The 138308-nt window shown below is 38.0% G+C and overlaps 3 protein-coding genes across 13 annotated transcripts in view; all 3 read right to left on the bottom strand.

The window, feature by feature from the left end:
* Positions 1–11756, bottom strand: part of CLOCK (clock circadian regulator) — a 144313-nt gene extending 132557 nt beyond the window's left edge. For 3 of the 11 annotated variants that reach the window (XM_029235755.1, XM_029235756.1, XM_029235760.1), the window contains exon 1: positions 10275–10352. The gene's annotated coding sequence lies outside the window, so the exon portion shown is untranslated. Of the gene's footprint in view, positions 1–10274; positions 10946–11016; positions 11036–11310; positions 11431–11610 lie in introns of those variants that run through there. The other 8 variants (XM_029235758.1, XM_029235761.1, XM_029235753.1 and 5 more) reach the window with 6 other exon arrangements.
* A 7057-nt stretch (positions 11757–18813) lies between these two features.
* Positions 18814–66961, bottom strand: PDCL2 (phosducin like 2). The gene is made up of 6 exons (XM_029235822.1): positions 66814–66961; positions 51176–51296; positions 50498–50588; positions 31742–31885; positions 22715–22923; positions 18814–19287 (listed from the first exon to the last, which is right to left on the bottom strand). The coding sequence occupies exons 1-6, from the start codon at positions 66817–66819 to the stop codon at positions 19130–19132; spliced, it is 729 nt and encodes a 242-aa protein (XP_029091655.1). The 5' UTR covers positions 66820–66961; the 3' UTR covers positions 18814–19129.
* A 1601-nt stretch (positions 66962–68562) lies between these two features.
* On the bottom strand, positions 68563–106725 carry NMU (neuromedin U). The gene is made up of 11 exons (XM_029234706.1): positions 106462–106725; positions 105941–106085; positions 98119–98177; positions 88211–88258; positions 82603–82662; positions 81184–81207; positions 81045–81095; positions 79382–79456; positions 76385–76438; positions 75749–75788; positions 68563–68814 (listed from the first exon to the last, which is right to left on the bottom strand). Exons 1-10 carry the CDS (start codon positions 106723–106725, stop codon positions 75753–75755), a joined length of 816 nt encoding a protein of 271 aa, XP_029090539.1. The 3' UTR covers positions 68563–68814; positions 75749–75752.
* Between the last annotated feature and the right edge of the window lie 31583 nt (positions 106726–138308).

Here is a 138308-nt window from a genome sequence, read left to right as displayed (position 1 = left end):
AGCAGCGGATTAAAGCTCCACAATCAACTTGATATACCCTGCATCTGTGGAATACCTGAATAGACAAGGAATGATCCCAAATTGAAGAGGTGGAATTTAGGAGCGAGATCTATGATTCTTTTCCCTTTTCCTCTTTTTGTGAATGTGTACGTGTATGCTTCTGTGTGCGATCTTGTCTGTATACTCTTGCTCCCACCATTTGTCCTAGGGCTCTATCCATCCATGGTTTTTTAAAAAATTTTTTTTTTCTTCATTAATTTTAATAACTTTATTATACTTTACCTTCGTTCTTTCTTTCTTTCCTTCCTTCCTTCCCTCCTTTAGACAACAAATCACCCCAAATTGAGGAGGTGGTCTCTGAGAGCAAGATTTATGGTTTTTCCCCCTTTACCTCTTTTTGTGAAGGTGTATGTGTATGCTTCTGTGTAAGATTTTCTCTGTATAGCTTTGCTTCCAACATTTGTCCTAAGGTTCTATCCGTCCCTTTTTTTTTTCTAAATATTTCTTAATTTAATAACAATATTATACTTTATTTTATTTTTACTGTATCTTCTTTCTTTCTCTTTTTTCCTTCTTTCCCGCCTTCCTTCCTTCCTCCCTCCCTCCCTCCCTCCTTTCTTTCCTTCTTTGCTTCTTTCTTCCTTCCTTCCTTTCCTCCTTTCCTTCTTTCTTTCCTCATACTTCTACTAATTCTCTCTAATTTTTCTCCCTTTTATTCTGAGCCGTGTGGATGAAAGGCTCTTGGTGCTCCAGCCAGGAGTCAGGGCTCTGCCTCTGAGGTAGCAGAGCCAACTTCAGGACACTGGTCAACAAGAGACCTCCCAGCTCCACATAATATTAAGCGGCGGAAATCTCCCAGAGACCTCCATCTTAACACCAGCACCCAGCTTCATTCAACGACCAGCAAGCCACAGTGCTGGACAACTAGCAAAACAGGAACACAACCCCACCCATTAGCAGAGAGGCTGCCTAAAATCATAATAAGGCCACAGACACCCCAAAACACACCACCAGACGTGAACATGCCCACTAGAGAGACAAGATCCAGCCTCATCCACCACAACACAGGCACTAGTCCCCTCCACCAGGAAGCCTACACAACCCACTGAAACAACCTTAGCCACTGGAGACAGGCATCAAAAACAACGGGAACTACAAACGTGCAGCCTGCAAAAAGGAGACCCCAAACACACTAAGATAAGCAAAATGAGAAGACAGAAAAACACACAGCAGATGAAGGAGCAAGATAAAAATGCACCAGACCTAACAAATGAAGAGGAAATAGGCAGTCTACCTGAAAAAGAATTCAGAATAATGATAGTAAGGATGATCCGAAATCTTGGAAGTAGAATGGACAAAATGCAAGAAACAGTTAACAAGGACCTAGAAGAAATAAAGATGAAACAAGCAACGATGAACAACGCAATAAATGAAATTAAAAGTACTCTAGATGGGATCAATAGCAGAATAACTGAGGCAGAAGAACGGATAAGTGACCTGGAAGATAAAATAGTGGAAATAACTACTGCAGAGCAGAATAAAGAAAAAAGAATGACAAGAACTGAGGACAGTCTCAGAGACCTCTGGGACAACATTAAACGCACCAACATTCGAATTATAGGGGTTCCAGAAGAAGAAGAGAAAAAGAAAGGGACTGAGAAAATATTTGAAGAGATTATAGTTGAAAACTTCCCTAATATGGGAAAGGAAATAGTTAATCAAGTCCAGGAAGCACAGAGAGTCCCATACAGGATAAATACAAGGAGAAAAACACCAAGATACGTATTAATCAAACTGTCAAAAATTAAATACAAAGAAAGCATATTAAAAGCAGCAAGGGAAAAACAACAAATAACACACAAGGGAATCCCCATAAGGTTAACAGCTGATCTCTCAGCAGAAACCCTACAAGCCAAAAGGGTGGCAGGACATACTGAAAGTGATGAAGGAGAAAAACCTGCAACCAAGACTACTCTACCCAGCAAGGATCTCATTCAGATTTGATGGAGAAATTAAAACCTTTACAGACAAGCAAAAGCTGAGAGAGTTCAGCACCACCAAACCAGCTTTACAACAACTGCTAAAGGAACTTCTCTAGGCAAGAAACACAAGAGAAGGAAAAGACCTATAATAATGAACCCAAAACAATTTAGAAAATGGGAAAAGGAACATACATATCGATAATTACCTTAAATGTAAATGGACTAAATGCTCCCACCAAAAGACACAGACTGGCTGAATGGATACAAAAACAAGACCCTTATATATGCTGTCTACAAGAGACCCACTTCAGACCTAGAGACACATACAGACTGAAAGTAAGGGGATGGAAAAAGATATTCCATGCAAATGGATACCAAAAGAAAGCTAGAGTAGCAATTCTCATATCAGACAAAACAGACTTTAAAATAAGGACTATTAAAAGAGACAAAGAAGGACACTACATAATGATCAAGGGACTGATCCAAGAAGAAGATATAACAATTGTAAATATTTATGCACCCAACACAGGAGCACCTCAATACATAAGGCAAATACTAACAGCCATAAAAGGGGAGATCGAAAGTAACACATTCATAGTAGGGGACTTTAACACCCCACTTTCACCCATGGACAGATCATCCAAAATGAAAATAAATAAGGAAACACAAGCTTTAAATGATACATTAAACAAGATGGACTTAATTGATATTTATAGGACACTCCATCCAAAAACAACAGAATACACATTTTTCTCAAGTGCTCATGGAACATTCTCCAGGATAGATCATATCCTGGGTTACAAATCAAGCCTTGGTAAATTTAAGAAAATTGAAATTGTATCAAGTATCTTTTCTGACCACAACGCCATGAGACTAGATATCAATTACAGGAAAAGATCTGTAAAAAATACAAACACATGGAGGCTAAACAATACACTACTTAATAACGAAGTGATCACTGAAGAAATCAAAGAGGAAATCAAAAAATACCTAGAAACAAATGACAATGGAGACACAACGACCCAAAACCTATGGGATGCAGCAAAAGCAGTTCTAAGGGGGAAGTTTATAGCAATACAAGCCCACCTTAGGAATCAGGAAACATCTCGGATAAACAACCTAACCTTGCACCTCAAGCAATTAGAGAAAGAAGAACAAAAAGACCCCAAAGCTAGCAGAAGGAAAGAAATCATAAAAATCAGATCAGAAATAAATGAAAAAGAAATGAAGGAAACAATAGCAAAGATCAATAAAACTAAAAGCTGGTTCTCTGAGAAGATAAACAAAATAGATAAACCACTAGCCAGACTCATCAAGAAAAAAAGGGAGAAGACTCAAATCAATAGAATTAGAAATGAAAAAGGAGAAGTAACAACTGACACTGCAGAAATAAAAAAAATCATGAGAGATTACTACAAGCAACTCTATGCCAATAAAATGGACAACCTGGAAGAAATGGACAAATTCTTAGAAATGCACAACCTGCCAAGACTGAATCAGGAAGAAATAGAAAATATGAGCAGACCAATCAAAAGCACTGAAATTGAAACTGTGATTAAAAATCTTCCAACAAACAAAAGCCCAGGACCAGATGGCTTCACAGGTGAATTCTATCAAACGTTTAGAGAAGAGCTAACACCTGTCCTTCCCAAATTCTTCCAAAATATAGCAGAGGGAGGAACACTCCCAAAGTCCTTCTACGAGGCCACCATCACCTTGATACCAAAACCAGACAAGGATGTCACAAAGAAAGAAAACTACAGGCCAATATCACTGATGAACATAGATGCAAAAATCCTCAACAAAATACTAGCAAACAGAATCCAACAGCACATTAAAAGGATCATACACCATGATCAAGTGGGGTTTATTCCAGGAATACAAGGATTCTTCAATATACACAAATCTATCAATGTGATAAACCATATTAACAAATTGAAGGAGAAAAATCATATGATCATCTCAATAGATGCAGAGAAAGCTTTCGACAAAATTCAACACCCATTTATGATAAAAACCCTCCAGAAAGTAGGCATAGAGGGAACTTTCCTCAACATAATAAAGGCCATATATGACAAGCCCACAGCAAACATCATCCTCAGTGGTGAAAAACTGAAAGCATTTCCACTAAGATCAGGAACAAGACAAGGTTGCCCACTCTCACCACTCTCACTCAACATAGTTTTGGAAGTTTTAGCCACAGCAATCAGAGAAGAAAAGGAATCCAAATCGGAAAAGAAGAAGTTAAGCTGTCACTGTTTGCAGATGACATGATACTATACATAGAGACTCCTAAAGATGCTACCAGAGAACTACTGGAGCTAATCAATGAATCTGGTAAAGTAGCAGGATACAAAATTAATGCACAGAAATCTCTGGCATTCCTATATACTAATGATGAAAAATCTCAAAGTGAAATCAAGAAAACACTCCCATTTACCATTGCAACAAAAAGAATAAAATATCTAGGAATAAACCTACCTAAGGAGACAAAAGACCTGTATGCAGAAAATTATAAGACACTGATGAAAGAAATTAAAGATGATACAAATAGATGGAGAGATATACCATGTTCTTGGATGGGAAGAATCAACATTGTGAAAATGACTCTACTACCCAAAGCAATCTACAGATTCAATGCAATCCCTATCAAACTACCACTGGCATTTTTCACAGAACTAGAACAAAAAATTTCGCAATTTGTATGGAAACACAAAAGACCCCGAATAGCCAAAGCAATCTTGAGAACAAGAAAAGGAGCTGGAGGAATCAGGCTCCCTGACTTCAGACTATACTACAAAGCTACAGTAATCAAGACAGTATGGTACTGGCACAAAAACAGAAAGATAGATCAATGGAACAGAAAGCCCAGAGATAAACCCACGCACATATGGACACCTTATCTTTGATAAAGGTGGCAGGAATGTACAGTGGAGAAAGGACAGCCTCTTCAATAAGTGGTGCTGGGAAAACTGGAGAGCTACATGTAAAAGAATGAAATTAGAACATTCCCTAACACCATACACAAAAATAAGCTCAAAATGGATTAAAGACCTAAATGTAAGGCCAGAAACTATCAAACTCTTAGAGAAAAACATAGGCAAGACACTCTATGACATAAATCACAGCAAGATCCTTTCTGACCCACCTCCTAGAGTAATGGAAATAAAAACAAAAATAAACAAATGGGACCTAATGAAACTTCAAAGCTTTTGCACAGCAAAGGAAACCATAAACAAGACCAAAAGACAACCCTCAGAATGGGAGAAAATATTTGCAAATGAAGCAACTGACAAAGGATTAATCTCCAAAATTTACAAGCAGCTCATGCAGCTCAATAAGAAAAAAACAAACAACCCAATCCAAAAAAGGGCAGAAGACCTAAATAGACATTTCTCCAAAGAAGATATACAGAATGCCAACAAACACATGAAAGAATGCTCAACATCATTAATCATTAGAGAAATGCAAATCAAAACTACAATGAGATATCATCTCACACCAGTCAGAATGGCCATCATCAAAAAATCTAGAAACAATAAATGCTGGAGAGGGTGTGGAGAAAAGGGAGCACTCTTGCACTGCTGGTGGGAATGTGAATTGGTTCAGCCACTATGGAGAACAGTATGGAGGTTCCTTAAAAAACTACAAATAGAATTACCATATGACCCAGCAATCCCACTACTGGGCATATACCCTGAGAAAACCAAAATTCAAAAAGAGTCATGTACCAAAATGTTCATTGCAGCTCTATTTACAATAGCCCGGAGATGGAAACAACCTAAGTGCCCATCATCGGATGAATGGATAAAGAAGATGTGGCACATATATACAATGGAATATTACTCAGCCTTAAAAAGAAACGAAATTGAGTTATTTGTAATGAGATGGATAGGCCTAGAGTCTGTCATACAGAGTGAAGTAAGTCAGAAAGAAAAAGACAAATACCGTATGCTAACACATATATATGGAATTTAAGAAAAAAAAGGATGTCATGAAGAACCTAGGGGTGGGACGGGAATAGAGACGCAGACCTACTGGAGAACGGACTTGAGGATATGGGGAGGGGGAAGGGTGAGCTTTGACAGGGCAAGAGAGAGTCATGGACATACACACACTAACAAACGTAGTAAGGTAGATAGCTAGTGGGAAGCAGCCGCATGGCACAGGAATATTAGCTCGGTGCTTTGTGACAGCCTGGAGGGGTGGGATAGGGAGAGTGGGAGGGAGGGAGACGCAAGAGGGAGGACATATGGGAACATATGTATATATATAACTGATTCACTTTGTTATAGAGCAGAAACTAACACACTATTGTAAAGCAACTGTACCCCAATAAAGATGTTAAAAAAAATTTTTTTTTTAAATGTACATATCTGATTAAATGTGCCCTCTTTGAAAAAGATGGGAAATTTTTGTCTTATTCTTGGATCTTATTAATATAAAAATGAGAAAATATTTCTGAAAAGTAAAAGGTAAATCACATTCTAAACAGTATCCTATGAAAGTCAAAATACATAAAAATTTATTTTTTACAAGTGATTTTTCTGTATACTTCTAAGACTTAAAATAATAAGTAGACTTATATCTTTATGAAATACACACCTAAAATAACTAATAACTCAAAGTTGACACTATACTTATGAGGAGTTTAGGTAATTTAACATTTGCATAATCAAATACATGGAGAAAAACAGCAATCTCTTACCCACCTAATTCACAGGAGTTATACCTAACAGAGATATAAAAATAAGTAACAAATGGTTGTAAAGCAACCTATAAATATAAATGCCATTATAAAAATCACAGTCAATTAGCAAGAATTAAATTGCTCTGACACTTAAAATGTATTCTATAATTCATACAATCCATCTAGAATTTCAGACTCAGAAAAGGAGAAAATACAATGTCCACTGGTACAGTGCTTACAAGAAACTACACTTTAAAATTATTTTTTTACTTTATGCATCTGAGAAGAACTGGAAAGAGACACAAACAATAAAAGGTAGTTTTGCTGTGGAACTCTTGAGTTTTCACCATATTGTTGTTTGCTTTCAGAGTTTAAAATACGTACAGCAAATAAATATTTTATTTGACATAGCACCAGAAGTAAAAATGTGGGGGAGGCGGGACATTAAATATGTGCTTTGAGGGAAAAAACAATTTACTTTTTTTTTTTTTTTTTTTTTGCGGTACGCGGGCCTCTCACTGTTGTGGCCTCTCCCGCTGCGGAGCACAGGCTCCGGACGCGCAGGCTCAGCGGCCATGGCTCACGGGCCCAGCCGCTCCACGGCATGTGGGATCTTCCCGGACCGGGGCACGAACCCGCGTCCCCTGCATCGGCAGGCGGACTCTCAACCACTGCGCCACCAGGGAAGCCCCAACAATCTACTTTTAATATTAATGCTGTCTGACATATTAGATGGTAGACAATAGTTAACTGGCAGAATTAAATCTCCTATTCTAAAATCCTGAAATCTAAGAGAGGCTGTATTATAATGATCAAATAAAACATCAAATGGTTCTTTCCAGTGGGAGAGAGTAAAACTCAAGCAAACAAAAATAAACTATCAATTAGTGTTCATAAGTGCCTGCTATGAGGATGCAATTTAACTCCTTACTTCCTTACCCCTTAAGAGCTAAGATTTGAGCTTTATAAGTTTGTTCTATCCTTTCTTAACTATTTAAAACGTTGAGATATCTACTCTCCCTCCAAACTCCATGCCCACAAAAGTAAAAAGCTAGAAATAGTCTTACCCTTACAAACCTCATGTATGTTTTTCTTCTGGAATCTATCATTTCCCATCTTGTGTTATAATCATTACATACATGCTCTTTTAACCATACTAGATTTCAAACCCTCTGAGGGCAGGGTCAATTATATTTTATCTTTCTATGTATGTCACATAGCTTAGTAAAGTTTCTTGACTAATACTCAACTTTCTATCACCTAAAAAGAATTAAGTCTTGGTAATTATTCGCAGCTTGGTTTAAAAAAAACAAAAACAATACAAAAAAAACCACCACCTCTGGAACTATTAGAAGGGCAATGTTCTCTCTGAGTGGAAGTATGCATGCAACTTGTCTGCTGTCAGTAAAGCACAAACTGGACCAAAATGCCTCTTCTCCCCTTTCCGCTTCAAAGGCTGGATTCCATCCAAGGCTGGATTCCATCCAAGTCAATCAATGTCTCTTAGTTAAGGACAAAGCCTGCCTAGGTTCACTTCAGAGGACCAGGAGAGGCTGATGTAATCTAAGGGGCTTTCTAGTGGTCTGCAAGTACAGGAGAATAAAATCAAAGTTTAACCTGTGAGCTACTGACCAGGTCAAAACCCAAAGAAAACGTTAGAATGTGGACCCTAAAGAGTCCTATAAAAGCCATGGAATCCATGTCTTACAGGTGAATTCAATCTACATCACATAAAGCTCACACCAGTTAAGACCTCACTACAAACTCTGTAAATGTACCCCAAACCAACCAGCCCCTCACAAGTGAAAAGATGAGAATGTCCTGAGGTGTATACTACACGTTAAACTTTCTCACATACTCCAGGTCATTTCCCTGTCCTGTGGGTTAGTAACAGCCCACAGTAGAGGCAAACTGGCAAAGTAGACGATCAATCAATATAATTCTATTTTCAAGACTGAAAAGTCTATGTTTGTAAATGCACAGAAAAAAAAACTGGGAAGTTATATAACAGTGTTAGCAGCAGTTATCTCTAGGGAGAGATGTGACAAAGTGGAAGTGTGCAAAGGGCGTTTTCTCTTATTATATATACATTGTATTGTTTTAATTCTTCATAAACATTGATTTACCTCTATAATGTTAAAAACAAAATTTTAAGTAAAATTTTGAAATGCGATTCTGTTTTTTCAAAAAGACTGAATAGACCCACATGGAATTCAAACGAAAAATAAATGCCATTTGCAGAAGTTTGGCTACTAGAGACCTACAGATCAAACAGAAATAACACAATTATCCTATCCTACAAAATAAAAAGCAATGCTGGTAACATAACAAAAATGCCCATAGCAACTGTCACTCAACATTCACTACTTTTGATTATACAACATTAGCCACCAGAGGAATTTTGAGTACCCACCCCCCAAAATTACGTACTGCGTATAACAATCCATAAGTTGTAAGAAGTTTTTAGTGTTTTGCACCAACAAATCATTGACTTATCGGTTTACTTTTCCATAAGTAGTACTATATACATGTATACAAATATAAATTTACATGTCACTGAGGTTCATGTCTGATTGCCTTGAGAAAACCATTTCCCAATCTGAAAAGCAAACTACCTGGACAATCAATTCTTTTATCATTTTAATGCAGTATTCACATTCTCCAACTATTTGTCATGACAACTTTGGAGTTAAAATAAGTAAAAGTAAAATTTTATACAACTACGATTCCTGGGGAAGAAAGGAAGGGAGGACAAACTATGCTCTGAAAACAGCATAATCCAGCCATAATGCCAAATGTAAATAACGTCATATATTTTAGCAAAGCAAAATAAGACTAAACATCCTTAAGAGTTAAACTGGTGACCCCAGACTCTTTCAATTTTAGTTCATTTTCCTAAAAAAAATTAAAAGAAATCATATTGAAAATAGCCAAAATTACCATAAATTAGGAAGGAAAGACAAGCAACAGAAAAAAAACACACAGCAAATTATTTTGGAGAGGAGAACTTTGTTTAACCTTAAACCCATAATATGGTCACAAATATTTTAAAATATAAGGACATACAGTGTGCATGTCACTTCCCACTATCCCCTCATCAGGCTACTTCTCCCTCTGCCCCATCACTGTTAGTTTTCCACTATCCCTCCAGATTTCTTTGTACGTAGAAAAACAAACACAAATCTGTATTCTTATTCCACGGGTGCCCCCTTAACACACAAAGTAGCACATTATTCACACTGTCCTACATCTTGCTTTTTTTCGCTTTATAACATATTTTGGAGATCTTTCCATGTCATTACACAGAAAGCTTCCTCATTCTTCACAGCTGAGCATGACTAGTTCTACCACAACTTCCATCTATCTTCTTCAGGCTAACCTTTAATGACATTCTGTTCAGTCAACTACTTAACACCTGAGTTAGTTTCTTCCCCCCCCCCCCACCAAAAATTATAAAACAGAGAAAGCACCTCATTACCTAAATTTTATCCTTTTTAGAAAGTTTATTTTTCAACCGGGTGGAGGGAAAACGCCGCACGATTTTCTCCTCTTATCACTTAAAATGAAGCTACAAATTAGAATGCAGACTTAAGTGAAATTACCTTTTTTTGATTCGGGGGATCAGCATAATAGCCACATCAACAATTACTGTAAAAGTTTCTTTACTTCTTGGGCTTTTCCTTCACTGTAAAAGAAGACATTGGTTTTTTTCTTTTTTCTTTTTTTTAAGGTTAGAAAGGCTTAAGGTCGTAGTGCGTGGCATTCTGATAGCAAAAAACTGCCACCTGATTCGATCTTTCATTTGCCAGGTCAGAGGACGAGGCTTTTACCTTTCAGGATTCTGCTATTACTAACAGGACGACTTCTACACCGGAGAAAACGCACTCAGGAACATAAGCTCTGCGGCGCTACGCGTTGGAAACTACACTCCTGGGGCCAGAGCTCCAGGACTAGCTATAAAGACTCCGGCTTCGCCGGCGGAAAGGCAGCTAGAAGAGCCAGCTGCCGCGGTGACACGGAACAGGCGGGAGCGGGTGGACGGAAGGAAGGAGAAGTGGCGCCGCGCGGGGCACCCTCGAACCCGCGCAGTCGCTCGAGTCGGACGCGCGGAGCCGCGCGCTCCCCGGGGACCGAGGCCCGGAACCGCGACCACTAACGGAACCAGCCCACGGGCGGCGGTAGCCGCCGCACGGACTGCGGACCGCGGCGCGAGGGCGGGGGTTCCCCGGAGGAGCTGGCCGTCCTGGCGCCCCATTGGGCTCCGCTCCAAACGTGCCCGAGTTGTGACAGGAATAAAGTGGGTCACAAGGCCTAACGGGTCCCCAGCGAAAGCCCTCTCCGCACCCGGTCTCCGGCTTTCCCGGCCGCTCTGCCGCTCGAATCGGCCCCAGCCCAAGAGCGCGCTCCAGCCACCCGGCCCCGCCGTGCACCCCAATCCCGCCCCTGCCCCGCAGGTAACCCCAGCTTTTCCGGAGGGCCCCTCAACCGGGGCGGGCCTCCGCCCCAACTCCCGAGAAAAGACACACTAGGGCGACGGGCAAAACTTGGGCTTCAGCACCCGCCCGCCCCTCCCCTGGCCGCCGCCCCCCGGCCCCGTACACACCGCCCCCCGCTCCCTCCCCTTCCCCGCGCCCTCACCTTGTGGCTTGCGGCGGCTCCGGCTTCTTCCCTCCCCCACCCTGGAGCCTAGCTGCGGTGACTCGGAACAGCTAACCCGGCTGCGCCCGGAAGACGCCGTGGCTCCCAGCTCAGGCAGTACCTGGAGCTGAGCGGCGCCCCCCACCCCCCCCCAAACAATTCCCCGCGACTGCCTCCCGCTCCTCCTCCCCCTCCCTTTCCTTCCCCTCCTCCACCAGCACCGGTAGCACGCATGCGCCGCCCAGGCAAGCCTACCGGCGGACGTCGCGCCCCAGACCCACCCGGTGGGGCGCCACTCACCGGGAGCGCGCACGCGTCGGCAACCAGATTTCCTTCGCCCTCTGGGTCTCGGGTGTTTCCTTTTTTAAGCCGGTCGCCGCAAGCTGAGGCTGTGATTGCACTCCTTCTCGGCGCATGCGTCATCAGTGACCCCCGCGGGCTCCGACGGCTGGTGCTCTGCGTTCGCCCCTCCCCTCACTCTCCCTTTCCCCGGCGCGTCTCGGTGCGCATGCGACTTGCCTCGTTAGTCAGCCCTGAGCTGCGGAGGGGTTCCCGGGCGCCGGAGGAGGCTCCCGCTCCCTTGGGCCGCGCGTTTGCGCGATCCGCGGCAGCCGCCGGCCGTGCAGGAAAACCGAGATCTGCCTGGCGCTCCTTCCCTGCACCGGTTACTGGAAAGCAGGGGAGGCGGGGCCTGGTCGGCTGAGGGTGCGGCCGAACCCGGGAGTGTTAACTTTGGGTCAGGGCGGCTTTGGTGTTCACCCTGGATTCGAGGAGCGAGGAGGAGAGAAAGGAGAGTTTCTTGTATGAGGGATCCAGAGGCTAAAAAGCAGACCCTCTCTCTCTTGAAAAGCAACTCATTTTGCGAATGCCAGGAAAAAATTTTCGGGTGTTGGCGGGCGAAAGACTTTTTTCCCCTTCCAATGGTATCACTTGCGTTTTGTCTCCTTAGACTGGAAGAGGGGATTTGTGAAGGTGACTGGATCTCCAGACTCTTCGCTTCCCCTCTCCTGCAGGTGCACTGCTTTAGTCGCTTCTTATTGGAGGGTGGGCCTGGGGAGACCGGACGGGAATCCTTGGCTGGAGGAGGGAAGGCAAAGAAGGTATGGATGTGCTCCTTTGGAGTTTTTTACCTGATCCTAAAGGCCAGGTGACAGTATAAAGGAAGATGGAAGATGAAGCAGTGGGGATAAACCAGGACCCTAATTTGCACTGCTTCCCTTGTTAGAAAAACGTGTGAATATCTCCCCCTTATCTTAGGGGGAAATTACTTCCCTCGATGGTTAAGACACACTTGGTCCACAAGGGAAAGCACATTTCAGTAGTTGAAAATTATTGGAAAAGAGATCTTTTACTTTCCTAATTCCTAATAGTTTTCATATTTTAATGAATGTCCTTGGGGTTTGAAATAGAAGCCATTTTCTTGTTTCAAAAAATAAACAACTGTTGTGACTATAAAATCCTCCCTTCAAAGTAACATTCATCTCAGTAAACATTTCAAATTCTTGCAGTGTACTCAAGAGAAAAGGAACATCAGAATCGAGGAACTTATTCAGATCCCTGATCATTCACCTGAGGATTTTTCTGTCAACAGTGGGAGAGCATGATGGAGTCATCATATGACAGGATTTTAGTAGACATTTTTTTTCCTGCTTAGCAGTCTTTCCCTATTCTGATCATTTCCTTTGGAGAACTATCCTTTCTTCACTCTCAGACCATATGGCTGGGGCAGGACTCCAGAGGAAAACATATTTGAGTTAATCTTCTGCTTTAGGTTAGACTTACTAAGAAGGGTGATCTCTCTTTTCCAATGGATTTAAGTCTGGAAAAATGGAAGCCTGAAGCCATCTTCCCACTCACAGATTCTGAGAAAAAAGGCAACATGGAAGAAAGCAGATTCAGAAATGGAGATTTGGGCTGGAGACATGTGTGATGCCCTGAATCCATTGTGGACTAGATAATTCTGGAAATTTCAGCTAAGTTACTCAATAAATTCTTTCACGTATCTATTGCTTAAACCAATGAGAAGTTTTCTGTCACTTGCGATCATGAGTCCTAACATACTGGTAGCAAGAGATGAGGCAAGATTAATAATACTGATAAGGAAGGTTTCAACTAGACAAGAGGGTTTGAATGCTTTCCCTAGGATGTGGATGTTTATTCTAGAGAAAGTGATATCATATTCTGCATCATCTAGAACCACATATCTTCAAAAATACCTTTGCGGGCTTCCCTGGTGGCGCAGTGGTTGAGAGTCTGCCTGCCGATGCAGGGGACACGGGTTCGTGCCCGGGTCCAGGAGGATCCCACATGCCGCAGAGTGGCTGGGCCCGTGAGCCATGGCCGCTGGGCCTGCACGTCCGGAGCCTGTGCTCCACAGTGGAAGAGGCCACAACAGTGAGAGGCCCATGTACCGCAAAAAAAAAAAAAAACAAAAAAAACCTTTGCCCTTTTTTAATGGTTCCATTGTCCTCTTATTCACTAGGAATGTATCATGTTCATCTTTGACTCCTTCCTCTCTTTCTGTATTTAATCATTTACCAAGAACTGTTGATAATCCCGTTTTTCTGCTCAGTCCTCTGCCACCACTCAGACATTTCCCGTGGCTCAGTTCACAACTTATCTTTCTGCCCATATTCTCTCCAAGATGAAAACTGTATCAGATATTTTTAATCACATTTCCAACTGCCAGACTCCACTTTTCCCTAAAAGAAAAATCCTGCCTCATAGTTTCGTAGACCCTAAATTGTCCCCCAGCCTAAATCCTCTCCTTAAACACAATTTATGTAATTCAAATATTGTTCATTTCTTCTTGTCCACCTTGCTATAATTTAAACTGAGCGTTTCCAACTCCCTTCCCAACTGATCTCCACAGTCGATGTCTTGATGGAGGCAATATAGCTTAGTGGCTAAGAGTACAAAATTGGGAATTAAAGGCCAGGATTTATTCCAGCCCCACTACTTAATATCTGCATGACTCTGAGGAAGTTATTTCTCTGTTCTTCACTTTCCTCATCTGTAAATAAAGGATAATAATCCTATCTCATAAGATAATTGAGAGAAGCTATAGAATATAGAGTGTGTGCGTGTGTGTTTGTGTGTGTGTGTGTATTGTACTACCTGGTACATAAGAAATCCCATAGTGGCTATTATTAATGATGCTCCTTTTTGTGTAGGTCTTACATCTCTTGCTCAATTTCTTCCCCTAGTTCCCTGTGTCCTTATGTCCTTTCTGTTCTTTCATAATACCTCTCTCATCCATCCTTTCCTTGACATTCCTAGTTTTGCCACTATAGTTTAAGGTGGATTGGAACATGGGAAGTTTGATATGCATAATAGGGAATATACTGTTAGGGTTTTTTTTTTGTTTTTTTTTAAGAATCCTTCATGGTTTAATCAATTACTCTTATTCTTTCTAGATCCTTTAAAATAGTGGGAAGTCAATAATATGAGGTGGTATTACAGACTGTAATCAAAAGTCTAGGCTTAAATCCTGACTAATACTTACTAAGAGACACTGAGCAAGTTAAGTAATTTCTCTGAGCATCAGGGTATTTATCTGTAAAGTGAGAAGAAAAGCATCTCAGAACTGTGATGATCAAGTGTAAATTACAAACTACTGCAGAAAGGTTAGGTGATAAGGATGGGTGGTTTTAGATTTTTATGATTTGTTGTTGAAACCCTAGGAATGATTGAAACAACTCATAGATTTGCAACTCCAGCCTACACCTCTCCTTTGGGTTCCAAACACATATCCAATTGTCTATCTGATGTCTCCTCTTGACTATCTCAGATATCTTAGATGCTCCCTTCAATCTGTTCTCCACAGAGCAGCAAGAATATTCTTTTAAAAATATAAATAAAATCACATGTTCCTACTTAAAACCTTTATTGTTTCCCATTATATCCAAATTCCTAATTGTGGCCATAATAACCTCTTTGATCTAGCCCCTGCTACCTCTCCAACCTCATGTCCTACCATTTTCTTCTTTTCCTGTAACACTTCCAGTTCCTTGCTAATCTCTCTGTATTCTCAGACTTTGGTACATGCTGTGCTCTTGCCTGGACCACCCTCCTACCTTTTCTCCTGGCTGGTTCCTCCTCAATCTTCATGTCTCAAAGATCTAACTACCCTATTTAAGAGGTCTCCCTCCTACCTCTCACCTGCCCCACACACACAGTACCCACAGTTATTCTCTATTACTGCGCTTTTTTTGATATTTGTTTTCTTATCTATTAACTAGCTTCCCCTTGTCACCACTACATGGTAAATTCCAGGAGGCAAGAACCATGTGTTTTTTTCACCACTGTACATGCAGCATCCATTTCAATGCTTGAGTTAAATGAATGATTGAATGAATGAATGAATGAATGAGATGAAAGTTAAAACATGCTAGAAGATTTTCAGGATCATTCTTATATTCCAAGTTATGATTGCAGGCAGATTATAATCTTGTCAGGAGGTAAACTTAGCCATGTGTATTAAAGTACAAAGGAGAGGTAAACTGAAAACGGTTAGTGAAACACTAGTACTGTGTTAGTAATTGAGTATTTGAAGACCCACAAGAATATATAACACTATAATAGACACAGCTAACACCTGGATGAGAGGCTGCTGAATAAGGTCCAAAATAGGCAGAAAAGAACATGAAGTACTCACCCTCTAAATAGCTGCTTACATTGGGACCCAGATACTTTCTCCTTCAGCCAAGACTACAAGCTGGACAAAACTGGACCTAACACTCCCACTTTCAGGCCTATAAGCAGAACACATGAGAAGAAGAGGATGAGAGAATCATTGGAGCCATGTCTTACGAGGTTCCTGGAGAGCACTGTGGCTTTTCATTTCTCGTTTATTCCCCACCCCACTCTACGTTACGTGAACGAGGCTCCAACAGAATCAGCTAGAGAAACTGCAGTGACTGTAAGAAGAGGCTGGAATCTCATCTCTTGCAGACTGTTGATAGGCTCTGCATCCAACTACATGAACAGGAGGATAGAGACTTGGAGAGAAACAGCTAGCCAGGAAATGGGCTTAAATAATGTAACTCCTACAATTTGGCATGGCAAGGATATGTAAATTTCTACAGGGTCCATCAATGCTGCTGAGAAAGTGCCCTCCGGGTTTGAAACACCTTGACACCTAAGGGGAAAAGAAATTCTAGCAGCAAGAGGCTGGTATACTTCTGGGAGTGGGAACTGAGAGAGATCAAAAGAGAAAGAGCTGCAGAAAGAACTGATCGCCCATATCAAGGAACCATGCAGTGGAGAGGCTGCCTCTGAGTTTCTAGAGCTCAATGTGCCCATTAAAGAGTGAACATTTTGATGCAATATGGATTGTATTTACCCAGTTAAGAGAGACTTATCCCTTTCTTCCTTAATCTCCCTCCCAGTCCCCAAACCACAGAGAATGGACCTTGAAAAGAGAGGGAAGTAATTGGCTAAAAACAAACTCCACCTTCCATCTTCAGAGTTCCTGAGTCACAAGTTCAGCCAGAGAACACTTGCCTGGGACCTGAGATTGGAGTTTTAAACCAGACAGACTTTTCATAACCAAAAGTGTGAGAGAAGAGTTAAAGAATATGTTCAAGATGTCTTTAGGGGACTTGCTAACTAGTGCAGCTTAATCAACTGAGGATCTCATTAACACAAAAATTCCAATTCAGCTAGCCTGGGATGGGGCGAGAGACTGCATTTCTAACAAGTTCCCTGGGGCCGCTGCTGATTCTAGGACCACACTTTGACCAATAAGAGACACTATAAAGTAGGGAAGGGAGTTTCAGTAGAGCATGGTTGGCAGCAAGGAATAGAGAAAAATATTAGGTTGGCTATATGAAATATCCATTTTTGTAGGTCAAAATGTTTGAATATTGGCAATTTCAAAAAACCTTTTAAGTTTGTATCCAAGCAAATAAAAATTCATTCAATAAAATGGGAAACACAATATTAAATATTAAATAATTCCCCCACATTCTAACAATTATTTATACCCTACTTAAGTGAGAATGTATAAATGAAGTAGGGTATGAAATAGTACTGACCTGTATTGGTAAGCACGAGTACTTGCTAGAAGAATGTATTTGTGTGTGTGTGTGTGTGCGTTACTTGAAAAAGGCTGAGGCTGGAATCAAAACCAGCCACCTCTAACATGCTATAATTTTATGAATTTTACAAATGTTAAAGTTTTCATGAACTATGCTTGTATGTAAAAACTACTGCCACCTGGTGGATTTAAGAGTTAAAAGAAATATGGATCTTTTTATTCAGACATCTTAAATACTTTTAGTACTTCCTCTGTTAATTTTTACTTAAAAAAGGAAATAGGCAAATATGGATTTACTAAAACAAGATTACATTTAGGGGAACCTTTTGCATTTAGTTTCAACTGGAAGGGAAATAATGTTTATACTTATATATATTAGATGGCACTAAAGTTACATTTTAACTTTATGATAATATGGCTTTTCCCTTAATTTCCACAACTGTTTTATCCTCAATAGGAATTTTTCCATCCATTTGTTAGAGAATTTCAGGAGTTGGATCTTATAGGTAATTATGTCTCTGATATGTGTGCATAAAACTGTAATAAAGACCACTGTGTGCAACTCCCAACTTTCCTTCCCTTCATCCCAATATGTATATTTTCAAAACCTTTCTCTGCTATCTCAGAAGGGGTCTTCCTGATTCTTTCCAAAGTTAGATCATTTGATTTTACCTTATCTGGTGAAATAAATTATCATTACCTTACTCAGTCTGTATTTAACTTTCCTTCTACTTCATCATTCTCTGCAGCCTCTGTGATCCCAACTCACCCCCAAGAAGAGCAAAGAGCCTTTTCTGATTCCGTGTTAAACTGCCTCAATTCTCACCAATTTATTTTTGTAATCTAATCATTTAAAGTCTAGATTCTCTCACAGACATCGGTGAATATCCAAAATCAGAATGATGGGTCATCAATACAAAAATAGTAGAAGAATAAAATCTGTTATTGAACTATTATTACATGCTGGATTTAACACCATTGTCTCTAAAAGTGGTGTTAATTATTAAGCCAAGATAAAACATCCTGCAGGTCTTCTTCAGTGTCCTCATATTACATATTTTCTCATGATGAATTCTTCTGTGATTACTATTAAAACATACATAAGCCTCATAATATATTTTTCTCACTTCTCTTCATGATTTAGAAACTTACATTGTATGACTTACAATGTCATACAGTTCTAATGATTCTGTTGCCTAACTGTGAGTATACTTAGTAAATCAATATTTTCTAACTTAATAATAGAACTATTAAAAACTACAATAATGAGTGGAGAAGTTTCTTGTGTACTTTTCAGAATCTTTAAATTGCATTTTTTCTATTGATTGGTTAATTTTTTTTAATAGGTAAGAGATTTCGAACAAAAGTCATATGGTCATAAATTTAAGTATTTTCATTCAAAGCCCCTAAATAATAGACTTTAATATTGATTGAAGTAAATTAAATGAAATTTCATGGTTCTCTTTCATCATTTTTATCCACAGGCCTCTTTGGAAGTGAGCAGGCAACACAGAGGACTTGTAATATTTTTGTTTTTGTCCAATAAGGATCCGAAAAAAGATAAATCACAAACAAATATTAAGGGTTCAGTACAAATTCTAGATTTGTTGGAGGCAATGAATATTCTAAAATACCTGAAAGTTTTTATAATGACATATAAGCTATAATTCTAATATAAAAAAGAAATTGATTTATGAATTTTCTGATCTTTGATTATAAAGGCAGTGGCAAATAAAATATTCCATATATAAACACTTTAAAGCTATTTATTAAATATTTCTATTTGGTATCATCATTATCACTGTTTGAGCTATTAGTGTCATCATAAATACAAGTGTTTCTAATTGAAGATACCATCACATCTACAATGACTCTTTTGGGGTTTTCTTCCAAATCAGTCTGTATTGCTCCAACTTCTGCTAGCTTCCATTCAAGTTCTGCAATAAATAATCCATCAATAAATCAGATAAAAATCTTGGAACATCTATATGAAACAGAAGTTGACTCTAATAAAATTAATGTGGAAATGATGATATATTTAGAACTAGATTACAATGAAAGTACTACAATATCAAGATACACATTGGATACAGCAAAGTTATACTTAAAGGGAGAAATTATGGTTAAAGTGTTTATTTTAAAATGACTGAAAATAGTGCTTTGAAAGTACAAATCAAGAAGTTAGGAAAAAAATAAAGTAAACCCAAAGAAAGCAGAATGAGGCATATAATGAAGAAAAGACTTTAGCAAAAGTAGAAAAACAAAATCAGTAGAGGTGACCAACAAAATCAAAAGTTGATTCTTTGAAGAGACTAACAGACACAATTTGGGCAAAAATGATCACAAGTAAAGGAAAGAAACCAAATAATATTAAGATTTTACATGGGGAATAACCAAGATAAAGACTTTAAAGCCATGAGACTACTATGAGAAAAAAAGTATGCCAATACATTTGAAAATTTTAGTGGGAAAATTTCAACAAAAATGTGAATTACGAAAACATATTCAACAGGGAAACTGAAAAGAATTGAACTGATAACCAAAATCCCCCAACCCTGCAAATTCCTTATTTGTTAAATTTATTCCTAAGCACTGTATAAATGAACAGACCATTTGTGAGGAAAATTACAAAATACACTTATGAGGAAAATTACAAAATATATTACATTATGAAAAGTAATACAATTGACGCTTGAACAACACAGGTTTGAACTGCAGGGGTTCACTTATTCGTGGATTTTTTTCAGTAAATGTATATTATAGTACTACATGATCCATGGTTGGTTGAATCCACAGATGCAGAACCGCAAATATGGAGGGCCAACTGTAAAGTTATGTGTGGATTTTCGACTGCATGGGGTCAGTGCTCCTAACCCCTGTGTTGTTCAAGGCCAACTGTAAATATATTATATTTATGAGGAAAACTACCAAAAAATGAAAGAAGACCAAAATAAGTGACATGCTATATCTTATTCATGGATAGGAACATTCACTATTATTAGGATATCAAGTCTCCAACAATTAATCTATAAATATAATTCTAATAACTAACCAACAGTATTTCTCACAGAACTTGACTAATTCCAACATTTATATAAAATTTTGAAAAAGACTTGCCCTACTAGAGACAACTAGATTGTTACAAAGGTACAGTAATTAACACAGTGCTATATTGATTTAGGGATAGACAAACAGACCAGTGGAACATAGTAGAAATTTCAGAAACAGATTGAAGCATTTTTTTTAATCCTGAAAAATGACACTGGAAATATTAAAAGCCAGTGGGGGAAAAACACATCACATACATTAGGATGGTTACTATTTTAAAAAACAAAACAGAACATAACAGGTGTTGGTGTGGATGCAGAGAAATTAGAACTCCTGTGTACTGTTGGTGGGAGTGCAATATGGTGAAGCCCCTATGGAAAACAGTATGCTGTCGCTCAGAAAATTAAAGTAGAATTATCACACGATCTAGCATCTCTACTTCTGAGTATACATTCAAAAGAACTGAAAACAGGGACTAGAACAGGTTATTTGCACGTCCATGTTCATAGCAGCATTATTCACAACAGCCAAAGACAGAAGCAACAAATCTTTCCATCAACACATTAGTGGGTAAACAAAATGTGCTATAAAAACATACAATGGAATATTATTCAGCCTTAAAGCCTTAAAAAGGAAGGAAATCCTGACCCATGCTACAACATGGATTAACCTTGAGGACATTATGCCAAGTGAAACAAGCCAGTCACAAAAGGACAAACACTGTATGATTCACTGAGAGGAGTCAAATTCAGAGGTAGAAAGCAGAATGGTGGTTGCCAGGGGCTGGAGGGAAGAGAGAATAGGGAGTTATTGTTTAAGGATATAGAGTTGCAGTTATGCAAGATGCAAAGAGTTCTAGAGATGGATAATGATGACGATAGCAGCACAACAGTGAAAATATATCAATACTTAATGTCACTTAAAGATATACCTAAAAATGATTAAATAAAATAACATTATTTATAAATTAAGTCCCAGGTATGTAATGTATACCACAATAACTACAGTTAATAATACTGTATTGTATATTTTTAAATGGTTAAAATGGTAAATTTCATGTTATGTGTATTTTACAATTAAAAAATTTTTTTCAAATGTAACAATTTTAAAAAGCATGGACCAGATAACACACTATTCATGATAGTGATTGCTTAGTGAGGCAGGGAGGGGAACAGGATTAGGAATGGAAATACAGGCAACCTCAACAATATCTGTACTGTTTTTTTCAATAATAAACAAATAGCTGAAGCAAACATGAACAAATGTTCACATTTGTTATTTTTGGTAATGATTACATGAATATTTACTATATTATTGTCTGTATTTCTATGCAGTTTTTAAATTTAGAGGATAAGGTACAAGCTGAAAAAACAAGGTAGTAAAACAAAGAGGGGCCTTAGAGACTGGGAGAAGGAAAATTCTGGAACAATCAAAACACTGGAGGCCTTAGTAAGGCCAAAAGCAGTTTTAGGGGAATGAGAGAGTGAAAGGAAAGCTGTTAAAAATAGCTATTCACAATGGCTTTAATATGATTGTCTGAGAGAAAGATTTTAATAATACAGGATTAAAGCAGTTCCAAGAAATAACTGAAGAATATGGTCTTAGAACTAGGTTAGAAAGTAAACATTATTAAAAAAGGTAAAAATATAAAGTCCTGTGCTGTAAACTGTCAAAAAGAAAATAGTAGTAGGCATAGTCCTTGTACCTGTTAGGGAGACAAAACTCAAAGGGAATTGGTTAACCAACAAAATCTGACAGTATGTAGGTAAGTGGAAAATAAGTTGTATAGAGAATATATGCTATAGAAATTCAGTAGAGAAGATGAGAACAGATTATAAATTGGTCCAGAATCACATAATGGAATAAATGGTAACCTAGGAGACCCATGAAGGAATATGGTTTGGATGGAAGAAAAAAGTAGGGTAAGGTATTTGGGGTATAGGAAAAGATTATGAAACAAAGTATAAAGCCATAAATGAGTTAAGTGCATCTGGGGTAGTGGTTGAAGACCAGCCTGGCTGGAGCAGCAACTAGGAAGCACTGAGAAGTATAATTGTATAGATGGGCTGAAAGTTTCAAGCATATGATTCTGAATTTTTAACTTATTTGAAACAAGGAACCATTAAGGATTTAAGCAAATGCGTGTTATGACAGTATTACTGTAGGAAAATTAATCTGGAGGCATCTAAGAAGAAAAAGAAGTAAGAGAAAATAAGAAATAAGAGGAAAAACCTTATGTTTTATGAAAATAAACTTTCATGATATGTTAATTTATAGAAGTTTTTTTACAAATGAATTTAAAAGTAACATCATTACCTTCTAGCTTGAGATTTATCCCTCCACATTCTATAATTCCAATGAATTTGCCTGCTATCTGACCATTTTTATAAACAAAAATTGTTGGTAAACAATTGTCATGGTAGTGTTGAATACAGCTATTCACAATGGCTTTAACAAATTTAGTTTCAGGAAACTTTCTTGCTAGGAGACTAAGATGCTGGTTAACCAACGAACACATTGGGATGCTAAAAAGAGAAACAGTACACACAACGTTGTTAAAAAACAAGACTACTTATCTCAATCTAATAAAATAAGTGAAACATCTCCATGACAAAAATACATCTTTAGATATTCTTTTAATATAAGAGCATATCAATTGCTATCCTCTATTTTTACCTTTAGTAAGGATGAACTATAGAGTTCTCTGATTTTTAAAAAAATATATTTATTTATTTATTTGCCTGCACTGGGTCTTAGTTGTGGCACGCAGGATCTTCGTTGCAGCATGAGGGATCTTTTAGTTGCGGCATGCAGTTTCTTTAGTTGCGTCTTGTGGGATATTTAGTTGCATCCTGTGGACTCCTTAGTTGCATCTTGTGGGATCTAGTTCCCTGACCAGGGATTGAACCCGGGCCCCCTGCATTGGGAGCACGGAGCCTTAGCTACTGGACCACCAGGGAAGTCACAAGTTCTCTCATTTTTATTACAAACACCGTTATAGCCTAGGAATGAAGCTTGCTACCACGGGAATTTGCTGCCTAACTGAAGCTAACCACATCTGACCTAGCATCAATTTAATCGAGCCAGTTCCTAGTTTATAGCACATGGAGGGGGTTGGGGGGCAGTGGGGCGGGGGGAGGAGAAAGAAAGAAAAAAGAAAAGAAAAAAACAGGACATATCTAGGGACTCCTTAGCAGCTCTGAATTGAAACAAGGGGATCCCAACTCTTCATCAAGGGTTTATTTCCACATGAGATCATCACATCTGAAGTTATTTCAAGCTTCCTTGAATTCCTTTACTCTAACAAACTTCATCCATCCTTCTCTTTGACATGTCACATCCTGTTCCCCATCATCCAGAACTATTCTTCATCAGAAATTTAAAATTGATTGGAAATGTAACCAAAACCTACAATTCTTCCTGCTCTATCACTTAACTCTCATTACACTCACACGTTAATTAGTCCCTTTTCTCTCAGTCTATCACTCACTCATAGATTTATCAAATACTTTCAAAGCTAATCCTCTGCTTTATCCCACACTCTTTCCATGTCCTATGGGGCCTTTATTTGTTATTCTGCTTCCCTCTCTTCCTGTTTTCTTAACCTTTCCTTCTCCACTTTACATAAAATTACTAAATTTTTAAAAAAGTCCCTTTTAACTCTCCCTCTAATAAACTACTCTCTCTCCTTCTGGTCACAGCCTAGATGAAAAAGGTAAAAAAAAATCTCTATGTTCTGTTCACTTCCCTTGTTAAAGAGTTCTCCTTTTTTGACTTCTGTGATAACACTTTCTATTAATTTCCTTTTTACTCCTTTGACTTCCTTCTTCTGTCTATACCTCAAATGTAGATATTCCTTGTAATTATGTCCTAGACCCTTTTCTAATTCTAGACACATTCACTGGGCAGTCTCACCCATTCTGATATCAACAGCTGATGAACTTCATCTCCCCTCCTCCCTCAAACAAACAAACAAAAAAATCTGATCTTTATCAGTATTTTCTTTAAAAAAAATAAAACACTGAATTTGATACATGTATTTCTCCTTTGTATGCATTTTCTCATCATTCATATAGAGCATATTTGAAACAACAGTGTAAAGAAATATTTGTGTGAACTGATGTTAATTAGGGAAAAGTTCTTTAAACAGACAAAATTAGTACTTTTTTCTCTTGTACTACACTTTATATGTCCTTTCAAAATATATATATAATGTTTAACTGGCCTCTTGTACTATACCATAAAAGCATCTTATTCCCCTTTGTATTCTCAACTCCTAAAACCTGTCACACCTATAGTTGAAGTCGAAGCTCTCTTAACTGAGTGGCTCATGCCAGGGCATACTGCATGCCCCAGGCAGGTGGTAACCCTTCTGGACTTTTGTCTGTTTTTGCCCTCTACACCTATTTATGCCCACTGCATATTTTATTATAATTAACAAATAAATAAAAATGGGACAACAAAAATCATTGTAGTTCTTTTTTTTTTTTTTTCTTTTTTTTTTTTTTTTTTTTTTTTGCAGTACGTGGGCCTCTCACTGTTGTGGCCTCTCCCGTTGCGGAGCACAGGCTCCGGACGCGCAGGCTCAGTGGCCATGGCTCACGGGCCCAGCCGCTCCGCGGCATGTGGGATCTTCCTGGACTGAGGCACGAACCCGTGTCCCCTGCATTGGCAGGCGGACGCTCAACCACTGCGCCACCAGGGAAGCCCTCATTGTAGTTCTTAAGAAAATCAAATGCATGCTTTGGAAAAACTTAATAAAGCTGAACCATTAAGAAAAAAATTGCAGTTTAGTTCATTGTAGGCTAGACAAACATAAATGATAGAGGAAGAATAAGGATTTCTGCACTCAAATTGCTTCGCATGTACTTTTGAGTTCTTGCTCCATTTTTAAACAAACCCTGAAAACTGAAATCAATGGTAATGCGCTAGGTCTTATCAATATTTGGGGGAAGACTTGTATATTTTTTAATTTGGCTTTTCTTTATCAGTTTCTGACTTTTATCCTCAATATATTTTGCTAAACTTGTTTCACAAATTAAAAAAAAAAAAAAAATCTCAACAAAGTGGGTATAGAGGGAACGTATCTCAACATAATAAAGGCCATATATGACCAGCCCACAGCTTATGTCATACTCAACAGTGAAAAGCTGAAAGCCTTTCCTCAAGATGAGGAACAAGACAAGATTGCCCACTCTTACCGCTTTTATTCAACGTAATATTGTAAGTCCTAGCCAGAGCAATTAGGCAAGATACATAAATAAAGAAATAAATGGCATCCAAATAGGAAAGGAAGAAGTAAAAATGTCACTATTTGCAGATGACATGATATTATATGTAGAAAACCCTAAAGACTCCATCAAAAAAAAATACTGAATAAAGAATTCAGTAAAGTTGCAAGATAAAAAAAAATCAATCCACAAAAACCAGCTGTGTTTCTATACACTAATCATGAACTATCAGAAGGAGAAATCAAGAAAACAATACAATTTATAATTGCATCAGAAAGAATAAAATACCCAGGAATAAACTTACCCAAGGATGTGAAAGACCTGCATATTGAAAATTACAAGACATTAATGAAAGAAATTGAAAAAGAAACAAACATGAAAGATACTTTGTGCTCATGGATTGGAAATTATTTTTGTTAAAATGTTCATAGCACCCAAAGCAATCTACAGATTCGATGCAATCCTTATCAAAATGCCAATGGAATTTTTCACAGAAAGAGAACAAATAATCCTAAAATTTGAATAGAATCACAAAAAATCCAAATAGCCAAAGCAATCTTGAGAAAGAACAAAGCTGGAGGCATCTTGCTTCCTGATTTCAAACTGTATTATAAAGGTATAGTAATTAAAATATTATGGCATTTGCATAAAAATAGACACAAAGATCAATGGAACGGCATAGGGAGCCCAGAAATAAACCCACACCTTATATGGTTAATTTATGACAAAGAAGGCAAGAATATACAATGGGGAAAGGACAGTCTCTTTAATAAATGGTGCTGGGAAAACTGGACAGTCACATGCAGAAAAATGAAACTTGATCCCTATCTTACACCATACACAAAAATTAACTCAAATTGGATTAAAGACTTGAATGTAAGACCTGAAACCACAGAACTCCTAGAAGAGAACGTAAGTAATGACGTAGGTCTTGGTAATGATTTTTTGAATCTGACACCAAAAGCAAAAGCAATGAAAGCAAAAGTAAATGAGACTACATTATACTAAAAAGCTTCTGCACACCAAAAGAAACTATCAATAAAATGAAAGGCAACCTACTGAATGGGAGAAAATATTTGCAAATCATACGTCTGATAAGGAGCTAATATCAAAATATATAAAGAACTCATATAACTCAATATCAAAAAAACAATCTGATTTAAAAATGGGCAGAAGATCTGAATACACATTTTTCCAAAGAAGACATACAGACGGCCAACAGGTACATGAAAATATACTCAACATTATTAATCATCAGGGAAATGCAAGTCAAAACCACAGTGAGATATCACCTCACACCTATTAAAATGGCTTTTATCAGAAAGACAGGAAATAACATGTTGGCAAGGACATGGAGAAAAGAGAATTCCTGTGCACTGTTGGTGGGAATGTAAATTGGTACAGCCACTATGGAAAACAGTATAGAGGTTCCTCAAAAAATTAAAAATAGAACTACCATATGATCTAGCAATTCTACCTTTGGTTATTTATCTGGAGAAAAAAACCACTAACTCGAGAAGATACATGCACCCCCATATTCATTGCAGCATTATTTACAATAGCCAAGATATGGAAACAACCTAAATGTCCATCAATGGATGAATGGACAAAGAAATTGTGGTATATATACAATGGAATATTATTCAGCCATAAAAAAGAACAAAAATTTGCCTTTTGGGACAACACGAATGTACCTAAAGGGTATTATGACAAGTGAAATGAGTTAGACAGAGAAAAGCAAATGCCATATGATATCTCTTATATGTGGAATCTAGAAAGAAAGAAAAAAAAAGCTCATAGATACAGAGCACAGACTGGTGGCTGCCAGAGGTGGGGGAAATGGATAAAGCGGGACCGAAGGTAAAAAAGTCAAAGCAGGGAATCACACAAAAATAATTTTAACTTAAATATTTTATTTTCATCTGACATATATATACATTAATTTAGTAATCTTTGATATTGGCTCATGAGCTGCTCATCTATAGCTTTTCTCATCTAAACTATACCATAATGCATTGTACCATAATACATCTGTATTTTCTCAGTGCACTCAGGCCAAAAAATCTCCCTTTCCTCTACAATATCTAATAAGTAATCAAGTTATATTGATTCTACCTCCTTATCTTATACCTATCCTCTCCTCTCTTTCTCTACTGCTTTCCTCCTTTCCTGTCTCATCTGAGCAACTTCAGATTGTCCTAAGTGGTCTCTGTGTCTCCAGTCATGGTTCCCCAAACCCATCCTAGACCCTACTGAAAAAGTTGGCTCAGCAGGAAAATCTCATCATGCAACAAATGCCCTTCCCTCGATTGTAAAATCCTCCAATGGCTCCTCACTGCCTTCAGGATAAAGTCTGGGCTCCTCAGGGTAGCTTTCAAGATTCTCTGTGGTCTGGCTCCTGCCTATCTCTCCCGCATTATTGTCTGCCTGCCACCATATTACTCAAGGTCCTCTAAAGCAAGATGATCCCTCTTATTTCTGTACCTTTGTTCAAGCTGCATACCCCATCAGAAATACCCCATTCAGTCTGTCTACTTCCTCCAACTCTGTAAACTCGGGGAATCTTTTCTTAATTTTTGAGGCCAAGACCAAGAATTATTTCACAGAAAGTTCTGTACTTCCACCCTCCAAGAGTTGAACTTACTACTCCCTCTTCAGTGCCTTTACTCTACTCTGTATAGAATTCAATCATATCACCTAAAAGACATAATTATTACATCTAATTGTCTCCCTCTACTGAAATTTCTTTAATGGGAGAGATAGATGCCTTATATGCCTTTGCACCTCCCGCATCTACAAAATCCTCAGAAATCAGCTTAACACTAAGAGATGTTATATATCAATTTATGTAACAAAAAGCTAAGAGAAAAACAAATTAAATGCATTATATGTTTAATTTACATTTCAGAATATATGTATACATATATATCCTGATAAGTATAACCTGTTACAAATCTAGATACTGCTTTATTTTAGTGGATAGCATACTAAAGGTAATATTAGAAAAACATGTACTGCCTAACTTAAATCAGTTTTCCACACAAAGCAATGACATAAATACTTTATAAGCTTCAGTTTCCCTCAAATAGGTGAAATGCACCCACAAATATCTAATTTAGAAGAATTTTATGATTACTATCACAATGAGAGCTGAGTCGGTGGTATGACCCACTTATGGGGTGGGTGGTGTTAATGGCAGAAGGCAGGTGGGCATGGGTGGTAGCAGTGAAAAGTACAGAATTAGGAGAGTATGGCACAATAGACTGCAGTGCAGGGACAAAGTGGCTACCTGAAGGCAGTTCTGACAGCAAGCGGCAGGGAAAAGACTTGGTGTTGGGGTTCAAGGGCCAAAATTGAACCTCAGAAGATCTGTAAAAACTAAGGGAGACCTCTGACATCCGAAAACAAGTTAAAGGCCTAGTTATGATATTTGAGGTTCAAAATATACAGTTGGGTACAGGAATAATGTAGAAGCCCCAAATTAGAACTTGGACACAGGCGTAAGATTGAATAAAATCGAAAACAAGGCTGACTTGAAGTTAAGCCACTAGGTTCACTGGCCCAGAGTGAACTAGATCCCTTTAAGGTAACCTAAGCAGGCTGAGCCTATAAACTTAATGGCAAAGAGACATTAAAATTACAGAACTTAGGAATCTAGTTAAAAAACAAACTCTTACCCTCCTGTAAAATTTTTAGAAGGCAGCTAGAAACACAAATTTATCATACTTTACATTATTAAAGTTATTAAAAACTAGACTTTTCTAAAGAACATGTGTAACACAAATAATTGTTTTCTGTTTTATAACTTTGATTATAGATTAGTTTTCTTAATTTTGTACCAACACATTAATACATTTTCTTAATGTCAAGAAAACTAATTTTATTTTTTCTTGGCTGCGCTGGGTCTTAGTTGTGGCACGCGGGATCTTCGTGGTGGCATGTAGAATCTTTTAGTTGCAGCATGACAACTTTTAGTTGCAGCATGTGGGATCTAGTTCCCTGACCAGGGATCGAACCCGGGCCCACTGCATTGGGAGTGTGTGGTCTTAGCCACTGGACCACCAGGGAAGTCCCAAAACACGTATTTTATGTAACTATCTTAGATTGCCCCCCCAGGAACTTTCTGAGAAGGTCATAAATACTTAAACTATTATGAAAACAGATTCTTACTCTTTGAGTCCATCAAAGCATAACAGTTTGAAACAGCCTAGATGAGACTAAAACACATTCAACCTCTTTTATGAATTTTTGAAAATTATTGGTCAAAACTAGTTATTTATCTAGATATAACCATTAAAGTAAATTTTATACTATAGTATGAGCATTCAAAACTAACATCTATTCTGCTAATCAGAATGGGTCTCAGAAAAGACATTCAGTGAATCCCTTCAGTATATAACATTTATCACACACAGATCCCAGTATTATAAATGTCAGTGTTCCTCATACCTATTTGTGAAGAATGAAAATCAGCAGCATTTACACACTTGATTTTACCATATAAGTGGTATAGGTAAAATGGGAATTGATTCTTTTTAAGGCTTTAAACTACTCAAAAATTAATTATCAATCTTTTTAGTTACAATAAAAGTAATGTCTTCTTTTATGGGGCACGGTGTCCTATTAAAATTTGTCTGAGAAGCTGGTGAGTTGGTAAACAGCAGGGTTCTAATTTGCCTAAGTTGCTCTGTTCAGAATTTCTCTGAGGATCTGAAGAGAGAAGAACTTTTTATACAGAGAATGAGATGAGGACATGAGGGCTACTGTCATGACCTCTGTTCTTATTTGGCTTGGAGCCCAGGCAGAGGGGCTGGGATCAAAAGCTAGAGGGGCTGTTTCCATGAGAGATGTGTGAAACTATGGGAGCTAGCAGCTCCTCTGGCCGGGAGCTAGGGAAAAGTCCACTCTTCCTGGTAACTGTTACAGCAGGCTGGTGAGGCCTGGGGACATATGGGTTATACTTAATACAACTAGGCACTCTAAAATTATCTGTTTTGGGGGAATAAGGGAATGCAAGGGAATTATTCAGTTAAAGGAGACTTAAGAGCTGAATTCCCTAGCAGTCCAGGGGTTAGGACTCAGTGCTTTCTCTGCCGTGGCCCCAATATCTGGTCATGGAGCTAAGATCCTGCAAGCCATGTGGCTCGGCCAAAAAAAAATAGAGAGACTTAAGAGACTTGATATATCCAAATGCACTGCATGATCCTTATTGGACCCTTGTTCAAAATATATGTATTTATGAAAGAGATTTTGAAGTCAGTTGGAGAAATTTGAGTAAGGACTGCCTGGGTATTAGGTGAGAAAATGGTTATATAGAAAAATGCCCTTATATTTTGAAGATGCATGCTGAGGTACTTCAGAGTAAAGCATCGCGTAATTTATTTTGAAATGGTTCTACAAATACACACACATACACATATAAACAAAATGATACAAATATGGCAAAATGTTCATTGTTGAATCTACCTGGCTGGTATTTAGGGTGCTCATTTTATCATTCTTTTTACTTTTCTGTATGTTTGAAATTTTCTATAAGTTTTTTTAATTAACTGTCAAAGAGTACTTATTTTTCTAAGAAGTATAACAAGTTCTTTAAATTAGACATGAAATATATTAAAATACCTAATTTAATCCCTGAAGCCAATGACTCTACACATATATTTTTCTTTATTTATTTTTGGCTGTGTTGGGTCCTTGTTGCTGCGTGCGGGCTTTCTCTAGTTGTGGCGAGCGGGGGCTACTCTTTGTTGTGGTGCCTGGGCTTCTCATTGCGGTGGCTTCTCTTGTTGCAGAGCATGGGCTCTAGGCACGCGGGCTTCAGTAGTTGTGGCATGCAGGCTCAGTAGTTGTGGTGCACGGGCTTAGTTGCTTCACGGCATGTGGGATATTCCCGGACCAGGGCTCGAACCCATGTCCCCCGCACTGGCAGGCAGATTCTTAACCACTGTGCCACCAGGGAAGCCCATATTTTTCTTTTTTTAATTGAAGTATGGTTGATTTACTTTATTTTCCTTGATTAATCTTTGTTATATGCTTTATACAACATTAAAACCAGAAATATGTATATTAAAAATTAGTATATTAGCCTTTTGCAAAAAGCTATGGTAATTACCTTGATCTGTATAGGTGAATTATAACCCACACATCCTTTTCTGCATTTGTGACTTCATTCACATACTGATTTCCAGAAATTTCTCTTAATTCCCCAAATTTTTGTTTTTTCTTAAGAGCTTTCCATTCCTGTAACCGCTTTTCTCTAGTTAAGAAAAAGAAATTAAATTACATAAGAATATTGTTATATTCTTAAGGCCATCCCCATATACAGTAATAATTTAGAGCAATGAATGTAATGCTAGTACATATCAAACACTTTAAAGAGTAACTATTAACGGCTTTACAATGCCAGTTTCTCTTTTTATACGGGTATTTGCTTTATCATGGGTATTGTAAAGTATAAGAAATTAGCTACTGACTTAATTTTTGTTTAAGGCTAAGTCAATCATAGCTATAGAGAGTTTATTTAGACACTGGGTCAACAAATTCTCATATACGGCTTAAATAAATAAAGGGAGAGTGTACATAATAACTAACATTTATTGAGGGCTTACTATGTTGCTAGGTGCTGTTTTAAGTGCGTTAACTAATTTAATCCTTGCAAAAACTTTATGAAGTTAGTACTATTACTATCCCCATTGACATGCTCTTACCTATCATGCTAAGCTGACTTACAGTTCAAAGCCTTTGTGAATATATGCAATTAATTGTTATAAATGTATTGCAGGTAGAGAGGTGGTAGAGAAAGAGTGATTATGAGTATGGACTCTAAGGTCAGACTGAACTGGCTTTAAGTGCCAGCTCCCACTTACTAGTGGCGTGGACTTGGGCAAGTTATTTAATCTTTCCAAGCTGCAGTTTCCCCCAATGTGAATAAAACTAAAATCTGCTTGCATGGGATTGTTCGGGATTAAGTGTAAACATGTAAATTTCTTAGGGCAGTGTCTAGCGCACCATGAGCCTTTCATAAATGTTACCTAGTTATTCATCTATAGAGAACCTTAAAACTTTGTTAAACAAATCTCAAAATTTACATACTTTGATTTAGCTGTTGAATACTTGAGTTTATAAAGCAAATCCAAATGGTTCTGACATATCTGCAAGTATGTTAAAAGTTACTAACTGTGTATCTCTAAGTACCTGGAAGTACTTACTCCCCTTCTTTCTCTGTGTATTAACTATATTTTCTTGTTTTCTGTACAGTAAGTCCTCTACATACAAACAAGTTCCATTCTGAGAGCACATTCATTAAATCCAATTTGTTTGTAAGTCCAACAAAGTTAGCCTAGGTATCCAACTAACACAATCGGTTATATAGTACTGTACAGTAATAAGTTTATAATACTTTTCACACAAATAATACATAAAAAACAAACACAAAAAAAAAACATTTTTGATCTTACAGTACAGTACCTTGAAAAGTACAGTAGTGCAGTACAACAGCTGGCATACAGGGGCACTTTGGCATCTTTGAAAGTTCTCAACTTGAAGGTTTGTATGTAGGGGACTTGCTATATTCAGCTCTGGCATCTGGGGTCTTTCTGATCCTAGAGAGACTGCCCCTCTCTGAGCTAGCTAGTTCCCAAAGATAGCAAACACTCACCAGAAAGCACAGTCCTGAAATGCAAACCAACCAATCCAGAGCCCAGTCCCTCAACTACCTCCTTTACTGGGCTGAGCCACTATCCCCCTGCCCAAATCATCCCCTGGGCTTGGTACCAGACAATTAGAGATAGACACTACAGTCCAGAGCCTGCCAAATTTTTTCCAACTAGCCAATCCTAAGTCTCCTTACCCTGCCTAGCTCGTCTTTCCCACAGAAACTACATAAAGGCTCATATCCATCTTAGCCTCTCCCTCCTCCTGCCTCTTGACCAACTGGTGCTTCCCTGTGTGGCCCTGCATTGTGGGGCATGCCCCCTACTCTTGAGACCTGTGAATAATAATGGCAATTATCTCCTGATCTGTTGGCTTCACCATACCTGAATATACACAAAATCCTGGGTCTATTTTAAAACACTGTGTCCTTATTTCACATATTAGAAACATGTCCAGTAAGACCACTCACTTTATATAACAAGTAATCCAAGCAAAATTAAGCCTAGAGGAGAATGTCAGGAACAGTAATCCAAGTCTAGGGCCCTCTCAGTTTTCAAACTGAAGGTCTTCAATTTTCCTTCTACTGGCCCAGATATTCAGAACTTACAGTCACTCCAGAGAGCTTTTGGGAGCCCTATTTTGTTTGCATTGAGTATTTGGCATCACTATCATTAATGTCCCTCAATTTGATCTCATTGGCTTAATATGTTTCAGAATTTTCAAAAAGTTTTTGTTCCGATGATGGCACTATGCCCTACTTAATGGTGCAGCTATCAACTACTTTTCTTCTTCCTCCACTCTTCCACCTTCTCCTCCTCATTTTTCTTTACTTTCAACAGAATTGGGCAGGGAAAGACATAAAAACCTGGGTTAGCTTTGCCATCAGGAAGTGACAGAGTGTTCAATGGCCTGCATTTTTCACCTAACAGTCATACCAGCTGTGATTCAGTCTCATAAACAGAAAGCCCTCTAGCTATTTTAAGCAGCAAGAAGCTTAATCTGAGGAATTAAGCGCTTTACAAACTTAATGGAAAGATGAAGGAGGAGGCTCCAGACTGGGCTACCAGGAAGACTCCCCGAACAACTTTGCAAAACTGGTCTGCCAAGGGAACAGCTTTCTCCGCTGCAATCCAGAAACTGGGGAATCTGGAACTAATGTTCCAATTGTGCCCTAGTATCCCCTACTCTGGTGATCAGAAAACCCCTGTAACAGTTGTCTCTAGGAACCTATCTCCTTAGCAGAGACTGGGAGAAAATATTTGCAAAAGTCGTATCTGAACTGGACTGTTATTTGAAATATACAAAACTCTAAAAACTCCACAATAAGATAACAACCTGATTTAAAAAATGGACGAAAGGTCTTAACAGACACCTCACCAAAGAAGATATACAGATGATAAATAAGCATATGAAAGGATGCTCCACATCTATGTCAACAGGAAAACAAAATTAAAACAATGAGAGGCCACTACACACTTATTAGAATGGCCAATATCTGGAACACTGATAACACCAAATGCTGGAGAGGACTGGAGAAACAGGAACTCTCGTTCGTTGCTGATGGGAATGCAAAATGGTACAGGCACTTTGGAAGACAGTTTGGCCGTTTGTTTTTTTTCCTTTACAAAACTAAACATACTCTTATCATTTGATCCAGCTATCAAGCTCCTTGATATTTACCCAGAGGTGTTGAAAACATGTCCACACAAAAACCTGCACACAGATGTTTACGGCAACTTTACTCATAATTGCCAAAAGTTGGGGACTTCACTGGTGGCGCAGTGGTTAAGAATCCACCTGCCAATGCAGGGGGAACACGGGTTTGATCCCTGTTCTGGGAAGATCCCACATGCCACGGAGCAACTAAGCCCGTGTGCCACAGCTGCTGAGCCTGCGCTCTAGAGCCCGCAGGCCACAACTACTGAGCCCGCAAGCCACAACTACTGAGCCTGCGTGCCATGACTACTGAAGCCCACGTGCCTAGAGCCCGTGCTCCACAACAAGAGAATGAGAAGCCTGCACACCACAACGAAGAGTAGCCCCCACTCACCGCAACTAGAGATAGCCCGTGCACAGCAACGAAGACCCAATGCAGCCAAAAATAAACAAATAAATAAATAATTGCCAAAAGTTGAAAGCAACTAAGATGTCCTGCAGTAGATGAATAGATAAATAAACTGTGGTACATCCAGATAATGAAATATTATTCAGCGCTAAAAAGAAATGAGCTATCAAGCCATGGAAAGACATGGAGAAACCTTAAATGCATATTACTAAGTGAAAGAAGCCAATCTAAGAAGGCTACATACTATATGATCCCAACTATATGACAGACTGGAAAAGGCAGAACAGTGGAGACAGTACAAAGATCAGGGGTTGGCAGGGGAGAGGAATGAATAGGCAGACCACAGAGGATTTTTAGGGCAGTGAAAATACTGTGAATGGTACCATAATGATGGATATATGTCATACATTTGTCCAAACCCAAGAATGAACTGTAATGTACATTATGGACTTCGGGTGATTCTGATGTATCAATGCAGGTTCATCAATTATAACAAATATATCACTCTGGTGGGGAATATTGACAATGGGGGACGTTATGTTATGTGTGGGGCAGGAGGTATATTAGAAATCTATACCTTCCATCAATTTTGCTGTGAACCTAAAACTGCTTTATAAAAGTCTTAAAGGTTTTCTTTTGTCATTGCTCTTTTGTTTTGGCTTTAAATGAGGGATTTGCTTTAAATCAGCACTATCAAGACTACTACAGAATTTTCTCTTCTTAACAATAAGTAAAATTTTAAAAGGCTACAGGTTCCTTTTTCCTTAGATCCAAAGGGAGAGCAGAGATACAGAAATAATACTAGAATTTGGTGACCAGAATTAGAGTTGTACTTTTGATGTGGAATATGCAAGGGAAAGAAATTCTGTGCGTAATATCTCTTTAATCTCTGTGGCAGAGACTGTTTGGGTGTTCATCAGTATAGCTTCCTCTTCCAGGACTCACAGGAAGACTATATTTGCCCACATCCTTGGCAGTTAGATTAGGGCCATGAGACTGGATTACATCCAGTGGAACATGTGTGAAAATGATATGTACATTTCTAGGACTTATCTCTGAAATGTCCCATCCCATCTTTCATACTGTCTTCCTGGTCCACAAGCCTGGATGTTAAGGATTCTGAGATGATGAAGCCCCTAATGAAATGTTCATTGCAGCACTACTTACATTAGCCAGGACATGGAAACAATCTAAATGTCCATCGACAGATGAATGGATAAGGAAGATGTGGTACATATATACAATGGAATATTACTCAGCCATAAAAAGGAACGAAATTGGGTCACTTGTAGAGATGTGGATGGGCCTAGAGTCTGTCATACAGAGTGAAGTCAGAAAGAGAAAAGCAAATATCGTATATTAACACATATATGTGGAATCTAGAAAAATGGTACAGATGAACTTATTGGCAGAGCAGGAATAGAGACGCAGACGTAGAGAATGGACTTGTGGACACAGTGGGGGAAGGGGATGGTGGGATGAATTGGGAGACTAGGTTTGACATAAAACACTACCACGTGTAAAACAGATAGCTAGTGGGAACCTGCGGTAGAGCCCAGAGAGCTCAGCTCTGTGCTCTGTGATGACCTAGATGGGTGGGATGGGGTGGGGGGTGGGAGGGAGGTCCAAGAGGGAGGGGATATATGTATACATATAGCTGATTCTTTTCATTGTACAGCAGAAAGTAACACAACATTGTACAGCAATTATACTCCAATTAAAAAAAAAAAAAAAGAGCCCAGGTCCCTAGTCATCACCTGGAGAAGAGCTGCTCAGAAGAAGCTTGTAAAACATGCATCATCTGTGAGTGAGGAACTTTCTTGTGTGAAACCACTAAGATTTTGCACTTGTTTGTTACAGCAGCTGGCATTATCTTAATAAATTCTGCTGACGTGACTGTATCAATAGATTTGTAATTGTTGAACGATCCTTGCATTCCTTGAATAAACCCTAATTATTCACTATATATGATTATTTTAATACACTGTTTTATTTGCTAATATTTCATTTAAGATTTTTGCATCTATGTTTCAAAAGTGAGATTATCTAAAGCAGTATTTATCAAGTTGAGGCATGTGGACGTCCCACATGAGAATTACTTGGGAATGGCAGGTTCCACAGATGGGCATATTCCTGAGACTCAACCCCAAGCTACTGAATATTACCTCTTGGTACTGGTCTCAGGAATGTGTATTTTTAACTTCATATTATGGATGGTTATTAACACTTACAGTAGTAAAGCGACCCCAGATGTGTGCATCTTCCATCAATAATTTCTATGGCCAATTCTCTTTCATCTCAACCCCCACTAACTCCCCATTTCAAGGGCTATTTTGAAGCAAATATAAGACCATGTCATTTCATCTGTAAATATTTCATTATATATCTCTAAAAGATGAGGATACTTTAAAATTTTTAATTCACATGGCATAATTATATCTAAAACAATGGTAATTCCTTAATATATTCAGATATTGTTCAAATAATCCTATTTTCTCCACTTAAAATTTTTATTTAATTGTTATAAAATATCCATAACATAAAATTTACCATGTTAACCATTTTTAAGTGTACAGTTCAGTAGCATTAAGTTCTGGCCCCATTTTTAAAGTTTGTTTATTCAAATGGGAATCCAAATTAGATTTATAGAGTGGTTATTATATCTCTTAAATCTCATTTAATACATAGATTCTTTTCCATCTATTTTTCCCCTAGAAATTTCTTTGTTGACGGAAACTAGATTGCTTGTCCAAACTTTCCCATGGTCTGAATTTAGCTTATTATATTATCATGAAATCAATTCACACAAGAAATCAAAATTTTTAGTAGTAAAGCTAGGTGATTATTTTGACTAACCAACTTAAGATCCATGAGTCTATTATTTCCCGTCTGTACTAGCCTTGTCTGATTGTGACAGTAAGATTATATTATCAATAAATGTAACAATGTCATATGCAATTTATTAGTAAGCTTGTCATCTTAATAAAAACATAGGAATTATCTGTGCCTTGAAAAGTAGAGAAAAATCAGCTATACAATAAATTTTAGGAAGCAGGCTATCTTCTTAATTATGCTTTTCTCTCTCTTATTGCATCAATTTTGGAAACTATTTTTTCATTTTAAAAATGATGTATATGATCATGTATCAGATACTCTCCTGTGTCTGGCTTCTTTAATTCCATATAATGTTTTCAAATTTCACCAAAGTTTGTGTGTATCAGTAGTTTGCTTACTTTCTTACAGAGTAGTATTGCCTTTCATGAACACACTACAGTTTGTTTATTCATTCACCTTGCATTCATTTATCATGCTGGTGGACTTTTGGGTTGTTTCCAGTTTCTGGCTATTATGAATATGCATGTACAAGTCTTTGTATTGACATATACCTTCAATTCTCTCAAGTAAATATCCAGGAATTTAATTGATAGGTTATATGTTAAATGCATATATAACTTTAGAAGAAATTGCCAAACTATTTCCCAAAGTTATCATATTATGAGAATTCCAGTTCCTCCAAAATCTTTAGTTTTAAATTGTAACATAATTCATATACAATAAAATTCAACGATTTATAGTGTATAACTCAGTGATTTTTAAAGTATTCACAAAGCTGTGCATCCATTACCACTATCTAGTTCCAGAATAGTTTTACTGTACTAAAAGAAACCCCATATCCATTTGTAGTTATTCCCTATCCCCCCATCCCAGGCCCTGGAAATTAATAATCTGCTTTCTGTCTCTATAAATTTTCCTATTCTGAATATTTCATATAAGTAGAATCATGTAAAATGTGACCTTTTGTCACTGGCTTCTTTCCTTAGCATAACATTTACAAGGTTCAGTCCTGTTGTAGCATGTACCAGTTCATCATTTCTTTACATGGCTGAATAATTTTCCATTGTATGAATACGCCATATTTTGTTTATCCACTCACCAGTTGATGGACAGTAAGTTTCTTTGTACTTTTTGGCTATTGTGAATGCTGCTGCTATGAACATTCATGTACACGTTTTGTGTTTTCGATTCTCTTGGGTGTACATATCTAGGAGTGGAATTGCTGGATCATGGTAATTCTATGTTTAATATTTGAAGAAATTCCAGACTGCACCATTTTACATTCCCGCCAGCAATGTATGGTGGTTCAAAATTCTCCACCTGTTCACCAACACTTTTGTTATTTTTCTGTCTTCTTTATTATAACCACCCTGGTGGGAGTGAAATGGAAATTCACTGTGGTTTTGATCTGCATTTGCTTAATAACTAATGATATTAAGCATCTTTTCATGTGCTTATTTTCCATTTGTATACCTTCTTTGGAGAAATGTCTATTCAAGTCCTTTGCACGTTTTTTAATTATTTGTTTTTTTGTTGTTGAGTTTTATGAGTTCTTTATATATTCTTGTTAGTAATTCCTTATCATATATCTAATTTGCAAATATTTTCTCCCATTCTGTGGGTTGTCTTTTCACTTTCTTGATAGTGTCCTTTGATGCACAAATATTTAAAATTTTGATGAAGTCAAATTTATCTGTTTTTTCCTTTTTGTTGCCTTTTGTTATTTTTGGTGTCATCTGAGAAATCATTTCCAAATCCAATGTCATGGACATTTTCCCGTGTTTTGTTTGAACAGTTTTATAGTTTTAGTTCTTACATTTGGGTCTTTGATCCATTTTGAGTTAATCTTTATATATGATATGAGGTAGGAGTCCAACTTTATTCTTCTGCATGTGGATATCCAGTTTTCCTAGCACCATTGGTTGAAAAGATTGTCCTTTCCCCATTGAATGTTCTTGACACCGTGTTGAAAAATCATTTGACTATTTATGAGAGAGTTTCCTTCTGGTCTCTCTATTCTATTCCTCTGGTCTGTATGTCTATCCTTATGTCACTATAACACTGTTTTGATTACTGTTGCTTTGTAGTAAGTTTTGAAATCAGGAAGTATTGGTCTTCCAACATTGTTCTTTCTCAAGATTGCTTAGTTTCCAGGATCTGGATGTGTTTCTTTTTATTCATTATGCCTTTAATTTTAGACTACTTGGATTAATTTAAAATCCATATACATTTAAAGTATGTAATGTAAGTGCCTGACATTAAGCTTTTGATTACTGAGGCACCTATTTCAAAAGACATCCATCTTGAAAACCATACTGCCAACTGTATGACACAGCTACTAGCAAATCCACCAGATAAGGAATTAGGCTGCTCCCACCCATGAAAGTCTTTCTTTCAGAGAGCCCTGGGTAACCTAGATAACTGACCACTTGAGTGACCCCTCTTCTCCCTTCCTGTGCTCTAATTCCAGCTATTATGCTCTACATTAGCCAATAAAGAGTCAACCAGTGAAACCTAGATACCCCATCAATGGACTCTAATAAAGGCACAGACCCAGGTCCCACTCCCACCCCTCCACCAGACCTGGGTGAGTGGCCCTCAGGCATGCTGTGTGTTCTTCAGGATTTCTGAGGAATAAATCTTGTTCCTCGAAGTTCTCTCAAAGTTTCTTGCTGAAGTGCATCCTACAGTCATAATACAAACCACAGGAACTGGTCCAATCACAGCTATGAGTAATACAGGAGGTGAGTGCCTCAGGCATTCCTAGCCAATAGCATCACTATTGATAGGCTGGGACTGACACAACAAAGTAATTACTGAAAAGGAAGGACTTACTTCTGCCATTTAGCTATTTTCTGTATTTCTATATCTTACATGCTTTTTGTTCCTCAATTCTTCCATCATTGCTTCTTTTTGTATTCTTGCATTGTGGTATACCATTTTGATTTCCTTTCTCTTTCCTTTTCTGTATGCTTTTAGTTATTGCTTAGTGATTACCTTAAGGATTAAAATTAATATCTTACAATAACCTACTGTGAAAAATGCCAACTTAGCTTCAATAGCATACAAACACTCTGCTCTTATACATCTTCATCCCTCCCTCTTTATCTCATTATTGCTACAGACTACATTGTTATATACTGTGTCCATTAACATCGATTTATAATTATTATTTTATAAACTTGCCTTTTAAATCATATAGAAAAAAGGGAGTTAAAAACCAAAAATACAGTAATATTGGCTTTTATATTTACCTATACAGTTACCTTTACCTATGATATTTATTCTTCGTATGGTTTTGAGTTACTGTCTAGTGCCCTTTAATTTCAGGCTGACAGACTCCTTTAGCTAATTTTTAGGGGAATTCTAGTACAGTAAGTCCCCGACATACGAACCTTCAAGTTGCAAACTTTAAAAGATGCAAACGTGCATTAGCATGTCCAATCACGTAAGCTAGTTCATGTGTCTGGTTGTACACTGTCACATGCGTGCATCCTCTACAAGTGGTTGTACTTTTGGTACTTTACTGTACAGTACTGTATACAGTACAGTAGTACAGTGGTACAGTATCTTTATTTCAAGCCCAGGATGTTCAGAAACAAGCGTAAAAGCAGCAGTGATGTAGCTGGTACTGCTAAGAAGTGCCAGCTGCTGTACTATACTACTGTACTTTCCAAGGTTAAGATTAAAATTGTTTTCTTTATTTTTTGTGTTTGTTTTTTATGTTTTGTGTGAAAGGTTTATAAACCTATTACAGTGCAGTACTATATAGCCAATTGTATTATTTGGGTACCTAGGCTACCTTTGTTGGACTTATGAACAAATTAGACTTATGAATGTGCTCTCAGAATGGAACTCGTTCATAAGTAGGGGACTTGCTGTAGTAACAAACTCACTTAGATTTTATCTAGGAATGTCTCAATTTCACCTTCATCCTTGTAGCATAGTTTTGCCAAATATGGAATTCTTGACTGACAGGTGTTTTTTATTCCTCTTGCAGCCTCTAAGATTTCTGAGGAGAAATTGGCTGATAGTCTTTTTAAGGGATGTGTCTTTGTGTGGGTCTCTGAGTTTATCCTACTTGGAGTCCATTGAGCACCTTGGATTTGTAGATTTATGCCTTTTGTCAAATTTGGGGAGTTTTCAGCCATTATTTCTACAAATATGATTTGTGCCCCTTTCTTTCTCTTTTCCTCTGCTGGGACTCCCATACCATATATTCTAGTTCACCTAGTAGTGCACCACAAGGCCAGTTAGGCTCTGTTCTCTCTTCTTTATTCTCAGACTCAATACTTTCAATCGTCCTATCTTCAAATTTTCTCTATTTTCTGCTGGTTCATATCTGCTTTTGAAGCCCTTTAGTGTATATTTCAATTCAATTATTGTACTTTTTAGTTTCAGAATGTCTTTTTAGTTCCTTTTTATAATTCCAATCTCTTTATTGTTATTCTCATTTTGTTCATATTATGTTCTCCTGTCTTTGTCCATGTCTTCCTTTAGCTCTCTGAGCACCTTTAACTAAGTTGTCTTAAAGTCTTTGTCTAGTAAGTCTGACACTTTGGCTACCTCAGTTGTATTTTGTATTGATTTATTTTGTTCCTTTGTCTGGGCCATACTTTCCTGTTTCTTTTTACACCTGATTTTTTTGTTGTTATTGAAAACTGAATATTTCATTCAATTGGTAACTCTAGAAATCAGATTCTTCTTACAACCCATGTTTTTGTATTTGTGTTTTTACATTGGGTGTGTCTGTGCCAGGATCAGCCTCAGGTGAAAGCATAAGGTCTTCTCAGGTCTTTTCTGAGCCTTCAACTTTCCCAAGGCTTTCTAAATTCCCCCATATATATGGTTGTTTTTGAATGTTAAAAAAAAAGAAACCAGAAGTGGCTCCTTAAAATCTCCTGGAAGCCACTTGAGCCAGTGAGGGTTAACACAATGAATGCCAGTCTCTGGGTCTGTACCTCTGCATTCAGAGCAGCAATCTGCAATCAGATCACAGAATCCTGATATTTGAGGACAAAGTCCTTATTGCCTACCCTGGCTCCAGCAAGAAACACAGGATGCTGTTGAAACAGCTGCCTGCCTTGGGGCTGGGGGGTGAGGGATGGATAGCTGTTACTACACCGAGGACTGAAATCAACCAATACTAACTGAAATTTACCAGCCAAGCTTTATGCTGTAAGCTACAAGTGTTCAAATAGACTCCAGAGTTCCAAAGCCATAATTTCAGACGTTTCTGCCAGGACAATTGCTACCTAGGTGGACAGATGGATTCTTGGAGCTTTCTACTTCGCCTTTCCTGCTGTCCACTTGGCCAGTCATTTTTGGAAAATCCCTCAAATTTGGGTTTCTATTTAAACATTCACCCACTCATTTTAGCATCTATCAGCAGATCTTGCCCATGGAGGATTATTACTGTGGTGTTTTAATGATGATCTTTCTATTTTCCTCATTCTGTCTACACTTATTAATTGGAATTCTTCAGTGAGGAAGAACTGTTACTTCCTCTGAATTTGTTCATGTATTCATTTACTTATCTATGTCACTGTAGGATAAGGACTCAAGGATAATTATTTTATTACTTATTTTATAATTCAATATTATAGTAATTAATTTTGCTGTTCAAGTTGTTCCAACTCTGGCCAATCTGAAATCTTTTAGTGTGGCTACTGTGCCTTGAAAAAAGTTTTAAGCACTGCCTTAACTTTCTGATACTACAAAATGCCCCAGACTCATGCTGTTCTTTCTCAACTCACACTGTTGAATAAAGCAATACTTTAAGAATCACTGGTTCCGGACGAGACCTTAAAGATGGCGGAGAAGTAAGACGTGGAGATCACCCTCCTCCTCAAAAATACATCAGAAATACATCTACATGTGGAACAACTTCTACAGAACACCTACTGAAAGCTGGAAGAAGATCTCAGACTTCCCAAAAGGCAAGAAACTCCCCACATACCTGGCCACATGGCTGACAGGGTCTTGGTGTTCTGGCAGAGTGTCAGGCCTATGCCTCTGAGGTGAGACAGCCAAGTTCAGGACATTGGTCCACCAGAGACCTCCTGCCTCCACATAATATCAAATGGCAAAAGCTCTCCCAGAGATCTCCATCTCAACGTTAAGACCCAGCTTCACTCAACGACCAGCAAGCTACAGTGCTGGACATGTTATGCCAAACAACTAGCAAGACAGGAAGACAACCCCATCCATTAGCAGAGAGGCTGCCTAAAATCATGATAAGGTCACAGACACCCCAAACACTACACCGGACATGGTCCTGCCCACCAGAAACACAAGATCCAGCCTCATCCACCAGAACAGAGGCACCAGTCCCCTCCACCAGGAAGCCGACAACCCACTGAACAAACCTTAGCCACTGGGGGCAGACACCAAAAACAATAGGAACTATGAACCTGCAGCCTGCGAAAAGGAGACCCCAAACACAGTAAGTTAAGCAAAATGAGAAGACAGAGAAACACATAGCAGATGAAGGAGCAAGGTTAAAAACCCACCAGACCAAACAAATGAAAAGGAAATAGGAAGTCTACCTGAAAAAGAATTCAGAGTAATGACAGTAAAGATGATCCAAAATCTTGGAAACAGAATGGAGAAATTACATGAAATGTTTAACAAGGATGTAGAAGAACTAAAAAGCAAACAAACAATGATGAATAACACAATAAATGAAATTAAAAATTCTCTAGAAGGAATCAATAGCAGAATAAGTGAGGCAGAAGAATGGATAAGTAACCTGGAAGATAAAATAGTGGAAAAAACTACCACAGAGCATAATAAAGAAAAAAGAATGAAAAGAATTGAGGACAGTCTCAGAGACCTCTGGGACAACATTAAATGCACCAACATTCGAATTATAGGGGTTCCAGAAGAAGAAGAGAAAAAGAAAGGGACTGAGAAAATATTTGAAGAGATTATAGTTGAAAACTTCCCTAATATGGGAAAGGAAATAATCAAGTCCAGGAAGCACAGAGAGTCCCATACAGGATAAATCCAAGGAGAAACACGCCAAGACACATATAAATCAAGCTATCAAAAATTAAATACAAAGAAAAATATTAAAAGCAGCAAGGGAAAAACAACAAATAACATACAAGGGAATCCCCATAAGGTTAACAGCTGATCTTTCAGCAGAAACTCTGCAAGCCAGAAGGGAGTCGCAGGACATATTTAAAGTGATGAAAGGGAAAAACCTACAACCAAGATTACGCTACCCAGAAAGGTTCTCATTCAGATTTGATGGAGAAATTAAAACCTTTACAGATAAGCAAAAGCTAAGAGAATTCAGCATCACCAAACCAGCTTTACAACAAATTCTAAAGGAACTTCTATAGGCATGAAACACAAGAGAAGGAAAAGACCTACAATAACAAACACAAAAAAATTAAGAAAATGGGAATAGGAACATACATATCGATAATTACCTAAAACGTGAATGGATTAAATGCTCCAACCAAAAGACACAGGCTCACTGAGTGGAAACAAAAATAAGACCTGTATATATGCTGTCTACAACAGACCCACTTCAGGCCTAGGGACACATACAGACTGAAAGTAAGGGGATGGAAAAAGATATTCCACACAAATGGAAATCAAAAGAAAGCTGGAGTAGCAATTCTTGTATCAGACAAAATAGACTTTAACATAAAGACTATTACAAGAGACAAAGAAGGACACTACATGATGGATCAAGGGATCAATCCAAGAAGAAGATATAACAATTGTAAATGTTTATGCACCCAACATAGGAGCACCTCAACACATAAGGCAAATGCTAACAGACATAAAAAGGGGAAATCAACAGTAACTCAATCATAGTAGGGGACTTTAGCACCCCATTTTCACCAGTGGACAGATCACCCAAAATGAAAATAAATAAGGAAACACAAGCTTTAAATGATACCTTAAACAAGATGGACTTAATTGATATTTATAGGACATTCCATCCAAAAAAACAGAACACACATTCTTCTCAAGTACTCGTGGAACATTCTCCAGGACAGATCGTATCTTGGGTCACAAATCAAGCCTTGGTAAATTTAAGAAAATTGAAATCATATCAAGTATCTTTTCCGACCACAACTCTATGAGACTAGATATCAATTACAGGAAAAAATCTGTAAAAAATACAAACACATGGAAGCTAAACAACACACTACTTAATAACCAAGAGATCACTGAAGAAATCAAAAAATACCTACAAACAAATGACAATGAAAACATGATGAACCAAAACCTATGGGATGCTGCAAAAGCAGTTCTAAGAGGAAAGTTTATAGCAATACAATCCTACCTCAAGAAACAAGAAACATCTCAAATAAACAACTTAACTTTACACCTAGAACAATTAGAGAAAGAAAAACAAAAAAACCCCAAAGTTAGCAGAAGGAAAGAAATCATAAATATCAGATCAGAAATAAATGAAAAAGAAATGAAGGAAACAATAGCAAAGATCAATAAAACTAAAAGCTGGTTCTTTGAGAAGATAAACAAAATTGATAAACCATTAGCCAGACTCATCAAGAAAAAAACGGAGAAGACTCAAATCAATACAATCAGAAATGAAAAAGAAGTAAAAACTGACACTGCAGAAATACAAAGGACCATGAGAGATTACTACAAGCAACAATATGCAAATAAAATGGAAACCTGGAAGAAATGCACAAATACTTAGAAAAGCACAACCTTCCAAGACTGAACCAGGAAGAAATAGAAAATATAAACAGACCAATCACAAGAACTGAAATTGAGACTATGATTAAAAATCTTCCAACAAACAAAAGCCCAGGACCAGATGGCTTCACAGGTGAATTCTATCAAACATTTAGAGACGAGCTAACACCAAACCTTCTCAAACTCTTCCAAAATACAGCAGGGGGAGGAACACTCCCAAACTCATTCTACGAGGCCACCATCGCCCTGATACCAAAATCAGACAAAGATGTCACAAAGAAAGAAAACTACAGACCAATATCACTGATGAACATAGATGCAAAAATCTTCAACAAAATACTAGCAAACAGAATCCAACAGCACATTAAAAGGATCATACACCATGATAAAGTGGGGTTTACCCAGGAATGCAAGGATTTTTGAATATATGCAAATCAATCAATGTGACAAACCATAATAACAAACTGAAGGAGAAAAACCATATGATCATCTCAAGACATGCAGAAAAAGCTTTTGACAAAATTCAATACCCATTTATGATAAAAACCCTCCAGAAAGTAGGCATAGAGGAAAAACTTACCTCAACATAATAAAGGCCATATATGACAAACCCACAGCCAACATCGTTCTCAATGGTGTAAACTGAAACCTTTTCCACTAAGATCAGGAACAGGATACGGTTGTCCACTCTCACCACTATTATTCAACATAGTTTTGGAAGTTTTAGCCACAGCAATCAGAGAAGAAAAAGAAATAAAAGGAATCCATATCAGAGAAGAAGTAAAGCTGTCACTATTTGCAGATGACATGATACTATACATAGAGAATCCTAAAGATGCTACCAGAAAATTACTACAGCTAATCAATGAATTTGGTAAAGTAGTAGCATACAAAATGATTGCACAGAAATCTCTTGTATTCCTCTATACTAATGATGAAAAATCTGAAAGAGAAGTTAAGGAAACACTCCCATTTACCATTGCAACAAAAAGAATAAAATAGCTAGGCTAAGGAGACAAAAGGCCTGTATGCAGAAAACTATAAGACACTGATGAAAGAAATTAAAGATGATACAAACAGATGGAGAGATATACCATGTTCTTGGATTGGAAGAATCAACATTGTGAAAATGACTCTACTACCCAAAGCAATCTACAGATTCAATGCAATCCCTATCAAACTACCAATGGCAGTTTTCATAGAACTAGAACAAAAAATTTTACAGTTTGTATGGAAACACAAAAGACCCCGAATAGCCAAGCAATCTTGAGAAAGAAAGACAGAGCTGGAGGAATCAGGCTCCCAGACTTCAGACTATACTACAAAGCTACAGTAATCGAGACAGTATGGTACTGGCACAAAAACAAATATAGATCAATGGTACAGGATAGAAAGCCCAGAAATAAACGCACGTACATATGGTCACCTTATCTGTGATAAAGGAGGCAAGAATATACAATGGAGAAAAGACAGTCTCTTCAATAAGTGGTGCAGGGAAAGCTGGAGAGCTACATGTAAAAGAATGAAATTAGAACATTCCCTAACACCATACACAAAAATAAACTCAAAATGGATTAAAGACCTAAATGTAAGGCCAGACACTATCAAACTCTTAAAGGAAAACATAGGCAGAACATTCTATGACATAAATCACAGCAAGATCCTTTTTGACCCACCTCCTAGAGAAATGAAAATAAAAACAAAACTAAACAAATGGGACCTAATGAAACTTCAAAGCTTTTGCACAGCAAAGGAAACCATAAACAAGATAAAAAGACAACCCTCAGAATGGGAGAAAATATTTGCAAATGAAGCAACTGTCAAAGGATTAATCTCCAAAATTTACAAGCAGCTCATGCAGCTGAATATCAAAAAAACAAACAATCTAATCCAAAAATGGCAGAAGACCTATACAGACATTTCTCCAAAGAAGATATACAGATTGCCAGCAAACACATGAAAGGATACTTAACATCACTAATCATTAGAGAAATGCAAATAAAAACTACAATGAGGTATCACCTCACACCAGTCAGAATGGCCATCATCAGAAAATCTACAAACAATAAATGCTGGAGAGGGTGTGGAGAAAAGGGAACCCTCTTGCACTGCTGGTGGGAATGTAAATTGATACAGCCACTATGGAGAACAGTATGGAGGTTCCTTAGAAAACTAAAAACAGAACTAAAGGAACGAAGGTTCCTTTTCTAAGAAATTAAGGTTCCTTAGAAAACTAAAAACTACCATACGACCCAGCAATCCCACTATTGGGCATATACCCTGGGAAAACCATAATTCAAAAAGAGTCATGCATCACAATGTTCATTGCAGCACTATTTACAATAGCCAGGATATGGAAGCAACCTAAGTGTCCACTGACAGATGAATGGATAAAGAAGATATGGCACATATATACAATGGAATATTACTCGGCCATAAAAAGAAATGAAATTGAGTTATTTGTAGTTAAGGTGGATGGACCTAGAGTCTGTTATACAAAGTGAAGTAAGTCATAAAGAGAAAAACAAATACCATATGCTAACACGTATATATGAAATCTAAAAAATAATAATGGTTCTGAAGAACCTAGGAGCAGGACAGGAATAAAGACACAGACATAGAGAATGAACTTGAGGACACAGGGAGGGGGAAGGGTAAGCTGGGACAAAGTGCGAGAGTGGCATGGACTTATATATACTACCAAATGTAAAATAGATAGCTAGTGAGAAGCAGCTGCATAGCACAGGGAGATCAGCTCGGTGCTTTGTGACCACCTAGAGGGGTGGGATAGGGAGGGTGGGAGGGAGATGCAAGAGGGAGGGGATATGGGGATATATGTATATGTATAGCTGATTCACTTTGTTATAAAGCAGAAAGGAACACACCATTGTAAAGCAATTATACTGCAATAAAGATCTTAAAAAAAAAAAGAATCGCTCGTTCCTTTTATTGGAGAATAGTATTGTGAATCAAGAGCTGAATTCTAGGTGTGTTCATTGCTACCAGAGTATTGCTGCTTCTAACACAATTCACTGATTTTTTTTCGTGTGAAAACAACCTTGTATTCCTGGGACCAATCCCACTTGATTGGAATGTATTCTTCTTCTTTTAAATTGTTGGACTTAATTTGCTAATATTTTGTCAAAATTTTTCATACCTATATTTATAGGAGATATTTTTCTGTAGCATTCTGTTTTTGCAATTTGTCAAGTTTTTGTATCAGGATAAGTTGGGAAACTTATGCACCTGTTCTAATTTCTGAAAGAATTTGTTTATGACTGGTAATTAATTATTCATTAAATGACAGAAACCCTTGACAAACATCAGGCTAGAAGGAAAACCACGGCCCTCTTTTTATTGGCCTTCTACTGATATTTTCCACTTTATTCACATGTAACTTGATGAAGTTCTACTGTATATTACTGAATAGTTTTTTATTTAAGCAAAGTCAAAAAAGGTCAAGAAAAAAAATCCATCTTATATAAGGTGAGTTAATTTTCAAATATTAAAAGTTAGTTTTGTTCTTTGTAAAGTATAGTCTGTAGACAAAAAAGGACTTTTTCCTTAGTTTCATTCTTACAATACTTCATTCAAAAACTCATAAATTATCCAAATGAACCACTGTACCTATATATTTCAATAGCTCTCATATCTTCATCATCAAATTCATCTTCAGCTTCCTTCAACTGTGCAAGAGTCATCTTTTCGTATGGTTTAACTAAAACAAAATAAGTTGTAGATAACTGAGTTATTTAAAAGCCAATTTTACTTTAGAGTCACATGTCTAGAAAAAACAATATATTAGACAAATGGAGATCAAGAATATCTTTAATGTTGCAGTTTCTCCAGCATATAAACTATATTGTGGCTGACTGCTTCAGGTTTGTTTAAGGTGCTAATACTCTCTCAGAGTTCACAGAACTACCAGGCTGCATTTAAAAGCAGATGTGAAAATCAATTAGACCTCATAAATTTAGACTTCCTCAAGTACCTGGAAATTTTAACAAATAATACATTTTATATAGAATGATCAAAACAGAAAGTAATCACAAGGTAGAGAAATATGAGAGAGGAAAAAAAAGCTCACTAGATTAGATACCAGGGCATTTCAGCTCTGATATTAACTAGCATGTAACTTTCAACACATGAATTAGAAACTTTAGGTGTCAGCATCCTAATTTCAAAAGTATGGGTGGGATTTAAATTATTTCTAATGTCCTCTCTCCCTCTAAATTCATGAAATACATGATCACTGTCATAACTGTATTATTCCCTTCACCCAGCCCACCAAATGCACAACTATACCCATTGCTTCTTTCTGTAAACGTAAAACCGTTTCTTCAATTTCATCTTTTGGCTCTTCTTTTGGAGGAAGAATGCCAAAATCTCTTAAAATTTCATTCCATTCTGTATCTTCATTTGGATCCTATATAAAAAAAATAAAAAATCTATTAGCACAGTTGTGCATTTTAATATTTGTAAAATCGATTTCCAACCATGTAATTGTTCATGAACTCTACAGGTAAACTAGAAAATTAGTTTCAAAGAATAGAACAAAATGGCCTACTTTTTTCCCTTTTCCCATTTCCGTAATGCAACTACATACTTTGATAAAAAGAATACATCCTCTACCCTCAAAGTTACACTGAGATGTTTAATAAAAAACAAATCTGAAAAACATATATCAAATGCTAATGAAGAAACTTGTAAGTCAAGGAAAATTCTCTGAAGACTATAATAGGCAAAACCAATTCACATCATGCAAAATACTGTTTTCTTTTTCTACATAAGCATTGAAGACCTCAAGGTGGACTTGCTTCTCTTCAGCTATATAGCTTCATGAAATTCTTACTCCCAAGTTAAATCTTAGAAGAGGTTAGGAATCGTTTCATAGTTCAATTTTTGTCTAACCATAATTTCTTTCTTTGAAACTTAATCTTGTTTTCCATGTTACTTAGGCTTTGATGTTTTATTTGCTGCTCTTCCTGAAATTGTCTGTCATATATCAACTATATTGTCTTTCTAGTCTGCTGTCCCTTTTCTCTGAGGTTTTCAGAGAAAAGGAGAACTTAATTATATACATGAGTAAATACTGCTGCAAACAAAGTAAAGGATAGCCTTGAATGAGCTCCACCTCTGGGTATTCACATCCTGCATAATCCCCTCTCCTTGATTATGGGTGGGAATCATGGTATGCTTCTAATCAGTAGAATATGGCAAAGGTAAAGGAATATAATTTCTTTGATTTCATTCCATAAGATCGTAATTTCCATCTTGCCAGCATCCTCTCACACTTGCTGGCTTTGATAAAGCAAGCTGCCATACTGTGAGGTCCCCCATGGAGAGAACTATGTGACAAGGAATATGTAGTCAACAATCAGCTAGACACTGAGATCCTCAGTCAAATAGCTCCAAAAGAACTGAATTCTGCCAACTACCATGTAAATAAACTTAGAAGGGGATCCTTCAGATGTACTCTGTTGTACCTTCAGATTCAACCCCAGCTCTAGCTGACACTTTAATTGCAACCTTGTTGGAGACTCAGATGGCCCAGCTAAGCAATGCCTGGATCCTTGACCCATAAAAACTCTGAGATAATAAATGTGTTATTTTAAGTCACCAAGTTTGTGGTGATTTGTTATGCAACAATGGATAACTAATACAAGTATCATCTTATTTCTCCTCTTCATCCTATTCTTTGGGCAAAGTTTTGGTTTTTTATTCACACTGGTCTCTCTATCCACAAAATCTTCTGATCTCCATTCTTTCTATATGTCTTAAAACAATTAAGTCACCATCAGCAGGAGTTCTGCACTTGGTAATGGCAGACTAGGTAATTTGGATCAAGCCTCTTACTGAGAACAGCTAGTAAAACTGGACAAAATAGATGAGAATTAATTTGAAGGCACTGAAGAATCAACAAAGCAGTGAAGAGAATTATGGTAAGAAAATCCTAGATGAGAAGTAGACCCAGAGAAAGAAGCTCTATGTTTGGGTCCATTCCCCTTCAATCAACTACCAATTCTGAAAGAGGCCAAGAGGCTGAGAAATTGAATAAAGGTGCACAGATTCGAGCATAGTGACCAAAGACAGAAATCAGTAAGAAAATGATAACTAGGAGATCATCATATATTTGGAATTTTAAAAAAATTCTAAATGACCAAAGGGTCAAAGAAGAAATCACAATGGAAATTTAAAAGCATTAGGAATTGAATGATCATAAAGCCACGTATCAAAAATATGTGGGTTGCAACGAGAGCAGTTCATGAAAGGAATTTTACACCCTGAATTTAACATATTAGAAAATGGAAAAGGCTTACAAATTAATATATAAGCATCCAACCTAAAAAGCTTGGAAAGAACATCAAAATAAACCAAAGGTAGAAGGAAGGAAATAATAAAGATGAAAACAGAAATTAATGAAATAAGAATTGAATATATAATAGACTGGCTTAACAAGACCAAAAATTGGGTCTTAGAAGAAGACTAATAAAATAAACACTTGCCAAGACTGATAAAGAAAAAAAGTGAGAAGACATCACCAGTATTAAAAATGAAAAAGGGGAACTCCTGACAGATAATACAAATATTTAAAAAGAGAAGCCTCTCTATTGTGTTTTGCTCATATTTTTTTCTACTTTAAGGTGAAAGCTTAGATCAAACTATAAACCTTTTTTTTTCTTTTCAAGCACACACAGAATTTTATTTTTAGAGTCTTTTTTTTAATTAAAAATTTTTTTAACATCTTTATTGGAGTTCTTTTCTAATTATAACCACTTAAAGCTACAAATATTCCTTTAACAAATTATTTAGCTGCATCCTACAAGTTTTGGTATGCTGTATTTTTATTAGTATTCAGTTAAAAATATTTCTAATCTTATGATTTTTTGCTGACATTTTTATTTGGAAGGATACTGCTTAATTTTCAAATATTTTGGACTTTTCTAGGTATCTTATTAATAATTTCTAAGTTACTTCTACATGGTCGGAAAACATACTTTAAGGTTTTGATTTTTTGAAATGCATGTACTTGTTTTATGACCCAGCATATGGCATATCTTAGTGAATGTTCTACATAGTGTGAAAAGAATGTGTATTTTGCCACTGATGGGCTTTTTTCTCCACAAATCAATAGATTTTTGACAGATTTGTTCAGATCTTCTACTCTGCGATTTCTGTATCTAGTTGTTCTATCAATTACTAGGAGGAGGGGTGTTAAAATCTCTAGTTATGATTGTGGATTTGTCTACTTCTCCATCAGTTTTTGCTTTATGTGTTTGAAGCTTGATTATGCAAATCCTCAGCTATATTTATGATATTTTCCTGATGAATTTCTCCTATCATTATAAAATGTTCCTTTTTATTTCTAGTAGTAATCCTCATCTTGATGTCTATTTTGTTTGTTACTAATATAGTTTATACCCCTTATTCCTAAGTACTGTTTAAATAACATGTCTTTTTCAATCCTTTTACTTTAACCCATCTGTTTCTTTGTATTTAAAGTGTGTCTCTTTTAGCAATATGTAGCTATGTATTGCTTTTTAAACTATTCTGATAATCTCTACTTTTTAATTTAAGTGTTTACTCCATTTACACTTACTATAATTGTCTTTTTAATTTTAATTGGAGTATAGTTGCTTTACAGTTTTGTGTTAGTTTCTGCTGTGCAGCAAATTAATATAATTGTTAATATTAGATGTAGAGCTACTATTTTCCTGTTTTTAATTAGTATTGTTTGCTTTATTGTTCCTCTGTTCCTTTTTTGCCTTCTTTCGGTTAATTAAATATTTTCTAGAATTATGTTCTTTGCAACTGGCCTTTTAGGTATACATCTTTGCATTATTGCTTTAATAATTGTTCTAGAAATTATAATGGTATCTTTAACATATTACAGTTAGTACTGTAGTATTTTACATAAAATATGGGAACCTCACTTAGTTCCATTTACCACTATCCCATCCTTTGCCTTACTGCTGTTATATATATTAACATTTACAATATATTTGAAACCCTATAATACAATGTTACAATTTCTACCCTAAACAATTATAATGTCTTTTAAGAAAATTGAGAATAAATATATTTAGTTTTTAGAATTTACCCACATATTTATCATTTAAGGTGCTCTTCACACTTACTTTTAGATCAAGTTTTCCACCTGATGTAATTTCCTTTCAGTCTGAAGAAACTTCTTTGCATTTCTTACCCTTCAGGTCTGTGGAACCTAATTCTCTCAGTTTTCATATTTCTGAAAATGTCTATTTTTCCCAGTTTTTTTGATGGATAGTTTAGCTGGATATAGAATTTTGGTTTGAAAGTTTTCCCTCCAGGATTTAAAGCATTTTAAAAAGTCTTCTGGCCTCCAATGTTTCTGATGAGAAGTCAGCTGTCAATCATATTGCTGTTCTCCTGTATATACAAAACATACACACCTTTACATTATGTCTTTTCTCTGGATGTTTTCAAGATTTTATCTTTTGATTTCAGAAGTGTGTCTATGTGCTTGGTGTGGTTTTATTTGTATTTACCCTCTTTGGAGTTCCCAGAACTTCTTAGATTGTTAAGTTTATGTCTTCCCTCAAACTCTGGACAATTTTATCCATCATCTCTTTAATTTTTTCCTGCCCCCCCACCCCATCCTTCCTCTCATTCTAGGATTTCTTTTTTTTTTCTGGTATGCAGGCCTCTCACTGTTGTGGCCTCTCCCGTTGTGGAGCACAGGCTCCGGATGCGCAGGCTCAGCAGCCATGGCTGACAGGCCTAGCTGCTCCGCGGCATGTGGGATCTTCCCAGACCAGGGCATGAACCCGTGTCCCCTGCATCGGCTGGCAGACTCTCAACCATTGCGCCACCAGGGGAGCCCCCCTTCTAGGATTTTTGACAGGATGTTACATGTATGTTAACCATGTATTACAGTTAGATGTATGTTAACCAATTTAACAATGTCCCTTCAGTTCACTGAATCTCTATTCACTTTTAATATTTTTCTCTCTGTTCTTAAAGTTGGACACTTTCTATTGATGAATCCAAGTTCCCTGACTCTTCTGCCATCAGCAATCTGCTGTAAAGCCCATTCAGTGAATTTTTTATTTCAGTTGTTGATCTTTTCAGTTCAAGAATTTCCATTTGGAGAGACGAGGGAAAGATGGCGGAAGAGTAAGACATGGAGATCACCTTCCTCCCCACAGATACACCAGAAATACATCTACACGTGGAACAACTCCTACAGAACACCCACTGAACGCTGGCAGAAGATCTCAGACCTCCCAAAAGGCAAGAAAGTCCCCACGTACCTGTAGGGGAAAAGAAAAAAGAATAAACAGAGACAAAAGGATAGGGACGGGACCTGCACCAGTGGGAGGGAGCTGTGAAGGAGGAAAGGTTTCCACACACTAGGAAGCCCTTTCACGGTTGGAGACTGCGGGTGGCAGAGCAGGAAAGCTTCAGCGCCGCGGAGGAGAGCACAGCAACAGGGGTGCAGAGGGAAAAGCGGAGAGATTCCCGCACAGAGGGTCAGGGCCGACAGGCACTCACCAGCCCGAGAGGCTTGTCTGCTCACCCACCGGGGCGGGCGGGTCTGGGAGCTGAGGCTCGGGCTTTGGTCAGAGCACAGGGAGAGGACTGGGGTTGAACACAGCCTGCAGGGGGTTAGTGCACCACAGCTAGCCGGGAGGGAGTCCGGGAAAAAGTCTGGACCTGCTGAAAAGGCAAGAGACTTTTTCTTCCCTCTTTGTTTCCTGGTGCGCGAGGAGAGGGGATTAAGAGCACTGCTTAAAGGAGCTCCAGAGACGGGTGCGAGCCGTGGCTAAAAGTGCGGACCCCAGAGACGGGCATGAGACGCTAAGGCTGCTGCTGCTGCCGCCACCAAGAAGCCTGTGTGCGAGCACAGGTCACTATCCACACCCCCTTCCAGGGAACCTGTGCACCCGGCCACTGCCAGGGTCCCGGGATCCAGAGACAAGTTCCCCAGGAAAACGCACGGCGCACCGCAGGCTGGTGCAATGTCATGCTGGCCTCTGCCGCCGCAGGCCCGCCCAGCACTCCGTGCCCCTCCCTCCCCCTGGCCTGAGTGAGCCAGAGCCCCCGAATCAACGGCTCCTTTAACCCCGTCCTGTCTGAGCGAAGAACAGACGCCCTCCGGCGACCTACACACAGAGGCGGGGCCAAATCCATAGCTGAGCCCCTGGTAGCTGTGAGAACAAAGAAGAGAAAGGGAAATCTCTCCCAGCAGCCTCAGAAGCAGCGGATTAAAGCTCCACAATCAACTTGATGTGCCCTGCATCTGTGGAATACCTGAATAGACAACGAATCATCCCAAATTGCGGAGGTGGAGTTTGAGAGCAAGATTTATTATTTTTTCCCTTTTTCCTCTTTTTGTGAGAGATTTTGTCTGTATAGCTTTGCTTCCACCATTTGTCCAAGGGTTCTATCCGTCCTTTTTTTTTTCTTCTTTTAAAAAAAAATTTTTTTTTCTTAATAATTACATTTTATTTTAATGACTTTATTTTATCTTTTCTTTCTTTCTTTCTTTCTTTCTTTCTTTCTTTCTTTCTTTCTTTCTTTCTTTCTTTCCTTCCTTCCCCCCTCCCTCCCTTCTTCCTTCCTTCCTTCCTTTCTTTCTACTTTTTCTCCCTTTTATTCTGAGCCGTGTGGATGAAAGGCTCTTGGTGCTGCAGCCAGGAGTCAGTGCTGTGCCTCTGATGTGGAAGAGACAACTTCAGGACACTGGCCACAAGAGACCTCCCAGCTCCACGTAATATCAAACAGCGAAAATCTCCCAGAGATCTCCATCTCAACACCAGCACCCAGCTTCACTCAACGACCAGCAAGCTACAGTGCTGGACACCCTACGCCAAACAACTAGCAAGACAGGAACACAACCCCACCCATTAGCAGAGAGGCTGCCTAAAATCATAATAAGTCCACAAACACCCCAAAACACACCACCAGACGTGGACCTTCCCACCAGAAAGACAAGATCCAGCCTCATCCACCAGAACACAGGCACCAGTCCCCTCCACCAGGAAGCCTACACAACCCACTGAACCAACTTTAGCCACTGGGGACAGACACCAAAATCAACGGGAACTATGAACCTGCAGCCTTCAAAAAGGAGACTCCAAACACAGTAAGATAAGCAAAATGAGAAGACAGAAAAACACACAGCATATGAAGGAGCAAGATAAAAACCCACCAGACCTAACAAATGAAGAGGAAATAGGCAGTCTACCTGAAAAAGAATTCAGAGTAATGATAGTAAAGATGATCCAAAATCTTGGAAATAGAATAGATAAAATGCAAGAAACATTTAACAAGGACTTAGAAGAACTAAAGAAGAAACAAGCAATGATGAACAACAAAATAAATGAAATTAAAAATACTCTAGAAGGAATCAATAGCAGAATAAGTGAGGAGGAAGAACGGATAAGTGACCTGGAAGATAAAATAGTGGAAATAACTACTGCAGAGCAGAATAAAGAAAAAAGAATGAAAGGAACTGAGGACAGTCTCAGAGACCTCTGGGACAACATTAATTGCACCAACATTCGAATTATAGGGGTTCCAGAAGAAGAAGAGCAAAAGAAAGGGACTGAGAAAATATTTGAAGGGATTATAGTTCAAAACTTCCCTAATATGGGAACGGAAATAGTTAATCAAGTCCAGGAAGCACAGAGAGTCCCATACAGGATAAATCCAAGGAGAAACATGCCAAGACACATATTAATCAAACTGTCAAAAATTAAATACAAAGAAAACATATTAAAAGCAGCAAGAGAAAAACAAAAAATAACACACAAGGGAATCCCCATAAGGTTAACAGCTGATCTTTCAGCAGAAACTCTGCAAGCCAGAAGGGACTGGCAGGACATATTTAAAGTGATGAAGGAGAAAAACCTGCAACCAAGATTACTCTACCCAGCAAGGATCTCATTCAGATTTGATGGAGAAATTAAAACCTTTACAGACAAGCAAAAGCTGAGAGAGTTCAGCACCACCAAACCAGCTTTACAACAAATGCTAAAGGAACTTCCCTAGGCAAGAAACACAAGAGAAGGGAAAGACCTACAATGACGAACCCAAAACAATTAAGAAAATGGGAATAGGAACATACATATCGATAATTACCTTAAATGTAAATGGACTAAAAGCTCCCATCAAAAGACACAGATTGGCTGAATGGATACAAAAACAAGACCCATATATATGCTGTCTACAAGAGACCCACTTCAGACCTAGGGACACATACAGACTGAAAGTAAGGGGATGGAAAAAGATATTCCATGCAAATGGAAACCAAAAGAAAGCTGGAGTAGCAATTCTCATATCAGACAAAATAGACTTTAAAATAGAGACTATTACAAGAGACAAAGAAGGACACTACATAATGATCAAGGGATCGATCCAAGAAGAAGATATAACAATTGTAATTATTTATGCACCCAACATAGGAGCACCTTAATACATAAGGCAAATACTAACACCCATAAAAGGGGAAATGGACAGTAACACATTCATAGTAGGGGACTTTAACACCCCACTTTCACCCATGGACAGATCATCCAAAATGAAAATAAATAAGGAAACACAAGCTTTAAATGATACATTAAACAAGATGGACTTAATTGATATTTATAGGACACTCCATCCAAAAACAACAGAGTACACATTTTTCTCAAGTGCTCATGGAACATTCTCCAGGATAGATCATATCTTGGGTTACAAATCAATCCTTGGTAAATTTAAGAAAATTGAAATTGTATCGAGTATCTTTTCTGACCACAACGCTATGAGACTAGATGTCAATTACAGGAAAAGATCTGTAAAATATACAAACACATGGAAGCTAAACAATACACTACTTAATAATGAAGTGATCACTGAAGAAATCAAAGAGCAAATCAAAAAATACCTACAAACAAATAATAATGGAGACATGATGACCCAAAACCTATGGGATGCAGCAAAAGCAGTTCTAAGAGGGAAGTTTATAGCAATACAATCCTACCTTAAGAAACAGGAAACATCTCGAATAAACAACCTAACCTTGCACCTAAAGCAATTAGAGAAAGAAGAACAAAAAAACCCAAAGTTAGCAGAAGGAAAGAAATCATAAAGATCAGATCACAAATAAATGAAAAAGAAATGAAGGAAATGATAGCAAAGATGAATAAAACTAAAAGCTGGTTCTTTGAGAAGATAAACAAAATTGATAAACCATTAGCCAGACTCATCAAGAAAAAAAGGGAGAAGACTCAAATCAATGGAATTAGAAATGAAAAAGGAGAAGTAACAACTGACGCTGCAGAAATACAAAAGATCATGAGAGATTACTACAAGCAACTCTATGTCAATAAAATGGACAACCTGGAAGAAATGGACAAATTCTTAGAAATGCACAACCTGCCAAGACTGAATCAGGAAGAAATAGAAAATATGAACAGACCAATCAAAAGCACTGAAATTGAAACTGTGATTAAAAATCTTCCAACAAACAAAAGCCCAGGGCCAGACAGCTTCACAGGCGAATTCTATCAAACATTTAGAGAAGAGCTAACACCTAACCTTCTCAAACTCTTCCAAAATATAGCAGAGGGAAGAACACTCCCTAATTCATTCTACGAGGCCACCATCACCCTGATACCAAAACCAGACAAGGATGTCACAAAGAAAGGAAACTACAGGCCAATATCAGTGATGAACACAGATGCAAAAATCCTCAACAAAATACTAGCAAAGAGAATCCAACAGCACATTAAAAGGATCATACACCATGATAAAGTGGGGTTTATTCCAGGAATGCAAGGATTCTTCAATATACGCAAGTCAATCAACGTGATACACCATATTAACAAACTGAAGGAGAAAAACCATATGATCATCTCAATAGATACTGAGAAATCTTTCGACAAAATTCAACACCCATTTATAATAAAAACCCTGCAGAAAGTAGGCACGGAGGGAACTTTCCTCAACATAATAAAGGCCATATATGACAAACCCACAGCCAACATCATCCTCAATGGTGAAAAACTGAAAGCATTTCCACTAAGATCAGGAACAAGACAAGGTTGCCCACTCTCACCACTCTTATTCAGCATAGTTTTGGAAGTTGTAGCCACAGCAATCAGAGAAGAACAGGAAATAAAAGGAATCCAAATAGGAAAAGAAGAAGTAAAGCTGTCACTGTTTGCAGATGACATGATACTATACGTGGAGAATCCTAAATATGCTACCAAAAAACTACTAGAGCTAATCAATGAATTTGGTAAAGTAGCAGGATACAAAATTAATGCACAGTAATCTCTGGCATTCCTATACACTAATGATGAAAAATCTGAAAGTGAAGTCAAGAAAACACTCCCATTTACTACTGCAAGAAAAAGAATAAAATATCTAGGAATAAACCTACCTAAGGAGACAAAAGACCTGTATGCAGAAAATTATAAGACACTGATGAAAGAAATTAAAGATGATACAAATAGATGGAGAGATATACCATGTTCTTGGATTGGAAGAATCAACATTGTGAAAATGACTCTACTACCCAAAGCAATCTACAGATGCAATGCAATCCCTATCAAACTACCACTGGCAGTTTTCACAGAACTAGAACAAAAAATTTCACAATTTGTATGGAAATACAAAAGACCCCGAATAGCCAAAGCAATCTTGGGAACGAAAAACAGAGCTGGAGGAATCAGGCTCCCTGACTTCAGACTATACTACAAAGCTACAGTAATCAAGACAGTATGGTACTGGCACAGAAACAGAAATATAGATCAACGGAAAAGGATAGAAAGCCCAGAGATAAACCCACGCACATATGGTCACCTTATCTTTGATAAAGGAGGCAGGAATGGACAGTGGAGAAAGGACAGCCTCTTCAATAAGTGGTGCTGGGAAAACTGGACACGTACATGTAAAAGTATGAGATTAGATCAATCCTTGACACCATACACAAAAATAAGCCCAAAATGGATTTAAGACCTAAATGTAAGGCCAGAAACTATCAAACTCTTAGAGGAAAACATAGGCAGAACACTCTATGACATAAATGACCGCAAGATCCTTTTTGACCCACCTCCTAGAGAAATGGAAATAAAAACAAAAATAAATAAATGGGACCTAATGAAACTTCAAAGCTTTTGCACAGCAAAGGAAACCATAAACAAGACCAAAAGACAACCCTCAGAATGGGAGAAAATATTTGCAAATGAAGCAACTGACAAATCTCCAAACTTTATAAGCAGGTCATGCAGCTCAATAACACAAAAACAAACAACCCATTCCAAAAATGGGCAGAAGACCTAAATAGACATTTCTCCAAAGAAGATATACAGACTGGCAACAAACACATGAAAGAATGCTCAACATCATTAATCATTAGAGAAATGCAAATCAAAACTACAATGAGATATCATCTCACACCAGTCAGAATGGCCATCATCAAAAAACCTAGAAACAATAAATGCTGGAGAGGGTGTGGAGAAAAGGGAACACTCTTGCACTGCTGGTGGGAATGTGAATTGGTTCAGCCACTATGGAGAACAGTATGGAGGTTCCTTAAAAAACTGCAAATAAAACTACCATATGACCCAGCAATCCCACTACTGGGAATATACCCTGAGAAAACCATAGTTCAAAAAGAGTCATGTACCAAAATGTTCATTGCAGCTCTATTTACAATAGCCCAGAGATGGAAACAACCTAAGTGTCTATCATCGGATGAATGGATAAAGAAGATGTGGCACATATATACAGTGGAATATTACTCAGCCATAAAAAGAAACGAAATTGAGTTATTTGTAGTGAGGTGGATGGACCTAGAGTCTGTCATACAGAGTGAAGTAAGTCATAAAGAGAAAGACAAATACCGTATGCTAGCACATATATATGGAATATACGGGAAAAAATGTCATGAAGAACCTAGGGGTAATACAGGAATAAAGACACAGACCTACTAGAAACATAGGGACATAGGGACTAGAGACATACATAGGGACATATATACACTACCAAACGTAAAATAGATAGCTAGTGGGAAGCAGCCACATAGCACAGGGAGATCAGCTCAGTGCTTTGTGACCACCTAGAGGGGTGGGATAGGGAGGGTGGGAGGGAGGGAGACGCAAGAGGGAAGCGATATGGGAACATATGTATATGTATAACTGATTCACTTTGTTATAAAGCAGAAACTAACACACCATTGTAAAGCAATTATACTCCAATAAAGATGTAAAAAAAAAAGAATTTCCATTTGTTTTATTACTGTTTCTATTTCTCTGTTACGATTCTCCAACTGTTAATTCATTTTCCTTTAAGTCCTTGAATATATTTATAATAGCTGCTTTAAATTCTTCATTTGCTAATATCAACATCTGGATAGTGTCAGGATTCGTTTCCATTGGTTGCTTTGCTTTTGAATACGAGTCACATTTTGAATATGGCTTTTCATTCTTTTTCTTTTTGCTTATATAATTTTTATTGCATACTAGACATTCAGGATGATACATCATAGAAATTTATGATTTTTTTACGTTCCTCTAAAGTATGTTGATTTTCATACTTGAAGGCAGTTAACTTCGTTGGACGCAAACATCAAACTACCTCAGTTGAAATGGGCAGCAGCCAAAACCTCAGATCAGTTTAGTTCTTTGACCTTCTAATGGTTGCTTTTTGCCAGGCACCTTGGGACCTCCTATATATATATGGAGTTTGGCTGACAAATAAGGATTTGTGTGGATTTTATATGCAGAATTTAAGGATCATCCCTTCTGTGTTTATTTCCTTTCTGAGACTTCCTCACGATTCTCCCACCACTCTACCAGCCCAGGACTTTGCCCTCCAACATCTCTATTAAAATGGAAGTTTTCTGCTACCCCATGCCATATGATTGTAAAACGCCCTCAACTATATCTAATCTTCTTTTAAACTATTGTGATAATTTTAAAATATATTCACAAATTCTTTCATGCACCTTTTTGAGAGTTGAAGCTTAACCCACTTCCATTGAGTATACGCTGAACCTGCTGTCTCACTTCTAATAAACTGAAAATATGATAGAAGTGACACTACGTGATTTCTAAGACCAAGCCACAAAAGGCACTGCTGCTGCTTTTTCCTCTCAGTCTCTCTCATCACTTGCTCTGGGGGGAAACCAGTTGCCGTGTTTTGAGGACACTCAAGCAGCCTGTGTTAGTCTGCTTGGGATGCCATAACAGAATATCACAGACCAGGTGACTTAAATAGAAATTTATTTTCTCACAATTCTGGAGGCTGGAAGTCTAAGATCAAGGTGCCAGCAGGGTTGCTACTGGTGAGAACTCTTCTCCTAGTTTGCAGGAGGCCACCTTCTTGTTGTGTGCTCACATAGCCTTTCCTCTGTGTGTGTGCAAAGAGAGAGAGCATGCTCTAGTGTCTCTTCCTCTTCTTATAAGGACACTGATCCTATCAGCAACATTTTGTAGTTTTCAGTGTACAAGTCTTTTGCCTCCCTGTTTATGTTTATTCCTGAGTATTTTATTCTTTTTGATGCAATTATACATGGAATTGTCTTCTTAATTTCCTTTCTTATTATTCATTGTAGTGTATAGAAATGTCTTCATCAAATTTTATGGTCACTTTTTACAGTCTCCTATGCTTTGAAGATAATTTCAATTTGGTCTTTCGTTTTTTTAAACATAATAAGCATAGTTATTTTATACCTGTTTCTGATCATTCAGATAACTGAAGTCTCTGCAAGTCTGTTTTTGTTGGTTCATACTCATAGTGCCCTGTTCCCTTGTGCCCTGTTCCCTTGTACCCTGTTCCCTTGTGCTCTGTTCCCTTGGTTACTTTTGACTGATTTCTGCTTGATGTCCTTGAAAACTTATCTCCATGAATTCTAACATAAAGATGTCTTCCTGCACGAGGATTTGCTATTTCTTCCAGGTATTTACGAGCACTACAGTATATAACTAATTTATATCACATTCACAGTCTGAAGTTTGTTGGATCACCCAGACAATATGCCTTAGGTTGCAATCTATGTGAGAGCTCTCTTGAGCCACACCTTCTTGGGGATAGGTTGTACTGCTTTTCTTTTTCTCCCCTGCTCCACTAGGCATCAAGATGACCTTCCCTGAATTCCTCTAGACATGGGTTTATATCTGGTTCACACTCCTATTAGTTTCCCATGCTTTCATGGACCATACCCTTTGATTCCTCGTCACCCTGTGATTACACCCAGGAACGAACTGCAGATTGCTAAGATGGCCTTGTGGTAAAACTGGCTTTAAAGCTCTGGAAATCCATTCACCTGCTTTTCCACTTTCCCTTTGATTTTGGTCTCATCGTTTACTATCACGTTATCTCTGATGCTTTTAAGGAGATAGGTTTTACATTCTAGCCAGCATTTTTACTTGTATTCAGCAGGAGAGTTGGTCCAAATAACTGAGCCCTCTATTATCAGAAAATCCAGCAGTCACCTTTTTAAAAAACCCTCCCTGCACTTTGCACCCCCTACCACCCTATCTCTCTTTTCTCCTTCCTACTCAGACTTCATAAAATAATTGTCTATATATGCTGTAACCACTTCCACCTCCCATTCACTCTTCAACCTACTCCAAATTTGGCTTCTACCTCCAACACCCCTTTCAAAACTGTTCTAAGGTCACCTATGAGCTCCATATTGTTATTTTCAATGGATTTTCATTGTATTTGATCTCTTAGGCAGAACTGGGGAGAGTGTGTCATTCTCTTCTTGTTAAAACACTCTTTCTTGATATTCATGATATCACATACTTATGGTTTTATTCATACCTCTCCGTGACTGCTCTTCCTTAACTGATCTAGGAGTTAGTTGCAATGGGAGTTAATAGTAAATGCTCTATACTCTGATCTTCCCTTCACTTTTAGAAATTATCTATGAAATTGTAATAAGAGAAGTAGAAATAGGCACCGCAATCTATTTGATAAAGGTATTATGGCATTTATCATGACACAGTTATATCTGACTCTCTTATTCCCCCACAGTAAGCTCTTTTAGAACAAGTCCACAACTACACATAAGCACTGAATAAACTGGCTATTGAATAAATCAATGAATAAATAAATGAACAAAGATTAATATGCTGTCGTCTCTACTCTCAGTTACATTTCAGCCTATTTCTTGAAGAGCAGACAAAAATCAGGACAAATTTGCAATGTTTTTACATAGGGAATAAAACGCACTTGCTAGGAATCTATTATTAACACAAAAGGAATATCCTTTAAAATTATATGTAATTTGTGTTCAAAATATCCTAATAAATTATACAGCATAAACGATTTCCAAAATTAAATATGTAAAACTAGAAAAATCACAGTGGTTTTAATCTGGGATAGCAGGTGGGAAGAAGCTTTTCTGAAGTTGGAAATGAGAATTTTACTCTGATTAAAAAAAGGAAATAAAAGCACAGCCTTCTGCTTAATAATGCAGCTTTAGATAGAGGAGCAACCTTCTTACGAATTAATGGAAGTTTAACAGAGTTTTTGTGATCAGGTAGGAGAAACTCCAGGGACAGCTGGTTTTTCTCAAGACAGATGCGACTTATTAGGGTTTCCTCTCTGACCTTTTTAAAATGTAGTGGGGCAGGATACTTAAATTTAATTACACTTGGGCTAAAGCTGATGGTCTATTTCTTAAGTCAGAAATAGCGCAGCAGTAAGATTTCCAGGATATAGGTGTGAAACGCAATCCAAAGGCTTTGTCCAGCGACAAACGGAAGTCTTTCTTGAGTGTTGAAAGAACGGCGTTCTCCTAGAGGTAATTTGAATTTCTCTCCAATCGTGACAGAGACGCAAGCTGAAAACAAATGTTAGAACCTAACCCCTGTAGGCTGCCCTCCCCATCTTGCTCAGCCTCAGGCCCAGCCAGGGACCCCGCCGGGGTGTCCAGGCTCGCCTTAGGCCGCGACTCCCACCTGCATGGTGTTCCGCCTCGCCCCTCACACGCCGGTGTCGTCTAACTCCTGGCGGGGACTCCTGGCTCCGACGTCCCCTCGAAGCCACAGGGGAGCCCGCCGAGGTCCTAGCTGTTCCCACTGCCCACAGAGAGGGAGACGGGAGAACAAGGGCCTCTGACGCACGTGCGCCTGGCGCAGCTCTGTTGCCAGGCAACGCGGAGGCGTGGCCTAGGAGGTGGCTGTGGGTACTGACGCACCTGGTCTTGGGCATTTATCCGAAGCAGCGCCTCTTCCGTTCATGATACTGGTGCCGGCATTCCTCCCACCCTTCCCTCCACCACCTCCAAAATCACGCGTTGTTTCCGTGCCTCCAGCACCGTTCAATCCCTGAGTCCTGTCTTCATGGAGAAGTAACAAAATCCTGGGGAGAGAACTCTTCAGAGTAGAAGTTCTTAACGTGGAACCCATAGCCTATATTTGGATGGACTTCAGGGGGTGCCTAGCCCCAGCCCTCGACGCACACATAATTGTGTTGTATGTGTAAATTTTGAGGGGTATTTAAGGACCAGAGCTTTCATCAGATTCTCAAATGGCTCTCTGCCGCCACCTTAAAAACCCATTGCTTTAGGAGACAGAAGCTCAGACTTTAGGTAGGAAACCTAGGCAGTTTGGTTCCTTGGTGTTTAGATGAAGGGAAGGGTGTTTACTGGGAGCTGCCAGGAACATGAGGAAAACATATGATGTTATTGCCAAATAAGGTTATACCCATGGTCACAAAGATGCGAAAAGATTTGGAAAAGAAGAAAAAGTGTTTTTAGTGACAGTTTTAAACTTGGGCTCAGCATTGGACTACTCGGTCTGTAGTGCCCAGTTAATACAAATCGTACACTCCTAATAGCCTATGTGTTTTGTTTTGTGTGTAAAATATTAATATTAAATATAAAATATTTTAAAACATCACACTATTTTTGTAACCATGTTTTGTTTTCTTCTTTTTCTCATTCCCCTCCTCCTCCTCTCCCCTCCCCCCCTTCCTCCCTCATTCCCCTTCTACTCCTCCTCTTTCTTCTTCTTCTCCTTCTTCTTTTTAATAGTAGGGGAGCCCCCCAAAATGTAAGCAGCCCAAGTCTCTCTAGATTACTGACAGGCCCTGGGAGCTGCTGCTTGAATTAGCAGTCAACTCCCTTTCTTATTTTGACAATCTAAAATCCAGGCTAGTTGAATTACTGTGTATAGCACTAGCTAACACTGCCTATGCATTTAGAGCTTTAGAGCCCTTTTGTTACAGAATTAAGTCCTATGGACCCTGCTCAGCCCCTAGCTGGGCAATGGCTCTCTGCCTTGGAGGGGGGAGGGTTCTTTTTCCATTCACATTCGAGCAGCCAAATAACGAAGCCAAAGCTGAGATCAACGCAGCACAAGCTTTATTCAGTGGCCAAAGAATGGAGAAGCAGGAACTAAGTTCACAGATCTACTTCTTGCCCACGTGTCCAGAGGGCTTTAATTTTAAAGAGTAAAGACAAAGGGAGGAGGAGTGAGGTTAATGATGGGGAGGCATATACATTAGTCTACTGGGGAAGAGGCAGAGTTTTTTCCAAGGGAATGGAGTGCCACCCTTTTTTATCCTTTTTTGGTCCTTAATATCCAGTCTTGGCCACCAGTAGGTGTGTCATTTAATATGCAAATGTAGTAAAATCAGCATATAATGAGATTCAGGGTCTGTTGGAGGTCAGATCTGTCACCATCTTGGTCCTAGCTGGATCCATCTGGTTTTTGTTTGTTTGTTTGTAGTTTCCTTTTTTATTTCTGGACCCTTTAAAGATTTATGTTAACTCTTGCTAAAAGTGGGGGTTGGCAGGTTTTGAGCAAAGACCTGGAGCAGCTCTGGCAACATTCTCTGTCTCAAGTCCGCACCTCATCTAGGCAATTCATTTTTTAAAGAAGATGCTTTTTGTTCTCTTCTGCTCCTTCTTTCTCATGTTCTTCACGTGGGTTGACAAGAAGTGAAATTCAGGGACTCTGTTAGAAAAAGGCATAATTTAAGCTATAATCAGGGGTCATCATTAGTAAGACAAAGGCTTGTTAGGTACTCTGAACAATGTAAGAACTAATCCTATCCACACAGAGAGCCAGCCTTCTCTAATCAGCCAGCAACCGGCTGGTAGAGTAGGCGGTTATCCAAGAGGCCAGGTCAGAAGGGAAACTCCAGGGGAATCTGAAGGGAAAACCCAGGGGAACCTGAAGGGAGAGAATCTCAACATCCATATGAGGTTAATTGTGCCCACTAGACACTGATTTGATGTAAAAAGTTCACCCACTGTGTTCATGGCTCTCTACCAGTAAGATTGCATTCTTTTTGGACAAGGCTGGTTGCCTTTCAGATGCTGCAAGGTGAAACAACTAGATAACTAAGAACCTACTGTATAGCATAGGGAACTCTACTCAATACTCTGTAATGACCTATATGGGGTAAGAATCTAAAAGAGAGTGGATATATGTATATGTATAACTGACTCACTTTGCTGTACAGCAGAAACTAACACAACATTGTAAATCAACTATATTCCAATAAAAAAAAAGATAAACAATACTACTACTTGGTAGAAAAAGCTGGCCTCCTGTTATGTTAGTAGCAATAAGACATCTATTTTACAGTGTATATATCAGAACTTGTTTATTGGAATATTGGATGGATCATGGCCAAATCTTCCAACTAGTATAGTTTTAGTTGGTATTCATGTTCTAAGATTGTTAGCTATTTGGCATTCTGGTATTTTGTAAGAGCTGGTGATTTTGTCACTGAAGAAATCCAAGTAGAATAAACTAAAATCGCTCATTAAAACTCAGCTCTACTAACTGCCTTTAATAAAAATATCAAAAGAGCATTGTATATGAGGATCATCAACAGCCTCAAGGATCTAAGGAACATAATTATTCACAGCTTTATTATACACTATCTATCATTACAACACTAAGAAAAAATATTTTAAGATGCTTTTTAAATTTTCAACAAATTAAACATTTCAATCTCAATCAACTTTTACTGAGAATGCTTCCAACACAGGGATTCTCAAACATGTTAAACTTAGCAAGGATTGTTTTTCAGAAGGAAAAAAATGTCAGTACATCTTGTATTCCATAGCGTTGTTTCTGCAGAAAATAGTTGGCATTCTGTTAAAAAAAAATTGAATTTAGACTCAAGTATAAATGGGTATATGAATGTATGTATATAATGAGCATATATACAAGTCTATATACACTTCCTTTATATATAGACATTTCTATAAATATTTTGTCATGTATGATAAAATTGACATCTGAGGTATTTCTCAGCTATACTTCAATCTGCATATTTTTAATTATCATTTAATCTCTCTCTGATGAAATGCTTATTCTGTATGCCAGTATTTTCCAAAGTTTTACAAAAATTATTTAACTGTATAAAAGTAGTTTCCTAAAGCTCATTGATGCCAATAAGATTTATGAATATGTTGCATTTATTCCTCATGGATTTGTGACTAAATCATCCTATTTTATATCTAACCATAGTCTAAATAAATATAAGTCACCAGGACAGAGTAAGATCTCAGATAATCAGATGAGAAAAACAAAGAAAAATTATCACTGAAGTGTTTCTCTATTAACAAGATAAAATGAAATCCTGAGTGAATTAGTATATGTGGGCCCTAATCTTGGAAACAATCCAAATAAAGCTATTTTTCTCAGTTTCAGAGAGAACTTTTTGCTAACTTGATCAAATCATGGATTAACTTCCATTTCACATTTATGAGCACTCTAACACTTAGTGTTAAAATCAGACATTTTTTCCATTTAGTATTAAACTATTTTTTGTTCACATTTTATAAAATGCCTCAACATTTGTAATATTATAAAATACAGTTCTTTTCCATTAACTTTTTGTTCTTAGTTCCTTGAAACAAGAAAAATTAGGAATATGATTGTTCATATTCTTTTTTTTAAATAAATTTATTTATTTATTTTTGGCTGCGTTGGGTCTCTGTTGCTGCACACGGGCTTTCTCTAGTTGTGGCGAGCAGGGGCTACTCTTCGTTGTGGTGCACGGGCTTTTCATTGCAGTGGCTTCTCTTATTGCAGAGCACGGGCTCTAGGCACGCGGGCTTCAGTAGTTGTGGCACGCAGGCTTCAGTAGTTGTGGCTCACGGGCTGTAGAGCACAGGCTCAGTAATTGTGGCTCACGGGCTTAGCTGCTCTGCAGCATGTGGGATCTTATTGGACCAGGGCTCGAACCCGTGTCCCCTGCAATGGCAGGCGGATTCTTAACCACTGAGCCACCAGTGAAGCCCTGCTCATATTCTTGATGTGAACATAACAAGCCTTTGTTGAAACATAAGTTAATACCAAATATAGTTTAAAAATTCAAGTTCATAATTATGCCCCATGAGAACATAAAATTTTTTCTTCACTTTTCCAATATTTGTATCTTTTATTACTTTCTTGTCTGAGTTGGCTAATGCATAAGAACTATATGAAATAAAAGAGAACAGAGCATCCTTGTTTTGTTTCTGATGTTAATAGAAATACTCTAAAATGTTTTACTATCAAGCCTTCTACTGACTTTGTTTCAGACCATTATATAAATATTGTTAATAAAGATTCATCTCTTTCTACAGGATCTTCTTTGAAAACATTAGAAATTGACATGGAACTTCACTGAAAGCATCTACAGGCATACCTCAGAGATACTGCAGGTTCAGTTCCAGTGAATATCTCAATAAAGCAAGTCATACAAATTTTTTAGTCTCCTGGTGCATATAAAAGTTATGTTTACACTATACAATAGTTTATTAAGTGCACAGTAGCTTTATGTCTAAAAAGACCAATGCACATACCTCAATTTAAAAATACTTTACTGCTAAAAATTGCTAACCATCAACTGAGCCCTCAGAGATTCATAATCTCTTTGCTGGTGGAGGGTCTTGCCTAGATGTTAATGGCTGCTGAGGGATCAGGGTATTAGTCGCTGAAGGCTGGGGTGACTGTGACAATTTCTTAAAATAAGACAACAATGAAGTCTGCCACATTGATTGACTCTTCCTTTCAGGGACAATTTCTCTGATAGCATGCAATGCTGTTTGATGGCATTTTACTCATAGTAAAACTTCTTTCAAAATTGGAGTCAATCCTCTCAAACCCTGCTGCTGCTGCTGCTGCTTTGTTTTTCTTTTTGGCTGCACCGAGCGGCGTGCAGGATCTTAGTCCCCCACCAGGGATCGGACCCGCACTCCCTGCAGTGAAAGTGTGGAGTCTTAACCACTGGACCGTCAGGGAAGTCCCCCTGCTGCTGCTTTATCAACTAAGTTTATGTAATATTCTAAATCCCTGTCATTGAAATTGTTGTCATTTCAACAATTTTTACAGCATCTTCACTGGTGTAGATTCCGTCTCAAGAAACCACTTTCTTTGCTCAGCCATAAGAAGCAACTGCTCATCTGTTAAAGTTTTATCATGAGATTATAGCAATTCAGGCTCCGCTTCTAATTCGAGTTCTCTTGCTATTTCTACCACATCTGTAGTTACTTCCTCCACTGAAGTCTTGAACCCTCAAAGTCATCCATGAGGTTTAGAATCAGCTCTTCCAAACTCCTGTTATTTTAACCTCTTCCTATGAATCAAAAATATTCTTAACGGTATCTAGAATGATGAACCCTTTCCGAAAGGTTTTCAATTTATTATACTTTGCCTAGATCCACTGGAGGAATCACTATCTATGGTAGCTATCACCTTACACAATGCATTTCTTAAATAATAAGACTTGAAGGAATTATTCCTTGATCCATGGGATGTTGTGTTAGGAGGCTTGAAAACAATCTCACTGTACATCTCCATCAGAGTGCCTGGATGATCAGATGCATTGTCAATGAGCAGTAATATTTTGAAAGGAATCTTTTTTTCTGAGCCGTAAGTCTCGATACTGGACTTAAAATAGTCAATAAACTTTGTTGCATAAGATATGCTGTCATCTAGCTTTTGTTTTTCCATTTTTAGAGCACAGGCAGAGTAGATTCAACATAATTCTTAAGGGCCCTAGGGTTTTCTGAATGGTAAGTGAGCACTGGCTTCAACTTACAGTCACCAGCTGCGCTAGCTCCTAACAAGAGTCAGCTTGTCCTTCAAAACTTTGAAACCAGGCAGTGACTTCTCTCTAGCTTTGGAAGTCCTAGATGGCATCTTCTTTCAATAGAAGGTGGTTTTGTCTACATTGAAAATCTGTTGTTCAGTGTAGCCATCTTCATTAATTATCTTAGCTAGATCTTCTGGATTTTGCTACAGCTTCTACATTAGGATTTACTGCTTCAACTTGAACTTTTACGCTACGAAGACAGCTTCTTTCCGTGAATCTCATGAAACAACCTCTACTAGCTTCAAACTTTTCTTCTGCAGCTTCCTCAGCTCTCTCAGCCTTCACAGAATTGAAGAGAGTTAGGACCTTGCTCTGGATTAGGCTTTGGCTCAAGGGAACATTGTGGCTGGTTTGATCTTTTATCCAGACCACTGAAATGTTCTCCATATCAGCAATAAGGCTACTTCAATTTCTTATTCACGTATTCACTGGAGTAGCGCTTTTAATTTCCTTCAAGAACTTTTTCTTTGCATTCACAACTTGGCTGTTTGGCACAAGGGGCCTAGCTTTTGGCCTATCTCGGCTTTTGACATGCCTTCCTCACTAAGCGTAATCATTTCTAGCTTTCAATTTAAAATGAGACGTGTAACTCTTCCTTTTACTTGAGACCTTAGAGGCCATTGTAGGATTATTAATTGGCCTAATTTAAATATTTTTGTGTCTCAGGGAGTAGGGAGGCCTGACGAGAGGGAGAGTGACCGTGGAATGGCTGGTCAGTGGAGCAGTCAGAACACACATATTTATCAATTAAGTTTGCCATCTTACATGGGCGTGGATCATGGCACCCCAAAACAATTTCAATCGTAATGTCAAAGATCACTGATCACAGATCACCATAACGAATATAATGATAATGAAAAAGTTTGAAATATTTTAAGAATTACCAAAATGAGACATAAAACACGAAATGAGCAAATGCTTTTGGAAAAAACAACACTGATAGAACTGCTCAACACAGGGTTGTCACAAACCTTCAAATTGTAAAAAACATAATATCTGTGAGGCACAATAAAGCAAAGTGCAATAAAATGGAGGTATGCCTGTACTGAGTTGATTGTATAATTTTTCTTTTAATGGTGAAAATATTTTCATAGACTTCCTGATATTGAACCATCTTAGTTGCTGGAATGAACTTCACTTCATGGGGTCATATAATTCTTTCAGTGTATTGCTGAATACTATTTACTAATATTTCTTTTAAATGTTTGCATTGATATTTATAAACAGGATTGACCTACAGCTTCCTTTCTTATGCTAACTTTGTAAGGTTTTGGTATTAGTATTTGCTGACTTCATAAAAATATTTTGAAATTTTTCTTCCTTCTCTGAGCCGGAAAAATCCGAAATTCCTTGTCCTAGTACTCTTGAGGGGAGAGTTTCTAGATAACGTTCTCAATTTTTTTTCCAAGCCCATCAGTATGCTTAGATTTTTTTTTCTTTTTTCTGAGGTCAATTTTGGTAGCGTCTACTGTATTGTATATTCTCCATTTTATCTAGGTTTTCAAACTGATAGGCACAGAGATTTGAAAAGAACTCTTACGATTCCCATTTCTTCTGTATCTGTTTTAATTTCCCTCTTTTCATTTGTATTTTTGTATATTTATGGTTTCTTCTTTTCATTGATTAGGCTAGGAAAATTAGGATAGCTTATTTCATTTTTTATAAAGAATAAGATTTTGATAAGAATAAGATTTTTGGTTTATTTACCAATTGTTGTATTTTACTATTTTATAAGTAATTAATTTCATCTTTCATTTTATAATTTTCCTCCTCTGCTTTCCTGAGGTTCACCTTGTTGTTCTTTTTAACTTAATGACAAATTCCTAATTCACTCACTTTTTCTTGCTTGATAGTGTTTAAAGCCTTAAATTTTCCACTAAATATGGTTTTGTCAGAGTCCCATAAGTTTTTAACGTGTAGTGTTTTCATTATCTTCATTTTCTAGATATTGTATAATTTTGGTGTTATCTTCTTTAGTTGGAAATAACGTGTTTTGATTTTCGTTTCTATGAGAAAATATTAAGAATTTTATATTCTTAAGCTAAATATGTATGTATTAAAGGGTTGAGATAAATTATATGAATGAAATATTTGCAAAAATATGTTCAGCGTAGAATCTGCATTGAGGATTACATAAAGTTAGTAGAATATAGTTTTATTTCTGTGGTGTAAATTTATCAATGTGCATTTGCATTTAATTTTAAAATTCATAGCCTAATAAGATATTAAGATTAACATTTATTAAATGTGTAGGGCCATTCAATAGCTACTAAGTGTCTACTGTATCTCCAGCATTGAGGTGGAAACTCTGGGAGTCCCAAAGTAGAAGTCATGCTTTCATGTCTTTCTACATTTTCTTAGTTCTCTGGAAATGGTAAATCACAGCTCTTATAAAGAGTCTTTGAATATAGGTCATTTGGAAGTCAGAAATGCATCCAGTCTGTAAGTTATGGCCCACTATTGTGGACACTGATTACCAAAATAAGAACATGATCCCTGACACATTCTACTTGCACAGTAAATGATGATTAGGTCAGTGTCTGCAAAACTGATGACAACTATTGTGACATAGTGTGAGGAACGCATGACATGGGCAAAGCAAATCTGGCCCTAAAATACTAGCATTTTACATCATATGAAGTCCTCACAGCCTCTATATTTGCAGTATTTATATAGAATATTAATGTACACATGCAATCAAATAATAGAAATAAACTGAGCATAGGTTAACTTGTGAAGATCTGAAAATGACAGAAATTTTCAAACTGGGTTGAATTGTGATGCACATACCATTTTAAATGTAACCTTCTGACCTTCTTCCATTGCGTGGCTGGAAAACAATAAGTGAGAAACAAATCAATGTAACTAAGGAGAGAAGTTAATTTTCATAGAAAGCAGCCTAATGATCTCGTTGAGTGGTATTATTTCTTCCTTATCTATATCTGTTATTTTCCTCCTTCTTTCAGTCCATTCTCCTCCAATTTATTGTTAGAATTAGTTTCCAAAATGCAAATCTTACCATGCAGCTCTCCTTAGACTTTATAATAAAGTTGTAATTCCTTAGCTAAATATTTCATTGGCTAATATTTCTTTAGCTAAATATTTCATTAGAACTTAAGGAGTAATACATCTTTCAGACACCCATTTCCTACATGAAATGTTATGGAACTAAACTGTGAAATAGGTGAATGTCATTTGGGGTATTTACAAACATGAGTAGTGGATTAGAGAAGAGATCAGAGATGCCACGATATTAAGGCAATAAGGTGGCGACAGAAGTGAATCTCAGACTGTAACACTTGCTGTCAAATATCTTTAGATAAACTACAAAACTTAATTAAAACTTATGAGTTAATGTAAAGAAATGCACAGTGAAAGCATTTTTCAATGTTGATTGATTTTTTAAAAAATATAGTATGTGCATACCCTGAATAAAAAGAATCCTCTACTTTGGTCTGTAATAGGACCTTGGAATTCTTCCTGGAAGAGAAAATGAGGGCATTACAAATCAAACAACAGTAAAAATAAGTGCAAATGCTTCTTGAGAGTATAGTTATTTTCAGCTATCATAATTAAACAATGAGGGAATCAAGGACTTGAGTATATAATTCATATCAATAAGTAATTTTTGTATCTCTAGTGGAAGAATTTTCAGTGACACTAGCAGTATCATCAGCGTGTTGTATTTTAAGGTAATTTCCTTATTAGTCTAACAGATACTATTTTCATGAAATTTGTCAGTTGTACATATATTCATCAATAAGTAGGCAGAGGACATTTCATAGATAATTAACTATATTTAAAATCTCCCTTCAGCAGTTTGTTAGAATGAAATGATTTCTTTACAATACATATTGTATGTGCTAACACATGAACAGGCAAAAATATAAAACAGAATTGTGTCATAGCTAAAATACATAATATATCTATAGAAATTTAAATTGAAATTGAGGGACAAATTTGGTAAACTATATTTATTCAATGAGACTTCAGAAGAGATTTTTCCCAATAAAATTATATTAACAGAAATGGTAATGAAAAAAAAAAACCAAATAGGAACAAACTGATTATTCATAATGGATGTATTTTGAAGTGTTTCTTTTCTCAAAATATTTCATTTCAAAGTTAATGGAAAAAAATATTTAACATTTTATGATTTCCATAAAGTTGTTTCTTATAGCTTCCTATTTTCAATAGCAAGTTATAAAAGTATCAGGACAGCAATTATAAGAAATTTGTCATCAAGACCTTTTTCAAGTATTCCATAATATAAGTACAATCACATTTTTAGATTCTAAGAAATGGCCCTGACATCTATTAAAATTCTAAAATCCCTTCTTTACAACAAATGTATCTTAAATTCTCAACATTCTATATCTAATTCTCATCCTGATTATTAAATGCCCCCAAATTACTTTAAAGATTGAAATTTTTAATATTTAAAAATGTACACATAGAAACTTTATATGGTTATATAAGAACAGCTGTGTTTTTTATATTACACAGAAAAAAAGAAAAGTGGGACAGATGTAACTTAAAATGTGCCCAAATTAAAAAATTTCAAACTCAAACATACAGGTCTTTTTAGTCTTATTGGAGATAGAACAGTATATAAAAGAATTTGGGTGGTAGAGCTGAAAAACATGTGGGGATGGAAGTGAGGATGTCTAGCAAAGGACATGTAAGAAAAGGGTTTGAATGCACTAAAATTTGAAAACTCATTTTATTTAAGAACCCAAAATATTTCACTATCAAAAATATGGTTTAAAATTAGGTGACTTAGGTCCAGCAAAAGTAATACTTTACTGTAATTTTCTAAAATTCATGTTTTACATTTTTTTCTCTTAGAGATTCCTAGAAAACCTGGCTTGCTGCAAAATACTTTTAAGAGCTATCATTTGTCCAACAGATATTACTACTAAGTCAGAGTTCACACTTCTATATAGTTATCTGTAAATATAGATAGTCTCACTCAAGGTGGAACATTTAGATAAAGTACCAAACCGCCCACAATACTGAGTAGCTTTGATTTTGCAAATACTAACACTGAAGTGTTGTAGTAAACTAATAACTTGCTGGTGTATTTTAAGAAACTGGATCTTTAAATTGAAATCTTACACTATTCATAAGTCGGGAAGACTCTTCAGAAAGTAAAAGTTAATTCAAAAAAGCATATATTACTTCTAGAAAGTTTGATGAAAACTGATTTGATTTTTTTCATATTGGAAATTCTAAAATTTTAAGGGGCTACTACAGTTCCTCTTACATTTCTCATTAACGTTGGCAGCAGTACTGTCTTCCACGATGGAAGCTTAGTTCAACGATGTGAAGAATTTAGGGAGGAAACAGTGATCATAAAAATAAATTTTGATGAATTTATTTGCCTAAACTGTATGTGTTTTTAAAAGTATTTGCAAACTTTTGGTAGTAGAATAAAATTAATATGGTATTTAAATTAAGAAAATGTTTAACAGTAAAATAATAGAAATATTCAAGATTAGACTACAAAGGAAACAGCATAGTGAAAAAAAAAATATTTGCCTAGACTGGAAGTCAAGAGATTGTTATCATCTCTAATCCCACTTACTACTATGATCTTGGGAAACTCCTTTAACTATTCTGAGTTGTGTTCCTTTTTGTAAACTGGGGATAACAATACTTGTTAAGTGCCAACAGAGTTGTCAAAAGAATAAAATGAGATCCTATAAGACTAAAAACTATAAGGCATTCCAACAGTGTAAGGCGTTACTTAAAAATAACGCCTAGAAACTTTCATCATTGAAAGAGTTAGGATTCTTTTCAAAGGACAATAAAAATGCCACAGTCTCTAGTTTAAAAATGTGTTAACTCATTTATGTTCCTCTTAGTTATGTCCATCTTAAACACAGACACTGAGTTTGGGCCATATTTTTGTTAACTGTGGAAAAAACGAAATACCTACGTTTAATGTCTGATATATTTATAATACTTCATGAGCCTTACTCTTATTAATGCTTTAATACCTGGATAGAAAGCTTGTCATTCCAGCCATCTGCCGACCTGTACACAGAGGGGCAGTAAATGGTCCTTGATCTTTTCTCCTATTCCTATCTAATGACTAGGCACACTGCCATGTCCTTTCTTAAACCAAGAATGAATAGGTTTCCTCACTGGGAGGGGCACGGCCCTTGGAAGGAAGTCTAATCCCGGTTTTCCTCACTGCCCACAACCTGGCTTAGAAGGGACATATAATGGGGAGGAGGACAGTTCTCTTCTTCCTGAGTGTGAAAACACTTCTGCGAACAGATGCTCTTCTGTAGGCTACCTGGGTGTTACATGAGGCTTACCCAGAAGAAGATCTTATAAACCACCACCACAGGGAATGAACAGAAAGGGCTGCCACACACAGAGTGGCGAAGCAAGCATGCAGTTTGTGTTACATACGTCCACTTTGAACCTCTTCATTCTTCTCTCATGCAGTTGTGGAACGAGCTGCAGCAGCGGATGCAGGACAGATGACTGAGAGACACGAACACACACACGTGATGAGCACAGAGGTTTCTCAGCATTGGGCAAAAAGACGGCTTCCTATTTGTTTTTGTTTTTACCCACCATCCTTGCTCCAGACAAAAAAGAACAAGAAAGATGTGACCTAAGACAGTCCTTTGTGAGCATTTCAAAGAGCTGTGGAGAATAACCAAGAGATGGAATAAAAGTTCCAGTTTTATGCTGGGACCTTGGTCATTCTATTGACGATGCTCTTTCCTGAGGGCCTGAGCTCCATCTGCAGCAGCCAACAAGGAGAACACCCACCTGCATCTTTGAGAAGCAAAAAAGCTGTCTGTCTGTTTCCAGACTTACTCAGAATGATTTGGGACACATGAAACCAACTCTGTGAGAATCAGTTTTCCATCATGAACATTTTTATCTGGAAGATTATACTGTACACACATCTAGTAACCTTCTTTATAAAATATATATTTCATTTAAATTGAACATGTGGAACAGGACAACAGGAGACACAAAAAAATGGCAATGTGTCATTGCTAGTGGAAAATGTGACTAAGATACATTTTCTCAAGATGTAAAGATGCCGAGCAGAAGAAAATGAAAGCACATTTGAGACATGTGGCTACCTGATAACGGTTTCATTTGAAAGGCATGACTTCAATTGAACCTTCTCACAAATATTAAATTCATTCATCAAATGGACTACTATAAGCCCCATATAGTGGTTATTTGTTAATCAATTCAACTCCTATTTCATTTGAAGCCAGTATAACCTAACTTTCAACTCCTCACATGTAAGAATATTCAACGGGATAAACATTTAAAACTGAGTTTATGGTTACAGTTACTTTCCCACAGGTAAACACATGTTTAAAATACACTATGCTCCTTGTTTCATAAATTGGTCCATGGTAGTGAGTCACAAGCTTAGAAAGAATATTATAGTCAAGTAATTATTAAGCATTCTAGATTGAAACACCAAAGTAGATTGGTTAGCATTTTAAAAATCCATGCATACAAAAAGAAAAACTACCACTAAAACCACACAATTTAGAAGTAAAATGAATTCAAGTTATTGGTATCTGGCTAATCTTAGAGAGTAAATTCTCAAATTAAGTGCCTAGTTACAAATAAGGAGCTCTTAGGAATACATGTGGTATTTCTAGTTATATTTAAATACACTTTTGACAATCATCTTTTAAAATAATTCTTAAAATGACTTTGCATAAGTCTGTTTTTCCCTTGCACTAATCACCATCTAAAACAATATGTTTTATTTAATCATTTGCTTTTCTTTCCTCTAAAATGTAAGTTGCATGACATTTACTGCTATATTTCTAGTACCTAGACTTGTGCTTGGCACATAGTAGATACCCAGTAAATAATTGTTGAATGAATAATTGAATGAATTTAATATACTTGTAGTTATTGAGATATAAAATAAATGTATAATAAATATTGAATTCCATTTGTTCACCCACATGCCAACTTTTAAAGAAAAAAACATGAATTTTGATCTACTCTATTAAGATAAACTGCAAAAACAGGTTTAAAAAAATACTAGTGATTACTAATAAGAAGTAATTCTACAACTTACCACAGCATTTGAATTGGCCAACTTTTGTGTCTTCGAATAATGAAATAAGAACTGTTAAAAAAATAGTGAGCTTTACTATAGATAATTAGTGGTTTCCTTGATTATTTTTTAATGTATATATTTATGGAAATCACCTTACCCTTTTGGTATTATCATCTGTTTCCTATTGGAAAGAGAGATATAGAAATGTCATTATATTATATTAGAAAATCATAATATGTATAATATAAATGTATAGTTTAAAATTTATAATTTATTATAAGATTACATTATATAATTTTTAAAATATATGACACATATGCTATACATAAAACATAAGACTGTAATTGGTTAAGCATATATTACCCTAAAAATAAATGGGCAATTAATCAAAAGCTATAAATAAAAGTATGAACAAAGATCTTCAGTACAGCATTATTCATAAGAGTGAAAATCTAGAAACATCCTAAATGTTCAGTAGTGGTGGAATAGGAAATACTGATATGATCACACGATAGAAAATTCAGGGAAAAAGACTAGAAGGAATCACATCAAAATATTTGTAGTTGTTATAAAAGAACAAGATTATCAGTTATTTTTGCTTTCTTCCATAAACTTCTTTATAGTCCTCTCTCCCTACAAAAATCTGTCTTTAAGGACAAGACATATCATTCCTTTTTTGTTGTTCTTTTTTTTTCTCATTTGCTTTTAAAATAAATAGAAACTCATGGATAAACACCATTGCCATTTATTTTCTCTTAATTAGGAAAAAACTCAAGTGTTTTGGAAAATGTCACTATTAAAAACATTGGGAAAAAATACAGTTGTAAACACTTATTTAGTTTAAGAAAACATTTATGCTTTCAAAATATCAAGTTTTCTTTGAATTACCATATGTGAAAGTCATGGAAGGCAGACCAAACCTGTGATCATAGGTTAAACTGCTAATGAAAAATACATTCTAAACCTAAGGCTCTTATCCTTAATAAGGTAATTTTAAAATTACTTTACCTATAAGATACAGAACATAACTGAGGTATGGTACCTCATGCCACTTTTCAAGTTCCCATTGCCTCACTTTGGGACAAAAAGTTCTCACACAAGAATCAAATAATAATTTTAATAAAAACCGAGACATCACAGTAAGAATATAATTTTCAAACCGACATTGACAATATAGTTTGCTTTTTTTGCATTCTTAATGTCCTCTCTGACAAAGTACACTGTCCTAACCTCTGGGCTTAGAAAAATGCATCTGTTCTCCAAATGTAGTATGATTCAAGAAGAGAGAAAGAGCCAAAATGACCTCAAATTTCCCTCATCAGAACTAGAACACATCTTATACTTGAAGGGGACATACCATTTTCCAATTAGATGATTGCAAACTCCATTAATATAACCCTAAATTCTCAGGCATCAAAGAAACTGAAGTATTTGTTTCTTATCCAAAGTCAATTTATGCTCTTCTAGCTCCTCTTGGCATGCTTCCTAAATTGGGTATATTTTCTTCCAGGAGGAATTCCAAGATACCACTGAGCAATTTTTTTTACCTACAAATTAAACACTATTTGAACCTTACCTGGGGCTTTGGTAGAGTCCCCATAATTATGAAGCAAAGCTCCTCCAATGCATTGGATGCCTAATGGAAATGGGAAGATATATAGGCCATGCTTCTGCGTTATCATCATTTGCATAGAAGAGATAACCATAAAATGTTAGGATCACAAGGACATTCCAACAGTTAGGAGAACCACTGACCGAAACTGCCCGCCCTGGCCAGGCATCACAGTAACCACTTGCATGTGTTATCTTACAACAGGAGGTCCTGGTAAGAATGTGGAACTAACAAGCTAGTACCAACCGGAAGAATTCAGGAAAGGTCAAAAGGAGAGAAGAGACTCCAGTCCACATGTTACTGAGTCCAAGCTCGCTCCGCTTGCCGCACAACAGGCCAATAAATCGGAGACGAGGTGTTGAGGCAAGGAATATAACTTTATTTGGAAAGCTGGCAGACCAAGAAGATGGCAGACTAATGTCTCAAAATAACCATCGTATCGGGGTTTGGATGCCAGTTTCTTTTATAGCACAGAGACGGGGAGGAGATTAGGAAGTAAAAAGGCCATACGTTTTGCAATAACCCCTGGAATGGCCAGCCTCACGGAGGGGATGTGTTAATTTCTTCTTTCTTGCAGCCATCCACAGGTGGACAGGGTCTGGATGTTTCCCTGAACAAAGGCACTTTGGTTTAACATTCAGGCAGAGGGGCAGGGTTCCCCGAGGCAGGCCATTATGTAGAGACAACATCCTTTTATTGAACAAAAGCAATGGGAAGCAAAGGTTAAAGTAAAACAAACAGATCCAACATGTAGTCAGATTTGGCTCTTCCCTGTTACACATATGTCCTACCAACCTCCCAGTATCCTTCTCGCTGGAATCCATATTGGCTGAGTGATGCGCGCGCCACCAGGAAGGACCCTGAGTCGGAGTGATTGGCCAGAGATAACCCGGAAACTAGCTCCATTACCATAAAACCCGAGACTGCAAGCCATGTGGCAGAACAGTTCTCCTGGTTCTTACCCAGCTGCTCTCCGCCCGGGCTCCCCTTCCCAATAAAGTCTCTTGCTTTGTCAGCACATGTGTTTCCTCGGACAATTCATTTACGAGTGTTAGACAAGAACCCACTCTTGGGCCCTGGAAGGGGTCCCCCTCCCTGAAACACAACTACACCAAATAGAATCCTTGTGGCCCACTGACACTCTGTTGGAATCCCTTGATTTCTCTCATGATAAAAACTTGGCTCCTAAAAGTAAAACCTTCCTTCCAAAGAGGAAAAAAAAAGTTACATATTGTCTATATGCACTGATTAAGGCTTCCACTGTGGGTCCAGATACAAAATTCTCAGTATTGGGGGCTTCCTTGGTGGCGCAGTGGTTGAGAGTCCGCCTGCCGATGCAGGGGACACGGGTTCATGCCCCGGTCCGGGAAGATCCCACATGCCGCGGAGCGGCTGGGCCCGTGAGCCATGGCCGCTGAGCCTGCGCGTCCGGAGCCTGTGCTCCGCAACGGGAGAGTCCACAACAGTGAGAGGCCCACACCCCACCCCACCCCCCAAAAAAAATTCTCAGTATTTGCTAAAATTCTATGAAATTCTGTGACTGAGAGTAACTAAGGCAGTGCCAAAAAAAGGATTATTCTTCCCAACTTGCAGCTAAGTCTGAATCTACATGCCAAAGTGGTGAGCCTCGCTGAATAGTACTCATTACTGGCTAATTTGAAAATCCTTCAATTGCTCGCAAACAATGGGAGTTTGGAGAAGAAGCCGTGTATGGTGCACCTAATATGAGTTCCCACCCTTCCAGGCTGCTGACTGCATACCCCAGGGTCAGGTTTTTCAAAGCACCTGAGCACAGAAGCAGGGCAGGGCTCTTGTGGTTTGCAGCCAGCTAGGTGTGGTGAGAAGGAGCCCAACTGGACAAGCAGGGGCGAAACCCACCTTGCACAGAATTCAGCATGGTCGCACCAGGAGTGCTTGATTACTTAATAAATACATATGGGAAATAATGAGGAGCTGAAACCGTGTGGGAGTGGGGTAGGGCTGTGGAGTTGAGCGGCCTGCAACTCCAGAGCAGTGCAAATTCCATTTCTCCTCTTTATTAGCTGTGTGACCTTGGGCGGGTTACCTAACCTCTCTAAACTTCAGTTCCTGCAGCCGTAAATCGGGGATGACAACATCAACGCAGAATTCTTGGAAGGATTACGCGTAGGTAAAGCTCTCAGCACAGTGCCGCATACAGAGCAATTAGTTAACAATAGTAGCGCTGAAAAATGTGTGACCTGTAAAGCTTGATTTAACAACTGCGGTTACTGCTAATTCAGAAGACGTGTCATAAAGGATTGCTCAGGGCCAGCAAGATCCTCACCCTTTGAACAACAGCACATGTTTAACAGGATTGGCTATAGTTTAGGGATACAGTTGGAGTCATGAAACAGCGTCTCTGAGCATCCCACCTAGCATGTCAAAGGCCTGCTTTGTTCTCTTCTATTTGTTTGCCTGCCCAATGCAAATTGTTGGGATATTTATTAATAGTATTAAATGGCTCATATTTAAGTAGTATTTCAATAAATTATCAAACATTTTCATATACATAACCCACACTTTGTCTTTAAAACACAGCTTGACGTATACAGGATGGGAATTGTTATTCTCACATATAAAGCAAGTGAGATTCTAAGAGACTGTCACTTGCCCAATACTACACACAGCTAGGTCGTCTGATCTATAGGTATCCCTGTGTTGCACTGGTATTGACTGTTAAGCCTATGGTTGGGAGTTGGATGAGAGAAAAAGTAGAGTGTGAACACTGATACATCTTTTCTCACTTTTTCCCTTCAGGATTGGGTATGCAGCTCACCCCAGAAAAATCTAGAAATAAATCCCTGAAACTTCCTCTTATGGCCCATCTAGAAATGCTGAAAAAATACAAAATAATTTTTTAAAAAATCTAGTGATACCATGTGTCTCTTAACTCAAAGAAGAATAAATTTAGTTATATGAGTGTCTCCTTAGAAAACAGCTTCTAAGCCAGCTGAGGCTTGGCAACAAGACTGAAGTTTGACAGAAAAAGTTTCAAAACAAATTGCATTTTCTCCAGCAACTTTTTACATGAAGCCATTATTCACTGAGCTACAACTATTCTTTAAGGATTTTTCTCATATGAGATTTTTAATATTTTATTTTTCATTTGTGGACCTTTTAAAGAGCCTTTATTTTCTATTTGGTAAAAATGTTTTGAAGAACTATTCAGATAATCGCATACATAATATAATAATAGTTAACAGGAAATTAACGATTTTTTTTTTTTTTTTTTTTTTACGGTACACGGGCCTCTCACTGTTGTGGCCTCTCCCGTTGCAGAGCACAGGCTCCGGATGCACAGGCTCAGCGGCCATGGCTCACGGGCCCAGGCACTCCGCGGCATGTGGGATCTTCCCGGACCGGGGCACGAACCCGTGTCCCCTGCATCGGCAGGCGGACTCTCAACCACTGTGCCACCAGGGAAGCCCGAAATTAACGATTTTTAAAAAAATGGTATCAGTTAGTGTAAAAGGTTTCATAGTAAATTTACAAAGCTCTCCTCAAAAGGTACAGCCTCCAAATCCAATAACAGCTTAGTTTACCTTGATGGTGTTTAGATGAGTGCTTTAAAATTCATCCTTTTAATTTTGAAGACATAAAAGTGATTCTGAGGGTGTTCCTGAATTTCCAATGTAATGCAAAAGCCTGTGTGCTGATTAATATCCACCACATGTTACATATCCGTCAATGCTCCTCAAGCAATTTGAAATATCATTCATAAATGTTGTCTATTATGATTCTGGTCTTGCTTTATCACTTAGTGCCTCTAACTTGCTGCAAGTGATCCTCTGCAGGCTGAGGAACTGGTCGAGGCAGGAGAAAGGCTGCTTCTCCACACTGGCCAGGATGACATTCTGGAAGGACTACGTGAAGGACAGGCATCGCGCCTTGGCCAGACCATGTAGGGGTTCGCCCCAGGCACACAGCTGACTGTGTTGAGAGGGTTGAGCCAAGAGCCTCTGCTGAGCCCTCTCCTCTGTTCAGGAGACTTAGTGATGCTGATTAAGAAAGTTAAGACACCAAGCCTAACACTGCTACACCTGCACTCAGAGACAGAGCTGCAGACAGAGGGAGCAGCGTCCAGTAGAGACGTGTAAGAAGGACACACTTGTTTCCCACTGCTCGTGTTTCTGAGACTGCTGGGACCTGGGACCCTTTGCTGCAGTGCTGCAAGGCGTGAACCTGGACAGACCTCTCCTTGACCAACAAAATACAAAGAAACCATGTGGGACTAAAAATAACTGAGTGTATGCACAGTTGGGGCAAATTATGAACAAAAAGATACAAACAGACCAAAAAACCTTACTGCCACTTCTGAAGAGCTGGGGGCCAAAAACAGGGTGTGGGGAGCAAAAGCAGGGTACAGAGCATGCTCCCTGCACTCAACACCACCAGAGGAGTGGGCCAAACACTTACGCCAGCCCTCCAGCCTGACCGCTGGACACACCCCTACCCTCACCCCATATAAGGAACTAGCTCGCCCCCCTCGGAGAGTGAGCAAGGGCACCTGTTACTCATTCTAGCTCCCCCTGCTGCAGCAGGGGCCCCAGTAAAGCTTTGCCTGAAGTTCTTGTCTGGCCTCTAGTCAACTTCTACTGATTAGGGAAGGCCAAGCACACTGGTCTGTATCATTTCCAGGTACAGAAGCTAGACCACCACTCCTCTCTCCCCAGTCCTCTTAACTCTTTCCCGTGGGAAAAGGAGTGAGTTACCTGACAGATGATTGACAGGAGGAAATCGGGCACGCTCTGTTGAGCCCTTTCCTCTTAGAGAGCCAGCTCCCTGGCCAGTTGTTCTTGCCTGACTGCTGCCCCGTGGCAGAAAACCTGATTCTGGCAGGACGCTTGAGTCACAGTCTAACCTCAGTTTAATTCTGGGGGTAGCTTTAGCAGACACACTTAGCAGCAGATCTAAGGCCACATTCACAAATTGACTTTTCAGTTACAATGATATTTTGATCTCCTAAGTCTGACTCTGTAAGTTCATCTCTCCATGGGTTGCAAACTCTATTAAGGGCCAGGATATTAGTCCCCCAAGAGAGCAATGGATTCATTATTTTTAATCTAACACAGAATGTGATTTTGAAATTAGCATTTTAATTTCAAAAATATGGGTATATTATCTGCAAATCTATTTTTCTTTTTTTTTGCGGTACGCGGGCCTCTCACTGTTGTGGCCTCTCCCATTGTGGGGCACAGGCTCTGGATGCGCAGGCTCAGCGGCCATGGCTCACGGGCCCAGCCGCTCCGCGGCATGTGGGATCTTCCCGGACCGGGGCACGAACCCGTGTCCCCTGCCTCGGCAGGCGGACTCTCAACCACTGCGCCACCAGGGAAGCCCTGCAAATCTATTTTTCTTAGAGATAAAAGCCCTAGCACTTTACACCATAAACTCAGAGCACTCATTATTACCTGCAGATGATGTAATAATTTCCAATACGTTGACATTTTAGTAAGTCCATAAAATAATGATGGGTCCAAAGGGAGAGATGGAGTATTTCAGCATGACACAAATGCTTACATCACTATGAAACACCTCCATTTGGAATTACCTGAGGCAGAGGATCCATGGACAGGAAAGACGAACAAGCATCATCTATCTGTAGAAAACAAAAATGCCAGTTACATCTTGGAAACAGAGAGAAGATAGCAAAAAATGGAAAGCAGATTTTACGAAGTCAAGTTACCTATGCAACATTAATTAAAGTTCCATGACTGTTCAGGACTCTGGATTTGGGAGGCAGGAGCCTTTTACACTATCTAAGGAAGTCCTGGAATTGGGATTTCCCCAAGATGCACCCCCAGGCACAGGGATATACATCCCTATTAACAGTCAGTAGGGATTATCAGAGCATAAAGATGCTTCAAACATTGAAGGGAAAAACTTATGGTATTATTCGGCCTGAGAAACCTGAGTAGTGACTAAAGAATGGCTCAAAATTAAGGAGCACCCTGCTATGTGGTTCTTTAAATCTAATCATATCTACATATAAATCTAATCACATCATCTAGATTAACATGATAATAGCATGTGTGCTAAATGACAAAGAGTGTAAGTAAAAAGTCTTACACAACATGGGCCATCTTCCCGTTCTCTACCAAGAAGCCAGCATGAGAAAATAGTTCTATTTTACAGTGAAGGTTTACTGAACTATGCTTGCCAACTAGCTGTCCTTGGCTTTTTGTTTTTTTTTTTTCGCCAAGTCATTTAATTTTTATTTTATATTGGGATATAGTGGATTTACAACATTATGTTAGTTTCAGGTGTACAGCAAAGTGGTTCAGTTATATATATACATATATCCATTCTTTTGCAGGTTCTTTTACCATATAGGTGATTACAGAAGACTGAGTAGAGTTCCCTGTGCTGTATAATAGGTTCTTGTTGATTATCTATTTTATATACAGAAGTGTGTATATGTTAATCTCACACTCCTAATTTATCTTGAGGGCTTCTTTCTGTGGAGTTATTTTTTTAATTAATTAATTTTATTTATTTATTTTTGGCTGCGTTGGGTCTTTGTTGCTGTGTGCTGGCTTTCTCTAGTTGTGGCGAATGGGGTCTACTCTTCCTTGCGGTGTGTGGGCTTCTCATTGCGGTGGCTTCTCTTGTGGAGCATGGGCTCTATGCATATGGGTTTCAGTAGTTGTGGCTTGTGGGCTCTAGAATGCAGGCTTCATAGTTATGGCGCATGGGCTTAGTTGCTCCGCGACATGTGGGATCTTCCTGGACCAGGGATTGAACCCGTGGCCCCTACATCGGCAGGTGGATTCTTAACCACTGAGCCACCAGGGAAGTCCCTCTGTGGAGTTTTGATGAGATGTTTAGGAGGCCTTGCCAAAGACCTTGTTTCCACTGTTCTGCACACACATTTGTGAAGCACTTTCTGCTGAATGTTATTACAAAGCTCTGCTGGGGGTACACCAGACCTTGGTAATGGTCTCGTGAAGGTTGAAAAAAGGATCCGTTTCTTCAATTTTTGTTGCACATTTAGGGAAAAAGCCTTCAGAGAGAAAACTTGGACCCTCTAATGCTTTGATGTCCTCATAAGTAAACCTCACGGTGGGAACTCCAAGATGGTTGATGAAGTAATCGGCATCATCTTGCATCTGTACAGAACTGATATTTGCTTCTGAGCACTCATCTCTTCTGGAACAGTTGAAATTATTTTTCTCAGCTACCAGTTGCTGAAGAGATGGTGAAGCTACAGGGTAGAGACTTGAGTTACCGCTTACAGGACTGTGGAGACTAACATAAGCCACAACATTTTTCTGCAGAACCTTCTTGAAATCCTCTCCCCATTCATATGAGCCAATATTTCCAAAAGCTGTTCCACCCCATGAACAGAAAACAATAGTGCAGTCTGGTCTCCACCCTTTCTTGACTCTTAACATCAAGATCCGAATAAAAGCTGTGATGATGGCAGTGCTGCTGGCCCATTCTTGTCCATTATAACTGTATGCGGTATGATGATGGCTGCCAACTATGATATAACGGTCTGGAGATGTCGAGCCTTTTTTTGTTTGTTTGTTTTTGTTTTTGCGGTGCGCGGCCCTCTCACGGTTGTGGCCTCTCCCGTTGCGGAGCACAGGCCTCCAGACGCGCAGGCTCAGCGGCCATGGCTCACGAGCCCAGGCGCTCCGCAGCATGTGGGATCTTCCCGGACTGGGGCACGAACCCGCGTCCCCTGCATCGGTAGGCGGACTCTCAACCACTGCGCCACCAGGGAAGCCCCGAGCCTTTTAAATATCCAACAACATTAGTAACTGTTTCAAATTTTGTGACTGTCTAAATCTGCATGCTGACAATTCTTTCCTCATTATTTGGAAGTTCTAGAGGGCTACAGGCACTGTGTGTGATTCTATCTTTCAGCGAAGATGCTGAGATGGGGTGCACTAGTAGAGAGGTGAGGTTTGATCGGTTTTGTCTAAAGCTTCCATCTGCTAGTGTTGGAGGGTCTCCTGCAGAGGCGGGGGGGGCGGCTGTGGCTCACCGTGGCGACAAGGACACTGGCAGCAGAAGTTTTGGGAAGTACTCCTTGGCGTGAGCTCTCCCAGAGTCCACAATTAGCCCCACCAAAGAGCCAGGTAGGCTCCCGTGCTCTGTCCTCAGCTTTTATCCTTAAAAGAAACCTTGAAAGATCTTAAACTGTAGTATGAGATTTATACTAATCATTAAAAAACTGTGCTGAGAAGTTAAGCACTAAGCTAGGTGTCTAGAGTTATCTATGGCATTTATTTCTTTGGCGGCCTTTTAAAATGGGACTGGAAAAAATGGTACTGATGCTTGTCTGTCTGGGATGATTTAGGTTGAGTCCTATTTATGGCATAACATCTCAGGGGCCCCCTTCTAGTTTCAGAATTGTTTGTTGAATTTAATTTAATTGCCATTCTCACACTAAACTGAAGGGGGATGATCATACCCTTTAGTCATAATTTCTCAAGCTACTCTGGTTTCCAAGTTGAACATGAACTAATATATATAATTCTGTAATTTAGAGAATAACAAAGGTATACGGTATGATAGAAAAGCATACGTTTATGTCTCCTTTTTATGTTCACAGAACTTATCCTCTCTATATATCACAAATACTGGGAGAATTGTTTTATTCTATTTGTCCCTTGTGTCCATCCACCTGCTCCCTCTTCCATGCCATATAAACCCAGAATCATGGATACAAACACACCCAGACAGTGGTAAACTTCTTGAGGGAAGGGGCTACCTAATGTGCCCAAATAAGTGTTCAATAAATATTCTTTAATTAAATTGCATTGAGTTTGTGGGGAAAAAAATAAAAAGGGAAGTCAATTGAGAAGGGAAAGCGAAAAAGATACCCTTTTAAGCTTCAAATTGTGACTAATGCTTTATGTATCACCCCCAAATGCGATTTAATTTGCTCTAGTAGGGTAGGAGGAAGTGGTCCCTCTCGAAATTGTGGTGATATTTAGGTATCTGAAGACTTTACATGCTCAAGGGGAAAGCTGTCCACCCCCAGCCCAGGCTGCTCATTTGTATGAGGTGGCCGTGTCCAAGGACAGCGGACCCTTGAACTTCAGGGCTCACTAATCAGTGCATCAATATGGCTTGGATAAAAACATCAGAATAAGAAAAAACACCAATTAATCAAATTAGGAGATAACTGCAAAGCTTTTCAGTTTTTGTTCTCCTTTCTTTAAAAGGCACGGCTGCACTGCCCACCCACTCTCCCTTTGGGTAAGCATTTGTTCACTTCACTCAGCTTATGGCCCTAATGGTTTTAAGTGCCACTAATGCTTTTGAGAACTCTGTGGAGTCCATCGATGAACCCGTTTGAAAATGGTTAGGTCTCTGTATACGCTTTGAAAAGTATGTGTTTCTAGCATCTGAATAGCCATGTAATATTTAAAACCTCCAGCAGAAAGCTTAACTATATGCTCTTAGCATCTTCTTTAAGTATCTTTTTCTATAAAAGAGCGTACAGTGCTTTTACAGCTCCATTTGAGTTTTTTCCCCAGCATTATCATCTAAAAGTTTTTTTCAAAGATTTTCCTCAGAAATATAATTTCAGGCCAAACTAAATGTTTCTGTACTCTACATTAATATCTGTTTTTAAATTATTCTTCATCTTGCTTATATTTTTCTAGCATGTATTATGATATACCAAGGCAGAGGCCCTTAAAATAGTCTTACAAATTTCTGTGCTATTTAAGACTCTTTAGTACTTGGCCCTTATCATCTGTCTTATCTTTGCCCTTATGTATTTTGTTAGGGGGGTGGCTTAGGTATAAAGGGCATTCTCCTCAGTTCATAGCTTTCTATCATCACTGGACTCACTTTCTTTATCCTTTTATATTTCCATTTCATACTCCTATACCATCCTCCCATAAGCAGCTCTTCTAATGTATTTGATGTGTATCCTCTGTTTATGTTCTTATAAAATCTGTACTGCTGTTTGCTGTGCACATATGGTATTTTCTTACTTTTTTTTTTTTTTTTGCGGTACGCGGGCCTCTCACTGTTGTGGCCTCTCCTGTTACGGAGCACAGGCTCCGGCCGCGCAGGCTCAGCGGCCATGGCTCACGGGCCCAGCCGCTCCGCGGCATGTGGGATCTTCCCGGACTGGGGCACGAACCCGTGTCCCCTGCATCAGCAGGCAGACTCTCAACCACTGCACCACCAGGGAAGCCCTTACTTTTCTTAGCTTAACACTATACTTTAAGACCTCTCCCTGCTCCTGGATACCTCTAGTGTGTTGCTCCTAACTGCCATAGAGTATTTATAATGTGCATGCACTACATGTTGCCTACCTACTCCCCAGTGATGCGAGGCCGGTTCCCTCCACTCCTCCCATTACCTCCTTGTATCTGTCCTGCACATATGGTTCTGTAGGAGAATATGTTTGGGCTACATACTCAGGAGAGGGCATGCTAGACCATGGGGATATCTAGGTGGCTTTCCAGATGGCTACACCAGTTGACACTCTCATCAGCAATGCATGGGGATTCCTACACCCTACATCCTTGCTAACGTTTGCCATTCTCTAGATTTCAATTTTTTGCCAGTCTAACGGATAGAAAGTGACAATATTTTTGTCTTAATTTTCATGTCATTGTTACTAATGGATTTGAGCATCTCTTTAGATGCTTGTTGGTCTTTAGGTTTCCTCTTTATAAATTGTTCTATAATTTGACTATTTTTACTTTGGATTCCTGTCTTTATCCAATTAGCTAGAATTTCTTAGATATTCTAGAAACTAATTCCTTATCAGTTTTAGGCACTGTCAATATCTTCTTTCAAAGGCTCTGACATTTTTTCAATGGAGTCCTTTGTTGAAAGAAATCTTTACTTTTTTTCTTTTTTTTTGCTGTACGCGGGCCTCTCACCGCTGCGGCCTCTCCCGTTGCGGAGCACAGGCCTCCAGACGCGCAGGCTCAGCGGCCATGGCCCATGGGCCCAGTCGCTCCGCAGCATGTGGGATCCTCCCAGACCGGGGCACGAACCTGCGTCCCCTGCATCAGCAGGCGGACTCTCAACCACTGCGCCACCAGGGGAGCCCAGAAATCTTTACTTTTAATGTAATTCAAGTCATGAAGTTTTTGGCCTTATAATTTATGGTGGAAGTTTTTCATGGAAATTTTTTATGGAAAAACTTATTAAAATTTGTGGAAAGAAGCCTTTCCCTGCTCCTAGCTCACAAAGATGTTTTTCTAATAGAAAAGATATTTCCTATTAACTCTATAATTTTACCCTGTATGTTTAGACCTTTAATCCACCTGGAGCCCACCTTTTATGGGGTGTTAATTTTATGTTTCTCTATACAGTGAGCCAGTTTCTCAACCCTCATTTGCCGAACAATCTGTCCTTTTGCCTCTGAATTTTAGTGTTACTTCTACTATAAGTTAAGTTCATGTGCACATGCATTTGTCTCAGGTTGTCTTAGGTTGGGTTCCCCCAGAAACAGACCTTGAGATAAGGATGTGGATATGAGTAGATCATTTGGAAGATAACCCAAAAAGCACTGGTAGAAGGGTGGAGAAGTAAAACAGGGAAGGGAAGGAATCCAGTCAAGGGTATGTTATCAAGCAGGTTACCGCCATTGTAACTGGGATCAATCTGCCTGGGGTACTCTGAGACACAATGCAGAATACATCTCAGAGTTATCCCACCTGAGGGGAGAGGCAGCTAAGGTATTCATCCACCAACTCTCTTGGGTCACCAACTGATGGCTATTCCTGTGGTGGGGGCATTTGGTCCCAGGCACTTCTGGTCTGTCCTGAGCATAGGCCAAACAGACAGAGTCACAGGTGCTCGCAATTAGAAACAGTAAGTTTGGAGTGTGCTAGAATGGTGAATGACAAAGGGATATGACAGGACACTGACAGTGTCTGCTAAACTCTCCAAGCTCTAGTCTCAGTTCCACTGGTTCATTCATCTATTCTTACGCCCTCACCATACCTTTTTTGTTAGTACAATTTCTTAGTATATCTTGAAATCTGGTAGGGCAAGTTCTGGCTCTTAGCTCTTTATATTTAAAATTTCCTTAGCCATTTGTAGACCTTTATTTTTCCACATCAATTTTAGGTTAAATTTATAAACTTTCCAAAAAGAAGTTAAGTGGAATTCTGATTGGGTTGCATTGATTTTATGGGGTTTACATTGACTCATTTAGGTAGAATTGATATTTTTATTACATTAAATTAATTGTTCCCTCCAAAAGCAAAGAACGTCTCTCCATATATTCACATTATCTTCTAATTCCTTTATTAAAATTTAATTTTTTCTCCATAAGCCATTGTGTATTTTTGGTTAATTCCTAGATACTTATAGTTTTTGTTGCCATTGTGAATGATGTAATATTTTCATGTTACTTTTTCCTAGTGAAAAGAAATGTTATTGATTCTTGTATATTGGTATTATATCCAAAACTCTTCTGAATTCTCATCTTAGCTCTAATAGTTTAAGAGCGAGCAATTTATTAATGTAATTCATCATGATTATAGATTAAAGGAGAAAAGGCATATTGCTTATCTCAATATTGGTGCAGATAAAATATTTGATTAAGTTCACATTTTATTTAGGCTTAACGAAACTCTTAGGAAGACAGGAGAAGAATAGAAGTTCCTTAACTAGGTAAAGGTTATATAACAAAATTCTAGAGCAAATTTATACCCTATGGAGAAGCTTTAGTTACATTTATTTGTATAACATAGTACTGGAGGCCTTTGGCCAATGATTAGAAGGAAAGAAGAAATTGTTTCTTCAGTGCTTATTGTATTACTATAGCACCTTTTTGGCATCAGATATTTTTCTAGGAATTTATTCATTTCATCTAAGTTTTCAAAATTATTACCATATAACTGTCCATAATACTTTGGCAGGGGTAATAGCTTATTGAAATATAATTCAGATTCTGTACAATTCGCCCATTTAGAGTGTACAATTCACTAGTTTTTTTTTTTAAGCTATTATCCCATTTATCTAGAAAGAAAATAACAGCTTGATATAATAGCCTTCTAGAGAATATATATGTACACACAGAAATTAGGCTTGTGGGTCAGGATAAATGTCAGAATTTAACCCTGATGGTAGCAAGAATTAGCTTGCCTCAGATGAAGGCTATAACTCAACTAGTTAGAGCAGAGAATGCCTTAAGGTAGTAGAACAGCTGCCGCTTCCCAGTGCCCTTCTTTTCTCTCCCTGAGATATGCCCTAAATCTGTGGGTTTATGGGACTAACGCAGGATGGGAGTCCCATCAGATTAGAGGGGCACTGATTCTCCTCAATCTGTTTTTTTCTTTATCAGTTTAGAGGGTGATGTCATTGATAGGTAAAGCAGTAAATCTATACTCTAACTACCTTGTTACTGGACCTAAAGTTCATGTTTTGAATACAGACCTTCAAACTGAACCACAGAACATAGGAACTCTCTGGTTCAGAGCTACAAATAACAAGGGGTCTTTCCATAGGGCCTTTGCAGCCACGGACTTTTTAAATTACAAGTCATGACCCACCACTGTCCATCCCTTAGTTGATAACTTTTGTCTAGGCCAGTATGATGACTCCAGACCAACATGACACAATTCACTAGTTTTTAGTGTTATTTACTGAGTTGTGCAAACTTTGCCAGTCAATTGTCCATAATACTTATTTAAAACATTTAAAATTTTTTTTGTTTTTATTTTTTATTAATTTTTATTGGAGTATGGTTGCTTTACAACCATGTGGTATGTAAACCATATGGTTGCTTGTGTTAGCCTCCACTGCACAACAAAATGAATCAGCCATACACATACAGATATCCCCTCTCTTTTGAACTTCCCTCCCATTTAGGTTACCACAGCGCATTAGGTAGAGTTCCCTGTGCTATTACAGTATGTTCCCATCAGATGTTTATTTTATACATAGTATCAATAATGTATATGTGTCAATCCCAGTCTCCCAATTCCTCCCACACCACCACTTTCCCCCTTGGTATGGATGGATAAAGAAGATGTGGTACATGTATACAATGGAATACTGCTCAGCCATAAAAAGGAATGAAATTGGGTCATTTGTAGAGACATGGATGGACCTATAAAGTGTCATACAGAGTGAAGGAAGTCAGAAGAAGAAAAGCAAATATCGTATAAAACATTTTTTAAATCTCTCTTTTTCTTGGTGATCTACCCTTTTTCAGTGTATGTCTTTTTTTATCTTTATCTTCTCCTCTGCCTTTTTAAGTCAGTACTGCCAGTGCTTATTAACATTTTGAAAGAACAAACATATGATTTTGTTAATATTGTTGAGTTTTTCTCTCCTCTCTCTTTTTAATATTTATTTCTGCCCATATTTTTATTATTTACTTCATTCCTGTTTCTTTGAATTTTCTCTGTTGTTCTTTTCTCCCACATTTTTCAGTTGAATGCTACGCATATTTGTTTTTAAACTTTCTTTTCTCCTGATAAATATATATGAAGTTAAAATTTCTTTCTAGTTACTGTTTTAGTTGTAGCATACAAATTTTGACTCATAATATTTTTAATGTCATTCTTTTTCAGTCTACGGCTATTTACCGAAATTCCACTTATTTTCCTAACAGATGGGATATTTAAGTTATACTTTTGTTAATAGTTTCTAACTTTATTGCATTATGATTGCAAAACATTTAAAATGGAACCTAAGTGATGAAAACTTTGTCTTCTAAGACATGGTCTGTTTTTTTAAAATGCCCCAATTATTCTCAAAAAGAATGTTCATACTGTTTAGTACAGGTTTTTAAAAATATTTCTAATAGTTAAAATTCAAATTTATTAATTGTACTGTTGGGTCTTTGACATATCTACTTGTGTGCTATTTGCTTTAACTATCAGTTTTGAGAAAGAAATATTAAAATATCCAACTACAAATGTTCATTTATCTATTTTCCCCTGAATTTCTATCAACTGTTAAATAAATTTTGAGATTGTTCTGTTAATATATATTAATGATGGCTGTACTTTTTTGCTCTGTTGTTCTTTTATCAGCGTATAAGATCCTGCTTTGTCTGTTAAAATGGTTTGTGCATTCAAATTCTATTTTATCAGATATTAAGACTGCTACTCCAATTTTCTTGCAGTTTATATTTGCTTGGTATGTCATTTTCCATTCTTAGCCATTTTTTCTTTTCTGCTTTCAGTGTGACTCTTACAGAGATCATATTGCCAAATCTGTTTTTAAAATCCAGCCTGAGAATCTCTTTTAAGGGGTGTAGTTTAGCACATTCGTATTTATTATAATTACTCTATTATTAGGACATATTTCTGCCACCTTAATTTACCACTTACTGTATTTTTGGTTTCTTCTTCATCTTTCCTTCTTTCACTTGATAAAGAGAATAATTCTGAATTCAGAATGTCAGTAAAATCACAGTTGTCCCAAAGCTCAATTACATTATTTCACTTCACCATGATAATTTTAAAAAGGGTAAAGTTTCCACTAGTTTGCGTAAGGATAATTCTTTACCTCATTCCACAATTGTAATTCTTGTTCCAGCTGTAATCCTTGAGGCAATATTGGAGCACCTAAAAATAAAGTTTTGGATGATAAAGTTTTGATTTACTTTTGGATGATATTTCTCATTTTTCACTGTACATCACTACCCTCCTATTTCAACTAGATATTTCAACATCTGACTTAGTATAAAGAGACATAATTATTAAATAAACCTTAAAACATTACAAAGACATTACTCTCAAGAGTGAATTTCTTATATGTCTACACAAAAACTTGTACATGAATGCACATAGCAGCATTATTCATAATAAGCTCAGAGCAGAAACAATGCAGATGTCCATCACCTGGTAAACAGATAAACAAAATGTAGTACATCCACACAATAGAAAATTGTTGGCAATAAAAAGGAATGAACTACTGATATATGCTTCAACAGAGACGAATCTCAAACATATCATGCTAAATCAAATAAGCCAGATGCAAAGGATCAAATACTGTATGAATCCATTCATATGGAATGTCCAGAGAAGGCAAACCTATAGTGACAGAAAGACTAGTGGTTGCCTGGGGCTGATGGTAGGAATGCGGATTGACTGCAAATGGACATAACAGATATTTGGGGGGTGATGGAAAATTGTGATAGCTGCACAACTTTTTTTTTTTTTTTTTTGGTGGAGATGAAACAACACCTTATTTGTTAAGGAGGAGTAAAAGTACAAAAAGGCTTATACGACAGAACATAAAAAAGTGAGAAATCCATTGTACTTAATTCAGAACGCTTGAAGACTCGTCTATGCCACTATGTATGAATAATGCAGGGGCAGAAATTTATTACAGACACATATATTTTGGTTTGGATTTAGTGCTGGACCTTGTTTGACTTAAATCTTGTAAAGAATGATATTCAACTAACTGAAATAACATTTTTCAAGTAAGACAATGCCTCCAGGGTATTGCCAGTGTGATCCTGAAACAAAATTTGGATGATGAAGAATCAGATAAAATTTATGCAAATGGTATGATGTTGTAGCACGTTAACTATGATGAGTGAGGATCTTTTTTTCTTCTGCTTTTTTTCTTCCCAGTTTTATGAAGATGTAATTGACATACAGCACTGAATAAGTTTAAGGTATACAGCATAATGATTTGACTTACAGATATTGTGAAATGATTATCACAATAAATTTAGTTAATATCCATCACCTCATACAGATACCAAAAAAAAAAAACCGTTTTTTTCCTTGTGATAAGAACTCTCAGAATACACTGTCTTAACTTTCAAATATACCACAGAGCAGTGTTCACTACAGTCATCATGTTGTATGTTACAACCCTAGTGCTTACTCATCTTATAACTGGAAGTTTGTACCTTTTGATCACCTTCATCCAAACTTATCTTACCATAAATCACAAATTAATTTAAATTAAAAGACAAATGAAAACTTCCAAAATGTATGAAACATATTTAATAAAATGTGATGGTAAATATCCTTATAATATAGAACTCTTTCAAATCAATACAGAAAAGAAAACATTAATAGGCAAATGACTGCCCAACTCCTTAAGTCTACTTAAAAATCACTGAGTTGCAACATAATAAAGGCCATGTATGACAAACCCACAGCCAACATCATTCTCAATGGTGAAAAACTAAAACCATTTCCACTAGGATCAGGAATAAGACAAGGTTGCCCACTCTCACCACTGTTATTCAACATAGGTTTGGAAGTTTTAGCCACAGCAATCAGAGAAGAAAAAGAAAGAAAAGGAATCCAAATCAGAAAAGAAGTAAAGCTGTCACTGTTTGCAGATGACATGGTACTATACATAGAGAATCCTAAAGATGCTACCAGAAAACTACTAGAGCTAATCAATGAATTTGGTAAAGTAGCAGGATACAAAATTAAGGCACAGAAATCTCTTGCATTCCTATACACTAATGATGAGAAATCTGAAAGAGAAATTAAGGAAACACTCCTATTTACCACTGCAACAAAAAGAATAAAATACCTAGGCTAAGGAGACAAAAGACCTGTATGCAGAACACTATAAGACACTGATGAAAGAAATTAAAGATGATACCAGCAGATGGAGAGATATACCATGTTCTTGGATTGGAAGAATCAACATTGTGAAAGTGACTCTACTACCCAAAGCAATCTACAGATTCAATGCAATCTCTATGAAACTACCACTGGCATTTTTCACAGAACTAGAACAAAAAATTTCACAATTTGTATGGACACACAAAAGACCCCGAATAGCCAAAGCAATCTTGAGAAACAAAAACGAGCTGGAGGAATCAGGCTCCCTGACTTCAGACTATACTACAGAGCTACAGTAATCAAGACAGTATGATAATGGCACAAAAATAGAAATATAGATTAATGGAATAGGCTAGAAAGCCCAGAGATAAACCCATGCACCTATGGTCACCTTATCTTTGATAAAGGAGGCAAGAACATACAATGGAGAAAAGACAGTCTCTTCAATAAGTGGTGCTGGGAAACCTGGACAGCTACATGTAAAAGAATGAAATTAGAACACTCCCTAACACTATACACAGAAATAAAAATGGATTAAAGACCTAAATGTAAGGCCAGACACTATCAAACTCTTAGAGGAAAACATAGGCAGAACACTCTTTGACATACATCACAGCAAGATCTTTTTTGATCTACCTGCTAGAGTAATGGAAATAAAAACAAAAATAAACAAATGGCACCTAATGAAACTTAAAAGCTTTTGCACAGCAAAGGAAACCATAAACAAGGCGAAAAGACAACCCTAAGCATGGGAGAAAATATTTGCAAAGGAATCAACGGGCAAAAGATTAATCTCCAAAATATATAAACAGCTCATGCAGCTCAATAAGAAAAAAACAAACAACCCAATCCAAAAATGGGCAGAAGACCTAAATAGACATTTCTCCAAAGAAGACATACAGATGGCCAAGAAGCACATGAAAAGCTGCTCAACATCACTAATTATTAGAGAAATGCAAATCAAAACTACAATGAGGTATCACCTCACACCAGTTAGAATGGGCTTCATCAGAAAATCTACAAACAACAAATGCTGGAGAGGGTGTGGCGAAAAGGGAACACTCTTGCACTGCTGGTGGGAATGTAAACTGATACAGCCACTATGGAGAACAGTATGGAGGTTCCTTAAAAAACTAAAAAGAGAATTACCATATGACGCAGCAATCCCACTACTGGGCATATACCCAGAGAAAACTGTAATTCAGAAAGACACATGCACCCCAATGTTCATTGCAGCACTATTTACAATAGCCAGGTCATGGAAGCAACCTAAATGCCCATCGACAGACGAATGGATAAAGAAGAGGTGGTACATATATACAATGGAATATTACTCAGCCATAGAAAGGAACGAAATTGGGTCATTTGTTGAGATGTGGATGGATCTAGAGACTGTCATACAGAGTGAAGTAAGTCAGAAAGAGAAAAACAAATATCGTATATTAACACATATATGTGGAACATAGAAAATGGTACAGATGAACTGGTTTTCAAGGCAGAAATAGAGACACAGATGTAGAGAACAAACGTATGGACACCAAGCGGGCAAAGCAGCTGGGGGTGTGGTGGTGGTGGTGGGATGAATTGGGCGATTGGGATTGACATGTATACACTGATGTGTATAAAATTGATAACTAATAAGAACCTGCTGTATAAAAAAAGAGAAAACCTGTTTATTAGGTTTATAGACATGTGTGCAATTAAATAAAACAAACACTACTGTTACCTTGAAAAAAAAAATTGACCAACTCAATGAAACCTTGTGAATACAATGTTAAAAAGTATAACTTTGGGGCTCCCTGGTGGCGCAGTGGTTGAGAGTCCGCCTGCCGATGCAGGGGACACGGGTTCGTGCCCCAGTCCGGGAAGATCCCACATGCCACGGAGCGGCTGGGCCCGTGAGCCATGGCCGCTGAGCCTGCGTGTCTGGAGCCTGTGCTCCGCAACGGGAGAGGCTACAACAGTGGGAGGCCCATGTACCGCAAAAAAAAAAAAAAAAAAAAAAAAGTATAACTATGAATCATAAAATTTTAATTTAGTATGAAAAGATAAGAATGGAAAATTATATTGAAGCTATGTGGAACTATGTTTATAGACAACAGGAAGAGAAAATAAAAATGTAAATATTGCTTGATAGGATAATGAGATTAGAGGTGGTCTTTTAAATTTTTCATTGTTATGCTAATATAATACCTTTATAAAAACTAAAAATCGTCAAACAACACATTTTTTAAAAATTGTGGTAAAATATACAAAACAAAATTTATCATTTTAACCATTTTAAAGTGGACAGTTCAGTGATATTAAGTCAACAAATTTTTAAAACTTTCAGATGGCACCTGAATAAAAGATGTGTTGTCCATTGGTGATTTTAACGTATCTGGAATAGAGCTAAAGTCACCACAAAACTTTTTCTGGGAAATTGGCAGATCATAAACATAAAAAATTTATTTTGCTTTATATTAAACCTTATCATTTTACTGCTTCAAAATTCAAATTTACTCACAAGAAAGAGTCAGTTTCATATTAGATTTGGTTTCACAAATGCTGCTCCTGCTATTCATTCTTATCACCAGAAAAAAAAAGACTATTTGTGACTAATGATAATATGCTCCAGAAAATAAAGAGTTAAGGTCTCTTAGAAACAATACAAATGTTATCAGTAGAAGTAAATTATAGCAAATTTATACATTCAGGAGAATGTGAAACTTATACCACTGATTGTTAAAGGGTTTTAAGAGCTTTTTATTACATTTGGTAACAAAATTATAGGCTTAGTTGTAAAATCCAGGGTTAACTAACATTGGGAAAATTAACTATACATTACAGTAAACATTTAGAAAATGTTTTTCTAAAATGTTCAATCTAGGTCAATAAAATTGTCTGTAGAAGTAAAAATAATAATAAAATAAAATAAAATAAAATGTATCATGTCCTTTAACCTTCATACCAACCTTTTAAGTTAGCTATTCTACTTATTCCCATTTTAAGATGAGGAAATTGAAGGAAGGAAAGATTAAGTAATTTGTCTCAGGTCACCAAAATATATACATGGCAGAAGCAGATTTCAAACCAGACTCCAAATCCTGACAGATTTTTTTTTTCTAATTCTACCACTTTTCAGATGTCTTGCCTTGAGTGCACAAACATTTGTGCTAGTATTTAATCTATGTTCTAATAATAGTAATAGTATTTCGCTACATTTTCTGTACCCAGCATTAGAAGTAACTTACAGGGGTCATGTAGTCCATAGTAGAGAGTTGATCTGTTTGAATCCCCTTTCATGGGACAGCTATTCAAGGTGGACAAATGAACTTACACACTTCTCAATTAAATATTTCCCACCCTAGCACAAATGTATATCCCAAAGTCACTGTTGTCTGGTGGATATTACTCTGAGCTGATTCTGTTTTCAGGAGGGGATAAAGCTGTGCTTCTCAAATTTTCATGCAAAACACCTGGTGATCTTACTTAAATGAGCTTCTGATTCAGTCATTCGGGGACAGGCCCAAGAGTCTGCATTTCTAGCAAGCTTCCCGGTGATACTGATGCTGCTGGTCCATGAATAACTGTGAATAGCCAGGGGGAGTGAGCACCGCATTGTAGAAAGAAACAGAGGATGCCTCTTATTTGACAGAACTAGGGAGCTCAAATAAACATTTTAGGTGTAACCTTTTTAACAAGTCTGAATATTTCCAAAAGGGGTATATGAATGTTGTCATGAAAAAAAATCTAAAATCCATAGGCCCATTCCTTGCAGCTTGGATGCATTACCCATCTGTTTTTACTAAGAGTGCACAGCTTTGAAAAATAGGAAGGTAAAAGAAAGAGGAATGGAGGGAGAGAGCAGTATTTGATTGAAGAGAACCAGAGTCAAGTATGATGCAGGGAAATGCACAAGGAATTCCACGTGTTGGATTCAGTCTTCACCTGCCTGTACTTCTGATTTCTCCACTCAAGATACCATGGTTAATCTCTGTTTGACAGGTCATTCCTGTTTAAAGAATACAGTTTCCTATTATTTCTTCTCCTGACCAACCCCCATCCTCCAGTAAAAGTGGAAGCTCCCCTCCCTACTGCCTTACCAAGAGCATGGAGAGTTTGCCTCCTTCCATGTCCCCAAGCTTGCATGGGCCACACCAAAATTGCCATTATGTATAACCTAGTCCCAAGCACTTATATAATCGAAAGGGGGGTACTTTGGGGCTCTTACACGAAACACAGTCTCCGGGTAAAAAGGTTAGAGAAGCCAAAATTTCAAAATGTTTATCTATAATTTACAGAAAACCATTAACATCCTATGACTGAATCCAAACATAAGGGAAAAAATTTCCCCCTTTGTCTATTTGTTAACTGAAGTTGATGTGATTTACCTCTCAAGATACCCCAGATGTGGGCTTTATACTCATCAAATAGCCGTACTAGATACTTTCACAAGTATTGTCAGGGACGGTGCCGCTGTCATCTACAGCCTAAAAACTGCACTGTTTTTGATCAATCAGTTTCAAGTTAAGTGAAATCTTTAGTCTTATACTGTACAATCTAACTAATGCAAATAATATGGATAGACAACTTGTGATCTGTAAATATACCATGTGTAAGAGAAAGAAAAACAGACTTGATTATTCTAAAAGTGGTATCAATTTTCTTTTCTCATTGCTAGTACTTAACTAGTGTAGTGTTTGGAAGTCAGAAACTGTTACTGAATTTTAAGAATTTTAGTTTTAATTAAAATTTTAATTAAATTTTAAATTTAATTTTAAGAATTATTCCATGAATAAGGGCCTGAGTAGGAAAAGACACTTCTTAATTTAGTCTTGGGCACTTGATCACTTATTGTCAGGGGCCACATGAAGTGACAGTTTGTTGCAGATATACAAATGTGCCCCTCTTTCAGGAAATGTCCTTCTATATTTTAATGTTCTCTGAATAGTAAACCATTTCCAGCCACCGAATCTGTGGCTGGTCCTTTATCTTCCCATTGCTATTTTATGCTCTGCTAACTCATTTTTGCCAAGGACGTTGCACTTATTGACGTGCTTTTTTTTCCCTCTGGCATTGTGGCATTTGCTTTGTTGTTTTTCAATACATCCACTTGCGTGTTGTGTAATGATTAATCTTGGTAGATTATCTCCCAGTTTTGCTTATGTATGTCATGCTTCCCCTCCAGTGCTATCTTTAGGGTCTCAGGACTAGGGCAGATCAGACTAGGAAAAATTCACCCTCTTCCCTCCCCGTCACATTTTTAGAGAGATAAAATTAAGTTTTTGGTATCAAGAGCAGATCTGAAGGGGAAAGAAGACAGAAAAGGGTAGTCTATGGGGTCTCTGTGTAGGGAAAGAGGTATCTCATCCCTTTGCTTGAGAAATATTGGGGATATTTATGAAATGATCGGTCAACCACCAGATACGCTCTTTTGAAAATAAAAGCCAAGACTTGCCTTTTTAAGAAATCAGCTGCTGCTCTCTATAGTTTCTGCTCAATCACCAGAAGACTGAAAACTCCCCTGCCTCCCCACCAAAAAGAAGTTACCTCCCACTGATGCAAAAATCACTGCAAGCATATGGTACGTAACATCATGGAAAGTACATGTGCTTTACAGAGGAAAAAAATTAAACTATGATTATCTGCTTCCTCAATAAGGTAAATAAAAATTACCAAACTAATTTTACCAATAAAAGATTAATATTACTTTGCATAAGTCATGCTGTAGCACTGCTGAATATGTGATGGAGAAGGTTTAGGTCTCCTAGCTTCTGACTGCTTAGATTTCATAGCCAAATTACCTTGCTTTTCAAGCACAGGTGTTCCCACCTCCCTACATCTCCAGTTCCTTAAGGAAAGGGGGAAAACAATGACAGAAAAAAAAAAAATTAGGAAAAGAATAATAGTTTCAGTTCCCCCACCTCTACCTGAAGGCTGGGCTACGTGCTAAGAAAGGTCCCTACAGTTATGGTTTCAAGTCCCTAACGTTCTGAGCAATGATGAAACAGTCAGCCCTCCTTTATCCTACTGACAGGAAGGAGAGCAGAGGGAAACTAAGAGGACCTGCTGAGAAGCTAGAAAATTCATGATCTTAGTAGGTCAGTGGCTGGCACTGGAGGGGCCCTGGCTCAGAGCTGGGAGATGAGGGATGGTCCCCTCAAGGTACCTGGAAAGGTAACCTTAAGGGAACAGGGAAGTGATCTCTCCACTGGAACAAGTTGCATCTGCTCTACACTGTCTCCCAAGCTTCAGACCCCCCTTCCTGACCTTGCTTTTGCTTTTCCCACACCTTTCCTCTAAGCAAAGCTCAGGAAGTCCCTACTGTTATCAAACCACAACTGCCTTCACTGGCTTTAGCTGTAGCACTGACTGAAAGCCCGGCTTGCACATTTGCTTCTCCAACTCCGCATTGTAAGAAGGTCTCTATTCCTTTTCCTGATCTGGTCCCTGAAAACCTATGAGGCACAGAGCTGACTCTTTCCCCATCTATCCGGCCAGAACGGGGCATGTTATTGCTCGGGATTATCTGAACAGACAGGAGCTCACTCACCAAGGAAGTTGAGCACTTTGCAAGTTGACCTCGCATCAGCAGGGGAAGTATCAAACCTACTCTAGTTTTGCTTCACTGTCAATCCCTCCAGTGATTGCAGTCAAAGGAAGAGCATTTTCATTTTCACTGTTTTAACTCCCATTACCCGAGGGAGCCGTACAAGTTTCCACCGACCTCAGGCTGCCCGGCCTGGGGATTTAGGCCAGGCCCAGTTCCGCGCTCGAGCCCGGACACTGGCACCTGCGCCGCTGGCTGCCCTGGGGCGCCGACCCGCTCCTGTGATTAAGAGCGAGAACCTGGAGAGCCCTGCGGCACGAGGGGGTGGCAAATCTCAGAAGCCAAGAGAAGAGGCAAGAAAGGGAGGGAAGAGAGCGCGGCGATCACAGCGGGGAGGAGCGGCGCGGGACCAGGCGGTGGCGCGGGTGCCCTGGGAGGCACGGGGTCGGCTTACCTCCGCAGGTGTCCGCGCAACAAGACAGCAGTAGTAGCAGGAGGAGCGGGGACGCAGCGGCCACCTGACCGGGGGGCGGCCCGGGGCGGCGGCTCGCGGCTCGCAGCATCCCGGGACCCTGCATGGCACCGGCCCGCGCTCCAAGCGATGCTCTGGCTGAGCCTCTGCGTCCCTGGCGCGCTGTTCGCCCAGTTCGGCCGCCAGACCGACCCACCCGCGCTCTGCCAACTTTTAAATCTCGCGGACACGTGGGCTGAGGCGGCGAGGTCCCCGCGCGCGTCACCTCCCCGCCCCCGGCCTCCCTCGCGTCACTCCCAACCCGCTGCCGGCTCCCGCGCCCCCTTCACAAGTTTCTGATTCAGAGTACCACTCATTTTCGTCGCCCCCGCCCTAGGGTCTCTGGGATAGAGGAGAATGGAATTAAAACGAGGCGAGTCTCTTCCCTTCTTTGGAAGCAATGAATGGGAGCTGGAGGGAAATGGCAAGCCAGGCAGCCCGAAGAGGCTGGGATGCCGGTTTTTACGCTGGACGGTGGCGATGCTCTGCCTGGGACACCCCTTATGCACCTTCCCCGGGAAGCCTTCTCTGCCTCTCCCTCCTGTCTTAGCGCTCCAGTCACCACCTCGGTGCAAGTACCTCTGTCCTGTCCCCTTGCTCATCCTCAGCTCCTGGCCCAACGCCCAGGGCGTGTTAGAGCAACACAGGTTCATGGTGGCGGTGTTCCCCAAATTCCTACCTGGTCTGAGACCTTTTAGGGAAAAGCAGTTGTCTGTTAAAGACGGTTAAGAAGAAAGGGCTGCTGAGGCTTGCCCACACCACATTTCTAACAGTTCTAGAAGGTCTCTGGCTGTCCTGTGGAATTCCAGTCCTAAGGTACCTCCCTTTCGTATGCATTTCTCCTGCTGTCACTCCCTAGCTGTTGCATTCTGATTTCCAGAGTGACCTGACTTCTGCTATCCCTCTCCATACTTTCCTTCTTAAGCGGAAACATCCACGAAGCAGCCTCCTCCAGGGCACCAGCTGATACAGTTTTAATTTCCTTCTCCAGAAAGATGGAAGACTGATCTTGTTTGACCTCCTTTTGAAAGGAACGCTGAGGAGAGGGTAGAAAAGGAAGTACATTAACATTTCTTAAGGGACATCTTTATGTCAGGCACTTTCCCGTGCTATTTCATTTAAAATGCACAGCACCTCTGGGATATGAAAGTATTATGATTCTCATTTGATGATGCTTAGAGATATTAAACAATCTAAGGGTATCAGCATGTGAGGGAGCCGCTGGCCATTCTACTCTCTGAAGGTGCTTCTCCTCTAAATCAGGGATTTTAATGTATCAGAACATGCACTGTGCAACCCATCATATGCAAGACATGTCCTTAAGAATACAACATTTAGTAATCTTCCTAAAGGAAATCACAATTTAATAAAGGACCCCAAACCCACACTCAAATAGCTGTATTACAAGGCCCATTGGGATGGTGCTCTGGCAGAAATACAGAGAGGCAAGAGAATAACCCTGATAGATAAAGTGAAAAAAAGAATGCCTAACCACTTTAAAGTTCCTTGTACCCATGAAGCATGTGAACAAGGCCAGATTATAGAGTCTGGTCCAGGTTCAAAGATGGATGAGAATAGATTTGAGTCAAGACTGTGTGTACCTTGATTTATCCCCAAAGTAGTAAAAAAGTAGTGCAAAGACTGTAAATGAAATAAGGATGTTGGCCGGGGGAAGAAGGCTCTGGTTTCCCATTGCCTTCTTTTGTCCCCTGGAGGCGCAGTGAAAGATCACTAGTCTCAGCCACTTGTGTGGGGTGAGCTGTCAGTGAGAGCAGAAAAACCTGAAAATAGTGGGCTTGATGCTTTTTATACCCCCAGCAGGTCAGGAAAGGAAATGACTTGTGTATTACAAGGTTTTTTCCTGAATGAATCAGGCTGCTCCGGATGTTCCTGTACATGGCCCTTAGTACACATATGTAAGAGTTTTCTGAGTTATATACCTAGGAATAGAGTTATTAGGTCATAGGGATATCTAGTTAAACACTGGATTGTTTTCCAATATGTTGTATCAATTTACACTTCACTAGCAGTGCATGAAGTTTCCACTGCCGCACATCCTTGCAAAAACCTTTGCCACCCTGGTGGGTGTGGTATCTCACTGTGGATTTAATTTGCAACTCCCACTACTAATGAGGATGAGTATCTTTTCACAGATGTATTGGCCATTATTGTTTTCTCTTCAGTGAAATGTCCATTTATCTCTGTTGCCCATTCTTCCCCTTTGGGTTGTTAGTTTTTTTCTTACCCATTATAGAAATGCTTTATGCATCTGGAGCTTTTGTTGGTTAACTGTGTGGCAACTATTTCCTCCCTATATGTGGCTTTTCCTTTTGCTCACTGTATATGAGTTGTTATTTTGAAGAAATGCTTAAGAAAAGACTTGCAGACAAATGGTCGTGCTATTGTGTGACTTGGATGATAAGAGAAGATGGATGAGGGAAAGAGGGAAAATAGATACTTTATTTACCTAGGAGCTAAGTGGGGCGGGGGTGGGGTGTGGAATTCCACAAATATCTAAATGGGAAGAAGCTGATTCCCAAGGTTCCCTTTTGTCCAAATATTCCAAAGAAGCAAGATCCCAGATCTCTACAGTGGAGGCTTAACAATTTAGTTAGGAACATTCCAATCTGTATTTAGTTCACATTCATCTAACATGAGCTTATACATCAGTATCTACCACCAGGTATAGTGCAGCATCTAATGCATTCCTACTTACTCTGTTCAAGACTGCAAGTTTGATTCTTGGTACCATACTGATTCCTCTCACCTATTTATCTCTTGCAAATTGGCAACTGGACTGTGCTTTCTGTTTACAACCTGTAAGAATGAGGCTAAATTAAATCATGGACCTACAGATTAGTGAGACCTGCTAGCTTGTGACAGGGGTATCTAGAAAAGTCATCACGGAGAGCATTAGGAAGGGGGGGGATGGTTGAATGTCAGGAGAATGGGAGAGTCAGCAACAGATGGAAACTCAGACAGGCAGTAGTTGGCAATAGCTAAGTCTAGTAAAGTCTAATAAAGAGACCCCGCTTTAGGAGCTGAGAGTAGGGGCAAGATCTGGAAGATTTAGGAGTTCTAGGCAAGATAGCCATGCATTCCTTCAAATATTAATTGAGCACCTTCTAGGTTCCATTCTAGAAGCTTGGGATACAGCAGAGACCAAGTCAGTTAAAGTCTCTGCCTTCATGGGGTTGACAGATTTTCAAGGAGAGGTAGATAATAAGCAAGGAAAGAAAACAGAACAATTTCAGATAGTAGTAAATGCTATAGAGAAAACAGGGTAATGAAATGATAGAAGGTGACTGGGAGTTGGGGGAAAGATACTTGACACAGGATTATCTAGGGTTGCCTCTCTGAGGGGATGATATGAGAGGCCTGAAAGATAAGAAGAAACCAGAAAGATCTGTGAAAAAAGAGCCTCAGGCAATGGGACCATCAAGTGCAAAGGCCCTGGGGCAGGAACTGAAAGAAATGCCAAGCCTGAAGTTTCCAGGAGCAGAAGGAAGCCAGTGTAACTGGCACAGAACTGGTACAGAGTGAGTAAGTGGAATATGCGGAGCTGATGCTGGGAAGTAGGCAGGGTGGGGTCCTGATCATTGAAAGGTCTTAGAGACCATGGGAAGGAGTTCAATTTTTTTCTCTAAGTAAAATGGGAAGTCTTTGAAGGATTTTAAGTAGAAGAGTGAGATGATTCGATTTACATTTGCAAAACATCACCCTGGCTTCAGTGGAGAACAGACTGTGGAGGACCCCAGTAGAAGCAGGGAGAGAACATGGTAGAAGTCCACACCAGAGCCATAAAACTGGAGGAAGTACTGATGCATGCTACAACATGGATGAACCTTGAGAACATTATGCTAAGTGAAAGAAGTCAGACACAGAAGGTTTCAAATGGCATGATCCCATTTATACGTAATATGCAGAAGAGGCAACTCCATACAGACAGAAAATAGATCAGTAGTTTCCAGGGGCTGGGAAGAAAGAAGAGTGACTGCTAATAAGAATAGAGGATTCTTTTTAGGGGCATTCCTTTTAGGGTGATAAAAAGTGTGCTGGAATTAGACAGTGATGATGTGAATATACTAAAAATCATTGAAGTGTACACTTTAAAAGGATAAATTTTATGGTATGTTAATCACATCTCAATTTAAAGAAAAAAAGAAAGAAGTTCAGGCCAGATACGATGATGATGACCTGTGGGAGAGGATGGTGGCAGCCTCTGCAATTTAGCACAAGAAAAATTTGTCTATTTTTGGCATTAAATATCCAAATTTTGTTATTTAACAAATAACAGTACAAAATAACAAATTTTGTTATTTAACAAATAACAGTCCTGGATGTTCTTGGTAACTATGAAATCCTCCTCTAGAACTTTGTGAAGGCATTCACCTAAGACATGTCTGTATCAATGACATGTCTGTATCATGCTATAGTCATTAAACTAATTTTTTCAGGGCAGAAAATATATACTTCATAAAACCCAGATGGAGAATGTTGGTCTTAATAGTCACTTTGATATAACTGTTATTTATGAATAGCATCATTATATAAATAATGGCAAGTGGATTTTGTGATGACCTGTTCTAAACGGTTTATAGGACACTCACTCATTCAGGAAACATTTATTAAGCCAGTGTCACCTGTAAGATTTATAGACTAACAAGATGCTGAAAACTCTGCGTCTTGTTTTATCTTTTCTAAGACCACCTGTACCTTGTCATGCATCTTCCCAATTTTCTGTTACTTACTGCTTAAGTTCATGCAGGATGATCCACTTAGAATACCACCCTAATATCAAATTTGAAATTTAGAGAAAAGTTTTTGCTTAAGGGTGTCTAATACTGAAGAGTAAAGTTCTGTTGAGATTATGGAAGTGAAAAGCAAACTGCTCCAAAGACTCAGTTTAGCCTTTGGTCTCTAAATAGAATTCAGGGGAGAAGCCAACTGTGGGGTTACAGAGCACAGGTTCAAGGCGAGAGGGCCATTTGTGGCAATTACAAGAAAATGACCAAATGATTGGGGGTCTATTTACTTCTGAAGATGGGTATGTATTATTTAGTGACAAGGATACTTTTCAGCTCTTTCCACAAACAACTTTGGCATCTGGATGAAACTCCCAGTTTATAACTTGAGTTTGCCTTCTCTTTGAACAATAGTATTTCATACATTTTATAATAACTCCAATAATCCTAACTTTTCCTTTTCCCATCTGTGTCTTCAAACTAGGTAGATATCGACCTCTCTGCTTCCAGGAAAATCTCTCGACTCAGAAAGACTTTTGGATGAACTACAGTGTACTGAGAAATCAACGCAGGAAAAACACTCTTCTAAGAGACAAGAAAAGAATAATTAATACAAGAAATGGAGGACCACAGACCAAATACATCTACATTTCTTAAGGCTTTCTGTTGTAGGATAATTAACTTTGCCCTGATAATGATGTAGCAGCTCACAAAATTCAAGAAATGCAACATCATCCTTTACAGGAGAGGGAAACTCTTCTTATTTTCTCTAATTATTTGATAAAATTTATTTTAAACAGTTTACAGGAATAAAAGTCCTTCCGCTTGAGGTTGTTTTTCAGGTTCATCCGATGCACATAGTGAGTGAGATGTGGACTAATGGTGAATAAAAGATTTGTATGTTCAAGAGACATTCTTGCTAATGTCTTTGCACAAGGATCTAGCTTTCATCTCTTCAATCTCTTGCATTCAGGAGGAGCGGTGGGTGGAGAAACTGTTGGTGAATTCTCTAAGTACAGGCCAGAGAAGGTTGCCATGCAGCCTGAAAGCAGCATAGATTTATTGCAGAGAGACTTTAGAGATAAATTCCTTTTGAGAAAAGTAATAAGAGAATTTCTTAAAAAGCAAAAAGTCAATAACTTTTTGCAGTTACACTGGTGCCCACAAGGCTAGATTTTCACATGATAGATGTTCTGAGGGTAAAGCCATTATAGAAATGCAGCACTGTTATTACTAATTTGAAACATGACGTTAAAAAAAATTCCAATCCGTTGAAGGCAGAACCTTTCTCTGTTCCTTAAACTGCAATTAAAATATTTATACACACTAATGAAAGATTTATTAGATTTTCTTGACATGCTTATGAATCACATCTTGGCAAAGCTGGCAGCAAAACAGATATTTCCAGACACAGGAAGTTTTATAAAAATGGAACCTAAAATTAAATGACAGTTAAAAAATACAAGGATAAAGTAAATTTTATTATTTCTACACAATAAGTTGTACAACAATTTTTTATCACTAGACTGGTTTTTCAATCTATTTAAAAATGAGTCAAAACAATTATATTTTCTAAAGACATCTGTATTTATGAAAAAATATGTAATTTCTTTACACAGGTGTGTTAAAATAAAATTTTTTACTGCATTTGGTCAAAGGTAATTGAAAGAAAGGAAAAGAAAATTGATATTATTTGATCTTTTAAAAAATGCTAAAATAAAATAATCAAAAGAGACCTGGAATGAGTTTCTGAATATAAAAATAAGCACCATTTCAGTTAGTATCATAAAAGGAGTAATGACTACTCATTTTATCTCTAGTGTCTCAAATACTTTTAGCTCTGATTTTTTAAGTGGACCATAACAGATAACTTGAGTTTGCTCAATGTATATGGATGTATGTCATGTTGTATATGGATGTATGTCATGTTGCTCTAAATTAAATACTAGAAATTTAAGACATTTCTGAGAAGAATAAAATTAGTCAATGTTGAGTAGTTCATTCTCTTTGTTCATCTATGAAGCGATCAAATCCCTTTTTCTCAAAAATTAATCACAGGTCCTTTTTTATGTTTTCACCCATTAGTACATATGTAAGCTACTTTCAATCTTGAGTTTCAACCCTGATTTCAGAGTTTTTAAACAGCTTAAAGGGAAAAAGCAGAAGTAGGCAAAATAATAGATTTACTTCTTAGAGAAAACTGAAAAATAAAATTAAGGCAATCATTGCCTTAATTCAGTGTGTTTCCAAGCAGATCAACCCTGATATTCTCATCATGACATCCATATGTTTAATGGTTTAACTACCACTTGATTTGTGGCAATTGTAGTTGATCAATAAAAATAATTTGAGCTTCTTTTTCTCATCCTTCTATCCTCCTGTACTTTTATTCTCTTTAAAAATATACCAAAGAATTGCCTTCAACTCCTTTCCTATCCTACCACATTATACTCTATCATATAATAGAGACCTTCAGGAATGTTGAGTAAATTCTATATTGGGCAAAGCACTCAAGGCAAATATGTTACATAATTGATGATGTCTCCCTTCCCTGATCCCTGGATAGTAAATAGCACCCTCTTCCTCTCAGCACTTCCCGTCTCCTTTACACACCTTTTTCTCCTTAACACTTATTACCACCTGACATCATACTAGATACTTCTATCTATAGAGTTGTTGGTTTGTTTTTTTATTTGTCTCCCTTTGCTAGGAGAATACCAACTCAGGTTTTTAATCCTTTTAAAAACACTTATGGTCACTTTCATATTGTTCTATAACTCAAGTTCTCGGTGTTAAGAGTACTTGGCATGCAATAAGCACAAAAATATATATACATGAATAAGGAAAATAAAAAACTGATCTATAAAACTTTCATTTATAATAGTGTACAACCTTTAAGCATATATCTACTGTATAAATGGTGATACACCCTATAACTATATTGGAATGATAAAGCGATCTTTCGTTGTCCTGGGTTCTGTTTCCTATTCTGACCTAGTGAGTGTGGGAGACTTGAGAAGATGGAATTTATAAAGAAAAGAGTCAATCAGCATATGGTAGAAAATAAACATAAATATAGAAATGCTGTTAGACACTGGGATTATGTAACCAGGAGAGCAAGAATTCTTGGAGGCAGTATGATCTCATGATTGAGAACTTGAGCAGAGGACCTAGACAATCTAGCTCTTGATTCAGAGCAGCACCACCTACTGGCAGCAAGATGTTGCAATACTCATTGACCTTTGAAAGATCCAGTTTTGATTATCTGTAAACTAAGAGTGCATAAATTTTTTTTGCCTGCATAACATCCCTTCCTTTTTCTGTAAGAATCTCACATGATTCAAGGATTGATCCTTGAATTTGCCTCAGAGCTATAGCAAAGGCTTTCTCTTTCTCTGTGAGTCTGACATACATGGACCATGTGGGTTACCACATGCAGAGAGGCTGTCTTGGAATGATACCAAGTAGCCATGAGAAATGGAGAGACAGAGAAAGAGAGACAGATGGAAATTGTTATATATGCTGACATCTGGCCAGGCCTGAAGCCAGGTCATCCTCTGATGTTCAGAGTTAAGTAAATCAAAAATTTCCATTTCTCTTTTAAGTTGGGATTCTTACATTTGCAACAGTGACCGGCACGAAATAAGTGCACAGTAAGTTTTACTATGCTGGTGATGACTAACAAGTAGATGAGGAAGAGAAATCATTAAATAGAAGAGAGGGTTTTGAAAACTTCTTCTAAAGTTTTACTCCACTTTTGTGTATTTCATAATGAAGACTGTCAATGCCGAGAATAGGAAGAACAGACACAAGAAGGAGGAGAATTCATTTACTTCCATGAAACTTTCAAGATTTAGACCCACCAATTTTTCAGGAAGGCAGAAGGAGGAGATGGGACAAATGACTACAACGGTCTTTTACCATCCAGACCTCTTCCTATACACACAGCCCAAGCTCTCATAAAGTTTATAAACTTTTTATTTTGAAATAATTATAGATTCACAAGAAGTTGCCAAACAATTTACAGAGAAGTCCTATGTGTTCTTTGCTTATTTTCTCCCAAAGGTAACTTCTTGTATAATTATAGAACAATATCAAAATCAGGAAAGTGACATTGGTACAATCCATAGAGCTTATTCAGATTTCACCAGTTTTACGTGTACTTGTGTGTGTGTGTGTGTGTGTGTGTGCAGTTCTATGTAATTTGTGGTTCTATGCAAATCTGTGCAATTTATGAATTGCACAGATTCTTATAACCACCATCACAATCAAGACACAGAGCAATTCCATCACCACAAAGCTCCCTTGTACTACCCTTTTTTAGCCATGCTCACCCCTTCTCCTCACCCCTAACTCCAGCAGCCACCTGCTTTTCCTTTGTTATTTTAAGAATGTTACATAAATGGAATCATATACTATGTTACCTTTGGAGAATGTCTTCCTCCCCACACTCAGCATAATTCCCTTGGGATCCATTTAAATTGTTATATATTACCAGGAGGTTGTTCCTTTTTATTATATTACATTTAACCATCCACCTACAGAAGGGCATCCAGTTTGGGGCTACTGTGAATAAAGCTGCTGTGAACATTTGTGTACAGTTTTTGTGTTGACATAAGTTTTCACTTCCGTGAGATAAATGCCCTAGAGTGCGATTGCTGGGTCATATGGTAAGTGCTTATTTAATTTTATAAGAGATTGACCAACTATTTTCCAGAGTAGCAGTGCCATATTACTTTCCCATCAGCAAAGAGTGATCCAGTTTCTATGTATCCTTTCCAGCATTTGATGTTATTGTTATTTTTATCTCAGCCATTCTGATGGGTGTATAGTGATATCTTGCTGTGGGCTTAATTTGCACTTTCCTAATAGCCATTGATGTTGTGCATCTTTTCATTTGCTTGTTTGCCATCTGTATGTTCTCTTCAGTGAAATGTGTGCTAATGTCTTCTGCCCATTTTCTAATTAGATTGAGTTTTGAGAGCTCTTTCTGTATTCTAGATACAAGGTCTTATGTTGAATATGTGATTCACAAACATTTTCTTCCAGTTTGCAGCTTGGCCCTCATCCTCCTCATAAAGAGCAAAATTTTTAATTTTTTTGAAATCTAGAATATTTTAATTTTTATTAAAAATTTTCATTGCGGTATAATTGATGTACAATATTATATGTTTCAGGTATACAACATAGTGATTCACAATTTTTAAAGGTTATACCCCATTTATAGTTATTATAAGATATTGGCTATATTACCTGTGTTGTACAATATATCCTTGTAGCTTACTTATTTTATACATAGTTGTTTGTAACTCTTAATCCCCTATCCCAACTTGTCCCTCCCCTCTTCTCTCCCCACTGGTAACCACTAGTTCGTCCTCTATATCTGTGAGTCTGTTTATTTTTTGTTATATTCACTAGTTTGTTTTATCTTTTAGATTCCACATAGAAGTGATATCATACAGTGTAAAAATTTTAATTTTGGTTAGACGCAATTTATCACATTTCTCCTTTTATGAGTCATGCCTTTGGTGTCAAGTCTGAAAGCTTTTTGCCCAGTGCTAGGTTCTGAAGATTTTCTCTTAAATATAAAAGTCATATATATATTTATTTATTTATTTATTTATTTTTATTATTATTATTTTTTTGCGGTACGCGGGCCTCTCACTGTTGTGGCCTCTCCCGTTGCGGAGCACAGGCTCCAGACGCGCAGGCTCAACGGCCATGGCTCACGGGCCCAGCTGCTCCGCCGCACGTGGGATCTTCCCAGACCGGGGCACGAACCCGTGTCCCCTGCATCAGCAGGCGGACTCTCAGCCACTGCGCCACCAGGGAAGCCCCTGAAACTTTTATATTTTTGTATTTTATTTTTAATTAAGTCTGTGATTATTTTTAAGTTAATTTTTACATAAAGTATAAAGTTTAACTCAAGTTCTTTTTTTTCTTTCTTTCTTTTTTTTTTTTTGCCTATGGATGTCTAACTGCTCCAGTACTGTTTTTTGAAAAAGCTCTCATAAATTTTTTTAAACAGTTTTTTAAAAATTTATTTTATTTATTTGTTTTTGGCTGCATTGGGTCTTTGTTGCTGCGTGCAGGTTTTCTCTAGTTGCTGTGAACGGGGTCTACTCTTCGTTGCAGTGCGTGGGCTTCTCATTGCAGTGGCTTCTCTTGTTGCAGAGCCCCGGCTCTAGGCGCGCAGGCTCAGTAGTTGGGCTTAGTTGCTCCGCGGCATGTGGGATCTTCCCGGACCAGGGCTCGAACCCGTGTCCCCTGCACTGGCAGGCAGATTCTTAACCACTGTGCCACTAGGGAAGCCCTATCATAAACTTTTACGAATATTAAGTTGCCTTTGATTGTGTTTTCATCCTTTTGGTATTATTTTAAAAGCTGTTCAGAAAGTGGGATAACCACTTTTTATTCAAAGTCAATTTAGGATAATATTGTTTGCTTTGATTAGATTTTACGGTATCTGCAGCCTCTGAAAGCCATTTTTGCTAACAGATCAATTGCATCTCATTACATCTCAGGAAAGGGAACAGCAGCGGCGCCCCCCCCCCCCCCCCCCCCCCCCCCCCAAAAAAAAAAAAAAACAAAACAGAAATGCTGTGAACTTTTCCAGACCAGAGAAAAATGCTGCTTGTAAAAGTAATAATATCCATGTCCCAAGGGTCCCATCATTTAGCCTAGTTTCTTTCTCTTCAACAAAACCTGGCATTTATATGGGAATTAATGCGATCACAAGAAAAATCAACACCTCAAGCATTACATGGAAACTGTTTTCAAAAAGCCCATGTAAGGAATAAGTCAGTAAACTGTTTCCAAAAAGCCCATGTAAGGAATAAGTCAGTTTACAGTAAGTGTAGATCAAAACATATGCTGGGACAAGACTTCATTTTCAAGAAAACATACTCCGGTTGGAACTTGAAAATGTCAAAGGAAAAGAACTGTGTGATCCTTCTGTCAACTGGAAAATTACACTGGAAAGTGAGTATGGGTCTGGAGATGGATGGAATAATAGTCTCTTTTCCCCTGCATCCAACACAAAGACCTTTACAATCCTCGGGAAAATTTGTGCAGGTTTGTGAATACCCTAGAGAAAGAAATCAATCCGTCAGAAGACAGGCGAATTACACACTGCTGCTGCACACATGTATGTCCTTTGCCTAACTGTGGCTTAGATATGAACACGATAGAATAGCATCAGATAATATGCTTGGGGCTTCAAAATCCAATATGGTTGATTTACTACGATTTATAGCTGCAAATTTGACCATTTCCTCAGCAATATATGCCTGTGAAATGATGATGACGATGATGATATAGCACTTTATATACATTATTTCACTAAGAGGCGGTTGCAAAAAAAGATAAAAAGAAATACACCAAAATGGTGATTGTGATTGTTTTTATTTTCTCTCAATTTCACGCGTTTTACAATGTGACCAATTTACCTTTTAAATTAGAAATACATGTTCATATTCAAAAGATCATCAAGCTATACACTGAACACTTTGCATTTTATCATATGTAAATTATTTCTTTAGAAAGTACTGGAAAAGTGGAGTGAAGGAAATGCATGTGCAAAACATGCACTACCTATAAATCAACTTTGTTATTTTTCTTGAGGAAAAAAAAGACTTGAGAGACATACCAGTTAAGGGCAATGTATGGAATTTGTTTAGATACTAATTCAAACAAATCAATTATATACAAATAAACAATTAGGGGATTCAGAACTGAATATTCTATAGTATTAAGGGAAGTATTGTTATGATTCTAATGAATGTATAATTTGCATACAATAAAATGCACAGATATTAGGTGTTCAGTATGACCAGTTTTAATAATTGTATCTGCTTTAACGATTTGGGTAGCCACCGCCCAAAATAAGATAAAGATGTAGATGTAGAAAATTTCCATCACCCCAGAAAGTTTTCTCCTGTTCCTTTCCAGTCAATAACCCCCAACTCTTACCTCAGAGTAACCAATTTCTAGCTTCTAGCACAACAGATTAATTTCACCTATTCTTGTACTTCATATAAAAAGATCATACACTAACATACTCTTTTGTATCTGGCTTCTTTACATATCATTAAATTCACCCACTCTAAGTATACAATTTAATGACTTTTAGTAAGTTTACCAAGATGTGCAACGATCATATAATCCAGTTTTAGAATATTTTATCACCCCAGTAAGATCCAGTAGGCTCAGGCTCCAGATGGCACAGTGGTTAAGAATCTGCCTGCCAATACAGGAGACACTGGTTCGAGCCCTGGTCCGAGAAGATCCCACGTGCTGCGGAGCAACTAAGCCCGTGTGCCGCAACTACTGAGCCCACGAGCCACAACTCCTTAGCCCTTGTGCCACAACTACCAAAGCCCACGTGCCTAGAGCCCGTGCTCCTCAACAAGAGAAGCCACTGCAATGAGAAGCCTGTGCACCGCAATGAAGAGTAGCTCCCACTCACCACAACTAGAGAAAAGCTCACGTGCAGCCAAAGACCCCAATGCAGCCCAAAACAAACAAACAAATAAAAAGAATCAGAGCAGAAACCAAAATTTAAAAAGAAAAAAAAAAAGATCCAGTAGGGTCATTTTCAAGTAGTCCCCATTTCTGTATCCAACCCAGGCAGCTACTAATCTATTTTCTGTTTCCACACATTTGCCTTTTCTGGACAACTCATAAAAACTGAATCATACAATTTGTGGTCTTTGTGTCTGGCTTCTTTCACTTGGCATAATATTTTTAGGTTCATCCATGTTGTAGCATTCCTTTTTATTGGCTGAATAATATTCCATTGTACAGATAGACCATATTTTATTTATCCGTTCATCTCTTATTGAGCATTTGAGTTGTTTCAAATTTGGGGCTAGTGTGAAAATGCTGCTGTTAACACTCACATGTGAGTTTTTGTCCTCATATATGTTTTCATTTATCTTGTGTAGATAAGTAGATGCATTACCGGGTCATATGGTACATTTATGTTTAACTTGTAAAGAAGCAGTCAAACTATTTTCCAAAGTGACTATGTCATTTTACTCTCCCACCAGCAAAGTATAAGAGTTTTAGTTTTTCCATATCCTTGTCAACATCTGTTACTGTCTTTTTGATTGCATCCATTCTAATGAATATATATCAAATAATATTTTTGAGATCTATCCATGCTGTTGCATATACTAGTAGTTAATTTCTATTTATTGTTCAGTAGCATTCCATTGTATAAATATTCCACTTTAAAAACAATCCATTCTCCTGTTCATGGACACTTGGGTGGTTTCCAGTTTGGGGTATTATGAGTAAAACATTATCAACATTCTTGCACAGGTCTTTCTGTGCACTCAGATATTCCTTAACTTAGGATGGGGTTACTTCCCAATAAACCCATTGTATGAATATATCATAATTCGAAAGTGAATTTAATACATCCAACTTACCAAACATCATAGCTTAGCCTAGCCTACCTTAAACATGCTCAGAACACTTACATTAGCCTACAGTTGGACAAAATCACCTAACACAAAGCCTATTTTATAATAAATTGCTTAATACCTCATGTAATGTATTGAACACTGTTCTGAAAGTGAAAAACATAATGATTGTCTGGGTACAGAATGCTTTTAGTGTATTGGTTGTTTACTCTTGTGATCACATGGCTGACTGGGAAATGTGGCTCACTGCTTGGCTCAGCAGCATGAGAGAGGCTTGTACCACATATTGCTAGCCTGGAAAACATCAAAATTCAAAATTCCAAGTATGGTTTCTACTGAATGCATATCACCTTCACACCATTGTAAAGCTGAAAAGTCCTAAGCCAGGACCTTCTGTATATGTTTTTGTTTCTTTGGGGGTAAATTCCTAGGAGTGAAATTGTTAGGTGATAGTGTAGATGTATATTTAACTTTATAAGAAGCTGTAAAGTAATTGTGCTATTTTACACTCCCAGAACCAATGTATGAGAGTTCCAGTTGCTCCACATGCTCACCAACTTTTGATACCAATCATTTTTAATTTTAGCTTTCCTAATATTATTACTTTTTAAGGTGATGATAGGATTGGAGTTAATTTTGTGTGTGGCCTTATACTTTAGTGATAATGCTGAAATTTTTACAAATGAAATTAAATGTTATCTTGATTCATAATAATCCAGTGGGGGGAGGGGCAGGGAGTGAGGTTGAGTTAGATGGAACATGTTTTGATGGTTTTGTAGCTGGGGAATGAATGCCTAGGTGTTCATTGAACCTTTCTAATCATGTGGTTTGAAATAGTCCTAATAAAATGTTAAAAAAGTAAAAAAATTTTAAATATATGTATACATTTTAGAAAATGAACCAAGTATTTAAACTGTTGAACCAGCCATAATATTTCACTTGGGAACATTTAAAATTTGTTCCTTAGGTATTACTTAGCAAATAACTGCCTCAGAGTACTAAAAGTTAATAGAGTATAAGTGCCTTACACACAACTTCCCCTTAAAAACTACCTTTCTTGTATAAAAGAATATCATTGTTACATTTAGTAATATAACAGCTCTATTGTCCCATGATTTGATTATTTCAGAGAGAAACAAGTCTTTTTTTTTTTTTTTTTTTTTTTTTTGCGGTAAGCGGGCCTCTCACTGTTGTGGCCCCTCCCGTTGCGGAGCACAAGCTCCGGACGTGCAGGCCCAGCGGCCACGGCCCACGGGCCCAGCCGCTCCACGGCATATGGGATCCTCACGGACCGGGGCACAAACCCGTGTCCCCTGCATCGGCAGGCGGACTCTCAACCACTGCGCCACCAGGGAAGCCCAAGAAACAAGTCTTAATAACGAGGAAATGTTATCATTTAGAGCTTTTCTGACTAACATGGGTGATTCTCACACAGGCTAATTCTTGTGAAATCCTGATGGTATCAGTTGTACCATCTAAGAAAAATCTATTGGCAAGAAAATAGAAGCATTCATAATAACTTTTTTTCTCTGAGTACTTTGATTATCCTAGGAACATGGAAAACTATTTAAAGTCACTGTAATCAATGTAGTAAGTGCTCAATAAATATTTGTTGAATGATGTGCCACCCATGATTGATTGGTGGACAATAAGATAGGTATAGCAAAAACCTGCTGACCAAAGTTCAATTTCCTTAGGCCTTAAATTGAATGACCTGGTGTTGGGATCCTACTTTTCAAGTAAAGTTTCTTTTAGAGCTTTGTGTATGTCAGCTTGGAGTCTGCCATTTGGGGGGATGGTTACCCTGTGTGCCATAGTTTACTGTGAATCTGGGATGTGAATATAATCTCAGAGGGCTGTGAGGGATCATGGATTTAATTTTATTTTGTGTCTCTGTATATAGGGGAAATTACAATACAATACATACTTTTTTTGGTAACAGTTTAACACCAAATTTATAAAGATATTAACTTGAAATCATGGTTCCCTAGGTTTCCTGGCAAAGTTTGGAAATCTTTTAATTAAGCTTTTTAGTGATGGAGTGTTTTCAGTCTGTAAAGTGTGATATTCAAGGTTAAAAGGAGTAAAACAGGTTGTGAGGCTTTGGGTAGGTATAACTCTTCCTTCCAGTAAGACTTTCCAAAAAGCAAATTGGCTGTAAATGTTGGACTATGTTTCCTAAAAATAAATAAAAATTTATCAATTATAAGAAATATTGTTTACATGTAATTTATATTGTAGAGAAACTACTTTAAAAGATTTTCTCCTCAATATTTCAGAGAAAAAAAAGAAATCTTGGAAATGCTTCCTAGAAAAATTGTAAAAAGTACTACCACTTGCCCTTGACTTCAACTACATAAATCTATAACCTCCTATTGGATATGTTTTCTTACCTGTTTTGAAATCTCTTTGTAAGATTATTCACGTTTCTACTAAACAGAATCTTATAATCATAATCCTGACATTACACACCTGAAACTCCTGTATATTAGACTAAAAAATGTCAGGAATGCAATATTGTGATATAAAAAGATAGGCATTAACCAGTAAAATAAACGTCAGAAATTTTTCTCTTTAAACGTTATCTGTCACTTTAAGGAAAATGTTTAGAAGTGTAATTGTAAACATTAGAAAACTGTCAGAATAAAAGAAAATTGAAATCTAGAAAAACAATAAAGTCACTGTAATCAAATTATTATTAAATCATTAGCATTATTTTCAATAACTTAAGGAGACTAAATAACTTGTCCAGATGACAGATGAATAAATGAAAAAGAAAATTATCTTTGGATATAGATTTCTAATGTATTCTTTTTGTTCTTATTTGTTAGAAGTTAGTTATAATATTTATTGGTGATATCAAAACTGCCAAACATTAGCATTCTCATTTAAAATGGTTGCTATCAGTAAGGACACACTCAAAAAGGACACCATCTAGACCCAGTCACACAAGATAACTGATCACTCTTATGTCAAAGGACAGCTCAGAGAACACAGCTCATTCTAAACATCATCCCTAAGCATTATTAACATTCTCTTGGGACAGAAGCAAAGAAGGCTCTCATTGCCTGTCAGTAGTTCTGACGGCCAGACTTTCAGTTCCAAGCACACACTGTGCTTATTTAAAACATAAAGATATCAAGTGGATAATGTCTCCTTTCTTCTCCAAGGTTTGACTGATGATTTCATTCTGTGACTTTCTACTCTGTGAGGATATGATTTCATGAGAGTCGTTTTAATTCCCCAAGAGAGAACTGAAGTGTTACTTTTTTTGTTATTAATAATGAAATCTTAAAATTCATTTGACTCATTTTTGAATCTTATACACCAAAAAATGACACACTCCAGGCATCCTGAATTATTTTACTTTATCCTGTACAACTCTAGATTCATGAACCGTACTTAACTAAGCTCAGCTGGACTGTGATTATGGTAAATGTAAATGGCTCTAGAGATGCCCTAAATCCTGTATCTCCTCAAGTGAAGGATCCTTAAACATCACAAAAGTACCTGAAAATTATATGCCTGTCATGAATTATATCAAAAATAACATCAGCAGAATGTCTATTTCCAAATGCCTTTTTTTGTACAGAAATACAAGTAACAGAAAAGTGAAAATTTTAAGTTTATAAAAGTTTGTTTTATGAACAAACCTTCTGTCAACTTAGGTATTTAAAGTGCCCTTGCTTTGGCAGACATTATTGAAAATATATTTACTATTTTTTCTCAATCTCTTGGAGAAATTTTCATTTCAAATGATTGAGTTATTTGATGTAAATGACTACTCTTTTCAACACTTTCCATGCACATTTTTTCTTCTAGTAGTGACCTTCAAACAGCATTTTCTTTCATGATATAAAAAGTCCAAGCTAAGCCTCATATTTTTCTTTCGTATTTGGATGTTTCTCGTGGATGTGTCATGCCCAAGGCAAGATAGAGCTGCACATAAGGAACAAAGTGTGTCTCCCCATAAGTGACTAAGAGATGCTGCATTAGAGGCAGCCAAACATACCAACAACAGTCATTTTTGTTCCAACTGCCTTTTGAATAATCATTTCTTATGAGCTCCACCATTCAGACCTCCCCACTACTTATAACTATCAACAGATTAGCTAGAGGATAAGCAATGGGGTTCAGTAACAATATACTAAATTTTGTGAGGGAATTTATATTATCTAGAGATATTCACGAGTTTGTAGTTTCATAAGTTCTTAAGATATATCATGGGAGAAGGCCAAGGGTCCACAGAGTTACTATACATATTTTATATATGAGAAAAAGAAAAATTCACGGACAGTAAGTGACTTTCTCAAGTCTGATTCATACCCAGATCTGTCTAACAAGAAAGCCTATTTCCTTCTGCCATGAGTAGGACCTTCTAAGCAGTGACACTTGAGCAAACATTCTGGGTACAGGTGATATTTGCCCTTTTAAATCCAAGTTTGAGCTATGTAATGATAATAATAATAATACAGTCCACAAACCCATAACTGCAATTTTTAAGTCACAAAAGCCCAAACTAGGTTTTATAACTCATTTGGCAGAGAAATCTGACATGACCTGAATTAATTTGGTGGCAAAACTTGGCCTGAAATGTAAAGACTACTCATAGCCCTTATTTATACCGTTTACTTTGAGTATTCAACATTTTGCAGCAGAGATATTTATCTGTTCATTACAGGATTCCTTCCCAGACCAAATGGGAGTTTTTTTGTAATTCATGGTAAACATATGATGTTATTTTTCAAAAGCCAAGAAATTCTGAATTCTGACACACATCTGCTCCAAGGGTTTTAGGCAAGGAATTAGAGATCTGAATAACAACAGCAACAATAATAATAAAACCGATAGTAAAAGTTGAATTTTACAGTTTTATATCATCTTTTTTATAAAATAATTTCATATATATATATTTAAATTTTATTTATTTATTTATTTTTGGCTGTGTTGGGTCTTCGTTTCTGTGCGAGGGATTTCTCTATTTGCAGCGAGCGGGGGCCACTCTTCATCGCGGTGCGCGCGCCTCTCATTGTCGCTGCCTCTCTTGTTGCGGAGCACAGGCTCCAGATGCGCAGGCTCAGTAGTTGTGGCTCACGGGCCCAGTTGCTCCGCCGCGGCATGTGGGATCTTCCGAGACCAGGGCTCGAACCCGTGTCCCCTGCATTGTCAGGCAGATTCTCAACCACTGCGCCACCAGGGAAGCCCTCACATATATTTTTATTGCATTTGTCATCATAATGTGAAAACTTCCTAACTTCTTTGAATAGGTTTGCCCTGATTATCTATTTAGAGGGAAGAAAAAACATGACTCAGCTCTTGACTCCATGAAGTCTCTTGGTCATATGTAACCTGACATCAAAAGACCTGGCTTTTGTAAAAAGTGCTGCAAAGAACATCAGGGTGCATGCATCCTTTCGAATTATGGTTTTCTCCGGATATATGCCTAGGAGTGGGATTGCTGGGTCATATGGTAGCTCTATTTTTTAGTTTTTTAAGGAACCTCCATACTGTTCTCCATAGTGGCTATACAAATTTTTTTTTATTAATTTTTATTGGAGTATGGCTGCTTTACAATATTGTGTTAGCCTCCACTGCACAACAAAATGAATCAGTCATACACATAGAGATATCTCTCCCTTTTGGACTTCCCTCCCACTTAGGTTACTACAGTGCACTGGGTAAAGTTCCCTGTGCTATACAGTATGTTCTCACCAGTTGTCTATTTATACATAATATCAATAATTTATGTGTGTCAATCTCAGCCTCCCAATTCCTCTCACCCCACCCCTTTCCATCTTGGTATCCATACATTTATTCTCTACGTCTGTGTCTCTAATTCTCCTTTGCAAATAAGATCATCTATACCATTTTTCTAGATTCCATATATATGCATTATTATATGATATTTGCTTTTCTCTTTCTGACTTACTTCACTATGTATGACACTCTCTAGGTCCATCCACGTCTCTATAAATGACCCAATTACACTTCTTTTTATGGCTGAGTAATACTCCATTGTATTGGCTTCCCTGGTGGTGCAGTGGTTAAGAATCCACCTGCCAATGCAGGGGACACAGGTTCAAGCCCTGGTCCAGGAAGATCCCACATGCTGTGGAGCAATTAAGCCCGTGCACCACAACTACTGAGCCTGTGCTCTAGAGCCCGTGAGCCACAGTAACTGAGCCCGTGTGCCAAAACTACTGAAGTCCGTGCGCCTAGAGCCCGTGCTCCACAACAAGAGAAGGCACTGCAATAAGAAGCCCACGCACTGCAACAAAGAGTAGCCTCCGCTCGTCTCAACTAGAGAAAACCCACACACAGCAACAAAGATCAATGCAGCCAAAAATAAATAAAGTAAATAAATTTATAGAAAAAATATTCCATTGTATATATGTATCATATCTTCTTTATCCATTCATCTGTTGATGGACATTTAGGTTGTTTCCATGTCCTGGCTATTGTAAATAGTGTTGCTGTGAACATTGGGGTGCATGTGTTTTTTTGAATTATGGTTTTCTCTGGGTATATGCCCAGTAGTGGGATTGCTGGGTCATATGGTAATTCTATTTTTAGTTCTTTAAGGAACCTCCATACTGTTCTCCATAGTGGCTGTATCAATTTACATTCCCGCCAACAGTATATGAGGGTTTCCTTTTCTCCACACCCTCTCCAACATTTATTGTTTGTAAATTCTTTGATGATGGCCATTCTGGCCGGTGTGAGGTGATACCTCATTGTAGTTTTGATTTGCATTTCTCTAATAATTAGTGATGTTGAGCATCTTTTCATGTGCCTCTTGGCCATCTGTATGTCTTCTTTGGAGAAATGTCTATTTAGATCTACCCCCCCCTCATTTTTTGATTGGGTTATTTGTGTTTTTGATATTGAGCTGCATGAGCTGTTTGTATATTTTGGAGATTAATCCCTTGTTGGTTGCTTCATTTGCAAATATTTTCTCCCATTCTGTGGATTGTCTTTTTGTTTTGTTTATGGTGTCCTCTGCTGTGCAAAAGCTTTTAAGTTTAATTAGATCCCATTTGTTTATTTTTGTTTTTATTTTCATTACTCCAGGAGGTGGATCAAAAAAGATCTTCCTGTGATTTATGTGAAAGAGTGTTCTGCTTATGTTTTCCTCTGAGAGTTTTATAGTGCACTATTTACAATAGCCAGGACATGGAAGTAACCTAAATGTCCATCGACAGAGGAATGGATAAAGAAGATGTGGTACATACACACAATGGAATATTATTCAGCCATAAAAAGGAATGAAATAGTGCCATTTGCAGAGACATGGATGGACCTAGAGACTGTCATACAGAGTGAAGTAAGTCAGAAAGAGAAAAACAAACATCATATAATATCGCTTATATGTGGAATCTAGAAAAATGGTACAGATGAACTTATTGGCAGAGCAGAAATAAGAGTCACAGATGTAGAGAACAAATTTACAGTTACCAAGGGGGGAAGGGAGGGTAGGACAAAATGGGAGATTGGGATTGACATATTTACACTATTGATACTGTGTATAAAATAGATTACTAATGAGAACCTACTGTTTAGCACAGGGAACTCTGCTCCATGATCTGTGGTGACCTAAATGGGAAGGAAATCTAAAAAAGAGTGAATATATGTATATGTATAACTGAGTCACTTTACTGTACAGCAGAAACTAACACAACATTGTAAAGCAACTCTACTCCAAAAAAAGACATGGCTTTTAACTTCTTAAAATAGAAATGAATTCAAATCAGAAACAGAGAATGCTGGGGTGTGTGTGTGTGTGCGTGTGTGTGTTTCTTTTTTCTAAGTTTTTCTTAAATAGAAGCCTCTCTGGTGATTTGATTTAAAGAGGAATGGCACTAAATTTTTATTTAGTTGTCTTAATACAATTTGACCACAGTAACAAATTAAGGGCTTTAGTGACCAGTGTTGTGAAATAGGGTTCTGGCAGATATTAAGAAAATGACAGGATATAATTCTCATATAAGCATAAAAAATGTTTCTTTGCCTCATAAATTATGGATGATCAGTTGTACATATTTAATCAAGATATTTCTTTACTCTCTAGAAAATTTTAAATTTAAATCAATTTTTCAAAGATTAGTAGTTTTCTAGATCAGTAGTTTTCAATCTTCTCTTTTCTGCCTCAAAACACAGAGGTATACAACATATTCCCTTCAGTAACAGCAATTCACAAAATATTTACACAGCCAGCAACAATTCCTATGCCTGGAGTCCAAGAGAACAAGACAGTGTATCAGTTTGGGTTTTAAGAAACATCCAATACATTTCATTTATTTCCTTTTACATGTTCTAGATGCTCACTTCTTATAGCTTGAACTTTGCTAGCCTAGGTTGCAGGCTTAGGGTGAGGGGAATCTAGAATGGATGATAGAGGAGGTAGATAACAAATATCAACTATAGCCTTGAGATCATTTGCAGCAGTAGGGAGTGTAGCTTGTTCCATTAACTGTCCTGACTTGAGTCTTTTGTAGGGATTGTGGCCAGCCACCATCTTGAGGGCTCTGGATTGGACTCAATGTAGGGTCGGGCCTCAAGCATATAAAAATACTCTTTTCAGTGAGTATATTCTAAGGGATCAGAGGTTATCTCCTAGGAGTTAGTCAGGGGTCATTCCTAGAGAGATAGGCTTTCTTTGGAATGCACAGGTTTTGGGAAACCCAGACCTGCTTTTAACTGCACACATGTATTGGTTTTATCTTCCTAACTAGAGCACATGGTCCTCAAAGAAAAGGATCATATATTTACACAGTTTTACCTGAAGTGAATACATACTTGGTTGTCTCTTTGCCAGAATCAGAGCAAATCAGCATTTCAAAATCCCTGAACTTAGTTTTCTCCCAAGAACATGCTTCAGTATATCATCATTATCACTAATATTTATCCAGTCTATCAAATATGCCAGGAACTGTATACTTTCTCATTTAATCATCATTATTACTCTGTGAAGAGGTATACTGCAACTCCTTATCACAGATGCAATAACCAAAGCTTGAGGACTGTAGCAGATGTTTGTGGAGGATCATGCAACATGCCCTAGTACACTTGATTTCAGCGTGTCTTAGATATACATTTCCATGCATGAGGCCAGTGTCTCACACCAATTCTGGGCCTCAGCATCTCCCTGCTTTGCTGCCAGAAGTTTCTTTGAAGCCTTGGGAAGCTGCTCAGCTATGCAGAAATCCGGAAAGGGAGTGGGGAAATATTAATGACTCTCAGAGTCACTCTCAACCAATGTGGGCAAGAACCAGCAGGTAAATGCACCAGGATTTCCATCTTGTGATGAGACAGTTCTACACAAGTCCTTAGAATGTCCCCAGCACAACTGAGTCCAGTTCCCCCAACAGCAACCAAATCATTAATTTACCCTTTATTGGCTTTTCTTCCTTCCAAGTCCTATTTTCCCCACTTCTGCTTCCTGGGATCACCTCGGAAGTAAATTATCTTCACCCAAGTTCTTGTCTCAGGAGAACCCAAAATACCGCAAGTAGATTAGGTAACTTGCCCTAAGCCAAACAGCAACTGGCAGAGCCAGGACTGGAACCTAAACCATCTGTTTCCAACACCCGTGGTCTTAGAGACATTCCCCACTGTGAGTCAACATTAACATATCTGTAAAGACATTCCCCACTGTGAGTTAACATTAACATATCCGTAAAACCAAGCCAAAAGAGAAAAAAGAAAAGGCAGATAACAAACACATTTTCTCCCAGTGCTTTAAAAAGTCAAGTATGCTTCTGTCATTTATATGTTAAGCTGGCTGCTGAAAGAACAGTATGCACGTGCCCCCCCACCCCACCCCGCCCCGTCTTGAGGACCCTGGGGTCTAATGAAGATAGGCACTGTGCCATGGACACCAGTGAACCACATGAAGACGCAACTCACTAGGATCGCTGAGTCTAGCGATGAATGTGTGATATTCACGCCTAAATCAGGGTCATAAAGAAGAACCCATTCAAGGTGGAAGATAAATACTATTGAAGTGGGTATCAGGTTTAGTGGCAAATTTTAGACAATATTTGCAGGCTTGTGTTCTGGGTCTGACTCTACTGCTAAGAATACCATGTGATTTGGGACACATTATTGAACCCCTCTGTTTCCTCATTTGTAAAATGAAGACAATACTTCTTGCCCTGTCTGCTGCACAGGGCAGCTGAGAAGCTCAAGTGAGATACGGTACCTGAAAGTTCTTTGAATCACACAAAGCACTTGGCAAATATAAACTACTATTACTAACACTTTGAATCATCACCATCATCAATGTGTATGATTACTTCTGCATTTGTTACATGACAGGCACCACGGACAAACTTTTCAAAGATACGTCAAATGTGAAGCATATGATCTTGCTGTGACATTAGCTACAATAGAGTGGAATTGAATACAGAGCAGATCTGATTTTGAAATGACATTTTACTAATGGGGGCTCCCATAAAATTGTTAATATGGCTTTGAGAATAAAGCTATGGCAACATCCCAGCACACCGCAACCTAGAATGGATCCCAGGGCCAACATTACTTCCTCGGAATTAACTAATTGGTGAAGGACATGAGTAAATTCCTCCAGACCACTGGGTACCAATTAGTGCTAATTTTGGCTATAATGAAGAATGGGCTGAAACCAACCTGAAGACATTTAGTGGGATAAATGTAAAGTCATATTCCTAGGGACAAGGAATTTGGGAAAACCATCATTGGTTATCCTCTCATTGTTTGGAAGAGCCCAATAAATAGCACTGAGTGCTGAACCAACAGAGAAACAAGATAATGACATAAGGCCATTCGGGCAAGACTATTACTTTATTACTGATAAAGTTGATAATGAAAAAACTGACTTAAATATGTAGACAAGTAGGCTTCACAGAGCCCCACTGGACTATTGCTGGCTCCCCGGGACGAAAACCCTTTGCAAAACTTACAGCACAGGGAGAGCAGGCCAGAGCACGTGCTTTCTGTGGGCCAGCTTGCTCCCAAAGAGAAGAGAGAAAGGCACTGAGTTAAGGATGTCCATTTTCTCCATCAGATGACGCCACTTCTCCTTTGGGAAGATTGAGTGAGAGGAGAGGAGAGAGCCCAGGCCTGGTTCAGGAATGGGGTTCCCACCACACAGAAGGAAACATGAGGAGTGGGGAGAGAAGTTTGCCCCTCTGTAAAGCATGGGAGCCCAGAGAGAATATGTGAACTTTCCAGGATTGGTGGCAGTGTCAGGGCTGAAAGCCAGAGCTGTTTTATTTATCTGTGTTTTAAAAAGCAAAAGCAAAAACAGAAAAAGAGAGACTTCCTGATTTATTAGCATTGCACCTGAAAAAGTTGGGCTTTGGGGTTGTTTCATAGACTACAAAATTAGCATGAAACTATTGGGCACGTGTGTGGCTTAAGTATAGTGTCCAGATTGCAGAAAACAACTAATCTGTTCTCCGAAACTTTCTGGAGGATCGTATTCAACTCTATGAACCGCATTTTTGATGATTGATGATGCAGGAAGTACAGAAAGATATGATCAGGATACTAAGAAGCTGAAACAGAACTGGAATTTGGGAAGTCCTCACTGAGAATAGGGAGGGGGCTTGCTTCTGCAGAACTCCAGAAAAAAGACAGAACCAAGAGCAGTGAAAGAAAGTCATATGGAGGCAGTGTTAAGTCAATGGAAGGAAGAACTTTCTAACATATGCACACATACACACACACACACACACACGTCTAGCAGTACGTAGGATGCAAATCTGATCATGTTGCCCCCTTGTAAAAACCACTGGATGGTTTCCTAGTCCTCTTAGGATAATGTCCAAAGTCCTTAGTAGAGTTTACGAGTTCTTTGTGGACGGGCCGTTCAGCTGGTGTCCAGCCCCAGCTCGTATCCACTCCCTGTCACTCCGCTGGCTGCAGCCACACTGACCTTCTTTAGTCCCTGGAGCACAGCAGGCTCCTTACCACCTCTCATCTTGAATGTGCAGATCCCTCTGCCTGTGTGGCCTTCCTTCTTTTCTATACCAAACCAACTCCGGTTCATCCTTCAGATCTCAGTTTTCCCATCTTCATGGAGTCCTTTCTACCTCCTGGAGGAGCTCATTCCACCCTCTGTGCTCCCCTTCATAGTACTTGTCAGAGTTGTGGCTTTACTTGTCTTCTTTGGCCCTTTAATAATGTCTGTCTCCCCTACTAACCCATGAATTCCACAAGGGCAGGGAATGTATCGTTACTCACGGTATCCCAGAGCCCAGCACGGTGCCTGCATAGATCTACTCAGCACAGACCTCCTGAACAAGGAGGGGAGGGGAGGGGCAGAGGAGGAGGAAGAAGGGTCTCCCCAGAACTAGAAAGATTCAAGCAGAGGATATGAAGGACAATCTTTCAAGCAAAGGGTTGAGAATATTCCTGTGCTGGTGGAACGATTGAACCAGCTCAAGCCAGTCAGCAAATATCTGCTAAGCAAATACTGTGTTCCAGGAGCTAGGTACCGTTCTGAACCAATGCCTGCACTGATGTATAAGAGAAATTTCCATTCTAAGAGCTGGCGATTACCTGGAGCAAATCTGTTTAATACCGTAAGACAGAAAAAGAAAAAACGAAAATGTATGACACTCGGGACCAGGTTTCCATCCCAAACTGCAGTCATATCTAACTTCATTGAAGACATATTATGGACTTTGAATATTGGAATTACTCCTTTTTGATGAGCCATAGCTATAATTAACAAAGAATGGGAGAGGGAGAATTAAGTTAATATCTTGTGGGAAGCAACTGTGAGAACTAAGATAAGGAACCACCCCAGTGATTCCGACTAGCCTTTCTTAAGAGTACACTAAACAAAGCCCAGCTGAGTCTGTTTCCAGCGAGTCCTTCCAAAGAGTTCAAATGTGTAAGGACAGAGATGAAAAAATGCAAATTCCCTTTTACCAGGATGTCACCAGCAGTCAAAGACTCCATTTAGAATTCCTTGTTTTTTTAAATGTAACTTTCACATTCTAAAACCATGTACCTCTGATGGAAGACTGAAGCCAGACTTTGGGCTCCTGCTGTCAGGAGAGGTGTGCAGAGGGGATCATGAACGAATAGAAGGAACAGAGGCTCATGAAGGAATAGCCCAGAGCTGATTCTGGCCTTAAAGAGAACAAAATGAACTCTTTACCCATTTAAATTTCTCTGTGCAACTTATTTTATTCTTTACTCTCTGGCTTAGTCTTGGGAGATACATCCATTGTTATTAAATATATATCTGCTCTCATTTTTCCTGGAACATGCTGCCCAGAGATGGCCATGTGAGAAGCAGCTTGAAGACAAATTAGTGCCACACTCCATGGCCTCTGCCCTTGGGACATTCAGCAGTCACTGCTTTCTCTGTCCAGGTGTCTCAACACCTAGAGTATGTACTCTTGTTCCCGTCTTGTGCATCTACAAGAGTTTTGTGCCTGGGAAGAGTTTTGTTGTATTTTAAGATAAGAAATATCATATCAGACTTGTTGACAAAACTGAAAAAAGTAAGAACATGGAGAAAGACTGAAGATACAATTGGCAAGGAGATAATTAATGGAGCAAGATTTTGGAAGAGGTGCAAGGGGTCTAACAAATGCTCATTCATCTGAAAAGTCATTTTAAGACTCAGTTCCAGAGGTCTGCTACAAAAGCTCAGAGTTCTCTAAATCAGAAACTATTCAGCTTTACAACTCCTCTACTGCTTATATTTGTTTCTTCTTATCAAAGTAATATAGTAAAATAATAATAATTCAAAAAATTTTGCCATTCATAATACAAATTTAAACTATATCGGCTTCATGGCACTGAAGCTGTTTGAGTTCCCGTTAATTAAGGCCTGAATTGACTAGTAGATTTAAGAATCACATTTATAAATGTAGTTTTCTGAATGCCTATATAACAGAATAAGCAAGATATAAATAAACAATGTACTATTCAGCCATAGCCAATGGGTAATTTCCTGGACACAATAGTGTCAAGGTTCAATGCTTAAAAACAGCAGAAAAGTGGCTGTCAATGGTGAAAGTACAGGAAGCCGACCTCTGTGACCACTGGAATCTTAAGATTCATTGACTCATTTTAATATTTTTCAAACCAATTAAATGACCCAACTCTGGGAAAATGTGACATTTACTAGGCATTTGAGAATGATTAATTTGGTATGTGTATCTTTGTGCTTTTTTCAAACTTTGTAGTATGGAAAATTTTAAACATATGCAAAGAAGAGGACAGTATAATGAAACTTCATGTACCCATCCCCCGTTCCCCCTGCAAATTATTTTGAAGCAAAGCTCAGATGTCATTTTATTTCCTCTGTGTCTATGTATTACAATTCTAACTATTATTCTATATACGTATATTTTTATACATCTTTATTGGAGTACAATTGCTTCACAATGCTGTGTTAGTTTCTGTTGTACATCAAAGTGAATCAGCCATATTCATACATATACCCCCATATCCTCTCCCTCTTGAGCCTCCTTCCCACCTTCCCTATCCCACCCCTCTAGGTGTCGAAAAGCACCGAGCTGATCTCCCTGTGCTATGCGGCTGCTTCCCACTAGCTATCTGTTTTACATGTGGCAGTGTATATATGTCCATGCTTCTCTCACTTCAGCCCTGCATCCCCCTCTCCCTGCCGCATGTGCTCAAGTGCATTTTCTATGTCTGTGTATTTATTCCTGCCCTGCCACTAGGTTCATCAGTACCATTTTTTTAAATATTCCATATATATGCGTTAGCATACGGTATTTGTTTTTCTCTTTCTGACTCACTTTGCTCTGTATGACAGACTCTAGGTCCATCCACCTCACTACAAATAACTCAATTTCGTTTCTTTTTATGGCTGAGTAATATTCCATTGTATATATGTGCCACATCTTCTTTATCCATTCATCTGTCGATGGACACTTAGGTTGCTTCCATGTCCTGGCTATTGTAGATAGTGCTGCAATTAACATTGTGGTACATGACTCCTTTTGAATTATGGTTTTCTCAGGGTATATGCCCAGTAGTGGGATTGCTGGGGCATATGGTAGCTCTATTTTTAGTTTTTTAAGGAACCTCCATACTGTTCTCCATAATGGTTGTATCAATTTACATTCCCACCAACAGTGCAAGAGGGTTCTGTTTTCACCACACCCTCTCCAGCATTTGTCATTTGGAGATTTTCTGATGATGCCCATTCTAACTGGTGTGAGGTGATACCTCATTGTAGTTTTGATTTGCATTTCTCTAATAATTAATGATGTTGAGCAGCTTTTCATGTGCCTCTTGGCCATCTGTATGTCTTCCTTGGTGAAATGTTTATTGAGGTCTTCTGCCCATTTTTTAATTGGGTTGTTTGTTTTTTTAATACTGAGCTCCATGAGCTGTTTGTATATTTTGAAGATTAATCCTTTGTGCACTGTTTCATTTACAAATACTTTCTCCCATTCTGAGGGTTGTCTTTTGGTCTTATTTATGGTTTCCTTTGCTGTGCAAAAGCTTTTAAGTTTCATTAGGTCCCATTTGTTTATTTTTGTTTTTATTTCCATTACTCTAGGAGGTGGGTCAAAAAAGATCTTGCTGTGATTTATGTCATAGAGTGTTTTTTCTATGTTTTCCTCTAAGAGTTTTATAGTGTGCGGTCTTACATTTAGGTCTTTAATCCATTTGGAGTTTATTTTTGTGTATGGTGTTCGGGAGTGTTCTAATTTCATTCTTTTACATGTAGCTGTTCAGTTTTCCCAGCACCACTTATTGAAGAGGCTGTCTTCTCTCTATTGTATGTTTTTGCCTCCTTTGTCGTAAATTAGGTGACCATATGTGCATGGGTTTAGCTCTGGGCTTTCTATCCTGTACCATTGATAATATATTTCTGTTTTGGGGCCAGTACCATACTGTCTTGATTACTGTAGCTTTGTAGTATAGTTTGAAGTTGGGGAGCCTGATTTCTCCAGCTCTGTTTTTCTTTCTCAAGATTTCTTTGGCTATTCAGGGTCTTTTGTGTTTCCATACGAATTGCAACGTTTTTTGTTCTAATTCTGTAAAGAATGCCATTGGTAGTTTGAAAGGGATTGCACTGAATCTGTAGATTACTTTGGGTAGTATAGTCACTTTCACAATACTGATTCTTCCAATCCAAGAACATGGTATATATCTCCATCTGTTTATGTCATCTTTGATTTCTTTCATCAGTGTTTTATAGTTTTCTGAGTACAAGTCTTTCACCTCCTTAGGTAGGTTTATTCCTAGGTATTTTATTCTTTTTGTTGTGATGTAAATGGGATTGTTTCCTTAATTTCTCTTTCTGAATTTTCATTGTTACTGTATAGGAATGCAAGAGATGTCTGTGCATTAATTTTGTATCCTGAAACCTTACCAAATTCATTGATTTATTTCTAGTAGTTTCCTGGTGGCATCTTTAGGATTTTCTATGTATAGTGTCATGTCATCTGCACACAGTGACAATGTTCCTTCTTTTCCAATTTGTATTCCTTTTATTTCTTTTTCTTCTCTGATTTCCATGGCTAGGACTTCCAAAACTATGTTGAATAAGAGTGGCGAGGGTGGACATCCTTGTCTTGTTCCTGATCTTAGTGGAAATGCTTTCAGTTTTTCACCATTGCTTATGATGCTTGCTGTGGGTTTGTCATATATGGCCTTTATTATGTTGAGGTAGGTTCCCTCTATGCCCATTTTCTGGAGTTTTTTTATCATTAATGGGTGTTGAATTTTGTCAAAAGCTTTTTTTGCATCTATTGAGATGATCATATGGTTTTTATTCCTTAATTTGTTAATATGGTGTATCACATTGATTGATTTGCGTATATTGAAGGATCCTTGCATTTCTGGGATAAATCCCACTTGATCATGGTGTATGATCCTTTTAATATGTTGTTGGATTCTGTTTGCTAGTATTTTGTTCAGGATTTTTGCATCTATGTTCATCAGTGATATTGG

The sequence above is a fragment of the Monodon monoceros genome, unplaced genomic scaffold, assembly GCF_005190385.1.
Source record: "Monodon monoceros isolate NGI ecotype Baffin Bay Population unplaced genomic scaffold, NGI_Narwhal_1 Super_Scaffold_20, whole genome shotgun sequence".
Classification (NCBI taxonomy): domain Eukaryota; kingdom Metazoa; phylum Chordata; class Mammalia; order Artiodactyla; family Monodontidae; genus Monodon; species Monodon monoceros.
This window is presented reverse-complemented; position numbering and strand designations above follow the sequence as displayed.

Coding starts and splice junctions, on each gene's coding strand:
- PDCL2 (XM_029235822.1), bottom strand. Junction 50,589..51,175: donor TTTACAGAAAGAAGCAATGG/GTATAGTTGTGC, acceptor ATTTTGTTTTAG/TTAAACCATACGAAAAGATG. Junction 22,924..31,741: donor ATTCACCTATACAGATCAAG/GTAATTACCATA, acceptor TTCTCTTTTTAG/CATCCCAATGTGTTCGTTGG.
- NMU (XM_029234706.1), bottom strand. CDS start 106,725: ATGCGAGGTCAACTTGCAAAGTGCTCAACTTCCTTGGTGAGTGAGCTC. Junction 82,663..88,210: donor CCATGGATCCTCTGCCTCAG/GTAATTCCAAAT, acceptor CATTTCCATTAG/GCATCCAATGCATTGGAGGA. Junction 81,096..81,183: donor CAGATGATAATACCAAAAGG/GTAAGGTGATTT, acceptor TTTTTTTAACAG/TTCTTATTTCATTATTCGAA.